General features: G+C 36.0%; 1 protein-coding gene and 1 pseudogene across 3 annotated transcripts; one reads left to right on the top strand and one right to left on the bottom strand.

Annotated features, from left to right (window-relative positions):
- Positions 1-22,910: 22,910 nt before the first annotated feature.
- On the top strand, positions 22,911-143,535 carry BRWD3 (bromodomain and WD repeat domain containing 3; the record flags this gene model as incomplete). 2 transcript variants are annotated; one of them, XM_082865335.1, is made up of 41 exons in its annotated part: positions 22,911-23,089; positions 23,217-23,275; positions 23,478-23,507; positions 23,909-23,968; positions 35,558-35,708; positions 37,073-37,171; positions 67,752-67,912; positions 69,407-69,628; positions 71,843-71,943; positions 72,446-72,516; positions 73,482-73,582; positions 75,839-75,879; positions 79,248-79,352; positions 80,385-80,538; positions 84,322-84,456; positions 85,490-85,618; positions 86,874-87,099; positions 89,133-89,300; positions 94,993-95,176; positions 98,588-98,681; positions 100,683-100,832; positions 103,535-103,611; positions 104,202-104,370; positions 105,239-105,352; positions 109,872-109,979; positions 112,603-112,727; positions 122,097-122,179; positions 123,273-123,384; positions 124,331-124,392; positions 124,496-124,651; positions 125,535-125,655; positions 126,667-126,792; positions 126,879-126,957; positions 131,780-131,836; positions 132,927-133,067; positions 133,945-134,019; positions 135,364-135,513; positions 136,819-136,982; positions 137,346-137,443; positions 137,988-138,146; positions 142,781-143,535. In XM_082865335.1, the coding sequence occupies exons 1-41, from the start codon at positions 23,059-23,061 to the stop codon at positions 143,533-143,535; spliced, it is 5,403 nt and encodes a 1,800-aa protein (XP_082721461.1). In that variant the 5' UTR covers positions 22,911-23,058. The 2 variants fall into 2 exon arrangements, with proteins under 2 accessions (XP_082721461.1, XP_082721462.1); XM_082865336.1 differs by lacking the exon at positions 100,683-100,832.
- LOC309978754 (protein lin-28 homolog A-like) lies at positions 92,188-92,788 on the bottom strand (annotated as a pseudogene). Its single transcript has one exon. The product of its transcript is annotated as a protein lin-28 homolog A-like (transcript).
- Positions 143,536-144,179: the final 644 nt, after the last annotated feature.

Genomic DNA, 144,179 nt, shown 5'->3' with positions numbered 1-144,179 from the left:
CGCCCTCCTGCGACCTACTTGCAGAGGCAGGGCCAAATCCAAATCTGAGCCCCTGGAGCTGTGAGAACAAAGAAGAGAAAGGGAAATCCCTCCCAGCAGCATCAGATGCAGTGGACTAAATCTCCACAATCAACTTGATATACCCTGCATCTGTGGAATACATGAATACACAACGAATCATCCCAAATTGAGGAGGTGGACTTTGAGAGCAAGATTTATGATTTTTTCCCCTTTTCCTCTTTTTGTGAGTGTGTATGTGTATGCTTCTGTGTGAGATTTTGTCTGTATAGCTTTGCTTTCACCATTTGTCCTAGGGTTCTATCTGTCCGTTTTTTGTTTTTGTTTTAAAAAAGAATTTTTTCTTAATAATAATTTTTTATTTTAATAACTTTATTTTATCTTATTTTATTTTATCTTCTTTCTTTCTTTCCTTCTTTCCTTCCTTCTTTCCTTCCTTCCTCCGTCCCTCCCTCTTTTCTTTCTTTCTTTCCTGCTTTCTTTCTTTCTACTTTTTCTCCCTTTTATTCTGAGCCATGTGGATGAAAGGCTCTTAGTGCTGCAGCCAGGAGTCAGTGCTGTGCCTCTGAGGTGGGAGAGCCAACTTCAGGACACTGGTCCACAAGAGAACTCCCAGCTCCACATAATATCAAATGGCAAAAATCTCCCAGAGATCTCCATCTCAACAAAAGCACCCAGCTTCACTCAATGAACAGCAAGCTACAGTGCTAGACACCCTATGCCAAACAACTAGCAAGATGGGAACACAAACCCACCCAATAGTAGAGAGGCTGCCTTAAATCATATTAAGTCCACAGACACCCCAAAACACACCACCAGATGTGGACCTGCCCACCAGAAAGACAAGATCCAGCCTCATCCACCAGAACACAGGCACTAGTCCCCTCCACCACACAACCCACCGAACCAAGTTTAGCCACTGGGGAGAGACACCAAAAATAATGGGAACTAAGAACCTGCAGCCTGCAAAATAGGAGACACAAACACAGTAAGATAAGCAAAATAAGAAGACAGAAATACACACAGCAGATGAAGGAGCAAGATAAAAACCCACCACACCTAACAAATGAAGAGGAAATAGGCAGTCTACCTGAAAAAGAATTCAGAACAATGATAGTAAAGATGATGGAAAATCTTGGAAATAGAATAGAGAAATGCAAGCAACATTTAACAAGGACCTAGAAGAACTGAAGATGAAACAAGCAACGATGAGCAACACAAGAAATGAAATTAAAAATACTCTAGATGGGATCAATAGCAGAATAACTGAGGCAGAAGAACGGATAAGTGACCTGGAAGATAAAAGAGTGGAAAAAAACTACTGCAGAGCAAAATAAAGAAAAAAGAATGTAAAGAACTGAGGGCAGTCTCAGAGACCTCTGGGACAACATTAAATGCACCAACACTCGAATTATAGGGGTTCCAGAAGAAGAAGAGAAAAAGAAAGGGACTGAGAAAATATTTGAAGAGATTATAGTTGAAAACTTCCCTAATATGGGAAAGGAAATAGTTAATCAAGACCAGGAAGCACAGGGAGTCCCATACAGGATAAATCCAAGGAGAAAAAGACAGATATTAATCGAACTGTCAAAAATTAAATACAAAGAAAACATATTAAAAGCAGCAAGGGAAAAACAACAAATAACACTCAAGGGAATCCCCATAAGGTTAACAGCTGATCTTTCAGGAGAAACTCTGCAAGCCAGAAGGGACTGGTAGGACATATTTAAAGTAATGAAGGAGGAAAACCTGCAACCAAGATTACTCTACCCAGCAAGGAACTCATTCAGATTTGATGGAGAAATAAAAACAGTTACAGACAAGCAAAAGCTGAGAGAGTCAGCACCACCAAACCAGCTTTACAACTGCTAAAGGAACTTCTCTAGGCAAGAAACACAAGAGAAGGAAAAGACCTACAATAACGACCCAAAACAATTAAGAAAATGGGAGTAAGAACATAGATATCGGTAATTACCTTAAATGTAAATGGACTAAATGCTGCCACCAAAAGACACAGATTGGCTGAATGGATACAAAAACAAGACCCATATATATGCTGTCTACAAGAGACCCACTTCAGACCAAGAGACACATACAGACTGAAAGTAACGGGATGGAAATAGATATTACATGCAAATGGAAATCAAAAGAAAGCTGGAGTAGCAATTCTCATATCAGACAAAATACACTTTAAAATAAAGTCTATTACAAGAGACAAAGAAGGACACTACATAGCGATAAAGAGATTGATCCAAGAAGAGGATATAACAATTGTAAATATTTGTGCACCCAACATAGGAGCCCCTCAATACATAAGGCAAATACTAACAGCCATAACAGGGGATATCGACAGTAACACATTCATAGTAGGGGACTTTAACACCCCACTTTCACCCATGGACAGATCATCCAAAATGAAACTAAATGAGGAAACACAAGCTTTGAATGATACATTAAACAAGATGGACTTAATTGATATTTATAGGACATTTCATCCAAAAAAAACAGAATACATATTCTTCTAAAGTGCTCATGGGACATTCTCCAAGATAGATCATACCTTGGGTCACAAATCAAGCCTTGGTAAATTTAAGAAAATGGAAATTGTATCAAGTATCTTTTCTGACCACAACGCTATGAGACTAGATATCAATTACAGGAAAATATCTGTAAAAAATACAAACACATGGAGGCTAAACAATACACTACTTAATAACGAAGTGATCACTGAAGAAATCAAAGAGGAAATCAAAAAATACCTAGAAACAAATGACAATGGAGACACAACGATCCAAAAGCTATGGAATGCAGCAAAAGCAGTTCTAAGAGGGAAGCTTATAGCAATAAAATCCTACGTTAAGAAACAGGAAACATTTCGAATAAACAACCTAACCTTGCACCTACATCAATTAGAGAAAGAAGAACAAAAAACTAAAGTTAGCAGAAGGAAAGAAATCATAAAAATCAGATCAGAAATAAATGAAAAAGAAATGAAGGAAACGATAGCAAAGATCAATAAAACTAAAAGCTGGTCCTTTCAGAAGATAAACAAAATTGATCAAACACTAGCTATACTCATCAAGAAAAAAAGGGAGAAGATTCAAATCAATAGAATTAGAAATGAAAAAGGAGAAGTAACAACTGACACTGCAGAAATACAAAAGATCATGAGGGATTACTACAAGCAACTCTAGGCCAAAAAAACGGACAACCTAGAAGAAATAGACAAACACTTCAAAATGCACAACCTGCCAAGACTGAATCAGAAAGAAATAGAAAATATGAACAGACAAATCACAAGCACTGAAATTGAAACTGTGATTAAAAATCTTCCAACAAACAAAAGCTCAGAACCAGATGGCTTCACAGGCGAATTCTATCAAACATTTAGAGAAGAACTAACACCTATCCTGCTCAAACTCTTCCAAAATATAGCAGAAGGAGGAACACTCCCAAGCTCATTCTACGAAGCCACCATCACCTTTATACCAAAACCAGAAAAGGATGTAGCAAAGAAAGAAAACTACAGGCCAGTATCACTGATGAACATAGATGCAAATTTCCTCAACAAACTACTAGCAAACAGAATCCAACAGCACATTGAAAGGATCATACACCATGATCAAGTGGGGTTTATTCCAGGAATGCAAGGTTTCTTTGATATATGCAAATCAATCAACGTGATACACCATATTAACAAATTGAAGGAGAAAAACCATATGATCAACTCAGTAGATGCAGAGAAAGCTTTTGACAAAATTCAACACCCATTTATGATAAAAACCCTGCAGAAAGTAGACATAGAGGGAACTTTCCTCAACAAAATAAAGGCCATATATGACAAACCCACAGCCAACATCGTCCTCAATGGTGAAAAACTGAAAGCATTTCCACTAAGATAAGGAACAAGACAAGATTGCCCACTCTCACCACTCTTATTCAACATAGTTTTGGAAGTTTTAGCCATAGCAATCAGGGAAGAGAAGGAAATAAAAGGATTCCAAATTGGAAAAGAAGAAGTAAAGGTGTCACTGTTTGCATATGACATGATACTATACATAGAGAATCCTAAAGATGCTACCAGAACACTACTAGAGCTAATCAATGAATTTGGTAAAGTAACAGGATACAAAATTAATGCACAGAAATCTATGGCATTCCTATACACTAATGATGAAAAATCTGAAAGTGAAATCAAGAAAACACCCCCACTTACCATTGCAAGAAAAACAATAAAATATCTAGGAATAAACCTACCTAAGGAGACAAAAGACCTGTATGCAGAAAATTATAAGACACTGATGAAAGAAATTAAAGATGATACAAATAGCTGGAGAGATATACCATGTTCTTGGATTGGAAGAGTCAACATTGTGAAAATGACTCTACTACCCAGAGCCATCTACAGATTCAATGCAATTCCTATCAAACTACCACTGGCATTTTTCACAGAACTAGAACAAAAAATGTCACAATTTGTATGGAAACACAAAAGACCTCGAATAGCCAAAGCAATCTTGAGAACAAAAATTGGAGCTGGAGGAATCAGGCTCCCTGACTTCAGACTATATTACAAAGCTACAGTAATGAAGACAGTATGGTACTGGCACAAAAACAGAAAGATAGATCAATGGAACAGGATAGAAAGCCCAGAGATAAACCTATGCACATATGGTCACCTTATCTTTGATAAAGGAGGCAGGAATGTACAGTGGAGAAAAGACAACCTCTTCAATAAGTGGTGCTAGGTAAACTGGACAGGTACATATAAAAGTATGAGATTAGATCACTCCTTAACACCATACACAAAAATAAGCTCAAAATGGATTAAAGCCCTAAATGTAAGGCCAGAAACTATGAAACCCATAGAGGAAAACATAGATAGAACACTCTATGGAATAAATCACAGCAAAATCCTTTTTGGCCCACGTCCTAGTGAAATGGAAATAAAAACTAAAATAAACAAATGGGACCTAGTGAAACTTCAAAGCTTTTGCCCAGCAAAGGAAACCATAAACAAGACCAAAAGACAACCCTCAGTATGGGAGAAGATATTTGCTAATGAAGCAACTGACAAAGGATTAACCTCCAAAATTTATAAGCAGCTTTTGAAGCTTAATAACCTAAAAGCAAACAACCCAATCCAAAAATGGGCAGAAGACCTAAATAGACATTTCTCCAAAGAAGATATACAGACTGCCAACAAACACATGAAAGAATGCTCAACATCATTAATCATTAGAGAAATGCAAATCAAAACTACAATGAGATATCATCTCACATCAGTCAGAATGGCCATCATCAAAAAATCTAGAAACAATAAATGCTGGAGAGGGTGTGGACAAAAGGGAACACTCTTGCACTGCTGGTGGGAATATAAGTTCATACAGCCACTATGGAGAACAGTATGGAGGTTCCTTAAAAAACTACAAATAGAACTACCATATGACCCAGCAATCCCACTACTGAGCATATACCCTGAGAAAACCATATTTCAATAAGAGTCATGTACTAAAATGTTCATTGCTGCTCTATTTACAATAGGCTGGAGATGGAAACAACCTAAGTGTCCATCATCGGATGAATGGATAAAGATGTGGCACATATGTACAATGGAATATTACTCAGCCATTAAAGAAATGAAATTGAGCTATTTGTAATGAGGTGGATGGACCTAGAGTCTGTCATACGGAGTGAAGTAAGTCAGAAAGAGAAAGACAAATACCATATGCTAACACATATATATGGAATTTAAGGAAAAAAATGTCATGAAGAAACTAGGGGTAAGACAGCAATAAATACATAGGCCTACTACAGAATGGACTTGTGGAAACGGCGAGGGGGAAGGGTAAGCTGTGACAAAGCGAGAGAGTGGCATGGTCATATACACACTACCATACGTAAAACTGATTGCTAGTGGGAAGAAGCCGCGTAGCACAGGGAGATCAGCTCCGTGGTTTTTTGGTTGTTTTTTTTTTGCGGTACACGGGCCTCTCACTGTTGTGGCCTCTCTCGTTGCGGAGCACAGGCTCCGGACGCGCAGGCTCAGCGGCCATGCCTCACGGGCCCAGCCGCTCCGCGGCATGTGGGATCTTCCCGGACCGGGGCACGAATTCGTGTCCCCTGCATGGGCAGGCGGACTCTCAACCACTGCGCCACCAGGGAAGCCCAGCTCCGTGGTTTTTGACCACCTAGAGGGGTGGGATAGGGAGTGTTGTAGGGAGGGAGACGCAAGAGGGAAGAGATATGGGAACATATGTATATGTATAATTCACTTTGTTATAAAGCAGAGACTAACACACAATTGTAAAGCAATTATACTCCAATAAAAACGTAAAAAAAAAGAATTATTAACTGTAACAGTGAATGAAAATAAGAGACTATTAGCTAGTAAGAAGTAAAACCTTAAAAGAATGTAAGAATAGCAGAAACAAGGAATAGCTACCACTCCTAGGGCCGTGATAGAGCACCCAAAGTAAATCATCCCCACCCCACCCCCTGCCCAGGGCTGAGATCCAGACCTTATTGGAGTGGGCACTACCATGACAGAGAAGTCACTGTGGTGTTATGATTGTAGAACTTGCTGGAAATTTGCCTTCCAACATTTACCAGAATCCACCCTCTGGAGTTCCTATGACTGCTGATCATGTGGAGGTATCAGCTAGAAAAATGCCCAAGGGGGAAGTGCTCAAGGGAAGCTATGGGAACTGAGCAATAGAGAAGCCATCTCTGCTGAAGGAGCTAAGTACTTGGGAGGCCACACATGCTACAGGAGCCAAACACTGGAGAAACTGCCCTTATGCTGCAGAAGCTGGGCACTGGCGAAGCCACATGCATTGGAGTTTGCAGGTGAAATCTCCAGTGAGGAAAACTGGAGAAGTTGATGTCCTCTTGTAAGAATGAGATTTTGTTAGGCTGACATAGAGGTTTCAGAAAAAAGTGGAATTTTCCTACAAGCATCAGTGTCTCCACAAAGCACCCTAGAAGAGAGAAAAGGAAAAATGCAGGAGAATTGAGAGCACTATTGAGTAGGGTAGGGATATGTTGGATGAGTATTTGTTATCTTAAAGGATGTAACAGAAATAAGAGACTTGCATCTTCACTGGATGGATATTGAAAACTGAAATGGCTAAATTAATGGAGTAGAAGTAAACATTATAGTCACAGGATTTTAGAGCTAGGAGGAATATGTTCATTATATAGTTTTTTTTAAAGTCTTAATAAGTTATATGATTTGCCTAAGTTCACACAGTTAATGATGGAGCCAGAATTAGAATAACGTTTTTCTGACACTCACTCCATTCATTATTTGTGCTGCATCATGCTGGAAAGAGCTATTTTCAGAAAAATAAAACTACTAGCAAATTCATAAGAATTTCAAAGGACAAAGTGTACTTTGATGTTGTTAGCTCAGGTAGAAAGCAAGTTTACTCAGAATAAGAAATTCACATCAGCTACTTTTGTAGGGAGTTTTTGTTTGTGATGCACTTTTAAGAAAGAGGTGATATTTGGGGACTAGGTAATTTGACTTCAGCTATACTATTTAAAAATGTGAAACAATAAACTGAATGAGCAATATGGACTTTAATGTATATAAAATTAATCACAGTGAATTTTCATTTTAATCCGAGAGCTGGGGGAATTAGGAATTATGGCTTATAATGCCTGATTAATCAGAATTCCCCAAAACTTAAGGTGAAATTTTGTCTTACATTAGTAAATAAGAATGCTGAAATCAACAATATTTCTCTGAAGACTAAAAATTCTGTAGTAGGCTCTTAGATTATCACTATGTTTTGTGGGATGCCATTCTACAGATTCATTGCATATACAGAGATTGAACTATATATGTCCTACCCCTCAGATATTCCCTAAAATGTAAAACAAAATTACTTCTTTAATTTTTAAGGGAGAAATCCTTAAATTGTGACTATTAACCTTTTTTTTTTTTTTTTTTTTTTTGCGGTATGTGGGCCTCTCACTGCCATGGCCTCTCCCGGAGCACAGGCTCCGGACGCGCAGGCTCAGCGGCCATGGCTCACGGGCCCAGCCGCTCCGCGGCATGTGGGATCTTCCCGGACTGGGGCACAAACCCGCGTCCCCTGCATTGGCAGGTGGACTTTCAACCACTGCGCCACCAGGGAAGCCCGACTACTAACTTTTTGAATGATGCTTTATAATTTGTCCCCAACTAAAGAAAAGAACTAGTCAAAATTCAAAAAATAAATCCTCTACAGTAAGTTCCCTACATATGAATGAGTTTCATTCCAACAGCGCATTTGTAAGTCCAATTTGTTCGTAAGTTCAACAAAGTTAGCCTAGGTATCTAACTAACACAATTGGCTATATAGTACTTATAGGTTTATAATACTTTTCACACAAATAATATATAAAAAATAAACACAAAATACAAAGAAAACATTTCTAATCTTACACTACAGTACCTTGAAAAGTACAGTAGTACAATACAACAGCTGGAATACAGGGGCTGGTATCAAGTGATTAAGCAAGAAGAGTTACTGACTGGAGGAGGGAGAGGAGGTGCGAGATGGAAGAGCAGAAGGATCATCAGCAATAGGAGACAGAGGGCAAGCTACAATTTCACTCACGCCTGAAGTTGATGGCACAGGTTCTGGTTCCTTGTTGGATTCAATTCCATCTACCCTCTTGAAAAAATGATCCAGTGATGTCTGGGTAGTAGCTCTTTCCTGGGCTTGAAATAAAGATACAGTACTACTGTACTCTATGCAGTAATGTATAGTAAAGTATACAAAAGCACAACCACTTGTAGAGGATGCACACACGTGACAATGTACGCCAGACACATGAACTAACTTACATGATTGGACATGCTAACGCACATTTGTATCTTTGAAAGTTTGCAACTTGAAGTTTCATATGCAGGGGACTTACTGTAGTTTAAGAGGAATGGATTAAAAAAAAAAGAGGAATAGAGACCATGGGCATTTGGATCACTTCTCCATGTCACTTACTTGTGCCTCCAAAGCCCGCTTCAGCCCAATCCTGTATATACCACTTCCACTTGATAATGGTGTATTGCTGTGCATGCCCAACTTTATGGCTTGGTGTGTCAGACAACACTCAGTTCATGATTGAAAGCTTAGGGCACATGGTAACTTGGTGGCCCACGGTGAAGCATTTAGTCTCTGTTAAGGCCCAGTAGCAGGCCAAAAACTCTCAAAAGGAAAGTAGCTATCTACAGATGATGGCAGGATCTTGTTCCAAAATCCTAAAGGTTTGTATTATAATTCACCCAGACAGGCCTCCCAAAGACTTTAAAGAGTATCCCTACCTGCTTTAAGCACCATTGAATATGCAGAATCATATGGTCCAAATGGCAGAGCAGTTTGCACAGCAGCCAGGACCTGTTGCAGAGACTTCTCTTGTTCTGGGCCCCACGAAAAGGTAACAGCTTCTTGGGTCACTCGGTAGATAGGCCAGAGAAATACACCCAAATAGGAATATGTTATCTCTATAATACAAAGAAGCCCACTAGGTGTTGTGACTCTTTCTTGGTTGTAGGAGGGACCAGATGCAACAACTTATCCTTCATCTTAGAAAGGAATTCTCAACATGCCCCACATCACAAGACCCCTAGAAATTTCACTGAGGTAGAAGTCACCTGAATTGTAATCAGATTTATTGTCCATTCTCTGATATGCAACTCTCTTACCAACAAGCCAGAGTAGTTGCTACCTCTTGCTTGCTAGGTCCAATCAACATAATGTCATCAGTGTAATGGAATAGTGTAATATCTTGTGGAAGGGAAAGTTGATCAAGGTCACTGAGAACTAAATTATGACACATGGCTAGAGAGTCCATATACCTCTGAGGTAAGACAGTGAAAGTGTATTGTTGGCCTTCTCAGATGAAAGCAAAATGCTTCTGGTGGATTTTTATGTACAAGGATATAGAAAAAGGCATTTGATAGATCAATAGCTTCGTATCAGGTACCAGGGGATATTTTAATTTGCTCAAGCAATGAAACTATGTTTGGCATAGCAGCTACAATTGGAGTCACCACCTGATTAAGTTTATCATAATCCATTGTCATTCTCCAAAATCCATCTGTCTTCTGCACAAGCCAAATAGGAGAGTTGAACAGGGATGGGGTGGAATTACCACCGCTATGTCTTTCAATTCCTTGATGGTGGCACAAATCTCTGCAATCCTTCCAGGAATGTGGTATTGCTTTAGATATACTGCTTTTCTAGGTAGAAGCAGTTTTAAGGGCTTCCATGTGGTCTTTCACATCATAATAACCCTCACTCCACAGATTAGATAACCAAAGTGGGGATTCTACCACTTGCTAAGTATGTCTATTCCAATTATACATTCTGGAACTGGGGAAATAACCACAAGATGTGTTTGGGGACCCATTGTGAGATAGATCTGAGCTAAAACTCTGTTGATCACCTGACCTCCATAAGTTCCTGATCTGACTAGAGGGCCACAGTGACATTTTGGTTCTCCTGGAATCAATGTCAGTTCGGAGCCAGAATCCAGTAGTCCCCAAAAGGTCTGATTATTTCCTTTTCCCCAGTATACAGTTACTTTGGTAAAAGGCCATAGGTCCTTTTGGGTAAAGCTGAGAGAAAGATTAACAGTATAATTTTCAGGAGTGTACCAGGTCCTTCCTTGAAAGAAGGTGCCCTCCCCTTTATTCAAGGGTTTCTGGATCTGTAAACTCTCTCATCTGGGAATTCAGTGATTGTGACTCTCTGTTTCTATGACTTAGCTTCGACTTTGGTTTACTTGACTAAGAACTTTTCTGCTCATATAGATCACCTAAGGTTTTAGTAGGCTTCCTATCTCTTACACTTCTAAGAACACTATGATCAATTAACCAATGCTCTAGGTCTGGTCAAGTCATACTTTTGTAATTGCAGCTTTAACTTTGCTGTCCATTACAACAATCATGCCCACATTGACTTTAATGGTTGAGTGCAACCAATTGGCCTCTGTCACCTGGGGATCCAATTATTCCCACTGCACTTAGGTTTCCCAATTCAGTAACTGTAGTTCCCACTGTGAGGTCTGGCTTATAAAGAAGAGCGATCACAGAGCTCCTCAAGGATGCTGTGGCTCTCCTCACAAATATATGCCTCCCAGCATTGGTGAAATGTATGTCTTTTGGACCCTCCCAATTTGGGTGGGTTGGTCTTAAGTGCCAAATCCACTCCACCATTCCAGTCTCCCTAAGCCCTAAGCCTTTGTAGCCCCTCCTCTGTTAAACCAAGGCATTTCCAGCATTTTTAATTCACTCATGCTCGTTACATTTTAGCCCTACCAAAAAACAAAACAGAGTCTTTTCTAACTCCCCTGGCTGCAACATTAAACCCATAATTTCTGTTTAATGAGCCCATATCAATAAATTTGACCTGATTCATTATGTTCCTTCCACCATTAACCACACCCTTCATATCCATTCCCACACATGTTCCCAGGACTTCTGTTTGTATAAATTAGAAAACTCAAGTAGCTCTTTTGGAATACATACCTCCTCATGGGTCACACATTATACCTCATCTTTAGGAGCCTGCAGGGACTTGAGTCTAGTTATAGGTCTAGAAGCAGAGTGGTGGTGGTGGTGGGCCCTGAGGAGAATCACCATTGTCTTACATGGCAACTGCCTTAGGGAGGTCTTTAGAGTTTCCTTGGGTAATGCATGGTTAATCCACTTAGGTGGAGGAAGAAAGCCTGATACTGTTATTGGTGGAAAAGCTGATACCAATCAAGGTAGAGATGCCCCGGGCACCTCGCTGCTTCTGCTGGAGGTGAAAGGCTGCTTCTGATGGGGGTTGGGAGGCCAATTCTTCTGGGATCGAGGAAGACACTTTCCATTGGTGGTGGGGAGCTCTCTTCAACTGGTAAATAAGATTAATCAGAATTTAGGGGCCCAATCTCCTCAGCCTCATCAGGATCTTCCCACAATTTATGGGATCTCATTCTTTCTCAATCCATGTCCTCACTTTAACAGTAGACACCCTGTAAGTCTGGGAGTTCAACTTGCATTGTAACTCAACCAGTCACAGGATGAGGTTCTACATTTGAATTTTAGCAATTTCATCTCTGCAGCTACAAGCGATAAGTTCTCCTTCATGACACACATAGAAGTTCTTAGGTCATTTTTGTGCCTCTTGAATTTGTGAATTTGAATCCCTGATTTCCTTTTCTTTCACCATTAGTGACATTAGGAGTAATCAACCAACATCATTATACTTACTAGTTTTTCAAAAATAGTGGAAATTATCATATACAGAGTTACCTAGCTCCTTGCTCATTAGTATCTTTGAATCTAATCGGATTAGGGAGTAAATTCCCTGAACCACTTTAGAAAACACACCCATAAAATTCTGTTCCTCTAGGAATTGGCTCACATGATTATGAAGTCTTGAGAAGTCCCAGTTGTCTCCAGCTTGGAGACAGTGATGTAATTCACTCTAAGTCTGAAGCCCTGAGAATAAGGGGAGCCAATGGTGCCAATCCTAGTTAGAGGGCAGGAGAAGATGAGATGAGATGAGATGTCCCATCTCAAAGAGAGAAATGGGAAAAAAAGGGGCAATTTTCTCCTTCCCCTGACTTTTATTCTTTTAAAGTCCTGAATGGATTGGATGATGCCTACCCACATTGGGAAGGGCAATCTACTTTACAGAGTCCACCAATTCGAATGTTAATCTCATCCAGAAACACCTTCAAAGACACACCCAGTAGTGTTTAATATGGACACCCATGACTAGTCAAGTTGACACATTAAATTAACTATGGCAATATTCATAGGAGATATTGTCTATAGTTTTCTTGTGATGTGTTTGTTTGCTTTTGACAGGGTAATACTTCATAGAATGATTTACAAAGTATTATTTTCTCTTCTATATTTTGGAGGAATTTGTGAAGAATTGCCATTAATTTTTTAAATGTTTGCTAGAATTCAGGAGTAAAGTTGACTGAGTCTGGGCTTTATTTGTTGGAAGTTGGAAGTTGATTACTTGTTGTTTCTGTGAGCTTGGCAATAATGTCTCATCTTTCATTCTTGATTTTAGTAATATGAGCCTATTTTGGTCATTTTTTCCTTGGTTAGCCTATCTAGTTTTCTCAGTTTTGTTGGTTTTTCACATTAACAACTTTTGCTTTCATTGATTTTTCTCTACCATTTTTCCATTCTCTATTTCATTAATTTTTTCTTTAATTTTCATTATTTTCTTCTGTGCAGTTTGCATTTCATTTGCTTTTCTTTTTCCAGTGTATTGATATTATGGTGGAAGTTTAGCTTATTGACGTTGGATCCTTCTTCTTTTGTAATATAAGCATTTACAACTTTAAATTTCCCTCTAAGCACTGCTTTAGCTGATTTCATAAGTTTTTGCTTCATTGCATTAATCTAAAATAATTTTTAATGCAATTGAAGAAGCCACAGGACTATGGCTATGCACTTACTCTGGTGAAACTGCCACTGGGACACATTCTAAATGTTTTTATAATGCTTTCCAAGCTTATGTTAAATAGTTTTGGACAGTCTCAGTGATAAGTGATACATTATCTTTTGAGTGTGAAACCACATTTGGAGATATTTCAAAAGTAATTCAGAACTAAGTCTAGTGAACAATGCGGGGGGTAACACTATTTTTGTTTGAAAATTATTTCATATAGAGTACACTGTGAAACAGAGTAATATAATTCTAAAGTCAATCAGTGGTTTAAGGTATATTTCTGTACTTCACAGATACCCTTAGAGGTCTACAAAATGAATTTGAATGAAAAGTTTTAAGAAATTCTATACAAATATTACTACTGAAGTCAATGAAAAGAATCAATACTTTCTCTTCTTGTTCATCTAGTTAGCAATCATTTACTGAGACTATAACCACATGCAAGAAAATCTGAAGGTTCTACTGAAGGTTTTGCTGTTTTTGAAGTCGTACTATAAACATCTTATTTTATCATTAGGTACTGATTTCCTCAAAGATTAATTTCCTTAAAAGATCAGAATATCAGGCATTTCATGTATATACCTCTTGAAACATGGACCAGGACTGTCCTTAAAATTTGATTCATAATAAAAGAGAAATGTAGCTCATATTCCAATTTCTTTTTAAAAGAAATCCAATTTATTTAAATGTAACAATCATCAGATAAATACTCCTTTGGACAAATAAAATTTCAATGCTTTCATCAAAAATGTGAATAAATAAATTTAAAATTTCCTTTTGGGTTTCTTTTTTGTTAATTTAGGAGTATGCTGTTTAATTTCCACATATTTGTAACTTTTCCAATTTTCTTTGTTATTGACTTCTAATTTCATTCTATTTGGTCAGAGAACACAATTTGTATTACAGATCTTCCTTGACTTATGGTGGAGTTATGTCCTGATAAACCCATCATAAGTTGAAAATACTGTAAGTCAAAAATGCATTTAATATATCTAACATACTGAACATCATAGCTTAACCTAGCCTCCCTTAAACATGCTCAGAACACTTGCCTACTCTTGGACAAAATTATTTAACATGAAGCCTATTTTATAATAAAGTGTTGAGTATCTCATGTAATTTCTTGAATACTGTACTGGAGGTGAACAACAGAATGGTTGTGTGGGTACAGAACCATATGATGTTTACCCTTGTGATTGCATTGCTGACTGGGAGCTGTGGCTGATTGGGAGATGCAGCTCACTGCTGTTGCCCAGCATCACAAGACAGTATTATATTATATATATTCCTAGCTCAGGAAAAGATAAAAATTCAGAATTCAAAGTATGGTTTCTACTGAATGCATATTGCTTTTGCACCATCAGAAATTTGAAAAATCATAAGTAGTGCCATCTAAGTTGAGGACTGCCTGCATTTCTATCTTTTAAAAATTATTAAGGTCAGTCTTATGGCCTAGAATACATCTCTTCCTGATATATTGAAACTTCTATCATTAGAAAATGTTCCTCTTTATCTCTAGTAACATTTTTTGTTTTTAATTTTATTTCTTCTGATATTAGTATACCACTCCAGCTTTCTTGTGGTTGCTGTTTGCATGATATATATATTTTCATCCATTTCATTTTAATCTATTAGTATCTTTGAATTAAAGTGTTTCACCTATAGACTACATACAGTTGGATAATTTTTTTAACATCTTTATTGTAGTATAATTGCTTTACAGTGGTGTGTTAGTTTCTGCTTTATAACAAACTGAATCAGTTATACATATACATATATCCCCATATCTCCTCCCTCTTGTGTCTCCCTCCCACCCTCCCTATCCCACCCCTCTAGGTGGACACAAAGCACTGAGCTGATCTCCCTTTGCTATGCAGCTGCTTCCCAGTAGCTATCTATTTTATTTTATTATTTTTAAAATTTTATTTATTAATTATTTTTGCTTTGTTGCTGCACGCGGTCTTTCTCTAGTTGCAGCGAGTAGGGGCTACTCTTCACTGCAGTGCTTGGGCTTCTCATTGTGGTGGCTTCTCTTGTTGAGGAGCATGGGCTCTAGGCACGTGGGCTTCAGTAGTTGTGGCTTGCGGGCTCTAGAGCACAGGCTCAGTAGTTGTGGCATTCGGGCTTAGTTGCTCTGCGGCATGTGGGATCTTCCCAGATGAGGGCTCGATCCAGTGTCCCCTGCATTGGCAGGTGGATTCTTAACCACTGCACCACAAGGGAAGTCCCTAGCTATCTATCTTACATATGGTAGTGTATATATGTCCATGCCACTCTCTCACTTCATCCCAGATTACCTTTCCTCCTCCCCATGTCCTCAAGTCCATTCTCTACGTCTGCGTCTTTATTCCTGTCCTGCCGCTAAGTTCTTCAGAACCATTTTTTTTAGATTCATATATATGTGTTAGCATATGGTATTTGTTTTTCTCTTTCCAACTTACTTCACTCTGTATGTCAGTCTCTAGGATAATGTTTTTAATCCAGTATGACAAAGTGCCTCTTTATTGGATTTTTTTAACACCTTTATTGGAGTATAATTGCTTTACAATGTTGTGTTAGTTTCTGCTTTATAACAAAGTGAATCAGTTATACATATACATATGTTCCCATATCTCTTCCCTCTTGCATCTCCCTCCCTCCCACCCTCCGTATCCCACCCCTCTAGGTGGTCACAAAGCACCGAGCTGATCTCCCTGTGCTATGTGGCTGCTTCCCACTAGCTATCTATTTTACGTCTGGTAGTGTATAATCCATTCATATTTAATGGCATTATTGATATATTTGGATTTATGTATCATTTTACTTTTTCCCAACTTTATTGAGATATAATTGACATATAACATTGGGTAACTTTAAGATGTACAAGGTGATGATTTGATATAAATTGTGAAATGATTATCATATAAGGTTAGTTAACACATCCTTCACTATTTTTGTTGTTGTTATGATAAGAACATTTCAGATTGACTCTGTTAGCAACTTTCAAGTATACAAAACAGTATTGTTAACTATAATCACCATGTTGTACATTAATGTTGAGAGTTTAGCTAAACTACTCCACAACATTGCTTCCTTGGTATCCATTTTGCATGACCAAGTGGCCTGAAGGACCCTTGAATTGACACTAGCTCCTCCTGGGAACACCTGACTTAGAAACAACCTGCAGAGTCACAAGCAAATATAAGTTCCTGATACGACTGTCCCAAAGGCCCTTGTGATAAACAGTCCCCACCATCTTCCAGAGCCTTCCCCTCGTGCACCCCTTAGATAAAACCCTTGCAAAACTTACCAAACACCTGCTCTTTTTGGTTTGAATTGATCAATCTGGCTTTAGTCTGGGAATGCCAAAGTGCTCCACCCTCAGACTCTGTTAAAGGCATGGATCTTATGTCCTGCTGCTCTCTCTCAGACTGCACTCTGCTTTGACCTCCCACATTGCCCCTTGAGGCATGCTGTGTACCTCTTCTAGGACCTGGAGTAATAAACTTCACTATTTTTGTTTTTATTTATTTACTTACTTATTTTTGGCCAAGCCTAATGGCTTGCGGGGATCTTAGTTCCTGACTTGGGATCGAACCCGTGCCCCCTGCAGTGGAAGGGTGCAGTCTTAACAACTCTACTGCCAGAGAACTTCCAAAAACTTCTCTGTTTTAATTCCTTTCGGTCTTTTGTTGAACTGAGGCTCACCATCCGACATCCTGGGGCTCTACTTAAAAGTAAATTAACACAAAAATTAGATTCCCAGAACTTCTTTATCTTATAACTAAAAGTTTGTACCATTTGACCAATATCTCCTTATTTCCCCTGCTCCTGGCAAACACCATTCCACTCTATGTTTTTATGTTTGGCTTTTTTAGATTCACATATAAATGAGATCATACAGTATTTGTCTTTCTCTGCCTGACTTCTTTCACTTAGCCAAATGCCCTCAAGTTTCATCCATGTTGTTGCAAATGGCAGGATTTATTTTCTTATGGATGAATAATGTTATATTGCATATATATATATACCAGATTTTCTTCATTCCTGTTTTTTTTTTTTGTTGTTGTTGTTTGTTTGTTTTTAGTTCCCTGACCAGGGATCAAACCTGGGCCACCTGCAGTGGAAGCACAGAGTCCTAACCACTGGACCACCAGAGAATTCCCTATCCATTCATCTGTTGATTGCCACTTAGGATGTTTCCATGTCTTGGCTATTGAGGATAATGCTACGAACATGAGAGTGCAGGTATTTGTACAAGACAGTGATTTCATTTCCTTCAGATATATACCTAGAAGTGGGATTGCTGTATCATATGGTAGTTTTAGTTTTAATTTTTTGAGGAAACATACTGTTTTCAATGCTGACTGCACTGATTTACTTTCCCACCAACAGTCGTATCATTTTACTTTTTGTTCCTTTTTGTTCCTCTATTCCTTCTTTACTGCTTTCTTTTCCATTAAAGTGAATATTTTCTGATGCTGCATTTAAATTTCTTTAATAACATTTTCACTATATTTCTGGGAGTTATTTCCATTGTGTTTGTTCTGGAGCTTACTATGTACATCATAACTCATCAGAATCATCTTAAAATTAATACTAACTTAATTCTGCTTAGATATAGAAATGTTACTTCTATATGACTCTACTCCATTTTCCCCCATTTTGTGGTGTTAAACATATTACATTTATAAATTTTCAATCCAAACAATATATTGTTATAATCATTACTTTATATAATTTAATATATTTTAAAGAAGCTAAGAGAAGAAAGAAGAGCTAGTATATATTTATAGCTTTTGTTATATTAGCCTGATTATTTGTCATTTCTTGCACTCTGCATTTATTCCTACAGATTTGACGTACCACATGGTATCATGTTCTTAACCCAATACAGCTTTCTTCTCACTCACCTTCTTTTTGCTGTTATTGGCAAATATATTACATTTCTATATGTGATATGCCAAACTAGATTATCTACACATTATTTTATTTTATATAATTAAAAAATAATTTAAGAATGTAGGAGAAATATGTATTTTTACTGTCTTTTATAATTATATAGTAATCTTTACAATTGAACTTTGTTTTCCATGTGGATTTGAATAATTTGAGTTTTTGTCTGGATTCAGTTGCTTTCAGCCTGAATAACTTCCCTTTACAGTTCTTGTAATAAGGGTCTGCTAGCAACAAATTCTCACACTTTTTTTTTTTTTTTTTTTTTTTGCGGTATGCGGGCCTCTCACTGTTGTGGCCTCTCCCGTTGCGGAGCACAGACGCGCAGGCTCAGCGTTCATGACTCACGGGCCTAGCCGCTCCACGGCATGTGGGATCTTCCTGGACTGGGACATGAACCCGTGTCCCCTGCATTGGCAGGCGGACTCTCAACCACTGTGCCACCAGGGAAGCCTGTAATGTTGTTATTGATATAGTTGGATTTATGTCCACCATTTTAATTTTTGTTCTATATATCTCATGTCTTTTTGTCCTATTCTTCCTTTTTTACCCTTTCTTTTGAGTTAAGTAAATATTCCTTAGTGGAACTTTAACATTTTTTTGTTTCATTTTTTTAACTTTTTAAATTACTTTTTCACTCTTTTTAAAGTTATTTTCTTAGTGGCTCATCTAGGGTTGATTGTATACCTCTTAACAGAATGTAGTTTGCTTTTATACTAAATCAGTTCTTTTGAGATATACAGATGTTACTCCTATATAGTTCTATTCCCTCTTCCTTCTTTTTTCTCCTATTTTTGTTATGCATATCACACCTATACAATGTATTAAAATATGTTAACATATTATAATGTATGTGATATGTTTTTAATTCAAGAATACATTATTTTAATAATTACATTATATAATTTTGTTATTTTAAGAAACTGAGACAGGAAAAGAGAGCAACTATTTATTTACAGAGTTTGGTATATTAATCTTTTTTTTAAAACTGTTTTTTTGGCTTTTGGCCACTCTGAGTGGCTTGCAGGATCTTAGTTCCCTTGTGGGACTGAACCCGGGCCTATGGCAGTGAAAGCATGGAGTCCTAGCCAGGGAAGTCCCTTAATCTTCTTATTTACTACTTCTGTCCCCCCATCTCAGAATTTCCTATTTTCTTTCTTTTCTGGCCATCCTGGGGAGAACTGTTAAATTTTCAACTTTGATCTTCCCTTAAAATGTGATTTTTAAAGAGTCAGAATGAAATAAATGATTTAGTGGGTTTAGTTATATATCTTCCAAAAGATATGTCCATGCCTTAACCCCTAGTACCTGTACCTGTGAACATGATCTTATTTGAAAATAGAGTCATTGTAGATGTAACTAAGTTAAGGTTCTCAAGACGAGATCATTCTGGATTTGGGATGGGGCCAAAATCCAATGACTGTTGTCCTTGTAAGAAAAAGGAGAGGGAGATTTAACACAGGGACACACACGGAAGAAGGCCATGTTAAGCTGGAGGTAGAGATTTGAGTTAGGCTACCATAATTTCCAGGAATGCCAGGAGCCATCAAAAGTTGGGAGAAGAGTTCTCCACCAGAGATTTTGAAGGAATTCTGGCCTGGCGACAGTTTGATTTCAGACTTCTGGCCTCCAGAACTGTGACAAAAAAATTTCCCTTATTTTAAGCCACCCAGTTTGTGGTAATTTGTTATGGCAGTCCTAGGAAACTAATGCCTATCAGGTAAACATTCCTGATTTTTTCTATGTAAATCAATATTTGCTTTAGCTTATAAAAATTTCCTTCCCCTCCCAATTAAGCCTTTGGCCACAGGGTTAAGACTGGTGATTTTAATTGCAACAAAATAATTCAAAGCATTCGGCTTATCCTAAAGAACAAATGAACACTTTTATGTTAACACACACATTTTAATAACTTTCCTTTTATCAACCTAGTCCTTATAGTAAAGAAAACAGTAGGGAATTTGTGCCACTTTATTGATTTGTTGCTCATCATCTCCAAACTCTCCATTATTGACTGCTCTATGAAAATGGATCTGGGCTATCTAAATATTTTTCCTTTGGTCAGCAAGAACTGAAGCTTTGTCAGTAGAGCAAACTGGAAATACAGTATAAGAAGAAAAGGTTTTGTGTCTCGCTTCTGGAGTGCTTATGGAGTAGGATGCTCCTGCAGCTTGTGCAGCTTTCTCTAGTGCCTAGCTCCTGTGGTGCATGCTTTTGGTAGCACCCAGCAGCCTCCCCTGGCACCTTGCCTCTAGTGGTTTTGTAGTAACGTGCCTCTGGTGAGACATTTCCCTGTGAACATTATTTCCCAGGTACCCTAGAGGGTTGATTCCAGAAGGTAGGCTTCTAGAAAGTTCCAGAAGTTGGAGTTTCAGCAAGGTACCACAGCATCTTTCCTGCCATTGAATGAGCCTTGGTTGGCTGTGTCCTCTCCAACAAGGTCTGGATCTTAGCCCTGGGTGGGCAATAGGGATTGAGAGTACTCTCAGCTCTAGGGTTAGTGGCTATTACTATCTGCTATTATATTATATACTATGTCTTCTATTCCTATATTCTTTAGAGTTCTCTTTACACCTTACTAGGTAATTCTTCATTACTCCAATCTCCTGTTATTGTTAATAATTCTGTACCTTAAACTTTCTCTATTCAAATTACTGTGTGCCTTTTCTCTCCTGATTGCACCCGACTGAAATTGAAGCGATCACTGAAATAACAATGCCCTATACAGTTTGAAATATGACACAAACATATTCACATGACTTTTACAGCAATTACTGTGAAGTGGGCATGGCAAGTACTATTACATTTTATAGATGAGGAATAAGGTTCACAGAATTTCACTGAGTTGTCCAAAGTCATATAGACATTTTTATAACTTGTAAAATGTGGATAACAATAGAAACTACCTCCTAGGGTCATTATAAAGATTAAATGAGGTAAAATATGTAAAGTGCTTAGTACATTGTAATAGCTTAATGGTAACTGTTGTATATATTATACTTGATCTGTAAAATATATTTAGTCTGGTGTTTTGCTAAGCTACTTGCAATGAGTTATCTAGGGCTTATAGGTCTTTTCAATATCTAATATTTTTCAGTTAATGGCATTTGTCTTATCAAGTACTACAGCATAATGACCAAAGATAGACCTATTATATCACATTTTGTGTGGTTCTTTCTTTCTGAGGGGAAAATAATGACCAGAGTGAGAACTAACCAACCTAGGCTAAGTTTATGCCAGCATAATGCAATTCTAGGCACACTGTGGTCAATGGCTGAACTCTGAGTGAGGAAATCAAATTCCTAAGAATCCAGCCCTAACCTTAAAAGGTGAACCTTCAAATCTGAATATTTCAATGTAAACAGTACATGCAGTTTAAACAGCATTTCTGGTTTCATCAGGTTCAGCTTCTATTAATTACTTTTTGGTCAGGGCTTGAGGTGAGAATATATTACGTGAGGGAAAGTAGGGAAGTAGACTGTTCACTATATGTGTGTCAATTACTACTCTACAAATCCTTTGATCACTTAAGATTTCAGTAACCAACTACTGAAAGTCGGTACTGTACTAAGAGTCAGGGGTTATATATTAAATAACGAAAGTTGCCCCAAACCTGTAGAAAACTACCTTGCATACAGATATGCAATAATACATAAAAATCCATGGTTAACATAAAATATTTTGACAGTATTTGAAGACACAATTGAAAATTATCCTATAGGAATGGGACAGATATGGCATGTGTTACACATTCAGAAGGGGAAAAAATAAAATGCTTCATGTCTGACAGCAAATTCTTCCTGAAAATTTATCAGAATCAGGGGACGTTTAGAGAGCTGCTCTTTCTCTATGACAATATGAGCCCTGCCCTCCGGACTGCTAAGTTAACAGCATTTTCATCTGGTACAAAAATCATTTTAAAGAGAAACAAGTGACAACGAAGTAGGGACTCCTTTTCTTTCTCAGTCACGAGATCCTTTAGCGGCTAGCCTCCTTTCGGTGGAAGAGAGACAAAAAAATCAAAGCCTCCTCGGTGCCGGGAGGGAATCGAAGAAAGCAGCTGAATCAAGTCGGCTCCTCACATGTTCCTCACGACCACGCCAGAGGGAAAGGTCCTCAATAGGAAAGGGCCCGACTGCCCTCACAGGAAGGGTAACCACTCTGGAACTCGCTGAAGGGAACGTCACCACTGAGTTCTACGGTAGCTGCCAGAGAGTCTGCCATCAGTTAGCACCTCCCCTTCCTTCCGGGAGCGGTAGCTAGGTAACTGTCGGCTGTATCGGAGAGCTGAGGACTGGAGGATGCGTTAGTGCCTCTGGCGGTGAACAACGAGCGCTGCAGGTCCCTCTCACAGTTTTTACCCTCCCCTCTCCCCACCCCCTTTGCCCCCGCCCACCCCTCCGCCACTTCGGCTCCTCCCTCCTCTTCTCTCTCTCCCTCTCCTTCCTCCTCCGCCTCCTCAGCTCTTGGGCTAGAATATCTATGGGTCGAAACGTGATGCGATGAATCCGAGAGAGACCGAAACTGGGACGAGGAGTGCGGCGGAAGCGGCGGGACTCCTGGGCATGGGGGCTTCACCACAATAGAGGCAGCATCCCCACCCGCCCCCGCCAGCCCCTCTGGAGCAAATCCCCCAAACCCCCTCGGGAAAAGGATGGCGGCGGCACCTACCCAGATCGAAGCCGGTGGGTAGCTGTGTCCTGGAGCTAAGAGGATGGGAGCTTAGCGCGACGGCTGTCAGTTTCTTTTGAAAAAGCTTCTGTTTTTTCTTCTTTGCCTCCCTCTCAACCTCTTTCCCCCCCTCTTCCTCAGAGCTGTATTACCTGATCGCTAGATTCTTGCAGTCCGGACCCTGCAACAAATCCGCTCAGGTGAGAAGGGGAAGGAGATCTGGGAGTCTTGGGGAATGGTCCCAGTGGGGAAACCGAGGCAGCTGGGTGTGCGGTTCCGCTGTGGGTGAGGAAAAGGCCGGCCTTGAGTAGCGCTGCCGTCAGCGGCTGGGTTCAGTTTGGGGAGGGAGGAATTGGTTGGTGGCCCGAGCTGCCCTCATATCCGTGTTTCCCTTTTGCTCAGGTGCTAGTGCAGGAGCTCGAGGAGCATCAGGTACGCAGCCCCTTCGGGAAGAGGTGGGGACGGTTGGGGTGAGACTGGAGGAAGGGCAAGTAAGGGGCGGAGGGCTAGGACCGGGAGGAAGGCTTGGAACTGGGCACTCATAGCTGTTGTCACAGTGGTGAACCGGCTTCTTCCCTCAAAAGGGGCGGATATCGCTGGGGTCTTAACTCGCCCCCTCTTTATGCCTGTGGGAGGTGTTTTTTCAGGATTTCCTCCTCCTCGGCCTCCTTTCCCCCACACTCGTCTAGCTCTGAGACAACAGCTATCAGGCCAACAGCAATAAAGACGCCAAAGGGTCGAGGACCCGGACCCAAACTGGGTCGGGTTGATGCGGAGCAGAGGCTTGGCCTTTATCGTTGCCCCCTCCCCCCTTTCTTTTCGCCGGCCCCCAGCTTATTCCGCGCCGCTTAGACTGGGAGGGGAGAGAGCACCGAAGAAGCTTCGAGGATCTGGTGAGTAAAGTTTTCATTTCAACTTAACCCAACTCTTTCTCCACTCCCTCCCCACCTTGTTCCCCCAACCCGCCCCCGACCCTTCAACCTACGCGGCTCTGGAGCTCAGTGCTGAGCCGAAGAACTGTCCCTTCCCCCCTCCCGGCGAGTCGGAGAAAGGGTACCTTGCCCTCCCCTTGGCCTCGTTTGTTTCCACCCGAAAACTTTGAAGAATGTGAACTGGTTATCAGAGATGCCGTACTGTAGATTATGAATATGTTACAAACATCGGGAAAGGCCCATTGTAGGGGTAAAAGGGAGAGAAACCAGGGGGTTATCTTGGGGCACGTACCAAGGACTGACGCTGGCCAATGACAGCGTTGGTAACAGCCTGGAGTTCCGGATTAGTGGAAGAAAACTGCTTTCTGGTTGGTCCTGGCTTGAAATACGGGAACTGAGGCCAGGCTGTTTTTTTTTTTTTTTTTTTTTGGTCTGGGGGCGGCGGGCCGCACGGCAGAGGGGGTTCAGGAGGGGAGTTGACGGACCAGGGACTAGGGAAAAACGACACAATTAAAAATAATAGCATCAAGCTAATTTCAAAATTTGTCGGGGGTTAGATAATCGACTACGGAATAAAAGCATAATCGTTGTATATCTCAGATTGTAGAAAATAGCTCATCAAATCATTATTAAATCGCATTTATGCAGTTAACAATTTCACTAAATAAGAACTGTGGATTATGAGCTTTTTGAGAATTGACGAAACACGATTTTGGATTTACAAGGAAACAACAATGGTCATATTTTAAAATAGAATATACTTTAGTAAAGGACCAAAAGCATTGGATTGACTGTTGTTTGTTCAGCAAATATAATTCATAGTGTAAATGCACCTACTGTTCGGCACTGACACACACAAAAAGGTGATCCTTTTTATTTTTGGGAGGATGTTCCCTTGTGTTAGCCACTGGCACAGTCAATTGGAAGGAAATGAAAGGAGAAAGGGGTGATGTTACTAAAATCTAAGTTCAGCTATCTTTCCTTCCAGTAAGATCCAAACAGAGGAAAATTAGACAAAGTTAAAGAAAGTTGGAGGGGTATGGTAGACTCTAAATATAAATAGAATGATTTAAAATTTGCTTTCAACAGGACAATATTTAAATTACTTTGGTGTTCATTTGATAAATTTCTTTGTATTAAATTACAAGAATGAGGCCATGCTAATTATCACCAAATCTACTGACTAATTTTTTTTAGTTTTGCAAAGCACAGAAAATGATATAATAATTGTGATAAGGATAAACTCCACCATCTGTAATATTAATGGTAAAAAATTCTCCGATGGATAAAAAATATTTTTGAAAAACTGCATGTATTACCAATTTAATTTGTAGTCAGACTTTTTGTTGGACTGAAGTTCTTTCAAAAAAAGGGCAAAAACAACAGTGCTTACCAATATGTTTTAATACTTTATGACTTATGTGGTTTTGTATACTGAGGTGTATTGACAATATTTTTGTTTATTTGTTTCTAAGTAGACCATTTTAAGCAAGTAACATTTTTTAAAAGGAAAAAGCTTTTTAAAAATTAACTTGACAGTTCCAAAAAGTAAATGAGCACCAAAATGATTAAAAATAGTCTCCTAACCACACACACACACACACACACACACACACACACACACACACAGAAAAACAAAAAAAACAAAGTCCAGTTTACTAGATTTCCTTTCCTTATATTGTAAAGGCATATTTTCATGTAATTGTAATCAATGTCCACTTTATGCTTTATATTTTCTTATGTAACACTTTTACGTATACTTATCTATATTTGAGTAGTCATTGTTATTTTAATGGCAAGGAAAGATTCGGTTGTTTTTAAGTTGCTGTGATTAGAACTCAATTGCCAGTTGAACATTTGGGTTACTTTCAGTTTTTCACTAATATCTGCATAGTTAAGTAGTCTTTCTGCTTTTTTCCTTTTTTTTTCTTTTCTTTTCTTTTTCAGTTGTTTTTCTGGGCTATATTTCTGAAGTGGAGTTATCAGGTCAAGGGACTCATCCATTTTATAGCTTTTGTTATATATTATAAAATTGCTCTCCAGAAGATTGTCCTAATTTATAATGTAACCATCTAGATACTTAGAATGAATTTTTAAAATATTTAAAAATCTTTTGGTGGTTTTAATAGGTGAAAATAGTCCTCAATTGACTTAATTGGTTCTTTTCCCCATTATTAGTGAGGCTTAAACTTTAACAAATTATTTTTTAATTGTCATTAATCCATTTGTATATCCCTACATATACTTGATTTTCACCTTTATCTTTTTAATTTATTGTTTTTATAATTACTTATACATTTTTAATTTTTATATACACAGAATTTCTTCTATTGTTTGACTGTTATCTATGGTTTAGTGTTACCTTTTTTGTTTTTAATTTACTTTTTGTATTGTACACATAGGTTTTTATTTTTCCACACCAGGGTCCAATTTTTGTAGGGATATTACATTTTGATAATATGGTCTTATTTTTAGTCATATGTCCGTTCTCTACCTATAGATTTCTTTGTAAGGGAAGATGAGGCAGGGCTGAGAATTGAACAGAAGGAAAATAAGTGGCTGAGAACTGAGTGTGCAGTGTTTGATTGCTAGATTCATCAGTCGTACTGTTGATAAAAATTATTTCAAATCTGGCTTGAGATTTTGAGTGGCTTCATTGTAGGAGAGATGTAGGTTCATTTTGTTTTGTTTTGTTGTGTTGGCCACACCAAGGGACATACAGGGTCTTAGTTCCCCACCAGGGATTGAACCTGTGCCCCTGCAGTGGAAGCACAGAGTCCTAACCACTGGACCACCAGGGAAGTCCCGGGGTAGTATTTTTTAAAGTGCTGTTAGAACAATGGATTTATACAGTGTGATCTTTGATTTAGCTACATGTTTTGGATTTAAATTTGGGGCAAAGTATTAATTAGTATAATTTTATAGCAGCACTTCAAACTGAAGATGTACTGGGATATAAAAAGGAAAGAAGACAAATGCATAATGAAGAGGTGAAGGACTATAAACAAGGATATCAAAATACTGAATTGAAGTTGCATAGTCATGTATACTACATACTTGAAACAAAAATCCTGCCTTTCTGTCCATATGTATATTTTCATTTGAATTGTCTATACTGCTTAACTTGATTTATCCAGAAGAATATTAAGATAATAAGTTAGATTTCTTCAACACTTCATTACTACTGTTACTATTGCATAGCCTAGGAATCCCTATTTTTTCTTTCTTAAATCTGATTTAGTGTTTTACTTATAATTTGGAACACATGGGAAGGTGCTTTTTTGTTAAAGCTGCTTGCAGTCAAGTATTGACATGTCAAGATCTGAAATGCCTTTAAAAAATGAGTCTGAACATGAAATGTTTGTCAGTTTATGTTGAACTGTAACGTTTTTGATTATGACATTCAAAAAAATTCTAAATTAATTTTCAGAATTTTGTAATGATACAGGGAGAGAATTGAAGTCAGGGTGATTGTTTTTGAAGTTTGATCTGAGTATTTTTCTTTATTTCTGCTTGACTGTTATTTACAGCATAATAGAATTAGATTTGCTTCTTACATCTTAAGGTAGATAATATAAATAAATACAGATGTCCTTTCATTTGTGGTGACCCTGTTGAATTGTTGACTATTTTATTGCTTCCTCCTTGGAGCTTTATTGGGGATGACAAACAGAGCAGTGAGGGGCGTGTGTGTGTGTGTGTGTGTGTGTAAACAAATGAACAGTTTTTGTAAATATACAAATTTTATATATTGGAATGGTGAGTTGGAAACATTTTTTAAAGGCATGCTTTAAGATTTTTGAATCACTGTATGGGTACTCCTATCATAAGACTGAACCAAAGACATAATTATCTTTAGGTGTGGTATATATTTTTACATTTATTCAGCATTTTTCATCTGTAGAATTGAAAGTACCAATTAGTGCTTACATTTGGAGTGACATAGATTTTATTACCTTCATTTTATATTCAAAAGACTTGAAGTAGTTTTCTGCTATTTAAAAAACTTATCAAGATCGTATGTTCACTGCTGTCTTTAGAAATAGTACATCTATGGTGATATATGTCATTATAAGAATTTACATCTGCATTTAACATATTTGAGTTTAAAAATGTTTTCACATTATCTCATTTGATCCTCACCAACTGCTTTAAAACACTGTATTTGAATTCCAGACATACCTGCATTTTTTTCTTACCTTACCCAGCTCTTGTTCTCTAGTTACTAGTAATAGCTTAAATTGTCTATTAGAACTGTAGAATGATTTTGAGTGCTGGTAGCATGGTATTGCATCTCTAAGTGTGGAAGCAATTTAAGCATGTGTGATTTATTAACTGTTATGTGGACACACAGCCATAGTTAGGAGGAACGGAATGCATCATGGGAAACCAAAAAGCATGTGCTGCTTGACTCCCGTGTGGATATAATGCTAACTGATAGGTATTATGGCAGGCAGCAGTCAATGTCTGTAAACTGGTATTCCTCACTACTGATTGGCTTGAGCCACATGTACGCTCTTGCTTTCTATAACATGTTTGTTTTACCTATTCATCTGGATTGATCACTGGCTTTTTTTTTCCACACTTGGGCTCTAGAAACATACTTTCAATGATTAAAATCCTTTTGGAGATATAGCATCAGTCCTAGGAAAACTGGTATCTCAGTACAAATAAGATGGTATTAAGGAAACGAAGAGAGCTGCTGTTAAAGAGTAAGAATTTGGATTGGGTGAATGTTTCTTATAAAATTTTGTCCAGAAAGCACCTTTATGACATTTGAATATTAGTTTAGTTTGTGTGTTTCTGTTGAAGTTCTACTGATGTTGGTTATTGACTGATTAATAATTTTTTTATAGGGAGCAAAATAGTAATTTAAAGTCAACATAGTGTTTGTGTCATATTTTAGAGATGCCTTTGTTTGACATTTCTCAAATAGGATTTTGTGGGTAGTAGAAAAGGCCATAGGATTTAGTCCAGGAGATAGTCATTACTCGTTGAACTACCCTGGGCAAGTTACTTAACCTCTCAGAGATTCAGTTTCCTCATTTATAAAATAAAAACCCCTACCTGTTTTGCAAGGTTGTTGTGTGGACCAAATGAGTTAAATATGAAAGAATGCAAATGAGTGCAAATGAGTTGGTTACTACATTTTAAATATAGGACAGAGAGTTTGAATGGTTAGCATTAAAATCTGAAGAACTATGACCCCAGAATTTATGTTTTCTTGGGTAATTGGCTAATTATCACCACCCAATTTTCCTAATATTTTTTATAAGGTAAGGGACATATAAAATAGTACCATTAAAGCATTTAAGGCTTCCCTGGTGGCACAGTGGTTGAGAGTCCGCCTGCCGATGCAGGGGATCCAGGTTCGTGCCCCGGTCCAGGAAGATCCCACATGCCGCGGAGCAGCTAGGCCCATGAGCCATGGCCGCTGAGCCTGCATGTCTGGAGCCTGTGCTCCGCAGCGGGAGAGGCCACAACAGTGAGAGGCCCGCGTACCACAAAAAAAAAAAAAAAAAAAGAAAGAAAGAAAAGAAAAGCACTTAAAAAATGTCAGAATTGAGCCCAAAATGAGTGTCTTTGAAGTGCATCTGTGTTAAGCAAGGAATGATCGCTAGGTGAAAAGATATTTAGTGTTATTTGCATTTTTATGTATTACAGAAAAGTAATTCAATATGATACTGGTATAGTATTAACTCATTTTTAAGAAGTGGGAGGTATGTTTTTCCCATGTCTTGTTGCAGGGATCCTCAACCCTTCTGACTGATCTCTTCTTATCCTAATCTTATTTTCTATACATTATTGACAATTTATTTCTTGTATTTTAAATTACCTTGTTGAAGATGTTTTCTTATGCCTTTTAGTATCTACCATGGTGCTTTATAATTAGCTGGTTCTTAGTTATTACTTGTTCAATTTTCTTAACTTTTTTAGAAGTGTTTTCTTTTTTTCTTTTTTTTATAAGTCATGGATGTTTGTAGCTTTTTAAAATTAATTAATTAATTAATTTTTTGGCTGTGTTGGGTCTTTGTTTCTGTGCGAGGGCTTTCTATAGTTGCGGCAAGCGGGGGCCACTCTTCATCGCCGTACGCGGGTCTCTTACTATCGTGGCCTCTCTTGTTGCGGAGCCCACGCTCCAGACGTGCAGGCTCAGTAGTTGTGGCTCCTGGGCCTACTTGCCCCGCGGCATGTGGGATCTTCCCAGACCAGGTCTGGAACCCGTGTCCCCTGCATTGGCAGGCAGATTCTCAACCACTGTGCTACCAGGGAAGCCCTTAGAAGTGTTTTCATGATATATATTTTTTAGGCTTACTAATCTACTAGCTAGTATGGAGTTCTTTTTATTGGGCCTTTCTCTACTGAGAAACTTCTAGACTGTGGGTGGGTCCCTTGTTCTTGTCTTGATATCATCTGACCTCAGGGTTATAGTACTTTTAGTGCTTTCTTGAGGCAGTATTAACCAGAGAATACTTGAGCCCTAGGTGGATTGCTCTGCCTGTCTCATTCCTGAGGAAATCTTAAAACTAATACAAATAAAAATAAATGCTATGAACAATGATTAATTTTTTCAAAAGAAAATGATAGGAAGTCTTAACACTTTGTGGCCCACCCTGTTAACCAGTGGTATTACTACAATGGAAAGGCCTGTTTTCTTTCCTTTGCTTCCCAGTTTTTCATTTCTCCTCCTTCAAATTCAGCAAACATTAAAACTCAAATTTTAAATTATAAAGATAATATTGGATTATTGCAGGCATTTATATTTTACTGAACAGTATCAAGCAGAAAATAAACTATTAGATTTTTATGTTTTCTTTCATCTTTTTTGTACAAGTATGGGCATTTTTTTCTTTCAAAATCAGATACTCTGGATAGAGTTTTTTATTTTTATTTTTTTTAACTTAATGTTGTGTAGGAGCATCTTAAACATTGAGGAGATATATGTACTAGTCACTGTGCAAAGTGTGTTTACTGGATGGGGGTTCCTTTCTCTTTGCCTGGAATGCCTTCCCTTCCTTTTGTCTGCCTTGTTAACTTTCACTTAGAATTCAGGTGTGAAATTGGACAAGAACCCCTACCCCCAGGCTAAATTAGGTACTGTACTTTGCTTCATTAGCTCTCTGTACTAAACCTCTGGGCGCTTGTAGATTTGATTTGTTTCTAGCTACTAGTTTGTTTCCCCCACTGGGATTATGGATTTTTTTAGGGCAGCAGTTTAATCTTTCCATTATATCCCTATACTTCAAATGTCTGAATGAATGAATGCATGAGTGAATGATTTTGTTTTTGTTTTACAAATAATATGAGGTGGTTATCATTACTCCCTGTTTTGCAGTTGAGGAAGCTCAGGCTCAGAGAGACTGAATAACTTTGCAGGTCATATAAGTAGGATCCTGGGGATGCTGGAAAAATTCAAATCTAAGTCTTTTCTACAGTATCATACTGCCAGAAGGAGTAACAGCTAGTAAATTTTAGAGCCTGAGTAATCCAGGCTCTTAGACTTCAAAGTACTGTGCTTATCTCTACTATACTTATATTGATATATTTAAAGCCTTGCTGTATTTTTCAAAATCTGTTTTGTTTCCTGTCCCTAAATATCAAAAAGTCATGTGACTAACTTTATGGATGTTCATTTTCTATCCCCCCCAAAAAAACCCATTTCAAATCTCAGAGAAAATGTTGCATTTTACTTCTTCAGCATATGGTCTCAGTTTCATTCTTCATTTTACCTGTGTAGTGATTTTAGTTATAAAACAAAACACACAATTCTATTTTCTTTGTTTTTTAGTTACTTGTCTGATCTTATTATTTCGAAAAGCCAAAGTAAGAATGCTATCATGGCTATCTGAAAATAGTATTTCAAATGTAGCTCTTGGTGCAGGTCTGGCCCCCTGAGATTAGGTACCTTTTGTATGTTATTCAGTGCCCAGCTGGATTCCTTCTGGTCTTCTCAGTTGTCATAATGATTCTCAAGTGTGGTGATTTCAGTTGTTAGATTTGCTCTTTAGGTCAGCCAGTGTTCCTATCAAGAAGGTTTATAATCTAGGCTTCATTTAATTTCTTTCAGTTTATCAAATTTATAGTTTTAATTTTTTCCAGTCTTTGTGTTACTTTCATGATTTTTCAGCTGCCTTAATGGGACAGTAATAGAAATAACAGTGGGCACAGAGACCCAGATTCTGGTCCATTCATTGTGACCATTGAACTTCACTCCTCTGGATCTGTTTTTCCTACTGTAAGATGTGGAATTAAGTTGATTGTATATAAGGATCCTTCCAGTTCAAAGGTTCTATAATTTAACTCCTTGGAGCTATTTTACAGAATAATACAAAAGTTTGTATTATGCTCTTGAACTTTGTTTTTAGAGAGTGCCTTTCTTCTTCAGATCTCAAAGTGCTTGTTGTGTTACTTCTTGGCCATTATATTCCAGAAAGAAATTTGGCTAAATAACTGCAATTAGAATATTTTGAGTTTTAATCAAAAAGAGTGGCTTTTAATAAGCCACAAATTTCATAGAATATTTTAATACATATCTTCAATATTACATTTTATGATATATTACATTATATTCACATGTAATTCTAATACAGAATTTTTTTAAAACTTAGAAATGTAATTACTGAGGGTGGATAAGAGTTCTTATGCCTAAAAAGATCACCTTTAAGAAATTCCAGCTTTGGGGACTTTCCCTGGTGGTCCAGTGGCTAAGACTCTGCACTCCCAATGCAAGGGGCCCGGTTTGATCCCCAGTCAGGGAAGTAGATCCCACATGCCCCAACTAAGAGTTCGAATGCCACAACTAAAGATCCCATATGCCACAACTAAGACCAGGCACAGCCAAATAAATAAATAAATAAATACCTATTTTTAAAAACAATTTTAAAAAAAGGAATTCCAGCTTTAGGCAAAGCAAATGGATTGAAGTAAATGTTTAATACCACTTATAAGTCCTGAAGTTTGATTTAGAAGAAACTATCATTGCAAGAACTGTGCTGATATAGTCTGGAAGCCTGTAAATATTGTTTAAAGGAAAAGAGCACGTTCAAACTCAAAAGTATTGTTATTGCCATTGTGTTGATAGAATCTCTGTTTCTCTTGTGCTGTTTTACAATCAAATTTTTATTGATTTTAGAGGAATGGATTTTTGAATGGGACTGCCTAGAAATTGAGCAATTTTCTGTTGCATAGGGTGAAAAGCAAACTTGTAAACTTTAATAGTTTATAATACAAATTTTCAAGGGGGAGAATGTGAGAGTAGATGAGCCTTGTTTTAGTTGCTTAATTAATGATTCTATGTTTTTAAATGATTACTGAGGAATAGATAAAACATTTATATAACTAGCTGAAAATGAAGCATCATTGTTTTTATAAAATGAAGTAGCCAGGAGGCCTAAGGTTTCAGTTTAAGGTATAATTCTGACAGGTTTCTTTAAGAGGGTAATACTAAAAATTCATATCAGAGAACTCCCGTTTTCTGGATTATATGTTACTGTATATATATTGCAAGTTGGTGGGTAGATTTGTGTAACAAGTGAATAACTCTTGAGATGGTAATGAAATGAGGAAAAGAAAATTGATAAAAAAGAAAATGCCACTAAAGACAACAACTACCATTGTGTGTAAAGCCTTATAACATTTACTTGGTGAAAAGGTAATGACTGATATCAGAAGCCCAGTTTATACAAGACAGTGTTGCGGGAAAAAAGGCATAAAATATTATAGATGTTAATATGCAGTATGTTAAGGCTTTTTTCTTTGAGATATATGTTTTTAGGAGTACTAACTATATTTGCACGTAGGCCTATTTAGGAATGCCCTATTGTGGAGAGAATGAATTACAAACTAGGATTTTAGGACATCAGTGTCTCTAAGTAACAAAAAAAAAAGTTTTTAGATTGAATCATCACGTACTTTGACTTTAATATTACCTGTATATTTTAGTTCTATGTAGTTACTTGCTTGGAAAACAAAACTAGACGTGTGAAATAACTGAAAGAATTTGCTTGATCCTTTGTCCCAATCCAGAAGCTAAACCTTGTAGATGCAAATAATCAGGTTAAGTTGCCATTCTTCTTCTTCTTTTTTTTATCTTAGTTCCCTGACCAGAGGTCGAACCCGTGCCCCCTGCAGTGGAAGCATGGAGTCTTAATCACTGTGCCAGGGAAGTCCCATAAGTTGCCATTCTTCCTGACCATCATGACAGTTGCCAGGCCCCAGTGATTTTGGTAGATTAAAATTTGTTTCTTCAGGGACTTACAAAAGATAATTGGCAGGAAATAATTTTAAAAAATCACAATAGAATCATTTATTCCCAGATTCCTAAATACATGTTGGATTGTAGTTCTTTGACCTGTGTTTCCTAAGAAAACAAAAAAGGCACCCTGATAGGAGAAAGATTTTTCCTCTGTGAGTTCATATGATATTACTTATAGGTAGACTTTGGTTTTTATTCATTCATTGATTCAGTGAACCAGTATTTATCAAGAACACACATAATCTCTTCTGGTGATCATTAGGGATGATTTACAAAATTATTCCTTTGAGTTATATTGTTTTTGACTTGGAAGTATTATATTGATATGTGTCCTATGTGATGGTAGGTATATATATGTATATATATATATATATTTATCTCTGTAGCACTTATAAAAATTGGCATTGTAACTGTAAGTAGATTTTAGGGCCTTTTGTCAAGATGAGAATGTAGATGTTCTTTTTATCTAAGGATTTTTAATGTTCTAGTTTACTCTTTACTGTTTTAATAATTAGGTATTTATGAAACACATCAGTAACTTTAACATTAGCTTAGATAAAAAATGAAAACCAGTTTTGTTGTTTTATTGTCTCATTCCTATCTACATTAGTTAATCATCTTCAGAAATTTACTTGTGTTTTAAAGATGAGTTAATGTTAAAATAAATAAATAAAGCACTTGGAGGAAAAAAATGAGTTAATGTTGCAATGAATTTTGAGTACATAGCTTGTTTAGAACATGGTATTTAAAATAATCATTAATTTGATACTCTTTTGAAAACCAATTAACTTTTTTAGGAGAAAGAGTTCTGCTTTAATTAAGCAAATGTGTCCTGTTAATCCTAAAGGGACTTAAGTGAGAGTTTGGTGCAAGTATTACCTTTTGTTTGCATTCTTATCATTTATATAGAATCTAGGTTCTCTGATTCTTGATCACTGCTGATCAAGTACTAGTAGAGTTTACCCATCATCTTTGTACTTTGATTTTTAGGCATGATCCTTTTTGCTGTTTTGTAATGCTTATTGCATTAGATTAACAGCTAAGCAAATGATTTAATCAAGGCACGAAAAAGTAAGTTAAACTGCCATGTCATTTATGTGTTATCACTTGTTTAAATGATGCTTAATTTTTGTAGCTGTTTCTTAAATTTGGTTGAAGTATTAAATATTTAAAATGTTATTTTCCTTGTGTGTTTTAAAATTGTACTTTTTTCCATGATGGAACAGTTTGGTAATGGACTAGATTAATGTTTTTAAACCAAATTTGTTTTCCTGTATTTTACTTATGCTTTTTAGGTGGCAGCCAATGCACACATTCCTCCAGACTACCTCCTTAAAATTTGTGAGCGGATTGGTCCCTTACTAGATAAGGAGATCCCTCAGAGTGTTCCTGGGGTACAGACATTACTAGGTGTTGGTCGGCAGTCTCTGTTACGGGATGCCAAAGGTAAGATTTTTACAGTTTTTAGAGGAAGGAGTCGAGAGTAGTGTGTTTTTATGTTAATTAAATGTTCCCATGCTTTTCTAAATACTAATTTTCTTTTAGTTTTTCTTATCTTGCCAATCTTGTTTTTATTTTCCTAGTGTACAAGTAAATTTTTAGAGGCCTAAATGGAGCCCTTTTCAGTAAAACAGTGAATACTATAGAGGTAAAGACTATAAAATCTCTTTGTAATCCTGTGGAATAGAAATCTCAAAAGATCGCTGCTCTGATTAGTACAGTATAAATACATAAAATATTCTTTCATTACATTTTGATGTTCTTAATCTTTGAGTCTTGATATCATCCTAATCACATTGGGTATTTCATAACAGGTAAATGAAAATTATGATATATAACTATGTTTATAATTAAAAATATTAAAAAAAAATCAATCCATCAGTGTTCAGTAACAGTTTCTCTACTCCACTATTTTTCAGTCTTTTACAGATTTCTCCCAAAGTTTTACACGGAACCCCCATATGTAAATTATATAGATAGAATTTTCTGAATGTAAAAATGAGAAATTAGGCATTTAGGATGCCTTAGTGAATTAAATACTTCAGATCTAGCAACCAATTTATTTCTATGTTTTGTTTATTTAGCATAATGTTTTAAAAATCCTAATTTACAAATATAAATAGTTACATAAATGATGTCAGTTTTTAAATATCTTAATTTAAGGAAATTCTTTAATTCAGTTAATTTGAAACCTTTCAAGAGAGTAGTAGAATATTTTTGTTTCAAAGTTGAATTATTAGGAATATTTTGTATTTGCTTGAATTTTTTGACATAAACATTAAAGATAAAAAACACAACTATTTTTACTCAATTATCATCTGATATGCAGTGTTACCTGTTATGGCACAGCTGGCAGGCGCTCCATAACATTAGCATACACGAAGTATAAATGTTTCTGAATTTTACCTGGCATACTTGTGCTGTATTCATTTCCTTGCTTATACAGTTTTATATGAGCAGATGTGTATAAGCCTAAAGATCATGTAAACTTAAAACCTTATTAATATAAACTTAAAACCTTATTAATCCATGACATATTTACATAAGATTCAAATATATGTATAATAAAAGCTTTGGTTCTATATCAGCATGGAAATAAAATATCCTGATGATAATATTAAGGCATTGGTGTTCACCTATCATAATATAGATTATAACACTTTTAAACATACGCATGTTATTTCTTATTGTGGTTTTAATAGTTAAAAATGTATTTCAATAAATAAAATTGAAAACAGATATTTGCCTCTAGGGTACAGTTAAAAAAAACTGTTCTATGCCTTGACTAACTTTTGAATCTTTCTGTATAGACTGTAAGAGTACGCTATGGAATGGCTCTGCTTTTGCAGCTCTACATAGAGGCAGACCTCCAGAACTACCTGTAAATTATGTGAAACCTCCAAATGTGGGTGAGTAATGTCCATGTGAGTTATAAACATATTCTTAATTTGTTCCTTCCTGAACTCATTATACAGCCAAAAATACGTACCAGAATTAAATCTGAAGTATAAACAAACTGCTTACATTCTTGAAGAGTTTCATGGTTGGTCCAGATTTTTTAAAGCTTTTTTTTTGTTTTTTTGCGGTACGGGGGCCTCTCACTGTTGTGGCCTCTTCCGTTGCAGAGCCTGTGCTCCGGACGCACAGGCTCAGCGGCCATGGCTCATGGGCCCAGCAGCTCCACGGCATGTGGGATCCTCCCGGACTGGGGCACGAACCCGTGTCCCCTGCATCGGCAGGCGGACTCTCAACCACTGTGCCACCAGGGAAGCCCTAAAGCATTTTTATGTAAAGCAAATATAATCATGGTTTTGTAAAAGGTAACCTTTTTTTAAAATTCATTTTCTTTCTTTCTCTTCCCCTGGCCTCTCCTCCTCCCCTTCCCCTCCTCCCCCTCCCCCTCCCTTCCTCCTCCGCTCCTCCTCCTCTCCCTTCCCCTTCCCCTCCCTCTCCTCCACTCTTCTCCTCTCCTGTCTTCCCTCCCTTTCTTTTTTTTCCTTCCTTCCTTCCTTCCTTTCTTTCTTTCTATTTTTCTCTCTTTCTTCCTTCCTTCCTTTCTTCCTTTCTTTATTCCTTTCTTCCTTTCTCTCCTTCTCTCCTTCTCTCTCTCTTTCTCTCCTTCTCTCTTTCTCTCTCTTTCTTTCTTTCTCCCTTTCTCCCTTTCTCTCTTTCTCTTTCCTTCCTTCCTTCCTTCCTTCCTTTCTTTCTTTCTTTCTTTCTTTCTTTCTTTCTTTCTTTCTTTCTTTCTTTCTTTCTTTCTTTCCTCTTAGCAGAAGCATTTCCTTTTTTATATATTTCAGGTGTTTTTTACCATATGGATGTCTATTTACATATATCTGTGCTGAGCTCAAAGATTTTACAGGAACTATGTAAAGATAGATTTCAGAAGGAAGCAAAAGTACATTCTGCTTATAGCTGCTTGCCAAACTTATAATGATGTAATAAATTTTATGTCTTTATTAAAAGGAAAAAATCACCCTTCCCACTTGTAGTTTACTGAAATTCACATGTCCCATTCATATTATTCCTGGGTCATCTCTGGCCAGACCATTATGAAGAAATAATAGTAGTGGTTCCTGAGATCTAGCTAACAAATCCATTTATACTAAAGTTAATTCTTGCAAAGAATGTACAGAACCAAGCAGCAAGATGAGTAACTGCCACTCTTTTCCTATTTTCTCACTCTTCTGAAAAATTACATTATTTTATATAGTGCCTAGTGCCCAGAGAATATGCTTTAAATTCAAATTGAAAAATAAGATTACTTTTTTTAAGGAATACTATTTTATGTAATTAGCTTATAGAACTTATTTACCCAAAGAGGTTAAATAAATTTAGACTAGAAATAATTTTTAAAAATATTTAGATGAAGTCATTGATAAAGATTCATAAGTGTTATTAAGATAAATTGGATTCTTTGATATATATTGCTAACACTACTCTTCCATAGCCTGGATATTACTGGAAAAAGTAGACTACTGGGTTGGGTCTAGTTGGACATGGTGTTTTTAACTTTTTTATTTTTTTTTCATTTTCAGGGGCAGTTTGTTTATCATCCAGAATTTTCTGGTGTTCACTTTTCCCTTAAGCTTTATTCATAATTAATTTATTGAATTGAATTGAGATAGCTTTTATTTTTCATGCATTTATTTATGTTCAAAAGGTATAATAGTCTTAGTCGTACTATCAACATTGTTTATATGCTTTATACTTCCTTCAGTGGTCACATGTGAAGCACTGAAGAGCAACCTGTAGAGTATTAGGTTTTCAATATTTCTTTATTCTTTCTTTCCTTCTCTTTCTCTTTTTTTCTTTCTTTCTTTTTTTCTTTTTTGCGGTACGCAGGCCTCTCACTGTTGTGGCCTCTCCCGTTGTGGAGCATAGGCTCCGGACGTGCAGGCTCAGCAGCCATGGCTAACAGGCCTAGCTGCTCTGTGGCATGTGGGATCTTCCTGGACCGGGGCACGAACCCGTGTCCCCTGCATCGGCAGGCGGACTCTCAATCACTGCGCCACCAGGGAAGCCCTCTTTCTCTTTTTTAAAAATATTTATTTATTTGGCTGCGCCCGGTCTTAGTTGTGGCACATGAGATCTTCATTGCCGCTTGTGGGATCTTTAGTTGTGGCATGTGGGATCTAGTTCCCTGACTAGGGATCGAACCCAGGCCCCCTGCATTGGGAGCATGGAGTCTTGACCACTGGACCACCAGGGAAGTCCCTCTTTCCTTCTCTTTTAAAAAATTCTTTCTACTGTGCATATACATTCAAACTTCTGTTGGTTTTGTACAGTAAATGCTTTACATTCTGACAATCATTTTGTTATTCATAATGGTAATTGCTTAGGAATTTTAGTGTCCCTGTCACTGATGCTTTCACATTCTTAAATCTGCCATGTTATTTGGGGATGAGCTATTGAAATAGAGATAACTCAATCATGATGTATTTTCATGTAGTATATACTAGTCAAGATACTTAAGTTCAACATATTTAAAATTCAGAACCTGATAAAAACTCAGAGGAGTTGACTACGAAAGTAAACAAGATAAGTAGAAAATCTTTTAAAATTTGTTATTTGAGACAGTTTTCTCCTTGTGGGGTACAGCTTTCCATAGCTACTTTAAAATCAGTTTTATAGTTTCCCTGTATAAATAAAACTTAATCATGAAGGTAAGTCTTGAAGGTTTTATCACAGAATCTTAGCACTAGAAAGAACTTTTGGCAAAACTATTTCTTGATAAAAGGGTTCCTTGGTCAATTAAATGTGGGAAACACTGAGTTTAAAAAAATACAGAAAGAAATGAATGCACGTAGGACTGCTCAGATCCTTTCATATGCTGAAATGCATTGTGAATCATCTTAAGGGGAGCATTATCTAAGTAATTTGGCAGTGGAAATCCTTTTCCCAGAACACCTGTAACATTCTGAAAGTTTCCTGGGAGCAGATTTAGGAAACTGGGTTGCAAACCCCCGTTTAGAGCAGAAAAATCCAAAGCCCAGAGAAGTATGTGACTGGCATACGTTACACTGCTTGCCTTCCAGTCTATTTCTAAACCATTTAATGGGGAATTCCCTGGCGGTCCAGTGGTTAGGAGTCCACATTCTCACTGCCGAGAGCCCAGGTTCAGTCCCTGGTTGGGGAACTAAAATCCCACAAGCTGTGTGGGGCGGCCAAAGGAAAAAAAAAAAACATTTCATGGTCAGATGTTACCAATACTTCCTTTTATAACAGATCTACACTTAGAACTCAAAAGATAAAGGATTAGCCACATCATTTTTTATTTTTTAAGTCATATATTATGGTGTATGTATGATTTACATAAAAAGGTTCTCCCCCCATTTCTTTTGGCCACGCCGCATGACTTGTGGGATCTTAGTTCCCCCAACAGGGATCGAACCTGTCCTGGCAATGAAAGCCCTGAGTCGTAACCACTGGACCGCCAGGAAATTCCCAAGTTCTGCCTTTTTAAGTGTGCAGTTCAATGAGTTTTGACAAATGAATACATTTGTATAACCACCACCAACACAATAAAATATGGAACATTTTTATCACCCCTTAAATTTCTTTCATGCCTCATTGCAGTCAATGCCCTATTCCTCAATCCCTGGAAACCACTAATCTATCACTGTACTTTTGCCTTATTTAGAATGTCATCTAAATGAAATTATATAGTATGTAGCCTTTTGTGTCTGTTTGATTTCACTTAGACCTAATTCTTTTTTGATTCATGCATATCATTTCACCAAGTTGTATTCTGTTGTATAGGTACACTGGATTCTGTATGTTCATTCATCTATTGATGGACATTTGGGTTGTTTCAGAGTTTGGCTATTATAAATAAAGGCCTATAAATATTCTTGTACAGGTTGTTGCATGAACATCTGTTTTCCTTTCTCTGGGTAAATAGCTAGGTAGTGGATTGTTGGATCATATGGTAAGTGCAGGTTTAACTTTAAGACACTATCAAATTATATCAAAAGTAGCTATCCCATTTTGTATTCCTACTAGCAATGTATAATTTTAGAATTAGTGTCTCAATTTCTATAAAAAGAAGCAACTGAGATTTTGTTTGGGATTACATTGAATCTGTGGATCAATTTGGGGAAAATTAATATCTTAACATTGAGCCTTTCATTCCAGGAACATAGTATAATTCTCCATTTATTTAGGTCTTTTTACATTTCTTACAGCAATGTTTTGTGAGATATTTCCCTAAGGGTTTCTGATGCTATTTTAAATTATATATTTTAAAATTGCAGTTTCCAGTTGTTGTTAGTAAACACAGTTGTTGTTTTTTTTTTGTATATTGCTAATCCAAAATTCACTAACTAGATCTAATAGCCTTTTTTTCTTTTTTGAGATTCTTTGGGATTCTCTACATGGATGATCATGTTGTCCACAAATAAAGACAGGTTCACTTTATCCTTTGTAATCTTTTATGCCTTATAGTGTTTTGTTTTTTGTTTTTTTTGCCTTGAACTGCTTGTACCTCAAGTACAATGGTGAATTGAAGTGGTAAGACTGGATGTTCTTGCCTTATTCCTGATCTTAGAGGGAAAGCAGGCAATCTTTCACCATTAAGTATGATTGTAGATGCTCTTTATCAGGTTGAGGATGTTCCCTTCTATTTCTACTTCCTTTTTTTAAAAAAAACTTATTTTATTTTTGGTTGCGTCGGGTCTTATTTGTGGCACACGGGATCTTTCATTGCATTGCATGGGCTCTCTCTAGTTGTGGTGCGTGGGCGCACGGGCTCCAAAGCATGTGGGCTCTGTAATTGTGGTGCGTGGGCTCAGTAGTTGCGGCACATGGGCTTAGTTGCCCTGCAGCATGTGGGATCTTAGTTCCCCGACCAGGGATCGAACCTGCATCCCCTGCATTGGAAGGTGGATTCTTAACCACTGGACCACCAGGGAAGTCCCTATTCCTACTTTCTGTAGAATTTTTATCGTAAAGAGATATGTCCCACGTTTAAAATTTTATTCAGTATAGTTGGAATTGTACCAGTTATTTCTTGGCACTCACTTTAACTGGTATTTTATATAGTATAGTGCTACCCAATAGAACTTTCAGTGATAATGGAAATGTTCTATCCTGTGATACCCAAAACAGTAGCCACTAGTCACATGTGGCTATTGTATCTGAGGTCTAAGTTTTTAATTTTATGGAACTTTAAGTAATTTGACATTCAGTAACCGCATATAGCCAATGGACAGTGCAGATCTAGACCAGTGTGGGAATCCGTAAGCAGCCCTCTGGATAGGTGCATAATTTGGTAATAATATATTGCCTAATGATTCACTTTATATACTTAACCTGGAATATTTCCAATTTTTGTACTTAGAAACTGCCTTTAGCATTTCCTATTATGATTTTAGTAACTCACTTTAAAGATCATATTGTGCCACTTCTTTCCAATTAAAGTTTTACAATTGTCTTTGGCCAAAACCAATAAAATTCTGACCTTCTGTACTCTCTACTATATTGGATTATTTATTCAAATGTTCCCATCTTTTGTGCAGTTAATCAGCAATGTTATTTAGTAATTTAATGAAGTGGAGGAGAGGGAGCATGGGAATGGAACTTGGGAGTTAATTCCCAGATTACATTCTCCAGATTAACAGCTGTAATACTTTAAATATATGTGTACTTAAATTTACCAGGAAAAATAAATAAATAAATTTACCAGGAATGAATTTCCAAATTCCTATAGGGCAAGACCAACAATGCCTATATTTACATTATTACAGGTCTAAGCTCCAGTCATGCCACCTCATTAGCTGTATGCTTGACTAATCAAGTTGGTTTTGCATTGTGTCAAATTAAATCAGAGGAAAAAAATTGAACTAAATTCAAAACAGTACTTTTCATATTAAGTCCCTGTCTTATTCTTTTTTTAACTTTTTAAAATTGAAGTATAGTTAATTTTCAATGTTGTGTTAGTTTCAGGTGTACAGCACAGTGATTCAGTAACATATATGTATATCTATCAATTCTTTTTCAGATTCTTTTCCATTATAGTTTATTACAAGATACTGAATATAGTTCCCTGTGCTATACAGTAGGTCTTTGTTGTTTTTCTGTTTTATAAATAGTAGTGTGTATGTGTTAATCCCAAACTCCTGATTTTTCTTCCCTCCCCCACCACCATTCCCTTTGGTAACCATAAGTTTTCTATGCCTGTGAGTCTTTTTCTTTCAAAACAGTATTAATACCTAATGCCACTGAAAGAAATCCTGGGGCATATGTAATTAATATTTGTAGTATTGTTTGAGATCTTGCACTATAATCACTATGTATTGTTATTTCTTCATCCCTTTAAAAATTAGTAGTTGTTTTGGAAACTTTGTAGTGGTCATATTAAAACTTGAAAATATAATTTCATACAAGTACAGCTCTGCTTTGAGAGTTTGTCAGTACAGAAATAATTTTGAAAATCTGTTTCATGTCTGTTTGAAATGAATATTTGGAAGAACTAGTATTATAGTTATTACCCATCATGGTAAGAGTTTCAGAAATTGTCCTAATTATCACATTCTAAACAATTTTCATAAAATTATCCATAGAAATGGCAGCAAGATGCCTTGTTCATTTTAGTTTGAGACTTAACATTATACCCAAGGAACAAATGTACATGCTTGTATTTCTAAACTGAGTCAAGGGCATGATGCTGTAAGACTCTAAACCTTTTTTTACCTCTTTTATCTTTAGTACAATTGACATATAGCAATGTCCTGTAATTTATGTAGTAGGCCTGTAATTTACAACTTATACAACTCAGGAGGCTTGTATTAACTCTGTAGCCAAATTCATATTTATCTGTTGCCATAAGCTTCCATTTAACATTGATTGGCTCTTGACTTATTGGCCATTGTATGGTTATATGTCAACTTAAAGCCAGAATTCACTTGGAGGTGGGAAATCTACCTCTTGTTAATATGTAAATGTAAATTGAAAGAAAGTACTCTAAGGTAAACTTTATTTGGTTGAGGTTGGCTGGGTTTCTGCCAGGAATATTTGTCATTCTCCCTCTGATTTTATGTAGTTCTCGTCTCTTGCCCGTGCATCACACTTTGGCCAAGCCTTGCTTTTTGTTGCCTGCTTCCCTCCACTTCACCTTCCTCCTTTTTGTACTTGATAATTATGCATGAAGCAAGTTGCTTCTAAAGTTATTACTTTCTTGTATCTGGAGAGGAGCAAGGGATTCTTGTCACACCTGCAAGTAATTAGAACTGGAATATAAACTCAGAGTCTTTTGTAAGTGCTACATTGTGAGTGCTCACTAAATATTAAATGAATGGAAGTGCTATGATTGCTGCCACATGGAAACGGAAGCATCCCTTTTAAAGGCATTTTTATGGTTTTATATAGCTTATATGAGTTTTTAGCCCCTTGTATCCATTTCTGGAATCAATATTATATTAATATTAGGATAATAATTTTAGTTCCTTTATTTGAAAGAAAGTAGATTTTGTTGTGTCTTAGTATGATCATGTAAAATATAATGAAAAAATAATTTCTGTTTAATCCTATTAAGAACACTTTTTTCCTTTCCCCATTATTCTTTGTCATTTCTTTAGCTTTTTCTTTCAACATACACCAGAGTATTCTAAAAGGATCTTTTAGTATTTGTTCTATACATTTTACCCAGTACCTTATAGAAATAGAACTTTATAGTTCACAAAGGGAAGCTGTAAAACAGTTTAGATTTGTTTATTTGGAGGAAAAGGCAGTCTAAAATTAAAATGTCTGTATGATAACCAAATCAAATTAAATGGTTTAGAAGAAGATAGTAAAATAAAGATTTAGGATATTTATTCCCAAATTATATTAAGTGAACTTTGCAGAAAGCCTGAATGGAATTAGAAATATTGTTTCTTTGCCATATCTTATATGATATTATCCTAGCAATAAGACATTCAATGACCATGAATACCAATAGCCTGTAGGACTTACTAGGTTTACTTAAATTGTACTGTGGATGGGTGTTAAGGGGTGGGAATGGCATCAGCCTTAAAGACTGTGAAGCTGTTACTCTGTGTGGTTAAGGTTTCAGAGATATAATTTGATTCATAGTAGCATCAAATCCATGAAAGAAATAATTCTGTTGTGCTTCTACTACAGTTTTCAGGTTTTATTAAAATTCATTTTTGCCCTTTTTTCTGGCTTCTTTTAAGACTTTATATTAATTTGTTGTTAGAGCTATTTTGGGAAATCCCAAACCAAGTTTCACACAGAAAACACTAGTCATTTTAAATCTGGAATTAACACTGAATTTCATGAGTCAATTTCCAATATTCTTGGCAGAGTATTTTCTTGGTCTGTTATTGTCCTCTCTACCTATAGGAGTTGATTGATATGTTCAACTGCATTTTAACCAATCATAAGGTCGTATATATGCTATTATTTTATTTTTTAATAAAAGTTAAAAAATAAAACTACAAATGTTAATCAATTGACTTTTTTGTAAAAGAGAAAAGACTAATCCAAGAATATTTTAGCCCTCTTTAAATACAGCTTGTTTCCTGAAAAACTGTTTTTGAAGATGATGTTGATAGTGATGGGTGTGGTGTAAGAAGTCTGATCTGTGAACAATAATCCTTTCTGCCTTGTGTGTATAAAGCCTTAAGTCTTTTATTTGGTTAGCAATTATCGGTTGAGCCTGGTACTGTTTTGATTGTCTTAAGCTTTTGCTGAAAGCACCCCTCTCCCTCCTTCATCCTCTACCTTACCCCCACATTCTTGAGGTTTGTCTTTGAGGTAGGTATATAACTACTATTTCTTAGAAGGTCACAACTTTGCTTTATTGTTATGAAGTTGTTTTAGTGGATTTTAAAACATTTCTTGATGCTATAGGCATCATATTAGAACATGCTTTTGGTAATAATGTCCTTTGTCCTTCATTCCTCTCATAGGGCTGGCCTAGCAAAGGGGTTGAGATTATTCTTTAAAATAGCTAGACCTGCTATTTCCAAAGCATTACTGGTAAAGAGGCACCTTTAAACTCTCTGGGTTGTTTATGGCTTCTATGGAAGTTAGCTTGACCTATTTTTTAAACAATTAATTCAGTTTATCTTTCAATGCCAGTTGCAGAAGAATTGGAAATATTCTACTTTTTATATAATCTGTATTAAAGTTTAAAAATTAGGAAATTACACAAGGATTTCATGAACACTTTGTATAGCATGTTATTAGATTGTAGGTGACAGATAAAATTGCTCAAGAGTTATGTGACTCATTTGTGTTAAAAATCGAATAATATCACCCATTTGCACACATCTGGTTTTTATCTGGAGCTTGATGCCAAGTTGATGATATACTCTTTTTTTTTTTTAAATATGGAACGCTTCACGAATTTGTGTGTCATCCTTGTGCAGGGGCCATGCTAATCTTCTCTGTATCCTTCCAATTTTAGTATATGTGCTGCTGAAGCAAGCACGATGATATACTCTTTTTCCCAGCAGATATGGTAGTTTCCTGGCTTTGGCAGGCAAAGATATGGTAGATGTCATTATCTCTTAGCATCATTGATCAGATATTTCCTGTGATATAAGCCGTAGAATTCAGTGAGTTATTCATCCTTATCGGCAGTGAAATTTTCTTGTGGTTAGTGATTTTCTGGTTTAGGTTCAAGTGTTTTTAATTAATTAATTAATTTATTTTTGGCTGTGTTGGCTGTTCATTGCCGAGCACGGGCTTTCTCTAGTTGTGGCAAGCAGGGGCTACTCTTTGTTGTGGTACACGGGCTTCTCATTTCAGTGGCTTCTCTTGTAGTGGAGCACGGGGTCTAGGCACGTGGGCTTCAGTAGTTGTGGTTCACGGGCTTAGTTGCTCCAGAGCATGTGGGATTTTCCTGGACCAGGGCTCAAACCCGTGTCCCCTGCATTGGCAGGCTGACTCTTAACCACTGCACCACCAGGGAAGTCCAGTTCAAGTGTGTTTTGTTTTTGTTTTTGTTTGTTTTGTAGCGAGGAGGGCTTTTATCAGTACTAAACTGCTGAATGTGTAGGGTAATTCAAAATAACTTACCTTGTGCAAGTCTCATCAAACAAAGACCACCAGGAACAAGCCTGTAGTTTGAAAAAATCAAATTTATTTACTCTTAGTGAGGGAGTGTACTGCTGAGGCACCGTGGAAGGCCTCTGGGCAAGAGGGAGGAGGGAAGTGTCTTTAGTAAATTTTGGCTTACCACCGAAGAATTTTGAGGAGTGTCTGAAGGAAGCCAGGATTAGTTCTGGATTGGTGGCTGATTCTGAGGTAAATTGAGAGAAGTGGGTATTAACTACGGGTTGGGTGTGGTCATGAAGCTGGGCGGTTTAGGACTTGGGTATCTCGCTCCAGTAATAAATGAAAATACCAAAGTGAGGATGGGGGCATCATTGGTAAGAAAGCTGTAATCACCCAAAGAAGGAGTCGCTATGATATTTTACAATTGCTGCATGACCTTGGGAAAAACAGTGTTTCCTGTTAACTTTTCAGCTGGCTTTATCTGTGTCTGTCCTCCCAGCCTGATTAATTGCAGGGCTGCTTTTTTCTTTTTCAGTCCTAACTGACATTTACTCTTTCAGTCCCAGATAGGTTTTGATTCTTTCAACATGTGTTCTTATAAATCTTTTAAAAACACATGGTCAAGCTACAACAATTTGTTATTGTCTTTAAGGGCTTTTCTGGATATTCTTAGTCTGTTGAATTGAAAATCTTTTGTTTTGGTCTACAGACATTTTCTAACACCAGTTCAAAATTCCATGCCAGTGTACAATAATTTTAAAACAAACAGATTTTTCTCCACTGTAAATAATGAGTGGAGTAGAAGAGTGGTCTAACAACTCTGATGTGGCCATCTCAAACCAACACTTCGGTTCTTGGTGAACTTTCCAGTAAAACCCAATTTAGTAGATACCAGAGTCCCTGCCGATTTTGTTCACTGTCTTTTGCAGGTAGAGGGAAGATTGAGGAATATAATGTAGAATTTTTGATGTTATAGTTATTTCCTATTTCAGGCTCATTATATATTTTCTACAATGTCATTAAATAGGCAGCACTTAAAAGTAAGAAGACTGTTGAACTAGAATCAAGAGACCTGGATTGAACCAAGGGTCTGCTATGTATTGATGTTAGGCAAGACAGTTTCTTTGGGCTTTAATTTCCTCATTTACAAATTGAAGAAAATGCTTGCCTTCAGATCTCACAGGATTACTGTGAACTCAAATGAGATGTCTTTGGAATTACTTTATAAACTTTAAAATGTTATGCAAATGTAACTTGTAATTATGATATTGGATCACGCTGATAATAATGTTGATAGTGATAATAATGACTCATAGGTTAAACATCTGGTATTTGAGTTATCATCACAAAAAGATTATCTAGCTCACATGCAACTGTAGTGGGGTGCTTTTTTAGTATCTAAACTTAGGTTTCAGGACCTGTTCTTTGTCTCCAAATCCAGTGCCCTTTCCACAAAAGTCTCAGCAAAGTAAGTAATATATATTTCCTAGTTGCCATAATAGAACCCCTTGTAAGAGCCTAGAGTTTGTGGTGGGAGATGAAACTGGAAAGGGAGGTTGGGGCCCAATTATTCGGAACTGTTCGTGCCAGGAGTCAGCAAAATTTTTGGATAAAGGGCCAGATAGTCAATTTTTTTTTGGCCTTCTGGATCATTTGGTCTCTGTTGCAATTACTCAACTCTGTGGTAGTGTAAAAACAGCTCTAGATAATATGTAAATGAATGAGCATGGTTGTTTTCTAATAAAATTGTATTTGTAAAAATAGGTGGTAAGCTGAATTTGGCCTATGGACCCAAGTTTGCCAACCTCTGTTCTACACTAATGAATTTAGATTTTATACTACAGGTACTGAAGAACCATTGGGTACTTTTGAATGGGAAAAGTATATGATTGGATTTTTATTTTGAAAAGACAGCTCAGGTGGCAGAATATAGGATAAATTGGAGAGGAGAGAGAATGGAGGAGGCAGGCAGGGAAATCAGAGGGAAGGCTCTTACTGTAGGTATAGACAGGAGATGATGAGTGTGGGGGTAGTAGCAACAGAAATGGACATAACTGGATTGATTCAAGCAAAATTTTGGAGGTGAGATGAATAATACAGTTTGGTTGGATGTGGGGTATAAAAGAGGAAGAGTAAAACTATTAGTAACAAAATTGAGGAGAGGGAGAATATAGAAAACTTATGATGGAAGGATAATGAATGTGATCTGGGAACTCTCCATCTGTGGTACATCTAGGTAGAGGGGAAGGATGTCCATTAGGTAGTTGAAAATGTGGTCCAGGAGCTCAGGTGAAAGATGTAAGTTAGAGATAAAGATTTGGCAGTAATTAGTATATGGGTAGGTAAGATTGCAGGGACAGCATGAAAACAGAGAAGAAATCCCAGGATAGAATTTGAGTGAACTGTTAGCATTTCATCAAGGGTGAGTCAGGGTAGAAAAACAATATAAGAAACTAAGAAGGCAAGGTTTAGAGAGGCAGTAATGATATCTTGAAATGAGAATCAGAAATGATATCTTGTAAGTCATAAGAAGAAAATTGCAGATTTGATCAATATTCCCTATCAAACTTACTATGGAATTTATATTCTCAATGGTTTTGGAAGGTTGAATACTAGAAATAATTTTTATTCAATTCAGCAAATACTTGAACAGCAAATATATGCAAAACCTTTTCTAATGTTCAGGGCAGTCCTTGCTGTCAAGAATTTTACTCTTTGGGGAGGTTTAGACAGATGCTGGACTATGATTATAGTACAAGGCATTGTCTCAGTCCTTTTGGACTGATATAACAAAATAGTATAGACGAGGTGGCTTATGAACAAGATTTATTTCTCACTGTTCTGGAGTTTGAGAAGTCGAAGATTAGGTACCAGCAGATTTGGTGTCAGGTTAGATTTGGCTTTCTGGTTCATAGATACCTCACATGGAGGAAGGGGCAAGGGAACTTTCTCAGGCCTCTTATATAAGGTCACTAATTTACTTCCCCAAAGGTACCACATCCTAATACCATCACATTGGATATTAGGTTTTCAATATATGAATTTGGGGGAGGAAGCACAAATGTTCTGTCTAAAGCAGACATAGACTAAGTGATTTAAGGGAAATACAGTAATGGGCATTAAGGAAGGAAGGAGAGGTGAAACTGATTAAGAGAAACACGGAAAGATTTTAAGGAATAAGTGACCTTTGAGATGAACTTTGAAGGATTAATTATAACTTGAAGGGTGGAACATTACAGATGAGAGGATATCTGCATAGGACAGAAAAGAAGGCTTCTATGATTTTAAGTGGAAAATTTATGCCCTGGAGGAGTATGAATTATGGTTGGATATTTTGGGAAAGGTGGGACCAGATTAATTAAGCAAATACTTGAGGGTCTTTTGCTTCCAAGGTACTAGAAGTACATTAATCAGTACATGATTAATCTATCATGTACTGACTGAATTAGGTCAGTACATGATACATTAATCTCTATCCTTAAAGTGCTTGTAATCTTAGATCAGAGATATGCACAGATAACTAATACAAGGACCACGATAAGAAGTGAAACAGGAGGGTTTAGTTTTGGCTGAAGTGATTGAGAAAGATTTCATGAAAAAGAATGGTTTTAGGCTATGCCTCCAAGGATAAGAAGGATATTGACAAGATGAAATGGCAGAGGTTAGGCATAAGGCTAAAGGAATAGCATAAGCAAAGGTGCTGGGTTGGTAAACTGGGAGAAGTTTAGGTTTGAAGTTTAGGTGGGAGTTCATTATTTTTTATCAATGGATGTCTAGTTGCTCCAGCACCATTCGTTTAAAATGATATCCTTCCTCCATTGAATTTGATTTGTACTTTTTTCAAACATCAGTTACTATTTGGGTGGATCTGCTTGGTCCTCTATTCTGTTCTATTGATATATGTGTTTATCTCTTTACCAGGACCGCATTGTTTTGATTATTGTAGTTACATAGTAAGGCTTAACGTTGGAAAGAGTAGTCCCTCTCACTTTATTATTTGTCGAGATTGTTTTCAACATTCTAGGGCCAGTGCCATTCCATATAAATTTTAGGACAGGGTTATTAATGTCTGTAAAAGCCTTTTGAAAGGAATTGCATTAAGCCTATAAATCAATTTGGGAGAATTGACGTGTTTACTATGTCGAGACTTCAATCCATGGACATGGTATGTCTCTATTTATTGAGGTCTCCTTTGATTTCTTTCATCAGCATTTTAGAATTACAGCATACAGATATTGTACATGTTTTGTTAAGTATATATCCAAGTATTTAATTTTTGGAGTGATTGTAAATGTGTGTGGTTTTTTTACACTTTATTTTTTATCGAGGTATAGTCGATTTACAATATTATGTAAGTTTCAGGTGTAGAACATAGTGATTCACAACGTTTAAAGATTATGCTCCATCTGTGGTTATTATAAAATAGAGGCTATATTCCCTGTGCTGCACAATATATATATATATATATATATATATATATATATATATATATATATATATTTTTTTTTTTTTTTTTTTTTTTTTTTTGCTGTACGCGGGCCTCTCACTGTTATGGCCTCTCCTGTTGCGGAGCACAGGCTCTGGACGCGCAGGCTCAGCAGCCATGGCTCACGGGCCCAGCCGCTCCACGTCATGTGGGATCTTACCGGACCGGGGCACGAACCCGTGTCCCCTGCATCGGCAGGCAGACTCTCAACCACTGCGCCACCAGGGAAACCCTGCACAGTATATTCTTGTAGCTTATTTATTTTATACCAAGTAGTTTGTACCTCTTAACCCCCTATCCCTATTGATGATATTGTGTTTTTAATTTTGGTTTCTGCATATTCAGTATTAGTGTATAGAAATGCATTTGATTTATGTGTGTTGATCTTATTTCCTGTGACCTTGCTCAGCCCACCTATTATTTCTAGGAGTTTTCAATCTCTTTTAAAACATATTCTATCTTGCTTTTTTATACTATAGTTTTGGGATTATATGATTTGGCACATGTAATTATGATATGGGTTGGTTTGGGCTAGAAGGTTTGGGACACAGTTTACCTATTGGTGCAAATGATAATTTTTAAAATTTTTTCTCTCATTTTCAGAAAAACTGTTATACAATATTGGTTAAGAGATCAGCCTCTGAAGTCATATTGCCTAGATTTGAATCCTGGCTCTGTCACTTACTAGCTTGGGATCTTGGAGAAATTATTTAACCCCTTTATGCCTCAGTTTCCATGTCTTTAAAAAGGGGATGTTAATAGTACTCACTTTGTAGGGTTAACTAAGTTAAACATATAAAGTGCTTAGCGTAGTGCCTGGCACATAAAAAGTATTAAATAAATATTAAGTTTTATTATATAACAAGGGATTTTTTTAGTCTACTCTGGTTGGCAATGTATGGATAATATAATATTTTTGTATGTATTTTATTATTTTCTTTAGCATAGAGATTACTATCATTAGAGTAACCGACCTAATACCAAATGTTTCCCTCTTCCCTCCACCCTACCCATTTTGGAATGTGAGAACATTGAAATTCTAGAGAGGAAAGGAAAGGGAAGAAGAATAGGAACTAAGCTTCACAGAAAGTAAACCTTACTGTGCTAGATGTTCTACAAAATTCATGTCACTTAGGTGGTATTATGCCTGTTTTATAGATTTCATAGATAAGGAAGAAGCTAGGCCTCTTGTTCTTTTCTCAATACTATGTTGTCTTTTTACTCCATTATTCTGCCAAAATAGGGGGAATTGGTAGAACCCACTCTGCCAACACCTGTTGAGCTACTTGCCTGGCTCTTTGATTTTCCCACAGGATTACTATTGTATATATCCTTTGCCCTGCTCTCCTTGTCTGTCAAACACATGTCCTCATTTATATTGAATAGTGACTTGGTACCCAGAAAAACAAGGGGTGAGTTCACTGCTTTGACCCATCAGTATCCTTTATTTGGTGGGGGGTAAACATTGCTGATATGTTTAAACATAAAGCACTAACTGACAGGTAGCTGTGGTATAAGAAAAAAGAACATTGGACATAAGTTCAAGCACCCTCCTTCTCTGTTAATTATCACCTGTTATGACTTTGGAAAATTTGCTTCACCAACCTGGATCATAGTTTATTTATATGTAAAATGAGTTATTAGAGTAAAAATTAATCTTTAAAGTCCCTTCAAGCTCTAGCACAATTCTATAACATACACTAGTTCAAAGAGAGAAAGGTAAATCATGGTTGTGTGTAGATTACTTTCTAGGGCCTCAGAAATGCTGATTAGCCTCTCAGAATCTTCACTAGTGTTGGCTTGCATTTTTCCTTTCTATTTATTTATTTTTGACAAAAACATATTGTATACATTTAAGTTGTACAACTTGGTGTTTTGATATATGTCTACCATGTGAAATGATTACCACAATAAAAAATAAACCTGTTAGTTACCTATCATGTTACCATTTTTGTGTGTGTTATGAGAACACTTAAGATTTACTTTCTTACCAAATTTCAAGTATACAGTAGATTATTATTGACTGTAGTCACTAAGCTGTATATTAGATCTCCAGAATTTTTTTATCTTAAAACCGAATGTTTGTACTCCTTAAACAGTATCTCCTCCTCTGTCTCCCCCCTGCCTCTGGCAACTACCATTCTACTTATTGTTACTATGAATTCAACTTTTTAAAAAAGATTCTACATATGAGTGAAATCATGTAATATTTGTCCTTCTCCGTCTGGTTTATTTCACTTAGCATAATGTCCACCAGGTTCATCCATGTTGTCATAGACAGCAGGTTTGCATTTTCTGATTGCCAAAGGCAGCTGTTTTTCCTGTCTCCTCCATTTCCTGTGTCTAGAATTAAAGAGCACAAAGCTCAGTTACGTTTTAAATGTAAATCTCAATGAAAAATTTCGTAAGACAGAAAATGATTACAAATATTAAATTTCTAATTGTACCTGTGGGCAAATGTCTCTTCCTGTGGTTGAATCAAATGCTTATTTGAGCCTATGCTTTTTACAAAAATGGGCATTTTTAATGCACATTTTTAAATTGAAATATATTTGTTACACATATAACATTGTGTAAATTTAAGGGTGTACAACATGTTGGTACATTTACATATTTTAGTATGATTGCCATTGTAATGATAGTTAGCACCTCTATCACGTCACATAATCATCATTTCATTTTAATGATTGGAATAATTAAGTTCTAATGTCAGCAAGTTTGATAATTATACAACAGTATTGTTGTCTATATTCACTATACTGTGCATTAGATCCAAAGGACTTATTTACTGTTTACTAAGTTTGTACCCTCAACCATCTGTCCTATTCCCCTACTCCCCAGCCCCTGATAACCACCATCTTACTGTCTTTATATAGTACTTGTCTTTCTCTGTCTGACTTATCGCACTTAACATAAAGTCTTCAAGATCCATACATGTCAGAAATGGCAAGATGCCCTTCTTTATCATGGCTGAATAATATTCCATTGTATACCACAACTGCTTTATCCATTCGTCTGTTATGGGTACGTAGGTTGTTTCCATCTCATGGCTATTGTGAATAATACCAGAATAAAAGTGAGAGTGAATCTCTTCAATATTTTGTTTTCATTTCCTCTGGGAATATAGTGAAAAGTGGAATTGCTGGGTAATATGGTAGTTTTTTTTTTCTTTTTTTTTTTGGCTGTGCCGTGTAGCATGTGGGATCTTAGTTCCCCAACCAGGGATTGAACCCATGACCCCTGCAGTGGAAGTGTGGCATCCTAACCACTGGACTGCCAGGGAATTCCCTGGTAGTTCTATTTTTAATTTATTGAGGAACCTCCGTATTGTTTTCCATAGGGGCTGAACCAACTTACATTCCCACCAACAGTTCCCTTTTCTCCTCATCCTTGCCAGTGTGTGTTATCTCTTGTCTTCTTGATGATAGCCATTCTAAAAGATGTGAGGTGATATCTCGTTGTGGCTTTGCTTTGCATTTCCCTGACAATTAGTGATGTTGAGTATCTTTTCATTTATCTGGTGGGCATTTGGATGTCTTCTTTGGAGAAATGTCTGTTTAGTTCCTCTGCCCACTTTTTAATCAGATTTTTTGTTATTGAGTTTTATGAGTTCTTTATATATGTTGGATATTAACCCCTTATCAGATACATGGTTTGCAAAAATTTTCTCACATTCTGTAGGTTGTCTTTTCATCATTTTAATTCTTTTGCTGAGCAGGAGCTTTTAAGTTTGATGTCCCACTTGTTGATTTTTGCTTTTGTTGTTTATGTTTCTGGTGTCATATGTGAATAATCATTGCCATGACCAGTGTCAAGGAGCTTCTTCCCTACATTTTCTTTTAGAAGTTTTATGGTATCAGATCTCTGGTACATTTTGAGTTAATTTTTGTGAGTGGTGTAAGACAAGGGTCCAATTTCATTTTTTTGCCTGTGTTTATCTAGTTTTCTCAGCACCATTTGTTGAAGAGACTATCCTTTTCCCATTGAGTGTTCTTGGTTCCCTTGACTCTGTTTTTGAATATTAGTTGACCATACATGTAAGGTTATTTCTGGACTCTCAATATGTTCCATTGGTCTGTGGGTCTGTGTTTATACCAATACCATACTGCTTTAATTACTATAGCTTTGTAGTATAGTTTGAAATCAGAAAGTGTGGTGTATCTGGCTTTGTTCTTTCTCAGGATTGCTTTGGCTATTCTGGGTTTTTTTTGTGCTTCCATACAAATTTTAGGATTGCTTTTTCTATTTCTTTGAATTATGCCATTGGAATTGTTTTTTCTGAATTTTGAATTTTATTTTGAATTATGCCATTGGAATTTTCATAGGGATTGTGTTGAATCTACAGATAGATATGGGTGGCATGGACATTTTAACAATCTTTGCATCCATGAACATGGGATTTCTTTCCATTTGTTTATATCTTCAATTTCTTTCAACAAAGTCTTGTAGTTATTTATTTATTTATTTTTGTACAAATCTTTTACTTCCTTGGTTAAATTTACTCCTAGGTATTTTATTGTTTTTGATGCTATTGTGAATGGATAGTTTTGTTTTCAGATGTTTTATTATTAGTGTATAGAAATGCAACTCATATCTTTATGTTGATTTTATATCCTGCAACTTTACTCAATGTGTTGATTCCTTATAACATATTTTACTTGAGTCTTTGGGATTTTCTCTATATAAAATCATATCATCTGCTAATAACAACAATTATACTTCTTCCTTCTCGATTTGGATGTCTTGTAGTTTTTTGTCTTACCTAATTGCTCTATCTAGGACTTTTAGTACTAAACTGAATGAGAGTGGTGAGAGTGGGCATCCTTGTCTTGTTCCTGGTCTTAGAGGAAAAGCTTTCAATTTTTCACCATTGAATATAATGTTAGCTATGGGTTTGTTGCATATGGCCTTTATTATGTTGGTATGCTCTTTCTGTACCCAATATGTTGAAAGTTTTTATCATGAAAGGATGTTGTATTTTGTCAAATGTTTTTTCTTCATCTATTGAAATGATTATGTGATTTCTATGCTTCATTCTTTTAATGTTATATATTATATTTATTGATTTGCGTATGTTGAACCATCCTTGCATCCTAGGGATAAATTCCACTTAGTCACTTTCTTTTTTTAATTAATTTGTTTTATTTTTGGCTGTGTTGGGTCTTTGTTGCTGCATGTGGGCTTTCCTTTCTTTAGTTGTGGGGAGCGGGGGCTGCTCTTTGTTGCCGTGCATGGGCTTCTCATTGCGGTGGCTTCTCTTGTTTTGGAGCACAGACCCTAGGCACTCAGGCTTCAGTAGTTGCGGCATGCAGGCTCAGTAGCTGTGGCTTGCAGGCTCTAGAGTGTAGGCTCAGTAGTTGCGGCGCACAGGCTTAGCTGCTCCGCAGCATGTGGGATCTTCCCGGACCAGGGCTCAAACCCGTGTCCCCTTTCTTGGCAGGTGGATTCTTAGCCACTGCGCCACCAGGGAAGCCCTGGTCATTTTCTATGATTCTTTGAGTGTGTTCTTGAATTCCGCTTGCTAATATTTTGTTGAGAATTTTTTACATCTATGTTCATCAGGGATATTGATCTGTAGTTTTCTTTTCCTGTAGTGCTCTTATCTGCCTTTGGTATCAGAGTAATCCTGGCCTCATAGAATGAGTTTGGAAGTGTTCCCTCCTCTATAGTTTGAAAGAATTTGTTAAGGACTGGCATTAATTCTTGAAATTTTTGGTGGAATTTCCCTGTGAAACCACCTGTCCTGGGGTTTTCTGTGTTGGGAGGTGTTTGATTACTGATTTAGTCTCTTTACTTGTTATTGATCTGTTCAGATTTTCTATTTATTCCCGCATCAGTGTTCGTAGTTTATGTGTTTCTGGGAATTTATCCATTTCTTCTAGGTTATCTATTTGTTGGCATATAATAGTTCATAGGAGTTTCCTATGAACCTATGTATTTCTGCAGTATCAGTTATAATGTCTCTCATTTCTAATATTATTTTCTTCACTTGTTTTTTCTTAGCCTAGCTAAAGTTGTCAGTTTTGTTTATCTTTTTGAAGAACCAGCTCCTAGTTTTGTTGAACCTTTCTATTGTTTTTCTGGTCTCTATTTCATTTATTTTCACTATGATCTCTATTATTTCCTTCCTTCTGCTAACTTGGGGCTTACTTTGTTCTTCTCTCTAGTTTCTTGAAGTGATGTTGTTTATTTCCAGTCTTTCTAATACATGAATTTATCACTATAAACTTTCCTTAGAACTGCTTTTGCAGCATCTCGTAGGATTTGATATGTTGTGTTTCCATTTTCATTTGTTTACAGATAGTTTTTTTGTGTCCTTTTTGATTTTATCTTTTACCATTGGCTGTTCAGAAGCGTGTTGGTTAGTTTCCACATATTTGTAGACTTTCCAGGTTTCCTCTTGTTGTTGATTTGTAGTTTCATACAATTATGGTCAGAAAAGATAGTCGGAATGATTTCAGTCTTAAATTTGCTAAGACTTGTTTTGTGTCCTATCATATGATCTATTTAGGAAAATGTTTCATGTTCACTTGAGAAGAACGTTTCTTCTGCTGCTATTGGATGGAATGTTCTATATATCTGTTAAGTCTATTTGATCTAAAGTATGTTCAATTCCAACCTTTCCTTATTGATTTTCTGTCTGGGTGATCTATCCATTGCTGACAGGGGGCTATTAAAGTCCTCTAGTATTGTTGTTTTGTTGTCTGTTTCTCCCTTCAGACCTGTTAGTATTTGCTTAATATATTTAGGTGCTCCTATGTTGGCTGCACATTTATTTACAATTGTTATACCTTCTTGATGTAATGACTCCTTTTATCATTATATAATGACAGTCTTTGTCTTTGTTATCATTTTTGGCTTGAAGGTCTTACTTTGCCTGATAAATATGTCTATCCCCACTTTCTTTTGGTTTCCACTTGCCAGTAGCATCTTCTTCCATCCCTTTAATTTGAGCCTATATGTCTTTAGAGCTGAACCAAGTTTCCTGTAAATGGCATGTAGCTGGGTCTTGTTTTTTTACCCATCCAACCACTCTATGCCATTTGATTGGTGAATTCAACCATTTACATTTAGAGTGATTATTGATATGTAAGGCCTTACAACTGCCATTTTATTGTTTGCCTTGTGGTTGTTTTATGTCTCCATTGTTTCTTTTTCCCATTGTTTCTGCCTGCCTTGTAAATTGTTGGTTTTCCATGGTGGAATGCTCTGTCTCTCCTATTTTTAGTTTCATGAATCTATTCCAGATTTTTGCTTTGTGGTTACCATGAGGTTTACATAAAACATCTTATAGATAAAAAAAAAAACAGTCCATTTTATGCTGATAGCAACTTATCTTCATTCACCTTTAAAGATTTCCACCCCTTTTCTCCTCCACTTTTCTTTCTTTCTTTTTCTTTTTTTTTTTTTTTTTTTGGTCGTGCCATGCAGCATGTGGAATCTTAGTTCCCCAACCAGAGATTGAACCCATGGCCCCTCCAATGGAAGCACAGAGTCTTAACCACTGGACCACCAGGGAAGTCCTTCTCCTCCACTTTTCTATTTTCAATTTCACTATTTGCCTCTTTTTATGCTGTGAATTCATTATCAAATTATAGTGGTTATAGTTATTTTTAATAGTCTTTCCCTTTAACCTGTATCTAAAGTTAAGTGATTAACATACCATTCTAATATGGAATTACAGTTTTCTAATTCTGTCCATTTTTCTCCTTTACCAGAGTATTTCATATGTCATCATCTCGCTTTTTGGTTCTTTCATTTCAGTTGGAGAACTCCTTTTAGTGTTTCTTTACAAAGCAAGTCTAGTGGCGCTGAACTCCCGCAGCTTTCGTTTGGCTGAGAAAACCTTTATTTCTCCTTCACTTTTGAAGGATAACTTTGCCGGATAAAGTATTCTTGGCTGGCAACTTTTATCTTTCAATAATTGGAATATGTCAGTCCACACTCTCCTGGCCTGTAGAATTTCTGCTAAGAAATCTGCTGATAGGCTAATGGGGTTTCCTTTGTAGGTTACTTTCTCTTTTCCTGTTGCTGGCTTTAATATTCTTTATCATTGATTTCTGAAATTTTCATTATAATGTGTCTTACAGAACATCTTTTTGCATTGTGGTAATAAGGTTTTCTATTAGCTTCATGTACTTGTATGTCCAAGTCCTTTCCCATCATTCGGATGTTCTCAGCTATTATTGTCCAATTAGTTGTTCATCAGAGGGGAGAGAAGAAAAGAAAAACTCAACTATTATGATGCTGACATCATTCCCCTAATGCACTTTAAATTTGGATTCTGCTACTGATAGCTGTGTCTTAGCAAGAAATCATGTGGAGTATGAAATTCTATAATACTCATTTTAATTCAACATTTTCTTTATTAAGTATATAAAATATAAAACCTTAGATTTAGTATAAAATAACAAATATTTTATACTTTATTACAACTTTCCCCAATTTTAAACTTATTTACTACTTTACAGTTTTTGTCCTCTGCCTGTTATATAATTGTTTCAGTATGTTTTAGCTTAGGCTTTCTAATCATTTTTTGGTCTAATAATGTTCTATCTTTCATGTATGAAGATAATAGAAGGAAATGTGCTTTGAGGTATTTTTTCACAGAATTTATGCACTTACAATGATGCTTCTATTTATTTTTGCTTACTAACCTAGGTGTGTTGATGTGATTGACTGAATTTAGGAGAACAAACTGTGTGGTCTTGAACTATTGTAGGAATAAGCTGATGTACTAATACAGTTTTTTTGGTACAACAACCCTGTAATAAGTCCTCAGTTTGGATTTACTGTTGTTAAGTGTCCTTGTTATTCTTCTATTTTTTTTAAGTTTTTTATATCACCATTTAATATTTGAGGGTCTAGTACTAACCTTTGAAGTCAAGAGAATAAATAGTATATCTTGTGCCACACTCAACAAATGTTCTAAAATAGACATACTTTTTTCTAACACTAGAATTTTATAGGTTATTGGTAGATTTTACTTTTTTCCTATAAAATGGTGGGATGGATAACTAATGGAGAGGACAGTGAAAAAACGAGTAACGTAAGAAAAGAAGCACATCCTTATAATTCAGGATGCCAAAAAGTGAGGAAGGCAAAGCTATTATTGAAGACTAGATGAAAAAGTCAGTCTGGTTCTAACCTTATTAATTTGGGACACAGTGTTCCATATTGTAATTTTGAAACAAATAGAATTTGATTACATAAAATGGTGCATTAATATCCAACATACACTAGAATATTATACACTTCAAATTATGCTATTTTTCTGTTCCTTTTTTCAAAGACCATTCAGTATTATTAATTTCTAAAGGTAATTAAATAGCATTTAAAATATTAATAGAAAAAATAGATTTCAGGAGAATATGTGCATTTTATTCAGTTTTAATTAATCCTTTAATATGTTCTTCATAAAATTTGAGTCTTCTTGTGGGATAACTGTGACCTTGTATTCTCTCCCTTTTACTGTTCATTACCACTTCTAATTTATGTGGAGAAAGCACAGGAAATTAAGCCAAAATAAGTTAATTTTACTGTTTGTTACTCGCACTAGTAAAATTACCCATAAGAAAAAAAAATATGATGAAGTATAGCAGGTATAACATAGGGAAAAGATCCATAAAGGAGGAAGTGACCAGTAATTCATGATAGAAAACATACAGGTTAGGCAGAATATTTACAAATATTAGATATAATGCAACAAAGTGAACTAGAAAATTTAACATAAAGACATTCAAAACTTGTAATGGTATTAGTACTTAAAGTGTGATGAGTGGTGGTATTTGGTTCTAAACAAACATATCTAATAGGAAGGTAAGGAGTAGCAGTGCATGTTAAATGTATTTACAAATCCATAGGCCAAAATGTGACTGTGCTATGAAAAACAGTGTGTAGAGATTGAGTGAGAAATTTATATTGGATTATATTACAGACTGGACAGTATGGATGATGCTTTCCTAATGGAGAGGTAAAACAGGATATCTATATCAAACTAATAATGAATGTCCTTTTATTCCTCCCCACTCCAATTTAGTTATTATGTTGAGCCATTTAAAATTACTACTTCTATTTGTAGAAAATGGTTGAATATCAACAATTTCATATGGTTCAATCCATATAAGAATACCCCCAAAACACCTTTAATGTTCCAATTAGCATATGGGGAAGGAACCTATAGATTTATTAAAAAGGAATAGATGGAATAAATTTATAACTAAAATGTAAGTGCTGGGGATAATTATATTTTGCTTTAGTCTTCTCTATCAAAGAGGAAGATCTCTAAACTGTATAAAGGATAGAGCTAGCATGGTTAAAAGAAAAGAAAACCCAAGATGCATGAGTGCCTAGCTGCTTTAAGAGTCCCAAATGAATTAAGTCACAGTATACTAAACCAGTTTTCACTGGCAGGTATTCTTTGTGAAATCAGAGGAGACAAGAGAAATGGAAATGACCAATGGACAAGTGTACAATAAGGGAACAAAGAACAGATCTTTAAATTATTGATTGGTGAACTTAGCTTTAACCCCAGGAAAATTTTAGACAGGCTTATTTAATAAGTGGTTTGTGTACTTTTAGAAAAGAAGGAGGTGATCACTAGAACCTTAAATACATTTACTAGAAAAGAATGTTAAACTAACTTTAATCAGACTATTAGATAGCATAAGGCAGCTGTTTTAGAAAACTAATGTAGTCTTTGCAATCTTAAATTGCATTTATAGAGGCATAGCTGGAAATAATCCCCTGTACTCTGTGCTGATCAGACCACTGGGGATATTTTGCTCAGTTGTTTTTTTTTTTTTTGGCCGTACCACGCGGCATGTGGGATCTTAGTTCCCTGACCAGGGATTGAACCCGCACCCCCTGCATTGTATGTGTGGAATCTTAACCACTGGACCATCAGGGAAGTCCTTGTATTGTTTTAAGAGGCTCAGACATTGATGAACTAGAGACTTACCTTACCAGAAAAAAGCAACCACAGTAGTGTTTATGGTGAAAGAATGCTTTTTTCTATAGGGAATGATAGGAAAGAAAGGTGTTTGTAAATTATGGCTGTGAGTAATATAGAGGAGACCTCACATGTTGAGAGAAGACTTAAGGCTCAAATGATAGCTATCTTTAAATATTTCATGGGTTACCATATAACAAAGGGATTTGACTTTTTTTTAAGTGTAGCTCTCAAGGGCTAAACCTGTGATTCTCTGGAACTTGGAGGGAAAGAAATTGAGCTCAGTGAAAGGTAGAGTCTCTGCAAAATTAGAGCAGCTCAACATATAAATCATTCATTTTTGAGAAATAATCTTCTCTTTACTAGAAGTGTATAGGCAGAGGCTGAATGGCTATCTACCAGATACATTATAGAAAGGATAATTTTGTGGGGAGGGAAGTTGGACTAGAATTGGTAGTTCCCAAATTTGGCACAGCATCAGCATCACTTGCAGAACTTATTAGAAAAACACATTTTGAGAGATATATATTTCTGCAGATCACTTCATTAAAGTATCTTATTCATTCCTGCAATTGAGTAAATGATGAAAGCTTTTGCCCAGTGGAATAATGTAAATTCCACAAGGATGGGAATCTTATTTGACTCGTTTATAAGTTGTATTCTAGTATCTGTCACAGTGCTTTAGCTCATAGTAGGTTGTCAACAAATACCTTTTAAAGAGAGAAAGCAATTATTCCATTTGTAGCTGTTTATTAATCTCTGTGACTTAAAAAGTTTATAAAATACACTGAATAAGTCTTATCTTGTTATTACTTGAATCTTTAAGCATTTTGGTTTCTTGTTGGGTTAGTTCATATATCATGTTTTAGAGAACAGTTTGGAAACTTATCCTACAAAGATTTAAAGAGAAACACTTAGGAGACATAGTGGATTCTGAATGTAATATTTCGTATTTAAATACATTTTATATGTATGTATATTTGACTAGTTTATCTACTAATTGAATTTGTCAGCATTGCTAAATACAAAGAAATTATTGTGACATCAAAGATGTTTTTCTCAAAAGTTCTTAATGTATTTCAAGACAAGGTTGGCATGTTCACATCAGTACTCAAGAGAAAATGCTCTGTAGCTGATTGTTCGAAACTGACTATTACCGTATCAGCTCCCCAGATAGAAAGGTGTCATAATTAAGGTGTACTATTTTTCAAGGTTGCCAGGTCCTTAACAACAGTGGATGGAGAAGCAGGCATTTTGTTCTGACTAAAATTATGTTGATTGATTGCCCCGTTCTAACCAGTGTTTTGAGGGTTGTATTGTCATTTCACTTTTGTAACTTTGAGAGCTACATTCCTTAGTAAATTGAAGCTGAGATAACGTTTACTCTTTATAGTGTTTTTGAAATACTTAAATAAGTAATCAAGGTAATTAATTATATATACTAAAACTTATTACATACCTTTGAAATACAGTAGATTTTAGAAAGCTTAATATTGAGATTGCAATAATGAATAGTGGATATATTGGCATAGGATTGTGGGATTTTTTTAAAAATTTATTTGTAGTTGTTTCTCATTAATACTTCTTTCTACTTTGTTAGGGTGAAAGTTTAAATTGCTCATCTCTAATCTTGCATTCTGCTTATAATAGAAGAAGAAACAATGCATTCAAATAGTACATTTGATAGATATTTTTATTTTTTTTAAAAAAGGGTATATATTTTATTTTATTTATTTATTTATTTGCTGTGTTGGGTCTTTGTTGCTGCATGCAGGCTTTCTCTAGTTGTGGCGAGCAGGGGCTACTCTTCGTTGTGGGGAACGGGCTCAGTAGTTGTGGCTCGCAGGCTCTAGAGCACAGGCTCAGTAGTTGTGGTGCATAGGCTTAGTTGCTCCGTGGCATGTGGGATCTTCCCCGACCAGGGATCAAACCCATGTTCCCTGCATTGGCAGGTGGATTCTTAACCACTGCACCACCAGGGAAGTCCCTTATTTTATTTTTGACTGTTTTATTTTTATTTATTTATTTTTTAATTGACGTATAGTTGATTTACAATATTAGTTTCAGGTGTATAACTGATTCAAAAATTTTTTATAGATTATACTCCATTTATAGTTATTATAAAATATTGGCTATGTTTCCCTTTGCTGTACAATATATCCTCATAGCTTATTTATTTTATACATTTTAGTTTGTACCTCTTAATCCCCTATCCCTAACTTGCCCCTTCCCCCTTTCCTTTCCCCATTGGTAACCACTAGATTGGTTACCAATGGTCTATTCATATTTTCTATTTCTTCCTGGTTTAGTTTGAGGAGATTGTACATTTCTAGGAATTTGTCAATTTCTTCTACATTGTCCACTTTATTGGCATATAGCTTTTCATAGTAATCTTGATAGAGACATTTAAATACAACACAGTCATAATTGTGTGTGTGTGTCCCTTTATTTTATTACTACTTTTGAGGAAAGGAATAAGGACTCTAAGCATCCCTCTCCCCCGAAGGAGCTATATAATATTTATTCTAGAAGAATGAGATCTACTTTCTAGTAAAATACTCAAGGATTGGTCAAAAGTGAACTCTTTTTAATTGTATTTTTAAAGTCAGTTATCAGCCATTACAAATTTCAGAAAATGTTCTTGATAAAGGATTCTTTAGAGATGTAAGAAAAGCAAAAAGCATCAGTACTGAAAAAGAGTGGCTAAATGGAGAATACATGCAAAAGAGTGTTGACAGAACTCCTTATTGTATATAGAGCCTAAGACCTGTTGACATTACCAAATGACTGAGAAAAATGTATAAATATTATCATCTCAGGTGCTATATGAATAAACAAAAATCGCTGAGATAGGAAAGAAGGAATATTTGATGATCCTGCTGTCGAATATGCGATATACCATATATAGGAAGTTTTTGAATAGCTGTTAGTGGACTAGAGAACCTAATAGAAAACTTGTGTTTAAGATAAAAATGTATTATTAGAAGAGTGTTAAGTGAAACTTAAAAAAATCTATACTTTTATCACAAAGCAGTTGGTTTCATTTTTCTTTCTAGTCTTTATACATATATGTATGTGTTTTTTGTATAATTTAAATCATAATCTACTTATAAGTTCATATTTTATATTTTTTGCTTTGTAGCTCCTAAATTGTCCCACATTGATGGAGTTTTCATATTTTAATTATTAATTTTTACAGAATAGTCCATCATATATTCTATAATTCTGATTCTTTCTCTATCTCTGCTTTTCTGATATTTTTCTTCATATTGATGGTGTTTTTTGTTTTTAAACTTCAAACTGGTTTTCAACCAGGGGCAGTTTTTCCCCAGGAGATGTTTGGCAATGTCTGGGGATATTTTTGCTTGTCACAAGTTGTTGTTGGTGGGGTGTTAATAGCATCTGGTGGGTAGAGGCCAGGTATGCTGCTAAACATTCTACAATAGACAGACAGACCCCCACAACAAAGAATCCTCAGTCCCAAATTTCCAAAGGCCAATAGTTCCAAGGTTGAGAAATCCTTCCTTAAAAGTAACACACCTTTTCCTCTATATATTTACAGAATATGAATGTAAAAAAAGCAAAGCAGAAGTAATGGTTGATTGTTTCAAGGAACTCAGAGCAGTAAGAAATGTTTGACTGGAGAGGGAAGATTGCTAAAGTCCAAAAGTTACGGTGCCTGCTCTTCCCATCTTAGAGTTGTGGCCATTTCTAGAGGTTGACATGGGAAGCAACTGCCAAAAAGGAAACCTCTTACCTAGTACTGATACTTATGGATTTTCCACCATTATTTATTCAGCATCTCGACATAAATATTAAGATTTCTAATGTGTTCTTATGATTTGCATTCAAAGTTGGATTTTTCTATTCATCATTCAATTTTTGTCATTTTATCAGTTTGAGATGGCCAGTGGATTGACCGTTGCCTGAAAAAGACTTCATTGCTCTTAAGATTGAGATGTTGAAAGGTTTCTTATTTTTGATTGTGGCATGCTTCTAATCGTACTAATCTAGCTACAACTCAATTCTTGCCTTAATTTTGCCTTGTTTCAACATAAAGCTATTATTATTTATACTATATTATTATGAAGTATGGTAAAATTTTGCCTTGCCTCAAGGTCACTCTAACTTTTAAGGCTTCTATGTTTTGATTAAAATATAATATGTTGGATGCTGAATACTTTCAGTGTATAAGGGAAGACTGGTGGAATGTCACAGAGCAAGTAGGTGCTTGTATATCCTTATAGGGAACAAGATCTTCGTTTTAGGGAAATGAGTAGAATCCAGGTGGTATTTGGAGGAGAATTTTGCAGATTTATGCTTTATTCTGGCTGCTTTTTAAGAAAATTAGAACACAAAACAAACAAAAAAGGAGACAGGATCTAAGATGACCTTATAAGAGATGAATTCTCAAAAGTTCATTGATTAGAGGGAGAGTCTATAGTTTCTGAAACCAAAAAGGGGGAGAACCTATAGACAAGTCTAGAAAGGATTGTTTGTTACTGAAAATCTATGTGGTGTTATAGTTTCCTTCCTCTTTTTACTGTATAAATCTCTTGTATTACTCTTGAATTTTTAGGCGCAGCTGTTTACAGGGTGGATGGGTGTGAGAAGGTAGGACAGGAGTTCATAAAATTTCCTATATACATTTTAAGATGTATTATACTTAACCAAATACCGTTTTTATTCTAAAATTCTTTCATGTTATGGTAAGATTTACCTATATATATTTAAAGTTACAGTGTCTTTGACTGAAGTATACCAAGAAAGGCAAAATGGGATTGTACTTGGGAAACCATAGTAAGGTAAACAGAAAATCAGACTTCTGGGATTTGAAAGAAGAGTACTCTTAGTGCTTTGTGGTAGTGAACTTGAGTTCATAAAATCATGAAATGTGTGATGGAATTTAGACTTCTCACAGCGTAGAATTGCCATGGTGTGTGTACCCTGTTTTGTTTCATCATAATACTGATGATTTAACTTCATGTTAAATGTAGTTTTCACTTTTAGGTTTTAAGAAGTGAATCCCCTATTTTCTGTTTTTCAGTGAATATCACCTCTGCCAGGCAATTAACCGGATGTAGTCGCTTCAGCCATATTTTCCCTTCATCTGCTTACCAGCACATTAAGATGCATAAGAGAATTCTGGGGCACTTGTCATCTGTCTACTGTGTAGCATTTGACCGAAGTGGGAGAAGAATTTTTACAGTGAGTTTAAAATTAATGATACTATAGCATATTAGAGATTTACAACAATGGAAGCTAGGCTTCATGGCATTGAATTATGCTTTGTAAGCAGTTCTTCCTTTTTAGACACATGCATGCAAGAAAAGATGAGTGGAAATTGAAAATCTTTTCTCTTTCTATATAAGTAAATGGATGAACTATAATGACCTATATTTGGGAAATCTAATTTTTAAAAAATAAATCTTCAGGAGGCCTTATATTCTAGAGGTGGTTAATTTATGTGAAACAAGTTTATCTACTCAATTGGTTTCATTCCCTTTTAGCAAACATTTATTAAAATGCATTTTCTATTGGTGCCAGTTCTGCTTAATTAATGATTACATCATCCTTATAGTTGAATAGTTGAACTACATGTTTAGTAATGAAGATTACAGTTATTGTATATATCTCTCTTTGAATTCAATAGTAATTATTTTTAAAATTGGATTGTTAATAACCAGATCATATTGTGTGCTTTAGAGTACAAAATTGTAGCACACTAATATTTCCAAGTAAAGGCTTAGTCTCATTGTTTCAGTACTAAGTTAATGTAGAAGTGTAGGTACTGGCATAATTTTCTTTTTAAATTCCTAGGCTACAACAAAGGAAGTGGTTTGTATTTTGAGAAGTTCGACTTCTTGGAGTTCATTACAGACTCTTCCATTGATGTTTTCATGACTCCAAAATGCATCACCTAAGTATATGGGTGTTGATGATGATGATGATTTTCATCTTTTTATAAACAGATAATTATTAAATAGCTTATCTACCACAGTAGAATTGCTTTTTACTATTTAAAGCTCTTTTGAAATTCTCAGTAGGAAGTTCCACATAATATTCCCCAGAGATTATTAACAAAGTCTCATGTTTGCATGTAGATTTTAGGTTAAAGTTTTAAGTATTTATAGAGAAAAAAATATTCAAGCAATTAAGAAAAAAGGCTGTCAGGTGTAAGGAAAGAAATAATGACAGAGATAGTTAATGCCAAATCACTTAAAAGTAAAAAATGGGCTTCCCTGGTGGCGCAGTGGTTGAGAGTCCGCCTGCCAATGTGGGGGACACCGGTTCGTGCCCCGGTCCGGGAAGATCCCACATGCCGCAGAGCGGCTGGGCCGGTGGGCCATGGCCGCTGAGCCTGCGCATCCGGAGCCTGTGCTCCACAACGGGAGAGGCCACAACAGTGAGAGGCCCGCGTACCACAAAAAGTAAAAAATATTTTGAGTTGTCAGGATTGGTAGTAGTTTTGAGGAGTTATTCACATATGCGATTATCAGTTTGGACAGTGCTTTGTCAGTGCTGTCATTTGGACATATTTTATATTTTCTACTCGCTCCATGTTACATGAAGAAAAGAGACTAAAAAGTAAAGGCTTAGAAGTAACTTAATAAAATTCTCCTTTGTTTTTGCTTTTTCTGTGGGGGGAGGGGGCGAATTTCTGCTTTATTGTAAATCTTCTGTCCTTTTGTGTTGCTGTAGGGTTCAGATGACTGTTTGGTGAAAATTTGGGCAACAGATGATGGGCGCCTTCTTGCTACACTTCGAGGGCACTCTGCTGAAATTTCTGACATGGCTGTTAACTATGAAAACACTCTCATTGCCGCAGGCAGCTGTGATAAAGTTGTAAGAGTGTGGTGTCTTCGAACTTGTGCACCAGTTGCAGTCCTTCAGGGACATTCAGCTTCTATTACTTCCATACAGGTAAGAAAAATAAAAAGATACCTCTAGTAGATGTAATAAGAATGAGAATTCTCTTGTTTTTTGTTACATCGTGTGGATTATACAAAGAATGGCAACAGAAAAATATTGATTTCTTAAGGGCTTTGTCCTTACCTTGCAGGCAGATATTTTTTAAAGTTCCCTTTTCATATAAATCTGTTCCCTTTAGAAATAAGTAAAAAGGTCATTGAAAAGTTTTTTCAAATGTAGTGTAAGACATCTTCTTTATCTCATTTGTATTTGTGAAGAAGGGAAAAGACGGAATTGCCTTAAGGAACAACACCAGTACCTTTTAGGCAGGATATAAGTAGCTTCTAATTTGAATATTGGCATACTTTGTGTTAATATTTAATGCAAAATGTTTATCAGGTCAGATTTTGTGTGTGTGTGTGTGTGTGTGTGTGTGTGTGTGTGTGTATGCGTAGTTTAATATTAGGGAAATTTTTATTCTTAGTTTCAGTCATTTCTTATTTCAACTAGATGTTTGACATACAGTACATTGAGTTTTTAAATATTTGTCCATATAGTGTTTTTACCAGATGTTGGTAGTGAAAGTCCTGGATACTCCCCAAAGAACTTTGTTCTCTTCTTTGTGTTGACAGCAAAACAGAGGAATCCTTCTGACACTGTCTTTTATTTTGGTCAAGCAGGTTACTTTTGTGGATAATTACTCCCATTCACTTTTCTTTGTTCTTTAATCACTAATAAATATGCCAATCAGTTTTTTGTGTGTTATTTAAATAATATATAACCTGTTTATGAGGCCCTAGCAAGAATTAGATTCAACATATATTGGATTTGAACATTTTTATGTCAAATTTTTGATTAGTTGAAATTATTTTTTGGATTTTGTTTTGGAATATTACTAGTTACTTGTGTTCCCACCATCCTATCTGACAGACTGTTTCTGGAATTTGGAGATAGTCTCATACAACATAAAAAATATGAATATTTGTTTATACTGGAAATGTTTATGGAACTGTTTGGCTCCTTCATAGTTTCATTTGCTAGTTTCTGTCTCATTTGATTTATGTGTGTAAGTGCCCTAGACATCCATGGACCTCTTTGTTGTTGTTTTTTTGTTCTACAAATGAATTTTTTTTTTTTTTGCGGTACGTGGGCCTCTCACTGTTGTGGCCTCTCCCATTGCAGAGCACAGGCTCTGGACACACAGGCTCAGCGGCCATGGCTCACGGGCCCAGCCGCTCCGTGACATGTGGGATCTTCCTGGACCGGGGCACGAACACGTGTCCCCTGCATCAGCAGGCGGACTCTCAACCACTGTGCCACCAGGGAAACCCTATTTTTAAAATTTTTAATTTAATTTTTATTTATTTATTTGGCCATGCTGAGCGGCTTGCAGGATCTTAGTTCCTCGACCAAGAATTGAACCTGGGCCATGGCAGTGAAAGCTCCGATTCCTAACCATTGGACTGCCAGGGAATTCCCTATTTGGGATTTTTAAAGCTCATGAGCATGCTAGAGACCCTGGTTTGATTTTCAACCTTTTCCTGTGTCCCAGGTATCAGGAGCCTAGTGGCTTTTCCCTTCTCTGATTCTCTTCTGAGGACCTGTAAAATACTGAGAGTTAGAGCCTGAGAATCCTACATAATAAAGATCATCAGATAGTAGTCATACTTTAAATTGGCAACTCAAGTATATTTTTTAATCTCTTTTTTCCACAATGATACATACAGACATTTGACCTATTTTATGTTATCCATTAAAACACATGAAGATGATTTAAATTTAAGAATGGCGAAATTTCTATCATACTTCATTGAAATTAAAGTTAAATGTTAAAACCCAATACTTAGACATTAACTTCCTTATCACTGTTTTAGACTTACTTCTGATGCGTGCCTTTTTCATGTGAACTATAAAAAATTTATATGGTTGCTATATAAGCGTGTATTCAGCAGATTTGTAATGGTTTAACTAGTAATGACTTTGTTTTTCTCCATTAAAAGTAGTAAAATAATAATATTAAAGTGTGATGTTGAATAATTTTAAAACAATTATCTTTAGGGCTAAAATATTTTATCCTAAATTCAATGAATGACTTTTCTAGTTTTTTGATATTTTCAAATTTTATAAGGTATTCATTAATCTAGGAAATTTAAATAACTAATTTCTTGAAACTGAAATTAAGCTTGAACATGAAAGGTTTCTATTTTAATTAATTTTTTTTTCCAGTTTTGTCCATCAACTAAAGGCACAACCAGATACCTCACTTCTACTGGTGCTGATGGAACTATCTGTTTCTGGCAATGGCATGTAAAAACAATGAAGTTTAAGTAAGTTTAAAATTGGGTTAGAAATTTTTCTTTATCACTTTGAGAGATTCTTGATAGTCCATGTATGTAAGTATATAAATTTATATATGTATGAGTGTGTATGTACATATCCATACCTACTTCAATTAGATGTTAGAGATTTTAGAATAAATTTTTTATGAAACCAATGTTGAAGAGACTATTTAATTTATACACAAAATTTTGATAAGGAGTATTTGTTTCATTTCTTACTCTGGTAAGAACACTTTGAACCTTTCTTCATGATGGTAGTAAGTAACATGGTAATTTCTTTGTAAAGCTAACATAATTATACTGATAGCATAAAGTATATTTGTAAGTTTAAATGTATTTTTAACTTCAATAATGGGAATAGTACTTACTACTTCAGTTTTGTGGTTTCTATAATATTGATGATAAATCTGTCAATATCTAGCAGTGTGCTAAAATTCTTGCACATTAAATGAACATGATGAAAAATAAAAGCATTCTACTTTTCTCTTAGAGATCGCCCAGTGAAATTTACTGAGAGATCTAGACCTGGAGTTCAGATATCTTGTTCATCTTTCAGCTCTGGTATGTGTAAAAATTGAATGTTTTGAGTATCTAAAATATTGAATAATCCAGTTATAAAAGATTTTTCAACTGTAAAATATTTTTTAATTTTGTGGAGAAAAAATGCATATGTTTGAGAATTAATGGAAACATGCTAAAAATGCGAACCATATGTTATAATAGACAGACCTTTGTAGACTCTAATTAACATGTAATAGATTTTGAGTTGTTTTCTTATTTACAATTAATATGTTTTTATATAATACAGAATTTAGTTGGTAAAAAGTACAGCCTTCCCCCAATACTCATACACAATTCAACACTAAAATCCTGCCCTGACTTTTCAGAAAACATGTACAGTGGCTCCATGTAGAAGACATGTTCACAGTATGTAAACAGTGCTTTTCTACTGCTAAGGATTATGTGCTGGTTAACCTTTTCTTTTTTGTTGTGGTAAAATATAACACGAAATTTACCATTTTAAGAACTTTTTTTAAGTGTACAGTTCTGTGGCATTAAGTATATTCACATTGTTCTACATACATTACCACCATCCATCTCTAGAATTTTTTTCATCATCCCAAAAGCTGCTGAGTTTTCACACTCAACTACTGTAGCCACTATACAGAGAATTGTAGATATAGGTTATTTTATAAATAATTTTGGAACATTATGTTTTTACATAAAATATGAAGAAACGCATTCCTCAACGCTTTTAATGTTTATGATCCAAAGGCCTGTATTTAGTGTATAGTTGGTGGATTTTTGTTGGGTGAATGGTATAGTTGTTCTTTAAATATTCCTCTTGTTTTTCTTGAATTTTACTTATTTTTCCTCAGAGATGTTAATATGTCTTTAATGGTTAGAAAATAACCTTATGTTTCTTGAAGGCTTTTTAATTAGCAAGGTAATGTATAACTAAGGAAGCCATCAGAGGGTTTTTAAAATTCTTTGGTACAATGTTTATTTGTTTTTTAATCCTCTAGGTGGTATGTTCATTACAACAGGTAGCACCGACCATGTGATTAGAATATATTATTTGGGTTCTGAGATCCCTGAGAAAATTGCTGAATTAGAGTCACATACGGTAAGAACAAAATGAGAAACTTAAATATGTTGCTTTCTTTTTAAACACCCCTGGAAAATTGGTTTTATTTCTTTTTTTCCGATCTCTACCCTAATTTAATATAGATTGGTACTGAAACCTATATGGTAAGATGTCTCTTTAGTAATGAAGATCAGTGTGAAATTCTGGATTTAGTATGGTTGTAGTATTTAAGACAATTTCTATCTGACTGTATGGGAAGGGAAAAATATATATTACAGTAATAATTTACAAAAATCCTCTTCTAGCTTGCTTTATTTTATTAATTATATAAGTGTTACTTCGAAGCCTATACACTTATTAAAAGACACATTACAGTATGTCTTAGGAAAAAATTCTTTTTACTGAATTTAGCTCATTGATCTTAGTTTGATTATTTTGAGAATGCCATCAGACTCCTGAAATCTAATCCCATTTAGTTATCAAAAACATCCTTCCATACAGGGGACAATTTTATGCTGGGGTGACAGCCATTGGTGCCTGGCATTTTTCCTCCCAAGCTCTTTCCACTCTCCTGTGACATTTTCAGGAATCTTGGAGCCACTACTGTTTATTCATATCCCTGTGTACCTTTCACTTCTTCCTTCTGTTTATTTCCTTACCTTCTCCAGGTAATTATTTACTGTTGAATATGGGAGTATTTCTGTTTCAGCTCACTGTATATCTCATGTTCCTCATTGTCAAAGCTGCATAGTCAGCATTTGAAAGTACTCAGCTTTACAAGTCTTACTGTTACTGTTCCTACTACTATTGACCCTTTATTTGGAATAGTATTAGTACATATCAATAAAACATACATAATTTCCCTGAAAGATGACTTTTAAAAAAAGATATTTTGTGAGTTCCAGAATCAATCATGTTCCTGAAATTTGTAGTAAAAGAGACCCCTGTTAGAAACCTTTTCCTTGAGCTTTTGGAAACAGCCTCCTGCTTTTGTTTTACCATATAAACATAATTGGATATTCTCCTTATGAAAAGTTACTGAACCTAGCTGAGCTCTCACCTTGCTGTTACTTATTCCTAGATACTAAAATCCTGGAATATTATGTAAATTGTGAAAGAGAAAAACTTAGGAAATATATAAAGATCTCAATCTGAGACTATCCAGTGGGAAAAATCCACTTGTGCTAGAGCACACAAAGGAGGCATCTTTACAGTTACCACCCAAGCAAGGTGTGTATACAGTGCAGTCAAATTTATTGAGAGCTGAGAGAGGAGGAGGTAATAAATGAATGGGAAATAATTGAGGGGGGGAAAGATGAAGAAAAACTGATTGGTAGGGTTTTTTTGGCAAGGGCCCAGCTAAGAAAAAATCAGAAAACTTAAACATTCCCTGTTGAAATCAGTGGCGGCTGTTAGTCATTGAAAGTAAGATGTCCTTCCAGAACATCTAAAATCAGTTATTGCAACTGGCAGTGAGAATCCCGAATCTGTCAGATAAATACTCAGTGAAATCATGGAACAGTGTGAATCACAGATACGTCTGAACGTATGAAGACGGTTTAATACGTTTTTAAAATGAAAAAATAAATACGAAGACATTTAATATCTGAGCTTTTTATTAAAAATTAAGTTCAAATAAAAAAAATTAAAAAATTAAGTTCAAATGTAGTTCAATATTTGTGGTTTGTCAAAATGTTTGCAACATTTGAAGGTATATTACTATAATATAATCACTACAATGCACATCATATTTGTAAAAGTATAGTTTAGTCATTGTAAAGGAAGGTTCAAACAACAGTATCTAAATTATAGAACCTAAAGACGGTCAAATGAATTCATTGTAAAATAATTAAATAAACCATGTAAGAAACAGGACATTATTGATTTGTTTTCTAAAATTAAAAAAAAACGTTAAGTGAGGAATTTAATTCAACTACTATTAAATGAATTTTTTTTAAGTTGGCGTTTTAGATTAGTGTGCTGTCTTATTATGGGGAATATAATAAACTATCATCTATTCAGAACTATCTGTCTCTTGAGATTATGGTTTAGAAACAGGTTTGCTTATGTCTGGTTTGTCTCAAATTACTGCTGATAAGTATTCCTCCTTAGTTAATGTATTGTTTCAGCCTTCATTAATTTTTTAAAGAAAATTAGAGGGTTTTTTTAAAGAAAATTATAGCATTAAAAAATCTACTCCATGATACATTCATATGTGAATATGACGGGAAGAGTACTTTATTCATTTTAAAAATAAATTAATTCTAACCAAAAATCTGTTGTTTTATGTTTTAGGACAAGGTTGTTGCTGTTCAGTTCTGTAACAATGGAGACAGGTAACTATGTAGTACATATCTATATAAACAGATGTTTCACATATTTTACCTGTATTTCTTCAGAAAACACTACTTCTACTACATTTTTTTTTTCTGTCCAGTCACTTAGGCTGAAAGCCCTTGTCTGTCTTTGATGACATGCTTACCCCAGCTCTTCTAAGCTCCCATCTAAGTAGTAGCCATAGTCTATCAGTTCTTCCTTTATTAGTGATTTTCCTTTTTCCATTTCTGTTATCACCCATCTTAGTCAAGAATTCCATTATTTGACCCATTACCTTCAGTTTTCTTTTCCCTTCTAAATGTATCTTGTCTATCTCTGTCAGATGAACATTGCCCTGTTCAGAAATCTTTAGTGTTTTCTCTTTGTTTATAGAACTCAAATGTTTTAGCCTGGCATTCAGAATTCTCTTCAACTTGACTTAGACCTACATTCTTTTCTTATCTACTATTACCCATTTAAATACTTAGATCCAGCCCAATTGATTTAGTCATCATTATTATTACATCCCATATACATTCTGTTATCCATTCTTTCACTTATACTTTACCTCACACCAGAAATAATCATACCCTACTTCCTTTCACTCCTTTTCTATCCCACCTATGTCCTCCCTCTCCCTTCTGCTCTCCTTCCTTTTTATTTTCCTTCTCCCTCCTGTCTCTTTTTCTTCTCTAAGTTCTATCTTCCTTTTAAGGTTCATACCCTACCTGAAGCCTTTCCTGACTGCTTGAGATTTTAGCTGTCTTTTCTTCCTTTGAGCATCTGTATCGCTTACTGTCTTTACTACTCATATGATACACAATTTCCTATGTCTGTAAACTCAGAAATTATATACAGGTATTCATGTACCCTCTCAAATGTCTGGTCCCCAGAAGGTGATAATCTTCTGCCCTGGCCTAGAAATTGACCTAGAATAGATTTAAAAATTCAACCACTTAGCATAAATTTGTATCCTTATCTGTCTATAAAGACTTTATATGGGTGACCATGTTTTATTATTAAATATTTTTCAAACACTGGGTGATTACTATGATGAATGTGTTCATCTTTGTTAAATGCGAGAGTAAATAATGATGGTCCACAAAGAGTGATGTTTTTATTAGGAATGAAAAATCCTTAAAATAATTTTTAAGTTGGTTTATTGCACCCTACTGAGCTATACACTGGAAGGTTTGTACAGCTACTATTCTTTCATTCTAGGAGTATATGAATTTTTTAATTCTTTGCCTTTTTCCTTAAATGAGAAGCATTATTTTATCTTAATTAGTTATGTGGCCAGTAAATACATCAAAAGATGTCCAATTTTACTAATAATCAGAGAAATACAATTTAGAATAACAGTAACAATTTTTTTCTTTCAGAATGACAAGATATTGAAGAATGATAACACCCGATATTGACAAGGGTTTAGGGAAAATAGACACTCCCCCACAGCCTTGATGATACTGTAAATTGTTTTTAAAAAAACTTTTCAGGGAAATAATTTGGCAGTATGTCAAAAGCTTTCAAAATGTGCCTACCCTGAAGGGGGAATATAAGGGAGAAAAGATTCAGGAAGAGAGTATAAATTCTTCATGAAAGAGTCCTTTATACTGTTATACTAGGAAAATGTCATTGATTTGACAGCTCCCAGTGTGTGCCTCTGTGGCCAAACCTGAAGTTGAGACAGAATAAAGCTTTTCTTTCTTTAAAAAAAAAAATGTGCCTACCCTTTGACTCAGCAAAGATATATATATAAGGTTTTACAAAGATGTGTATAGAGATATTCATCACAACATTATTTATAATGGCAAAGACTGGAAACAGTAAAAATATTCATCATTAGGAGGTTGATTAAATAAATTTTGATACATCCGTATTGTTGAACATTTATTGAAAGTGATGGTAGTTTTTATATTTGTAAACATAGAAATATATCTACAAAATACAGTTGACCCTTGAAAAGCATAGGTTTGAACTGTGCAGGTCCACTTATGCAGATTGTTTTTCAATAAATACATTAGAGAAAGTTTTGGAGATTTGTGACAATTTGAAAAAACTCAGACAAACCATGTAGCCTAGAAATATCAAAAAAATTAAGAGAAAGGTATGTCATGATTGTATAAAATATATGTAGATACACATATAACACACAAAATAAGTGTTAGTCAAGTGTTTATGTTATTGGTAATTCTGGTCAACAGTAGGCTAATAATATTTAACTTTGGGGGAGTCAAAATATACACGCAAAGTTTTGATTGTGTGGCAGTGTGGGGGTCGGTGCCTCTAATCCCTACATTGTTCAGGGGTCAAACTGTACACTTAAAGAAAAACATTATAAAACATTATATGTAGTGTAATTCTATTTTCCATAGGGGGAATATCTAAGTATATATATATGTCTTTAATAAAGTCTGAAAGAATAGAAACTAAATTATGAACAGTGATAGATTTATAGGTTAATGAATGTATTTTTATAACAGTTTTATTGAGATATATTCCACATAAAATTCAATGTTTTTAGTATATTCACAGGGTTGTGCAACCTTCACTACGATCAATTTTATTTTATTATTTTTTAATTGAAGTATATTTAATTTATAATACTGTATTAGTTTCAGGTGTACAACATAGTGATTCAATATTTTTATAGATTATACTCCATTTAAGGTTATTACAAAATAATGGCTATATTTCTTCATGCTGTACACTATATCCTTGTTGCTTATCTGTTTTATACATAGTAGTTTGTATCTCTTAATCCATATCCCTAGAACATTGTCATCACCCTAAAAAGAATTCCCATATTATACCCTTTAGCTTTCAATCCCCAATCTTTTTATACCTCCACCCTCAGCTCTGAACAACCATTAATCCACTTTTTTGTTTTTATAGATTTGCCTATTCTGGATGTTTCATATTAATGGACTCATACAATATTTGGTCTTTTGTGACTTTTTCCACTTAGCATAATGTTTTCAAGATTCATCCATGTTGGAGCATGTATAAGAATTGGAGTCCTTTTTGTGGCTGTCCAGTATTCAATTGTATGGATATACGACAATTTGTTTATCCATTTATCAGTTGATCGACATTTGGGCTGTCACCACTTTTTGGCATATAATGAATAATGTCATGAATATTCGTGTACAAGTTTTTGTGTGGACTTATGTTTTCATTGCTCTTGTATATTTATGGGGGAGTAGAATTGCTGAGTCATATGGTACTGTTTATCATTTTGAGGAACTGCCAAACTGTTTTACAAAGTGTACCATTTTTATTCTCCGCAGAAGTATATGAGGATGAATGTATTACTTTTGTAATTAGAAAAATAGTGATTTCCATTTTAGAGGGAGGTAATAAGGATATTTTAACTGTTTCTTTGCAGTTTAAGATTTGTTAGTGGAAGTAGAGATGGAACGGCAAGAATTTGGCAATATCAGCAACAAGAGTGGAAGAGTATAGTGCTAGATATGGCTACTAAAATGACTGGGTAAGATTGGATGTTAGATATTTTAGTGGTTCTCATATGGTATAGTATGTTTTACATTATTGAATTCTATTTAATTATGAAAATAAATACCTTTTTAATTTGGAGTTAATTGGTAGATGTGAAGTTTGCATCTGTATATAGTCTCTAAGCACTATTGCCTTTTGCTGTTGGTGGACAGATTGGATGATAGGAACATAGCTGACTCATTGAAAATTCTGGTCTCTTGTGATCCAAAGGTCTCTGTGCTTTACTAATGCCCATATAATCATTCTCTGCCCTGATTTTGTATGAGTCATTTTTTATATCTATTTATACTATTTTCTACTTTGAGGATTGCCCCTATTAAATGTCATCGTATGTTTAGATATTTCTCTGACTTACTGAGGATACCTTTATGTTTCATATTGCTAACATTCCTACTTGACATTATAAATACAATTAATCAGAATTCTGTTTCATCATCTTCACTGTTCATTGGAAGATATATAATTCCTCTTTAGGATACTGCAATTCCTTTAGGGTATGACCGGGAAATTAATTATCTTCCCATTAATAACAATATAGAACCAACTTTGTGGTCATAGTCAGTTACTGATAATGTCATTCAATTAAAGCAAAAGTTACTGAATTTCTTACTGCTTTTTTATAAGACCTTTTAGTTTCAAAAATGAATATTTAAGAATAAAATGTCCATTATATGGTTTCTTCATATTTTCTGGTAGCCAATCTAACCTTGTACTTTATTTTTCAAGGTATCTGCAGATTCCTTTCTAATTTCACTTTTTTGTTCTCGTTCTCATGTAACTAACTACAAAATTTTTGTCATTTTGTGGGTTTTTTTCTCCCTAAAATAAGCTTATGGGTATTACCCTATGTGTTACTCTTATTATTTTATTTCATTAATAGTTAAAAGTATAGTTTAGGAGTTTTTAATTTAAAAAGTTGCATGCTCCTGGAGAGATTTTTGCCATAATTTGCTCTGTTAGATGCACCTTTGTTCAAAATTTATGAACCTGATATCATTTTGTTTAGGAATAATTTGCCATCTGGAGAAGACAAGGTCACTAAACTTAAGGTGACTATGGTGGCCTGGGATCGCTATGATACCACAGTTATTACTGCAGTGAACAATTTCCTTTTGAAAGTATGGAATTCTATCACAGGCCAACTTCTTCATACTTTATCCGTAAGTACTCTATTTTTGGAATAATTAAAATGGTCAAAAAGGGCATTATTCTAGAAGACAGGAAATTTAAGTGTTCTAGTTTACTTTCTATGGCTTACTGTCCTTTGGAGAATTAATTATTCAAGGTACCTCTGTTGACATATCAACAAAATAGGGATGGCACATGGTGTAGCTGCTAAAAGCAAGTATGAAAACTTCTTAAGATCCTTTCCAAGTCTGATATTTATTTACGCATTATGTTATCATATGTGGTCAAGGGTATGTAAGTTATTTTGTTTTTAGCGTGAGTTGGGATTTTTTGTTGTTAATGTTTTAAGGGTAGAGCTGACTTTATTTTAACAAGGGTAACCTGTATTCTACCTTTGGGGATTAGTTTATGCAAGAAGTAGAGGTAAGAGGAAGAAGTAGGAGAAAATGGTGTCTTTCCTTCTTTCTTTTAAAAAAAGGAATTTGTCATAGTTGAACTCTACTTAAAAGCCTATTTCCTATCTGCTTCAATTATCGATTCATAAGTACTTTCAGAAGGGCCAAGTGATTGCCATATGGTTTACACAGTAGTAAATGATAGGGACTAGATACCAATTCTCATGACTCATTTCTTTGTTGTATGCCATAGTATCATCCTTATTTGATGCCTATGTGAGATAATCTTTTCTAAGACCTCTGAGGTTTCTAAAGATTAGTTTAATTTTGGGAGGATTTGCAGTTGATCTTTCATATACCTCCCAAGTCCTCCTTCCTAAGTAAAACCCTAACACTGTGTTAGGGGAGTTTTAGATTCTTCCTTTTATCTGTTAAATCAATACTTATCTCATTCTGGCTCTCCCTGTTCCCTGATACAAGTTTCTATTAATATGTGTGGAAAAACCTATACTGTTTGCTTTATTACTTACTAGGAAATGTTTGTCTATGTCAGCACAGTCCAATAAAAATATAATATGAGCCATGTATATAATATTAATTTTCCTAGTAGCCACAATAAAAAAGTAAAATGTAACAGGTAAAATTAATTTTAATATATTTTATTTAACCTAGTATATCTAAAATAGTAACATTTGAACATGTAATTAATATGACATATTAATGAAATTGTTCACATTTTTTCATACTAAATCTTTGAAATCTAGTGTATATTTTACAATTATAGAACATCTCAATTTGCACTAGCCACATTTCAGATGCTTAGTAGCCACATGTGGCCAGTGGCTGCAGGTCTTTATCTCTAAAAATCACAGCTTCAAAGGCCATGATGTAGCCATTGGTTTTATAAAATTCTGTCTTAATAAATATCTTAATTTAGAGTTCTCTTTAGTGGTACACTTCCCATGGGCTGACTCATGGGTCATCTGTTTCCAGTGAATTTTAATGAAGAAATTTTAGAACAGACTATTTTTAGTCCTTGTAACAGTCAAATCTGCTTAGTTTTGGTATAGAATTTATGTTTTATGTGTTAACAATTTGTATGTCAGGGTCTTAACTAGGACGTAAAGTTCTTCCATTCAGCAAATACTTACTGAGTATCCACTGTGCCAACTGTTGAGTTAGGAGTAAATGTTAAATTAAAGGGTCCCCATCCTCCTGGAGTTTACAGCTTATAAATAAATTTTTAAAAAAGAAACAAGCATTTAATAAATAAATGCTAAGAAAGAAAAGTGCAAAGCAAGTTTCTAATAGGATGACCAAACCTGGTCTGGCAGGTTCAGAAAAAGCTTCCTGAGGAAGTGAAGTTTGGGTTAAGATTTGTAGCTCTCAACCTAGATGTCACCTCCTTGACAAGGCCTTCCCTGATCAAACAATCTAGAGTAGCCTCCCAGTCATTGTCTTGCTTTATTTTCATCATAGTGTTTATCACTACCTGATTATTGTGTTTATTTGTTTGTTTATTTTCTGTCTCAGTGTGGTCAATAAATATTTGGTAAATTACACATGTGAGAAGGTTGAAAGGTCCCTCTAAGAAGAGGAAAACGCATGTACAAAGGTCTTGAGGTAGAAAGGAGGAGAAAGAAAGCCAATTTTTGGCTACAGCACAGAGAGCAGAAAGAGTGTCACCCCATAGGACTGGAGAAATAGACAGGGGCCAGGCCATACAAGGTCTTGCAGGATCTATCCTGAGACCAACAGGACACCATGAAAAGGTTTAAAAGCAAAGGAATAGCATGCCTTTGCTATTGCTTTTGAAAAATACCCTGTAATTCTAGCAATAGAGTAGACAGAATAGATTGGAATGAGATAAGAATGACTCTGGGTACACTGTAGGATTCTGTGATAGGATGGGCCATGATGATAATTTGGATTGTGTGGTAGTGGTGGAAATAGAGGTGTGCTTGATAAATAAAAATAGGGCAGGTGATAAATCTTAAGACATTACTGAAGCTGACTAGGTTTTGTTTCCCATGACCCAGTGACTATGTCATTTTGGCCAAAAATGCAACCCCCTATTTAAAAGCCTCTCTTTCCTAATGTACACTAATGTAGTTGTATTACTATCATTTGAGTTTAACAGTGTAATTTTATTATTTACTGGTTAGGAAACTGAGAAAGTATTTACTATATCAAATTGGATATTCAGCAAGAGATTTTGTTATGATAAATAAATAAGATCTTTGGTAGTCATTGGGAAAAAGTTTTGTGATGATATTTATTGTAATGAATTTTACCTCCTCATCTTCCACTTTTCATTTTGAGCCATTCTGAAGTTACTTTTATATTTTTGTCCATAATGGTAATATGGTAGGATATTCTATTTTTGTATACAATGATTTGGGATAAAATGCACTTTTTAGGTTCACAATATATGATCATTTCTAGAAGCCCCTGATGTGTAATATGCTGACGTGTTCCTAAGTAAAATCCAATTTCAGGATGTCCTGCATGTTTTTCTAAGACTTTGAGCCTATTGTTAAAGATGTACTCTCCAGTCAGGAGTTTAGGAAAATCAGCAATGATCTAAATCAGGTTTTGGCAAACTTTTTCTTTTAGAGGCCATATAGTAAATATTTTAGGCTTTGCAGGCCACATATGGTCTCTGTTGCATATTCTTTCATTTTTTACAACCTGTTAAAAAATGTAAAAACCATTTTTAGCTCTCAGACTGTATGTCCAGAAACATCCCGGGGCTAGATTTGGCTTGAAGTTTATAGTTTGCAGACTCCTGTTCTTAGGTCTATAGAGATACTGATATTACTTGATTTATTGTCAGGGGAACATATGAGCATTGGTTTTCAAACTTATTTTTTTTTAGCAGCAAACCCATTTTTCAGATAGCATATTAGATGAAACCTTCAACTATAAAATAGATAAAGGTAAAAAGGACAAACTATAGCTTGTTTGAATATATCATGGGGCCTCCCACAATACAATATGAATACCAGTGATAGAGAGTGCTGGATGAAGAATGATGAAGGTTTGTCTGTTATCACTATGTTAGAATTGGGTGTTAATAAAAGATTCTGTTTGTCACATATTTTGTAACCTTTTAATAGCAGAGTCCTAGAAATAAGAATTCCACTTCAGGGACCTGGTTAATGAACTGTAACTGATTTTGACTGTCTTTATTTTAAACACCTTTTCAGGTCTTCTCTCTATTGAATATTTTATGAAATCAGCATTTAAATATATAAGGAACTCTAAACTGTTTCTTATAGAATGCATGTAGTAAATGCTGTTAAATTTGCATACATGAATTCATCTGAATCAGATTGATAGCATACTCCCGAGATCTTTTAACCAAATAAGCCAGATACTCAGTGTTGCTTTTCATTTTTAACATTGATTTTGTCACAGGGACATGATGATGAAGTATTTGTTTTGGAAGCACATCCATTTGATCAAAAGATCATACTTTCGGCAGGTCATGATGGGAACATTTTTATTTGGGACCTTGACCGGGGGACCAAAATTCGGAATTATTTTAACATGGTAAGGTAAATCTATGCTTAGTTGATATTAAAACAGACTTCTCTTATGTGACAACTTGGTAATTAAAGTATACTTAGTGCCAAGGAACCTCTTGTCATCTGTTTAAATCCATGTAATAACTTAGAGAATGACTCAAGACCCAAGAGTAAGGCCAGTTGAGAATTATGCCTTTCAGGGTGTCTCTGTTATTGTGGTGTTAGCACCTTCCAAATTCTTGTTCCAAGCTCTTAATTCTAGAAACTCAAATTTAATAAGCATTTGGAGCTAACACTAACCAAAATCACAAAAAATGTTAATGTTTAAACTATAATCCTAATTAATGAATCACAACAGTAACTGTATTGTATCTGTCTCTGGTAAGCCCCATATAGATTAGTTAGTAATCAGAAAGCTGTTTGGCACACATGGAATTGGAGATATGGATACTTCTAAGATATATTTCATACAAACTATGGAAAAATATGGTGAGCCATTCTCTTCTTCCAGTAGAACACCCTCCTGTGGTGATGGGAATACTCATATTCACCATATTTAGTGTTCCTTTCTGAAGAATAGTTCTGACTAAACGTTTCTAAATTGTTGGCCTTTGAGCTCCCTTTTATAGGCTTTATACAGATTCAGAGTGTTAATAATAACCCTCTGCCTTGTGTCAGTGAGATTGATTTGTGTACTTTAATTTTAGGATGGTTCTTTTAAAACTTGCATTATAATTTAAATATGAAGATAATATCTTGACTTTGCTGAGATAGTGCCTTTGTCAATTTGGTTGTGTTTAGGTCTTTTTTATTCTCCTCACTCATTCATGCAGTTCTTCTTCAGAAATGACATTGCTAGTAATGTTTGTTGCGAAATTCTCCCTAATTTCTTTTAGAGCTTTACTATTACAGTAGGGTTCTGGCTACAGAAGTCAGAGAGTACATTGGCATGTTGATGCATCACAGAATCCAAGATATTAGCAAGCAGAAGCTATTGACCACTTATTATTTTAAAATTACCTCTTAAGATGACTTAAAGTGACTTTTTTAAATTTCAGATTGAAGGTCAAGGCCATGGTGCAGTGTTTGACTGTAAATTTTCACCAGATGGAAACCATTTTGCCTGCACTGATTCTCATGGGCATTTGCTGCTTTTTGGATTTGGATGCAGTAAATACTATGAAAAGGTTAATATATTTAATTTTTGTTGTAGACTGCAATTTTTTATTGTATCATTCATAAATTTTATTTGAAGTATTCCAGTTAATAAGGTCACTCTGTGTCAATAGATATAAAATAACAAAGTCACCTTTTTTGGTAAAATTTTTCATCACTGACAGAACATAAAGCTTGGCAGTTCAAATTACTATTAAGATATAGGATGATGTAGATATAAAAATTCATTAGGAGGGACTTCCTTGGTGGTGCAGTGGTTAAGAATCCGCCTGCCAATGCAGGGGACATGGGTTCGAACCCTGGTCTGGGAAGATCCCACATGCCACGGAGCAACTATGCCCATGCGCCACAACTACTGAAGCCTGTGCTCTAGAGCCCATGAGCCACAACTACTGAGCCTGCGTGCCACAACTACTGAAGTCCGCGCACCTAGAGCCCATGCTCTGCAACGAGAGAAGCCACCGCAATGAGAAGCCCGCACACAGCAATGAAGACCCAACGCAGCCAAAAATAAATAAATAAAATTTAAAAATAAATTAAAAAAAATTCATTAGGAAATCCTTTTGCTTAGAACATATTCTCTGTACTGCCTTTTAGGTGTAATAAGAGAACAATTTTACCAGATTACATCCTCTACTTATCCTAAGTTGGGAATAAACAGCTGGTGACTGAATGCTTATTTTCTTGCTTGGCTAGTTTACCTATTATTGATCTTGTTAAAATACTTTGGAAGCTAACTTAATTGGTTTCTTATATTTTAGTAGCTGTGACTTTAGGATAGATTATAGAATCTTGGAGTTGGAAAAGAGCTTAGAATCTTTGAGTTCAGCTCAATACTTGTATCACCTTTGAGTGTCTTTCATGCAATTGATATTTACCTGCCTCACCATTTATATTATACTCCATCTATTCTTATTTGAATACAAATAAGCAAGAAAAATAGTTATAAAAGTTTGTATTTTTTTGCAACTTAAAAAGTAACTAACTTTATCTACTGTGTTATTGCTTTGCTTCTTCTTATCCTAATTGGAAAAATACAATATTGGAGGGCCAGAAAGTAATATAGATTGTAGAGTTTTGTGGAGAAAAGATAGGATTATGATCTAGGTGATTCACTTCTACTTAGAGGGAACATATGACTATAGAGGACTATAAAGATAATGCAGAAATTATCTGATTTGAAAAACACATGTGCTCTAGGAATGAAAATAAATGCTTATTTATAAATTTCCTGTGCATATTAAATACTAAAAATCTGTCATAAAGATTCCAGATCAGATGTTCTTCCATACGGATTATCGACCTCTTATCCGTGATGCCAACAACTATGTATTGGATGAACAAACCCAACAAGCTCCTCATCTCATGCCTCCCCCATTCTTGGTGGATGTTGATGGAAATCCTCATCCCACAAAATTCCAAAGGCTAGTACCAGGACGGGAAAATTGTAAAGATGAACAGCTTATACCACAGCTGGGATATGTGGCTAATGGTACGTTCTCTACAAAATTAAATTTAAAATATTTTGTAAAATGTTATACTTGCTCCTGTTCTCTCTATAATATATGCCCATGCTAAACTCTAATATATATAATATATCCCCATGTAGTAGGTTATACTATATTTTACCTAATACTTTATTAATTTTCAGTTGCATAGAACTTTTTATCTTACCAGAGTACTTTTGCACTGTTTATCTCACCTGGACACAGATAAATGGACTAGGACAAACAAGAGTACACTCAAACAGAGAATGTGTTGACCTGCTTTCTTAGAACCCTGAACATATGTATGATCCTGTTGTTTGTAGTATTGGCTTCTAGTGATGATTAAATGTACTAACTTTAATGTGTCAAGCTTTTATAATTGGTGAAATTCCACTGCTCATAATATTAGTATTCTAATTTGACAGTACATAGTTAATGGACTGAAGAAGAGGAAATTTCAAGAACTACAAACTGGGTAGTGGCTGTTTACCCATCCTCATGTTTGAAATGTAAAGAATTATTGAGTTTTGGGGTGGGGGATGCTGAGTGTTTAAATAACACTCAACCTTGGAGGATACTGAAGCAGTGATGAGTGTGATGCATGATGGCAACGTAGCAGAAAAAGACATTGAAATAAGATATTCTCTATTAAAGCAACTCTTCTGGTTGGCATATTTCCCTTAGGTATGCTGCCTCCACACCACCCCCCACCCCAGAATGCCTTCATACCTTAGTTTGTTACTTGTAGGTTTTCTTCCAAGTATGAGGTAATGAGTTATTTATTTGCAAATGGAATTTTTTTTCCTTTTTTTTTTTTTTTAATATATTTTGGCTGTGCCATGCGGCATGCGAGACGTTTCCCCGACCAGGAATTGAACCCAGGCCTCCACAGTGAAAACACTGAATCCTAACCACTAGGCCACCAGGGAACTCCTGCAAATGGAATTTTATATCCTTACTAGGGAATTAAGACTTGACCTTTCTAGAATGAAATGTAGCATATCCTTTTTTATTGTCTCTGTCATAAAGATTTGTAGAGCAATGAAATGGTGTTACACATGTGCCAATAGTTACTTCTTTGATGTCATATTTATTAAATAAGGGGGAAAAGCATGAATATTAATAGGAGGTAAAACTGAAAGCATTTGAATAAAAAAATCTGTAATTCATATTTTACTTCCAATAAGACCTGATCACTTGGCTACTCTACTAGATGCCATTTAATCTGACTAGAGGACAAGATGAAAAATAGGTCTAAGATGTATTTAAGAAGAAAAAGATCATAGAAGTAAATAAGTTTTTATTCAGATGTAATCATTGAATTTCATTATAAGAAATAATTTCTATACTCATCCATATACTGAGGTATTATCAAAAGAGACAATATTTGGGGCTTCCCTGGTGGCGCAGTGGTTGAGAGTCCGCCTGCCGGTTCAGGGGACACGGGTTCGTGCCCCGGTCCAGGAAGATCCCACATGCCGCGGAGTGGCTGGGCCCGTGAGCCATGGCCGCCGGGCCTGTTCATCCGGAGCCTGTGCTCCGCAACGGGAGAGGCCACAACAGTGAGAGGCCCGCGTACCACAAAAGAAAATTAAAAAAAAAATTTTTAAAAAAAGAGACAATATTTGGAAGACCATAATTGATTTCTCTCAGAAAGGAAATTCTCACGAAAGATGCAAAACATTTTTGGTATTTTCAGTTAAACTTATTAAAACCTTACTCAAATCTCTACTCCCAACTTTTAGCTTGGAATATTCTATAGAGAAAATTAATTTTTAAGTTAATAATTTAATAATTTTTCTTTAAGGTGAGAAGGCTCTCATAATAATGTCTAGTTTGGGGACATTGGTTAAGTTAAACACACAAGCTGACATATTTAAAAGTTCTTTAAAAAATACTTTGCTATACATTTTATTTTCATTTTAATCCCTTTAAAAATATTTGTCTAGAAACTTATAGATCAAGCTTGATTTTACTATATTTATGGTACACTGAAATGTAAATAATTTTGTGGCTTTATATCTTTGGTCCAATTAAGGTGATGGTGAAGTAGTAGAACAGGTAATTGGGCAACAAACCAATGACCAAGATGAGAGCATTCTTGATGGAATAATCAGGGAGTTACAAAGAGAACAAGATCTGAGGCTAATTAATGAAGGAGATGTTCCACATTTTCCACTTAATAGATCATATTCTTCTAATGGTGGTAAGTATGTGTATATTTGTAAAAGGTATGATGAATGTACTTTAATTATTTTACTTGTACCAAGTAATTACATGTGAGGAACATTTTAGGTTTTTAAATAAAAGCAACATTTTTGTTAATTTACAGTTGTGATATGATACACTAAAGTGCCATACTCTATCATTTGGGGCTAAAGTGATTTAGCATCTCCTAAGGAATACAGATGGTGTATTTTATTTTATTTTGTTTTTTTGTTTTTTTTTTCGGTACCAATAAGTCTTTATTCATTGTATTTTCCCAAGGAAAAGAAGGGGAAGGGGAAAGGGTCAGCATGTGTGTTACAAAATGATAGCAAATGGGAAAGGAAGTACCTGGCACAGCAAAATCAACCAACAAATAAACACTGCCCAGATGGGGTCGCCAAAGCCCAAGGGGGCTCAGTCTCCTGCAGTTCAGTAATGAGGGGAAGGGATGAAGAACAGGTACATGCTTTTCTACCCTCACTCCCTCCCCATAAATTCAAGATTTCACACAAAGTTTTGGTTTCTAGCAGTAAACATGGAGTTACATTCGTCCGTTTCCTATTAAACAATTTTGTGGCCACTTTGACATAAGTTTCTTGCACCTGCATAAAAGTTCCTGAGTGACTTGGCTATACATTCATCTTTCCTTTTGTGGTCTCCCAACACCACTTTCTACATGGAAGGCCCCCTCGTTGCTCCTCTCTACCCCAGGATTAGAGATTAAAGTAGGTTTTAATCCATCCAAGGACAGCAGTCTGTTTGGCATGAATCAAATCAAGGAATGGTCATGACTCAGGAGATTGAGAACAAGGGATGGATGGTGAGTTCTTAGCTTCTTCAGGATTTTTGCAGAAATCATTTAATCACAGACACCCCACAAATTAAACGTATAGGTGTATGGACTATTTTTGGGGAGGGCACGAAGGGGGAAAGAAGAGGGGGTAGGAATACAGTTTTTAGGACAGAAGATCTTGTTCAAAATAGGAAACAGGGAAGGGGAACACAAAAGAAAGTGTAGTTCAAGATCTCCCACTTCAAGAAGAGGGGCCTCCAAGTTTATGTTTCAGATCTTTTTGGCTGGTGCAGACCTTTTGTCAAAGATGCTTTGGCTATTTTTCTCAATATAAAAAGTTTGTAAACAATAAAACCCCAAAAGAACATGGAGAAGACCAACACATTATATTTACACAAACTAGGCCACCTAGCAATCACCAAATCAGCTACTTGTGAAGTCCTACAAAGTCCAGACAAATACAATAACTAGAGGGGGTCAGACACACATCACCCAATGCATTCTATTGCATTTGCCCCGTTACAACACAGTGAGGTAGGTTTGCAGTGATCTCACAGCATGTAAACGAAACCTCCTTTTCTCCTTTAGCTACCATGACACTAATTACTGCTGCAGCAGGGCAGGACACTGGCTCTGGGAACCACAAAGAAGCCATCACTGATGGTCTCTCTGGAAACCAAGGAGGAAAAGTCCAGAATTGTTAAAGATTAAGGATCTTGTCCTTGCTTCATATATCCATCCCTGGGCAGCTCAAGATGGGTACAGAGGCATCATTCTTAAAACCTGTCCTTACCAACTCACAGTTTTCACAAAAACACATACAATATACCCTGTTGTGTATGTTAGGCCTAGCCCAATCCACTGAAGGATGGACCTGGTATGTAAAACGAGTCCTATGCCCTGGGATTAGAGGTCTGGAACAGGAATCCTTTATCACACATACAGATGACCTCTGCCTAATCTTGGCTTCCTCTCTCTGCACCTTTTACCTGGACCAGCCTCTCCTAACCTCTCTGTACCACCTTTTTTCTGTTCAGACCAATTTCTAATCTTTCAGTAGAAGGAGACCAAGCCATGGGGCAACCCAGTTAAAACCTAGTCTCCCATGAAACATTGAAGATGGAGGGGTTTCAAGAGGACACTGTGGCAGAAAAGCCAGCTTTAATTGGCAAAAATGAGGTAGTTCAATAGGCTATACGCTCCAAATAGTTGTTCTCTCTGGTGATAGAGCAACAAAAAGTATTCCTGCTGTGCAGACCCGGAGCTGCTGCCGACTTATCTCTGAGATTGCTCACGTACCTGAGAACACAGTGCAGGAATGAGGGCCTTAGATTAAAATACACAAAAATACAAAACCAGAATATTTATATTATGAAAAAAAAGTTAAAATGCACAAGATACGTCATTCGCACACAGCTAGTGCAGTTGGCATCCTGAAGAAAGTGGGACCCAAGGTACAGTAATCCAAGGGAGCAAATAAATAAAATTGTATTGGCCCAGAATGGGGTGGGAGTGAGCTTAGAAGCAGCAGGTCTGCAGCTGTTCCCTCAACTCCCCTTTTGCCCATCATCACAACCCACTGCTTGGGACAGTTCTCTCAGCACTCTCTCCCAGGAGGAGGTTGTGAGCAGACAAGATGTGGAAAACCCTGCCTTACCCCTGAGATATTTCCTCCCACAGAATGTAGTGGCTTGTGGGTTGGGTCCATCAATCTGGTCTCATGCTTAATCTTTTCACTCTGGCACGGGAAATATTATTCCATATCCTTCTTGAAGAGTAAAACAACTTCCCTATCCAGGCCACTTTCAAAAGCTGGAGATTCTGGGGGTGGAGACTCAGATAAAGCATGCAGGAAGGGTTACCCCCCAAAGCCCTCACGTGCATTTGGATAGACCATGATTGGAGTTTCTTTGCCTCACCCCTTCCCCCCACCAAGAGGGAAAAGGGGGTGACACTTTGGCCCCTGGCCTGAGATATATGGCAGTGCCAGCTGCCCCCTACCCACCCTGTCCCCACTTTCTCCACTCTGCCGATTGATGCCTGTTCCTCAAAACTTTCTGATTACAAACGGATAGCCCCCACCCACTGTGGCTCAATTCTGGGCCTCTGGGAGCATGGCAGGGCTATGGATCTCTTCTTCCTCCTCCCGAAAGTAGGCTGGCTTTCCCTGGGAGCTTGCTGGGCCTTCAGTGGACACAAGGGTACCATATGGTTGATGATCTGGCAGAAGTGCCACTTCTTGGGCTGGGGTGGCAGTTTGCATTCCTTGGCATGATGGTCTAGACCTCCACAGTTGTAGCACCTGTCTCCCTTTGATCTGCGTTTCTGCATGTTCTTCCCTTTGGGCCGCCTCTCACTCCCAATACAGAACACCCCACTAGGGCCGGTGACTCGGATAGATTCCAGGCCCTTGGCAGACTTCTTAAAGGTGAACTCTACGGCCTCACCCTCCTTCAGGCTCCGGAAGCCCTCCATGTGCAGCTTACTCTGGTGCACAAAGACATCCACTGGGGGGTCGAGTGCGACCCCGGCGCGGGCAGTCATAGACAGGAAGCCAAATCCCATGCGCACATTGAACCACTTACAGATGCCGACTCCGTGCAGCAGCTGCGGCTCCTCGGCCGCCCAGGCCGCGTCCTCCTGCGCCTCCTCCGGCCGCCACCTGCAAACTGCTGGTTTGACACAGAGCCCATGGTAGTCGGCTGAGCCCGCGGCCCCGGGCCCCAGGTCGGCCGGCTGCTGGCCCCAGAGAAGTCCGGAGGCAAAGGGGTGGCTCGGAGAAGAGGCTGCTACATCTTCCCCAGCACAATAGCGGTGGGAGGGCCCCTATTTTGTTTTTATAAATTTATTTCATTTATTTATTTTTGGCTGTGCTGGGTCTTCATTGCCACGTGCAGGTTTTCTCTAGTTGCAGTGAGCTGGGGCTACTCTTCATTGCAGTGCGCGGGCTTCTCATTACGGTGGCTTCTTGTGTTCCGGAGCACGGGGCCTAGGCGTGCGGGCCTCAGTAGTTGTGGCATGTGGCCTCAGCAGCTGTGGTTCACAGGCTCTAGAGCGCAGGCTCAGCAGTTGTAGGCTTAGTTGCTCCGTGGCATGTGGGATCCTCCTGGACCAGGGCTCGAACACGCATCCCCTGCATTGGCAGGCGGATTCCTAACCACTGTGCCACTAGGGAAGCCCACAGATGGTGTATTTTAATATACTGTTTTCTGTTAACTCAGTTAAGTATTTGCAGTCTTTACTTTTGTTCTAATAAGCAAGGTGCTACAATAAGTCCAGCCCCTTCTAGGGGAACCAACCTAAAAGTTTTCAAAATTAAAGCCACTTTAAATTTAAAAATTAATACCAAAATAATTTGCCCTCCTTTGTTGAAAAGGAAGCAACATATCATCTGTCTCTCGAGTTTACAAAAATACACTGGAAGACAAGAAGCCCTCTTCTTAGGGAATACAGATACAACTTCTTCTTTTTTTTTTTTCTTTTTTGTGGTACGTGGGCCTCTCACTATTGTGGCCTCTCCCGTTGCGGAGCACAGGCTCCGGACATGCAGGCTCAGCGGCCATGGCTCACAGGCCCAGCCGCTCTGCGGCATGTGGGATCTTCCCGGACCGGGGCACGAACCCTCGTCCCCTGCATCGGCAGACGGACTCTCAACCACTGCACCACTAGGGAAGCCCCAGATACAACTTCTTAATTGACTTTGACAAGTTTGATTCTAATTACCAGTATTATTCCAATCTATTGTATGTCTTCCTTCACTTTACATGAAGTGTGTCTATGCATCTGAGTTTTATATAATCTTAGCCTATGTCAGTTTTACTTTTATCAAAAACTATTAGTTCTGTTTAAAATGCAGTCCTCATATGGGATTTTGGCAAATGTGTTTCTTTTTATATTTACATAAGTGAGGTCATTTATTTGGGTATTGTGACATTTTGGAGTCCACAGAAATGAATAAGGTGATTTAAATTTGAGGTGATTCACAGGATCTTTTACTCATTTCCTGATTTCTTTAGTATCCCATAAAATTAAAATAAAAACATTCTTTGTTCATGTCATTTGGAGCACCTAGCTCAGATAAGCTTTCCTTAACCTGGAACAAGATAAGAAGTGGGCTGATAATCTTATATATCCAGGCCTTTTGTTCCTAAGACATAAAAATTGCTTAGAACCCTGATTTAGAGGTCAGTAATTTCAATGATAGGTTTCTGTGGTTAGATTTGAAATGCTGTTAGTCAAAGGGACCCCAATGACTTCTCTTTGCAATGTTCATTTTTTTTTTTTCCTGGTGCTTATTTTAACAGTTCAATGTTTCAGTTTCCACTTTTGTTTTATTTGCAATTACAACAAAAATAAACAGGGACCTTACTGGAGGATTAAAAACAAAAGTAAAATTTCTATTGCTTATTTCCCCTTTCTTTCACTCCTTATCAATTTTGAAAATGAAATTTTGATAGTTTAAAATTTTTTTAATATTTTTTTCGTACTATTTTTGAAAGCTTTATTGGAGTTCTATTCAAAAACCTTTTAATGGGCTAAGTAAAGGTAGAATTTAGATTAAAAAGCTGCTTTCTGAACTAGTACTAATAACATTTATGAATCTACCAAATATGTTAAATACACCTTTTGTATTTACTGAGCATTTAGTAGATGACAGATGTGAAAGTCCTCTGGAAAAAATTAAAAGAGCTATAGAGACAGTAAACATTTATTGAGTGCCTGCTTTATCTATAAGACTGTAAAAACCATAAAGGGGGTACAGAAAATGTATAAAAAAGGGATAGCAATATTGTCCAGCAGTACTGTCTTTGAATCTCCTATTTTATTTAGAGCTCTAATCTGGAAAAGTTTGGTGCCTTTGCTGAGAGAGTGGTGCCTTCCTTTGTTTTTGTTTTAGCTCTGAGAAATCCAAATATGGACATATCTTCTTCCCCAAACATTGGACTCCGACGTAGTGGTCAAATTGAAGGTGTCCGACAAATGCATAACAATGCTCCTAGAAGCCAGATGGCCACTGAAAGAGATCTCATGGCATGGAGCAGAAGAGTGGTGGTCAATGAACTAAATAATGGAGTTAGTAGGTGAGTCAGTATGGTAACATTCTTTTTGAGTAAGTAAATTAAAATGTACTCTTTTTGACCCACCTCCTAGAGAAATGGAAATAAAAACAAAAATAAACAAATGGGACCTAATGAAACTTAAAAGCTTTTGCACAGCAAAGGAAACCATAAACAAGTTGAAAAGACAACCCTCAGAATGGGAGAAAATATTTGCAAATGATGGAACTGACAAAGGATTAATCTCCAAAATTTACAAGCAGCTCATGCAGCTAAATATCAAAAAAACAAACAACCCAATCCAAAAATGGTCAGAAGACCTAAATAGACATTTGCCCAAAGAAGATATACAGATTGCCAAGAAACACATGAAAGAATGCTCAACATCACTAATCATTAGAGAAATGCAAATCAAAACTTCAGTGAGGTAGAGAAATGCAAATCAAAACTTCAGTGAGGTATCATCTCCCACCAGTTAGAATGGCCATCATCAAAAAATCTACAAACAATAAATGCTGGAGAGAGTGTGGAGAAAAGGGAACCCTCTTGCACTGTTGGTGGGAATGTAAATTGATACAGCCACTATTGAGAACAGTATGGAGTTTCCTTAAAAAAACTAAAAATAAAGCTACCATACGACCCAGCAATCCCACTACTGGGCATATACCCTGAGAAAACCATAATTCAAAAAGAGTCATGTACCACAATGTTCATTGCAGCACTATTTACAGTAGCCAGGACATGGAAGCAACCTAAGTGTCCATCGACAGATGAATGGATGAAGAAGATGTGGCACATATATACAATGGAATATTACTCAGCCATAAAAAGAAACAAAATTGAGTTATTTGTAGTGAGGTGGATGGACCTAGAGTCTGTCATACAGAGTGAAGTAAGTCAGAAAGAGAAAAACAAATACCATATGTTAACACATATATATGGAATCTAAAAAAAAAACAAAAATGGTTCTGAAGAACCTAGGGCCAAGACAGGAGTAAAGACACAGATGTGGAGAATGGACTTGACATGGGGAGGGAGAAGGGTAAGCTGGGACGAAGTGAGAGAGTGGCATCAACTTATATACAGTACCAAATGTAAAATAGATAGCTAGTGGGAAGCAGCCGCATAGCACAGGGAGATCAGCTTGTGCTTTGTGACCACCTAGAGGGGTGGGATAGGGAGGGTGGGAGGGAGACACCAGAGGGAGGAGATATGGTGATATATGTATACATATAGCTGATTCACTTTGTTATAAAGCAGAAACCAACACACCGTTGTAAAGCAATTATACTCCAATAAAGATGTTAAAAAATAAAATGTACTAAAAAAATAAAATAAAATAAAATAAAATAAAATAAAATAAAATAAAATGTACTATGTTAGGCTAATAACTAAGGTGTTTTTCTTTAATTTAGCTGAGCCATGCATTAGTTTTTCCACATTATTTCATTAGTTCGTTCCATAACAACTATTTAAAGATTATCTTAAATTTGCTTAGCTTTGTGGTAAATGTTTTGGGGAATACTGAAAAATGAAAAAACATAATCTCTGTCTTCTTTGAATTTATAGTCTAGGTTAGAAGATATGAAAAAATACTATTAAGTAAGAACATGAGGCCATATGTGATTAAATATGTCAGTGATACATGGACCCAATATTCAACAGTTGTTCTGAGGAAACTCAGAATTGGAGCAGTTTGGGAGTGCAGTATAGGTATGTAGTAGACCCAGTGCTTAGCATATATTTAGAAATATCATTTAAGTAGACTTCTTTGGATGAAAGGATTTCATTAGGATGAATTTCAAACTTAGAATCCCTATCCTTATTTGTAAACCTTAACATTTACTGTAATATTGACTCCAGATAATGCACAGCAACTAGAAATAGATTTGGAAAACAGAAAGGACATTGACAGAGAACATAGAAAATCCATTCAAATCATGATATCTTCCTAGCAAAACCTTTTTACCAGCTGAGCCAACAAGTAGCAAAATTGATTTGGTTTCACCTTTTCTTTCTTTAGCAGTAATAAGAAAAGGGAGACATAGCTAATATATGAACTGAATGCTACCCCCTGGCAGTAGAACAATATGAAATAATTCTCTGTTCAAAACGTTAGAAGTAGAATTGAAAACAGGGACTCAGATACTTGTATGCCAATGTTTATTGTAGCATTATTTCATAATAGCTGAATTGTAGAAACAATCCAAGTGTCTGTCAACAGATGAATGGATAAGTAAAGTGTGATATATACATACACTGGAATATAATTCAGCCATAAAAACTTCTGATACTTGCTATAACATGGATAAACATGGAAAACATAATGCTTAGTGAAATCAGCCAGACACAAAAGGGCAAATAGTGTATAATTCCACTTACATGAAATATCTAGAGTAGGCAAATTCATAGAGACATAAAGTAGATTAGAGGTTAGCAGGGGCTGGTGAAAGGAGAAATAAAGAGTTATTGCTTAATGGTTACAAAGTTTATGTTTGGAGTGATGAAAAAGTTTTAGAAATAGTGATGATGGTTACACAACATTGTAAATGTTATTAATACCACTGAGTTACATACCTAAAATGGTTTAAATGTCCAATTTTATATTTAGAAGTGTTTTTGTTATCTATTTATTTTGAATTTTATTTTATTTTTTTTATACAGGAAGTTCTTATTAGTCATCAATTTTATACACATCACTGTATACATGTCAATCCCAATCTCCCAATTCATCACACCCCCACCCCCACCACCCCCGCCGCTTTCCCCCTTTGGTGTCCATACGTTTGTTCTCTACATCTGTGTCTCAATTTCTGCCCTGCAAACCAGTTCATCTGTACCATTTTTCTAGGTTCCACATATATGTGTTAATATACGATATTTGTTTTTCTCTTTCTGACTTATTTCACTCTGTATGACAGTCTCTAGATCTATCCATGTCTCAACAAATGACCCAATTTCATTCCTTTTTATAGCTGAATAATATTCCATTGTATATATGTACCACATCTTCTTTATCCATTTGTCTGTCGATGGGCATTTAGGTTGCTTCCATGACCTGGATATTGTAAATAGTGCTGCAATGAACATTGGAGTGCATGTGTCTTTTTGAATTATGGTTTTCTCTGGGTATATGCCCAGTAGTGGGATTGCTGGATCATATGGTAATTCTATTTTTATTTTATTAAGGAACCTCCATAGTGTTCTCCATAGTGACTGTATCAATTTACATTCCCACCAACAGTGCAAGAGGGTTCCCTTTTCTCCACACCCTCTCCAGCATTTGTTGTTTGTAGATTTTCTGACGATGCCCATTCTAACTGGTGTGAGGTGATACCTCATTGTAGTTTTGATTTGCATTTCTCTAATAATAAATAAACCATTGGTTTGCTCTTTGATGATTTTCTGTTACTTTGACCTTTGATATGTTATTAGGGTTCAGGAAGAATGTCGAACTGCTAAAGGTGACATAGAAATCAGTCTTTATACAGTCGAAAAGAAGAAAAAGCCATCTTATGCTACCCAAAGGGTAAGTTTAGCTTTACAGTACTTTGCAATACACTATTTGTAAATATTTGCAGGTACCAGGTTTTTGAAAGGTGGAAGTTATGTATTAAGGGATTATTTTGATAGGTGTCTGTATATAGGGAAACTATTTTTTTAAAACCCCAAATGGAGATATATGGTTATTATTAATAAGGATAAAATTACACAAAGTTAGAACTATCCCCCCAAATCTAGGATATGTGGTCATTGTAGGTGTAAGACATTTGTATTAAAATACCATTTTCATATGGTTAAAGTAGAACTTTAAAATTAATGCTGTATCACTAATCACAATGTAAAACAAATGTTCAGATACCCTAGGCCAGAGGTTGGCAAACTGCCCATGGACTAAATCTGGTCTACTGCCTTTTCCTATTAATAAAGTTTTATTGGAGCACAGCCATACCTATTCATTTATATATTGTCTAGGATTGCTTTCATGCTATATGGAGTTGAGTAGTTGCCACAGAGATCATATGACCTGCAAAGCCAAAATATTTGTACTCTGCCCCTTTACAGAAAAAGTTTGCTGACCCCTGCCCTAGGCTTACTCCTGGCCTACCTAATTAGACAGGAGCAAAATCTGTTCTATATACATTAGGAAGATTCATATTCCCAGTAGAAACTGCTAATCAGGAAATAAGATCCCTGTACTCCATTAGGTGCATGTTAAGCCCTTTACTAGTACTCTGAGGTTGAACAAACTAGTGACATAAGAATATAGTTTTGTTCTCGGAACTAACAACTATAACTCCTGAAGAGTATGGTAAATTGGAAAGTCTAGGTTGATTTTAATCTTATTAAGGAAATATAAGCAATGGGTACTGAATTTTAAGTGACTTTTCAGTATTGATAAATACAATTTCAGGTAATTATTATATGAATATCTCTAAATATTCTTACATCATTTTGATACCCACTTTCTTAATTTCTATTCAGATTTTATTAGCTTATATGATGTTCTCTGATAAGATTATTTTCTTAGAGATTTTGAATGACTCACATCCATGATTTATATTCTTTTTTCCTGCTAAGCTGATTTGTCAAACATCAGACTTGTCTGAGACTAATAAACAGGGTAGTTGGATCTGTAAACATTTTTATTTATATTGAAAATGAGAAACATTTACATGTAAGATAAGAAACTGGCCCTTGATACTGATTTAGAAGACCTTTAAGCTTGTTTACTCCTGATGACATATTAGGGTTATAGTTTTGACATATGGTATATCAGTAATAATATTTTATACTTGTAAAGGGTAGAATAAAACAGTTTTTACTTTACATTTTTGTTATTAAAAATTACATTTTTATTTTGACTCATTTACTAAATGTAGTTTTTTATAGAACTAAAGAAATACATGTTACATTAAGAATTATATATACACATACATATGATATAGATATCTTGCTTCATCCTGTAATAAATTGTAGATAATATGGTATATGTAAATTCTGAGTGGGCAGATTCTTGCAGCTTAGAATTTCAGCACTGTCTTTAATTTGATCACAAAGTTTTCAAAATACAGAAAGTAATCAGTATTAATGGAAGTGGGTTAAATATATAAAAATGAAGTATATTTTGGGGCTTCCCTGGTGGTGCAGTGGTTGAGAGTCCACCTGCCGATGCAGGGGACACAGGTTCGTGCCCCGGTCTGGGAAGACCCCACATGCCGCGGAGCGGCTGGGCCCGTGAGCCATGGCCACTGAGCCTGCACGTCCGGAGCCTGTGCTCCACAATGGGAGAGACCACACAGTGAGAGGCCCATGTACCACAAAAAAAAAAAAAAGAAGAAGTATATTTTTTTATGTAAAAACATAGTATAAAAATATATCTTGGGTTTTCTTTTAGGAAATTTATTCCTATCTCTTACCTCCACCCTCACTCCAAATCAAGCCCAATTGATTCTCTTTATATGTGTTCTTTTGTGTATATTCACTGAGGCTTTCATTTTTTAAAATTTATTTTCCTTCTGTTTTATAGAATGATTATCCGCCTAGCTGTGGGCGGTCTTTACGAAGGACACAACGCAAACGTCAGCATACTTACCAAACACGATCCAACATAGAGCATAATTCACAAGCATCATGTCAAAATTCAGGTGTACAGGAAGACTCAGATAGCTCCTCAGAGGTTAGATATCTGCTATTATTTACTCAATGTAATTTTTTGTTTCCCAGTTAGTGTCATCACTTTGGGTTTACTTTTTTTTAAAATTTTTCAACTAGGTTTAATAACATGAGACTATCAATGAGGTCAATATTCGAGACCTTGTAAAATCACAAAGAAGTTAAGGCATATCTGATACCTAGATTCCTTTTCAAAGTTCTTTTTTTCTATGAAAGGCTGAAAATCGACATATCACGAAAGAAGTAACAATTTGATAAACTTTGGGTTTACTTTTAAGGGTCAATTTAATAGAAAATTATTTTAATGATGATCTTATGAGTATTATTTATTAATAAGGCATTTAATAGGCAAATTCGAGCATTATATTGAACTCCTTTAGATATCTTCTCTTATTTGTACCCAAGATATTATCTTGGTTGAGGGTATCAAACATGCCAGGAAAAGTTTGGCTTTGGGACAGTAAGAAAAGAGAGTGAGAGCAAATCTGCCTAGAAATGGAAAGAAGTGGAATATTAACTGTGATAACTAGTTATACAGTTCCAGAACTTGTTGACTGTGTAATCATAATATACATGTTTTCTGTTATTGTTGACTTTACCAGTCATGGAGATTACTGAGTGATGATTTTTTTCAGACCTACCTTTTTCATGGTAATGAAATAAAAACTATAGCAGTTCTTTTCCTCATGTTCCTCTCTTCTCCAGTCCTTTCCTTTTGTTCTCTTAATAACTATAGTATTTAAGTGAATAATGAGGGTTTAATTATGCATTGATAATGTATGGTACCCTCATTCTTCTCCCACCATTCACAATTCTTTAACTCTTATCAATGATATCCCTCCTTCTCTCCCCCCACCCATGAAAATCTTGATCTGAAAAGAATGATCACGTATTCAAGACTATCATACAGAGTGCAGTAAGTCAGAAAGAGAAAAACAAATATTGTATATTAACACATATATGTGGAATCTGAAAAAATTGGTATAGACAGTCTTATTTACAAAGCAGAAATAGAGACAGACGTAGTGAACAAACGTATGGATAACAAGGGGGAAGGGGGGGTGGGATGAATTGGGAGATTGGGATTGACATATAAATACTATTGATATGTATGGAATAGATGGCTAATGAGGACCTACTGTATAGCATGGGGAACTCTACTCAGTGCTCTGTGGTGACCTGGATGGGAAGGAAATCCAGAGGAGAGGGGATGTGTGTGTGTGTATGGCTGGTTCACTTTGCTGTACAGTAGAGGCTAGCACAACATTGTAAAGCAACTATACTCCAATAAAATTTTTTTTAAAAAACTATTGCCTCTGAGCCATGGACTTAAAAGAATTAAAACAAAAATACATTGAATGTAGATGGATTATAGAGTCCTGTTGCATGAGTGTCACTAAGACAGATAGGCAAGGAGAAATTCAGGGCAACGTAGCAATTTAAGATGGTTAAGAAAATTAAAAATACATGAAAAAGAAGACGAGAGAAGAAAAACGAAGATTACTTGGTACAGATTTTGTTGTTCAAAGGATGTGGTACTTTGACAAGAGTACCAAGACCAAAAGTAGATTGGTGGCTGCCAGGGGCTTGAGGTAGTGGGGAGTGAGGGGTCCTTGCTAATGGGTTTAGGGATTCTTTTGGGGTGATGAAAGTGTTCTAATATTAGTGGTGATGGTTGAACAGCTCTGAATATACTAAAAACCATTGAACTGTATACTCTGAAGTGGTGAAGTTTATGGTATGTGAGTTCTATCTCAATAGGCTGTTATTAAAAAAGAAAAAGAAAAGAATTGTTATCTTTTTAATGTAATGATTGTGTTGTGGTTATGTTTTTAAAAAGAATCCTTATCTTAATAAATATTTATAGTGGAAATGCTTTTTTTTCACAATAATTCCTGAGGTATGAGGCAGTTGGTAAGGGTATATATACAAGATAGGCAGTGAGTTATTGTCTAAACTGGAGATTGTGTACACAAGGATGTTATCTATTTCCTCTACTTTGATACGTTTGAGATCTTACGTAATAAAAAGATGATTAACTTTTTTATGGAGAGTAATTATATTAACTTGGTAGAGGCATATAGGTATTTTTATCTTTTTTTGTGTAGGTATTTTTTAAAACAATGGCTTTCTATAAGGGAAAAGAATCTGAAAAAGAATATATATATTCATATAAATTCATATATATTTTTTCATGTATATATATACATATAAAACTGAATCAAGAGGGAGGGGTTATATGTATACATATAGTTGATTCACTTTGTTGTACAGCAGAAACTAACACAACATTGTAAAGCAACTGTACCCCAATGAAAAACAAACAAAAACCAAATCACTGTGCTGTATATATGAAACTAACACAGCATTGTAAATCAACTATACTTCAATTAAAAAAAGAAAACAGTGGTTTTAACAAAATTTAAGAGGGTTATATTTGCATTGCTTAAGGAGTCTATTGCGTCTTTGAAATAAGAAAAGGTGTGTCATATCAGTAAGATAGTAGATGCTAGAAATTTTTAAATACTTGGTAGGCTTAGTTATGAGTTACAAGTATATATAGAAAAATGATTACATACATTTTAACTAGAACTTTTCTTTGGAGGGGGGACTACAAAAAGTGTTATAAAACAGGTAATATATGCTAATTAATAATATGCTAGTTAATAATAACAATATATCTCAATTGCTGGCTCTTTGTTGCAGGAAGATGAAACAGTTGGCACAAGTGATGCTTCTATAGAGGATCCTGTTATTGAATGGCAAAGTGAAAGTTCCTCCAGGTAGTTTTAATGGTTTTGATTTGGTCAAAATCATTTGACAGTTTTAATGTGAAATTATGTTCTTGTAGGAATTTGGTAAAGCCAGAGTTAAAATAGTATTTTATAGTAGAAAGAGTACTGGGTTGGAAGCCCAGAGACCTGTTGTTTTATCCTAGCTCTACCAATATCTTTTTGCGCATGTCATCATGGACTTTAGTTCCCTAAAATAGTTCCATCTGTAAAATAAGATTCTTTGTAAATCCAAGATTCTACACCTTGGCAGGCTATGTGTATTTATTTCAGGTTTAAAACAACTATATTTAACCATTTCCAGGGATAAGGAACATCTTTATTTAAAGAAGCTTTTGTGATTTGGACAGGAATTTTGAATTTTAAATCCTGTTATGGGAAACTAAGCATTATACTTTATCCAAGAAGCATTTCACTAAAATCACTTAGGTAATGATCAAAATTCTATATTTGATATTTTTTTATCTTTGGTTAGAACAAAATCAAACCATGTCATTTATAATGCTGTTTGATTACAAAATGATCATCTTTCAATCATGAGGCAAAACTATTCCTTTTCTGAACTTATGTATTATTTACAGTGATTCATCAAGTGAATATTCTGATTGGACAGCAGATGCTGGAATAAATTTGCAACCTCCAAAAAGGCAAACGAGACAGGCAACACGGAAAATATGCAGCAGCTCTGAGGAGGAGAATTTGAAGTCACTTGAAGAACGGCAAAAGAAACCTAAACAGACTAGAAAGAAGGTTTGTAAGTTTACAGGTTGTTTTTCTTTTTTGGGGGAGGTTTTGGTTTTTTCCTTTGATACTTGAATATTTAACAGTAACACTTCACTTTTATCTAAAAATAATATTCCATCTGAGAAACTAAGTAAAATTGTATAAAAGATGTAAAGATATTTTGAAATTTTTCTGTTGTCAAAAGTAGAGGCTAGAATATTTTCATTATTATGTTAACATTAAATAAAACATTTTGACAGTTGTTTGTTAAAATGTAGTAGAGTTTTTAAATAAGCCACTGTAGTATAAAAGGATTATTCTTGTCATATCACCAGTCATAAATTTCTATATATTTTTGACTTGTAAAATGGAAGGATATGATAAATCATGTAGGGCTTCTTCTGTTTCTTTATGTTTTTATTTCATCCCAATGATGGGGTTTTATTTCCCACTCTAATTTCATTTGAATGATGTAAAAACCTAATCCACGGAGTTCCTTGAATATTAATTTAAAAATGGGTTCTGTATTCATTCTGTAACCTCTTGCTTTAGTAGACAGAATTATCTTCTTGATGGTCATCATTTAATTGGCAAAAAGTTATTGTGTTACTTGTATTTGAATTCCTTTGATATACTAGGGACATGAAGAGTAAAATTTGTGGGTTTTAGATAGTATATAGTGTCATATTATCTGTCAGCCAAAATTGAACATGTTACTCACTTGATTGTTTTATTGGTACAAAAGTTATGCATAATTAATTGGTAAAAGAAAATGTGTAAAGTTTGTATATTTTGTGTTTTATTATAACCTGATGTTTTTAACATTTTCTACCTGCTATTTTTTCTACAATTGTTCATATATTTACAGTTTATATGTTTGTGAACTATATTTTAGAAAGGAGGACTGGTTTCTATGGCAGGTGAGCCCAATGAAGAATGGTTTGCCCCTCAGTGGATCTTGGATACCATACCACGACGTTCCCCGTTTGTCCCACAGATGGGAGACGAGGTAATTGTTTTCTGTTAAATAACGTTTTTCTCTTGGAACCTCAAGAGTACTCACTTTAATATCAGTCTTAGGCCATTCATATTCTCAATTCTGTTATAGTTATATGTCCACCATCTTAACTGTGCTGCTCAATTATATATTTATTGTGGACAGTGACTGAATCTTACTAATTTTTGTGTCCTTTGTAGGGCTTGACACAGAGTCTTTAGTATAGTAGATGCTCAATGAACATTGAGATAAATTGATTGGCTTGTGAAGCCATGAAAATAATTGTCTTTATTTTTATCTTAATTGCCACATAGTAGAATTGAGTGGTATTTTGAATCCTAATCAAGTCCTAATACTGTTTTTTGTTTTTTTGTTTTTTTAAAAGAAGCCCATGCTCAACCTGATAGAAAATATTCTAGAGGATGATCACCCCTTTCAATGCTTACGGGAAAGTCATTTCACAAACAAGGCCTTCCTACTGAACCTATGATTGAATAACAGCCATATTTATGATTGGTCAGTCAAAAATTGATTTAAATTCTATACAGTGAAAAATTTTTATTTGATTTTCTTATGAAAATTATGGTAGCATTGTTATATTTTGAGCCCTAGTTGGCTTGTATAGTCTCTGACATGTTGACTAATCATTCATTTTTGAATGATTAAATGCTTACCCACAGTTTTCAACTTAAGACCCATAGTAGGAATGTAATATTATCATCATAATAAAGAAGGAGCAGAACCTTGGAAATGGTTCTAAAAGTCTTGGAATCAATAAAAATTTTACCAAACTTTTCTATAATTGTCTTCTATAGATATTTTGTACCAGAGATAGCTACCAAGTAGCCTTACAATTAAGCTATTACTTATTATTATAATGTCTTTTGATATTATTAAAATGTTTCCTTTCCTAAGTGTGTCTTCTTGTAAGTGTCGGACTTTTGAGCAATGCTCGTTTGTTTGGTTATTTTAGTAAAACGTGCTCTGGATGAATGCTGTATGAAAAAACTTAGAAGAGCTTTCTTAGGGGTATATCCAAAAATCACTATTTCTTGTATTTATTGCCTTTTTTTATGGAGGCTTAAGAGAAATAATTTTGAATTAATCTTAGAACAGGGGGACTTCCTGGTGGTCCAGTGGTTAAGAATCCGCCTTCCAGTGCAGGGAGCGCAGGTTCAATCCTGGTCAGGGAACTAAGATCCTGCATGCTAAGGGGCAACTAAGCCTGCTTGCCACAACTACGGATCCTGCATGCCAAAACTAGAGAGCCCGTGTGCCGCAACTACAGAGCTCATGTGCTCTGGAGCCTGTGCACCACAACTAGAGAGCCCATGCGCTGCAACTAGAGAGAAGCCCACATGCCACAGCAAAAGATCCCATGTGCTGCAACTAAGACCCAATGCAGCCAAAAATAAATAAATAAATAAGCAAATAAATATTAAAAAAAAATCTTAGAACAGAATAAGGATCTGTATACTCTATGATCTGAGACTCCTCTCTATTTTATAGGACCATATTTACCTTTCCCTTTATTTTGTTAAACTTAGTGCATGATTATATGCTTCAAGACTAATGTGTATTAGGTAATGACAGTTGTTCAGGTAATGGAAAAGGTGTATAAGTGAATCAGACAGTGAAATACGTGAATTAAAGAATGTTGTTAAAGAACCCATAAAGGCAGAAACATACTTTTATATAATCAATCTGTTAATGACAGCATTACTTTTTACTTTTAAGTGTTAAGGCTTCATTATTTTGCCTGGAATACCCCTACCCACAGGTCATTGCCTCGCAAAATGCTCATTTTTCAAGGTTTAACTTAAATGCCAACTTCTTTTGCATGTTATCCCTACTTACCATTTGCTTGCCACTCCTTCTTCATATGCTTTCCCATCTAAATTATTTCTCTCTTATGATACATTCTACATTCTGCCTTGTATCATACTCATACATCTACATGTCTGTCCATATCCTTGAGGGAAAGGATTTTATTTTGATGTCTTACCATAGAACCCAGTGCCTTGTACATATATATTTGATCAATATTTGTTGAGTACAGGAATAAATATATAATAAAGGATATCTGAATAACATGCTTATCATGTTATTGGTAAGCATGGTAATGACATTTTTTTACCACTACAGTTGTGTTTATATACTAATATTTAAACGTTTAAAAATTTTTACTTGTATTTTTAACTATTAGAAATTCTGACTTAGTGTTGATTGGTAGAATATGTCAGTGTATTTTTAAAATCTCCATAGTATGGTATTTTTTACATTACTTTCTTCTATTTATCTCTACCACCCCTTTAAAAATATTATAGGAAACATAAGTTTTTTTTTCTTTTTTTAAAAATTTTTATTAGAGTATAGTTGATTTACAATGTTGTGTTAGTTTCAGGTGTACAGCAAAGTGAGTCAGTTATACATATACATATATCCACTCTTTTTTTTTCTTTTTTTTTGTGGTACGCGGGCCTCTCACTGCTGTGGCCTCTCCCGTCGCGGAGCACAGGCTCTGGACGCGCAGGCCCAGTGGCCATGGCTCACGGGCCCAGCCGCTCCGCGGCATGTGGGATCCTCCCGGACCGGGGCACGAACCCGTGTCCCCTGCATCAGCAGGCGGACTCTCAACCACTGCGCCACCAGGGAAGCCCTTTTTTTCTTTTTTGATTCTTTTCCCATATTCGCCATTACAGAGTACTGAGTAGAGTTACCTGTGCTATACAGAAGGTTCTTATTAGTTATCTATTTTATGTATAGTAGTGGGTATATGTCAATCCCAATCTCCTAATTTATTCCTTTCCCCCTTATTCCCTGATAACCATAAGTTTGTTTTCTACATCCGTGACTCTACTTCTATTTTGTAAATAAGTTCATTTGTACCCTTTTTTATTCGATTCCACATATAAGTGGTATCATAATGATATTTGTTTTTCCCTTTCTGACTTCATTCAGTATGACAAATCTAGGTCCATCCATGTTGCTGCAAATGGCATTACTTTGTTCTTTTTTATTGACTCTAGGTCCATCCACTTCACTACAAATAACTCAATTTCATTTTTTTTATGGCTGAGTAATATTCCATTATATATATGTACCACACCTTCTTCATCCATTCCTCTGTTGAACATTTAGGTTGCTTCAGTGTTGCTTCTGGCTATTGTAAATAGTGCTGCAATGGACATTGGAGTGCATGAAACCTAATAAGATTTTGACAAATTACTTCTCTGTGCCCTAGTTTCATCAACTGTACAGTGGGGATAAATGTATCTACCTTATAGGGCTCTGGGAAGGATTAAATTAAAGGATATTTGTAGGGCACTTAGGATAGTACCTGAGGCATGCTAGTCTGTCTGTCTTTTGTTATTGTTATTAATCTTTCAAACACCTCTGCCAGCAGAGTGTCCTCTTCATTTGACAGGTGAGCATGTCGAAGGCCAGAGTCACATGGCCTGTAAGGGTAGCACCAACAGCAGTCAGGTCTCCTGACTTCTTCCCTGTCCCTATGATTGCCTTTGTGTAATGATTGTGGGGTGTTTGGATTAATAATAAATAAAGGAAGCAGAGTGGGAAAAACACCTACAAAGTAGGCCTGCTGTTTGGAAGAAGCTACGTGTACAAGAAGGGTGGCATTACTTACATATTCTACTTGCAACCTGATCTTAAGCTTCTCAGGTACAGAGTGCACCCAGGGATATTTAGGGAACATTACTGCAAGGCCATTTGCACTGGCATTGTTCTACCCTGGTGGGCACAGACTTGGGACAATAAGCTGTATCCAGGGTTGGCATTCACTTTGGAAATGTTTGCTGATTGTTTAATCAGATTCAGTATTCTGAGCCTTAAAGGAGGCTAAGATTTTTGTGGTTGCGAGGTGATTTGAACCTGTCAGTATGGTATGAGGACAAAAAAAAAATTATTGTGGGAAAGAAACTTTTTTTAATGAATCAGAATATGGTAGTGAGTGCTGTCTTAAAGAGGTGAACAGTTTTATCAAGCACTTGGATTCATTTTCCTTCCATACCATGCTAGTTCTGATATTATTTCTTACAAAAGAAAAATTTTAATCTGTCTAGAAATTACTGTATTTAGTAGCCTGTGGTTAGAAATATATATATATATATATATATATATATATATATATATATATATATATATAAAATGTGTAGGCTATTAAAATGTTGATGCTTTAGAATGTCAATTACAGATTGAAATATATTACTTCAAAATGTGACCACTTTTGTGTACATTTGTCATTAGTCTGTTTCTTCAGAAATTTATGAAGGTGCTAGGGAGAAGAAGGACTGTGTGTGTTTTTATTTTGCAATATTTAGCACAGGGCTACATAGGCATGAGTACTGAATGAATATTATTTGATTATAAGTACCTTTACTGTATAAATTTTTTCAAAATTATGATTATTTATATTCTTTGTAAACAGAAGAGGACATTTGTAGGAATATATTGGGAAGTATAGTGGTGTTAAATGGGATGCTGCTGTTTAATACCTCATGTTTTTTTTTAGCTTATATATTTTAGGCAAGGACATGAAGCTTATATACGGGCTGTAAGAAAATCAAAAATATACAGCGTTAACCTACAAAAACAGCCATGGAATAAAATGGATCTCAGGGTAAGTTCACCAAATTAATAATCTATGCAATTGAAGTATCTTGGGAATTAAGTTATTAGCCTGTAGGCTTATTCTCAGTTTCTGGATATTTCACTGTTGATTGTGCATCCAGGATAAAGTGATGTACCATACTCTTGTACAGCTGAGTGTTATGGGTCACATTTTATGGTTCCCGAAATTTGTATGCCACCTGTTGTCTTGATTATTTGACCTAATTTCCTTCAAGCTTCAGGTCCTGTAGTGTATACCATTCTATTGATATAATTGGAGCAAAGCAGTAGTTCCATGGTGTGGATATTTTCCTCAGCATCTTTGAACGTTCTAGAAGCTCTATAAACTGTGACTGCATGTGTGGACCACAAACACCCTTGAGATTCTGGCAAATTTAGGATATAGTAAATATCATAAATCCTAAGAAACTCATGACTTTGTGGTGCTTTATTTATTATTTCTTTTGATATAGTACCTATGTAGCTACATGTCACTGAATAAAACAGATATGTTTATTTTTTAGAGAAGGATTTTCTCACTGTAAATACATATTCATTCATTCATTCATACTTATATAAATACAGACAAAGAAACACAGAGATACATACACCATCATTTCTACTTAGGTTTACATTTGTTTTTGTCATTTTGTTTTTTCGACTCTGAGAGCAAGAGAGTAAAGGGCAATTTTACGATAGTTTTCCAGGTAAATGAAGAGTTGTTGTGTAATGATGCTTAAAAGGAAGGATGCAAGAGAGAATGTATATATTTATTTAAATAAAGAATTGAAACATAAAAATTGTATTAAGGTTGTAAGGTGCTAAAATTTCTTATCAAGTGAGCTTTACATAATCATCTCCTGGGAAACAGGAATGCTACCATCTGTTCTGAATCAGGTGAAAATTGAGGTTTTTGTTCTTGTTTTTTTTTTTTAGGATCAAAGGAATAAATAAACCATATGATTTCCTACTTTAAATTCTAACCCTGTGGTTATAGGAAATTTTAGGAGGCAGCATATATGTGGTATAAGAGCCTAGGCTTTGGAATAAGACCTGAATTTCAATCCCAGCTCTGCTATATACTAGTGTATAACTTGAAACAAGTCACTGTACCCATGAGGCTCAGTTTTGTCATCTGTTAAGTGTGACTAATAACAATGTATAAGGATGGTATTATAAAATAATATTGTAGGCACTCATAAATGTAAGTCCTTTTCCCAAACATATACATAACATGTCCACCTGCCTACTTACAAACTGTATTTCTGCTAGAGGAGTGATTATTTTCTTTTTTTAAATCGAAATATCACTTTTATTGACAAGATAGGGCCACAATGGGCAGCTCCACAGAACACAAATAAGACAGTCTCAAGACAAGGGTGTAAAATTGCAGCAGACAGGTTAATACTCTTTACCCTCATCCTCTCCCTCAGCACTATCCGCTCCAGCCTCCTCATACTCCTTCTCAAGGGCAGCCGTGTCCTCACAGGCCTCAGAAAACTCTCTTTCCTCCATGCCCTCACCCACGTACCAGTGAACAAAGGCACTCTTGACATACATCAGGTCAAACTTGTGGTCCAGGTGAGCCTTCTTGCCATAGTCGACAGAGAGACGTTCCATCAGCAGGGAGGTGAACCCAGAACCAGTTCCCCAACAAAGCTGTGGAAAACCAGGAAGCCCTGAAGGCCTGTGCACTGGTCAGCCAGTTTCCGAATTTGGTCCAAGACAAGGTCAATGATCTCCTTGCCAATGGTGTAATGACCATGGAAATAGTTATTGGCAGCATCTTCCTTGCCTGTGACGATCTTCTCAGGGTGGAAGAGCTGGTGGTAGGTGCCAGTGTGAACTTCATCAGTGATTGTGGGTTCCAGGTCTACAAACGCTGTCCTGGGCACATGCTTGCCAGCACCTGTCTCACTGAAGAAGGTGTTGAAGGAGTCATCTCCTCCCCCAATGGGCTTGTCACTTGGCATCTGGTCATCAGACTGGATGCCATGTTCCAGGCAGTAGAGCTCCCAGCAGAAATTGCTGATCTGGACACCAGCCTGGCCAACATGGATGGAGATGCACTCACGCATGACTGAGACTTGTAGGGTTCTGTGGGGTTGGAGGAGGCGAGAAGACGGCCACAAAGATCTCCCACTGACAGACTATCAAGGAGTTCAGGAGAGAAGTAGTGACAAGAGGAGTGATTCTTAACCAGCAGAGCAATTCTTAACTCCCCAGAGAAAAACCTGGGGAGTTTTTTCAAAATATATATGACTGAGCTCTACCCCAGACATAGTGAACTCAATTCCATAGTAGTAGGGTTTAGGAACATGAATTTTAAAAATGTTCCCAAGGGGATTCTGCTGTTTATCATTGGTTTATAGCCCTGCACTAAACTACAAATTGCTATTAAGGGGTCAAGAGCCATGTCTTCTTACCTTTAACACTTAGTGGAGTGCCTAGTATCTGGTGGGTATTAGGATAATTTTTATTTTTTTTATTTTTAAAGTTTTATTGGAGTATAGTTGATTTACAAAGTTGTTTCAGATAATTTTTAAATTGTTCAAATAATAATGAAATAATATGCAAATGTTAGGCAATTATTTATATTGAAAGTAATAATTTATTGTTATTCTCATGAATAGGAACAAGAATTTGTTAAGATTGTAGGAATCAAATATGAGGTTGGACCACCTACACTGTGCTGCTTGAAGCTTGCATTTCTGGACCCCATTTCAGGCAAAATGACTGGAGAATCTTTTTCCATTAAGTGAGTATCTATCTTGGATCATGTGTGTGTGTGTGTGTGTGTGTGTGTGTGTATTTTAATCCCTATGATGTATTCTGCAGAGTACAAGTCTTAATGGGAAAGAAAACATGACAGCACTACAGGCTTTAGAGTTTAAGGACCAAGGTTTAATGTTTTTTAATAATATATGTTGCATGTTTTATTAAAAGTATACACAAAAATGATCAATATTAAAGATTTTCATATTCAGAAATATGAAACCATATTTAACAAATCATTAAGTATCTAAATGCAGACTTAGTTATAAAACCATAACTAGTAAAATATTAGTATTTAAACAATATTAGAATCTTAACTATATAAAATAAAACCCATATTAATACTTTGAAAGGATTACTTACTATTGAACAATAGATATTGCAGAAGAGACTTTTCTGACATAGCTTTCTAATGGTTCTTTTTTTTTTAACTTCTTTATTGGGGTATAATTGCTTTACAATGGTGTGTTAGTTTCTGCTTTATAACAAAGTGAATCACTTATACATATACATATGTTCCCATATGTCTTCCCTCTTGCGTCTCCCTCCCTCCCACCCTCCCTATCCCACCCCTCCAGGCTGTCACAAAGCACCGAGCCAATATCCCTGTGCCATGCGGCTGCTTCCCACTAGCTATCTACCTTACTACGTTTGTTAGTGTGTATATGTCCATGACTCTCTGTCGCCCTGTCACAGCTCACCCTTCCCCCTCCCCATAACCTCAAGTCCATTCTCTAGTAGGTCTGTGTCTTAATTCCTGCCTTACCCCTAGGTTCTTCATGACATTTTTTTTCTTAAATTCCATATATATGTGTTAGCATACGGTATTTGTCTCTCTCTTTCTGACTTACTTCACTCTGTATGACAGACTCTAGGTCCATCCACCTCACTACAAATAGCTCAATTTCGTTTCCTTTTATTGCTGAGTAATATTCCATTGTATATATGTGCCACATCTTCTTTATTCATTCATCCGATGATGGGCACTTAGGTTGTTTCCATCTCTGGGCTATTGTAAATAGAGCTGCAATGAACATTTTGGTACATGACTCTTTTTGAATTTTGGTTTTCTCAGGGTATATGCCCAGTAGTGGGATTACTGGGTCATATGGTAGTTCTATTTGTAGATTTTTAAGGAACCTCCATACTGTTCTCCATAGTGGCTGCACCAATTCACATTCCCACCAGCAGTGCAAGAGTGTTCCCTTTTCTCCACACCCTCTCCAGCATTTATTGTTTCTAGATTTTTTGATGATGGCCATTCTGACTGGTGTGAGATGATATCTCATTGTAGTTTTGATTTGCATTTCTCTAATGATTAATGATGTTGAGCATTCTTTCATGTGTTTGTTGGCAGTCTGTATATCTTCTTTGGCGAAATGTCTATTTAGGTCTTCTGCCCATTTTTGGATTGGGTTGTTTGTTTTTTTGTTATTGAGCTGCATGAGCTGCTTGTAAATTTTGGAGATTAATCCTTTGTCGGTTGCTTCATTTGCAAATATTTTCTCCCATTCTGAGGGTTGTCTTTTGGTCTTGTTTATGGTTTCCTTTGCTGTGCAAAAGCTTTGAAGTTTCATTAGGTCCCATTTGTTTATTTTTGTTTTTATTTCCATTACTCTAGGAGGTGGGTCAGAAAGGATCTTGCTGTGATTGATGTCATAGAGTGTTCTGCCTATGTTTTCCTCTAAGAGTTTGATAGTTTCTGGCCTTACATTTAAGTCTTTAATCCATTTTGAGCTTATTTTTGTGTATGGTGTTAGGGAGTGATCTAATCTCATAATTTTACATGTATCTGTCCATTTTTCCCAGCACCACTTATTGAAGAGGCTGTCCTTTCTCCACTGTACATTCCTGCCACCTTTATCAAAGATAAGGTGTCCATATGTGCATGGGTTTATCTCTGGGCTTTCTATCCTGTTCCATTGATCTATCTTTCTGTTTTTGTGCCAGTACCAAGGTTTAATATTTAATTCTTGCTTCGTATAATTCTTGCTTTGTTTCTCCACTTAATAGCCCTCTCTCTCTCTCTCTCTCTCTCTCTCTCTCTCTCTCTCTCTCTCTCTTCCTCTCTCTCTGTCTCTCTCTCTCTGTCTCTCTCTCTCTCTCTCTCTATATATATATATATATATATATTTCAACTGAAAAATGTACAGTGTTAGAGTTGTGGGTTTCAGTTTTATTTGGGGACTCACTGAGGACTATAGTCTAGGAGACAGCCTCTAAGATAGGTCTGACAAACTGCTCTCAAGAGTTAGGAGGGAATGAGCCAGCGTATATATGATTTTTGGGGGGCTGGGAAATACCTGTTGTCAAGCATACATCCTGCTAGTTATTGCTAGTCACAAGGATCCGATATCTCAGTTAATGGTTTTAGTGCTTTTCTATATATGGGAAGATGCAAGAATCTGGGGTCACTGAAGTTCTTCATTACATATGCATCTTAACTATCTAGGGGCCCATATATCCAAAACACAGAATGTTTCATCTTGAATTCCTTTCAGGGTGTGCTGTAGGTCAGCAACTACAGTGGCTAATGACTTGATCCTTCTAGAACTGGAATCACAGGCAACATATTTCTGTTTACAGTAACCCCCGTTGGTCATAAATTCATCTAAGGTTTGGGAAGAATGTCATGACCCATTTGTCCCATGGCATTATGAAGGCTTATTCTTAGGTCAAGCAAGGACTTTGTTGGTAGGCCACTCAATGTGCTATTTCTGGATTAGGCTCAGCATCATTTGTTTTACTAGACTCTTATAATCCAGGAAATATCCTCCCTTGTTGCTTCTTCCCATATCTAGAGTTGCGCTATTACAATTAATTTATATGGAACTATGTATGTTATCAATTGCCTCAAGACATTGAAGCATCATTAGTTTTGTTGAAGACCTGGTTACATAACTGGGTAATGTAAGAAACAACAATCTTATAAAATAGACAGGATAAAAATAATATAGCTAGTGATATAGGGCTTCCCTGATGGCACAGTGGTTAAGAATCCACCTGCCAATGCAGGGGACATGGGTTCCAGCCCTGGCCCAGGAAGATCCCACATGCCGTGGAGCAACTAAGCCCGTGCGCCACAACTACTGACCCTGCACTGTAGAGCCCATGAGCCACAACTACTGAACCTGCATGCCACAACTACTGAAGCCCACGGGCCTAGAGCCTGTGCTCCCCAACAAGAAAGGCCACAACAATGAGAAACCCGCACACCACATTGAGGAGTAGCCCCTGCTCACCGCAACTAGAGAAAGCCCACACGCAGCAACAAAGACCCAAGGCAGCCAAAAATAAATACATAATAAATAAATAAATAAATAAATAAATAAATAATATAGTTAGTGATATAAATAATGTCATAAGGGAAAGTTGAGGAAGATGGCGGAAGAGTAAGATGCGGAGATCACCTTGCTCCACACAGGTACATCAGAAATACATCTACACGTGGAACTGCTCCTATAGAACACCCACTGAACGATGGCATAAGACTTCAGACCTCCCAAAAGGCAAGAAACTCCCCACGTACATGGGTAGGGCAAAAGAAAAAAGAATAAACAGAGACAAAAGAATACGGACAGGACCTGCACCAGTGGGAGGGAGCTGTGAAGGAGGAAAGGTTTCCACACACTAGGAAGCCCCCTCGTGGGCGGAGACTGCAGGTGGCAGAGGGGGGGAGCTTTGGAGCCGCAGAGGAGAGTGCAGCCACAGGGGTGCGGAGGGCAAAGCGGAGAGATTCCCGCACAGAGGATTGGTGCCGACCAGCACTCACCAGCCCAAGAGGCTTGTCTGCTCACCCGCCGGGGTGGGCAGGGCTGGGAGCTGAGGCTCGGGCTTCGGTGGGAGCACAGGGAGAGGACTGGGGTTGGCGGCGTGTACACAGCCTGAAGGGATTAGTGCACCACAGGTAGCCGGGAGGGGGTCCGGCAAAATGTCTGGACCTGCCGAAGAGGCAAGAGACTTTTTCCTCCCTCTTTGTTTCTTGGTGCACGAGGAGAGGGGATTAAGAGTGCTGCTTAAGGGAGTTCCAGAGATGGGCGCAAGCTGCGGCTGTCAGTGCGGACCCCAGAGACGGGCATGAGACGCTAAGGCTGCTGCTGCCGCCACCAAGAAACCTGTGTGCAAGCACAGGTCACTATCCACACCTCCCCTCACAGGAGGATGTGCAGCCCGCTACTGCCAGGGTCCCGTGATCCAGGGACAACTTCCCTGGGAGAACACAGGGCGCACCTCAGGATGCTGCAACGTCATGCCACCCTCTCCTTCTGCAGGTTTGCCCCACATCCATACCCCTCCCTCCCCCCGGCCTGAGTGAGCCAGAGCCCCCGAATCAGCTGCTCCTTTAACCCCGTCCTGTCTGAGCGAAGAACAGACGCCCTCAGGCGACCGACATGCAGAGGCAAGTCCACATCCAAAGCTGAACCCCAGGAGCTGTGCGAACAAAGAAGAGAAAGGGAAATCCCTCCCAGCAGCCTCAGGAACAGTGGATTAAATCTCCACAATCAACTTGATGTACCCTGCATCTGTGGAATACCTGAATAGACAACGAGTCATCCCAAATTAAGGAGGTGGACTCTGGGAGCAAGATATATAATTTTTCCCCCTTTTCCTCTTTTTGTGAGTGTGTATGTGTATGCTTCTCTGTGATACTTTGTCTGTATAGCTTTGCTTTCACCATTTGCCCTAGGGTTCTGTCCATCCGTTTTTCTGTTTTTTTTTTTTACTTAAAAATTTTTTTTCTTAATAATTTTTATTTTAATAACTTTTAAAATTTTTATCTTACTTTATTTTATTTTATTTTATCCTCTTTCTATTTTTTATCCCTTTTATTCTGAGCCATGTGGATGAAGGCTCTTAGTGCTCCAGCCAGGATTCAGTGCTGTGCCTCTGAGGTAGGAGAGCCAACTTCAGAACACTGGTCCACAAGAGACCTCTCAACTCCATGTAACATCAAATGGCGAAAATTTCCCAGAGATCTAAATCTCAACACCAAGACCCAGCTTCACTCAACGACCAGCGAGCTACAGTCTGGACACCCTATGCCAAACAACTAGCAAGACAGGAACACAACCCCACCCATTAGCAGAGGGGCTGCCTAAAATCATAATAAGGCCACAGACACCCCAAAACACACCACCGGACGTGGACCAGCCCACCAGAAAGACTAGATACAGCCACATCCATGAGAGCATAGGCACTAGTCCCCTCCACTAGGAAGCCTACACAACCCACTGAACCAAACTTAGCCACTGGGGACAGACACCAAAAACAACGGGAACTACGAACCTACAGCCTGCAAAAAGGAGACCCCAAACACAGTAAGATAAGCAAAATGAGAAGACAGAAAAACACAGCAGATGAAGGAGCAAGGTAAAAAAAACCCAGACCTAACAAATGAAGAGGAAATAGGCAGTCTACCTGAAAAAGAATTCAGAATAATGATAGTAAAGATATCCAAAATCTTGGAACTAGAATAGAGAAAATGCAAGAAACATTTAACAAGGACCTAGAAGAACTAAAGATGAAACAAGCAATGATGAACAACAAAATAAATGAAATTAAAAATACTCTAGAAGGAATCAATAGCAGAATAACTGAGACAGAAGAACGGATAAGTGACCTGGAAGACAAAATAGTGGAAATAACTACTGCAGAGCAGAATAAAGAAAAAAACAATGAAAAGAACTGAGGACAGTTTCAGAGAGCTGTGGGACAACATTAAATGCACCAATATTCGAATTATAGGGGTCCCAGAAGAAGAAAAGAAAACGAAAGAGACTGAGAAAATATTTGAAGAGATTACAGTTGAAAACTTCCCTAATATGGGAAAGGAAATAGTCAATCAAGTCCAAGAAGCACAGAGAGTCCCATATAGGATAAATCCAAGGAGAAACATGCCAAGACACATATTAATCAAAGTATCAAAAATTAAATACAAAGAAAACATATTAAAAGCAGCAAAGGAAAAACAACAAATAACACACAAGGGAATCCCCATAAGGATAACAGCTGATCTTTCAGCAGAAACTCTGCAAGCCAGAAGGGAGTGGCAGGACATAGAATTAACAATGAAAAAGGAGAAGTAACAATTGACACTGCACAAATACAAAGGATCATGTGAGATTACTACAAACAACTCTATGCCAATATAATGGACAACCTGGAAGAAACGGACAAATTCTTAGAAATGCACAACCTGCCAAGACGGAACCAGGAAGAAATAGAAAATATGAACAGACCAATCACAAGCACTAAAATTGAAACTGTGATTAAAAATCTTCCAACAAACCCAAGCCCAGGACCAGATGGCTTCACAGGCAAATTCTATCAAACATTTAGAGAAGAGCTAACACCTATCCTTCTCAAACTCTTCCAAAATATAGCAGAGGGAGGAACACTCCCAAACTCATTCTATGAGGCCACCATCACCCTGATACCAAAACCACACAAAGATGTCACAAAGAAAGAAAAGAACAGGCCAATATCACTGTTGAACATAGATGCAAAAATCCTCAACAAAATACTAGCAAACAGAATTCAACAGCACATTACAAGGATCATACACCATGATCAAGTCGGATTTATTCCAGGAGTGCAAGAATTCTCAATATACACAAATCAATCAATGTGATACACCATATTAACAAATTGAAGGAGAAAATCCATATGATTTTCTCAATAGATGCAGAGAAAGCTTTCGACAAAATTCACCACCAAATTTATGAAAAAAACCCTGGAGAAAGTAGGCATAGAGGAAACTTTCCTCACCATAATGAAGGCCATATATGAAAAACCCACAGCCAACATCGTCCACAATGGTAAAAAACTGAAACCTTTTCCACTAAGATCAGGAACAAGACAAGGTTGCCCACTCTCACCACTATTATTCAACATAGTTTTGGAAGTTTTAGCCACAGCAATCAGAGAAGAAAAAGAAATAAAATAATCCAAATTGGAAAAGAAGAAGTAAAGCTGTCACTGTTTGCAGATGACATAATACCCTACATAGAGAATCCTAAACAGGCTACCGGAAAACTACTAGAACTAATCAATGAATTTGGTAAAGTAGCAGTATACAAAATTAATGCACAGAAATCTCTGGCATTCCTATACCCTAATGATGAAAAATATGAAAATGAAATTAAGAAAACACTCCCATTTACCATAGCAACAAAAAGAATAAAATATCTAGGAATACACCTACCTAAGGAGAGCCCTGTATGTAGAAAATTATAAGACACTGATGAAAGAAATGAAAGATGATACAAATAGATGGAGAGATATACCATGTTCTTTAATTGGAAAAGTCAACATTGTGAAAATGACTCTACTACCCAAAGCAATCTACGGATTCAATGCAATCCCTCTTAAAGTACCACTGGCATTTTTCACAGAACTAGAACAAAAAGTTTCACAATTTGTATGGAAGCACAAACGACCCCGAATAGCTAAAGCAATCTTGAGAACGAAAAATGGAGCTGGAGGAATCAGGCTACCTGACTTCAGACTATACTTCAAAGCTACTGTAATCAAGACCGTATGGTACTGGCACAAAAACAGAAATATAGATCAATGGAACAGGATAGAAAGCCCAGAGATAAACCCATGCACATATGGTCACCTTATCTTTGATAAAGGAGGCAAAATATACTAGTGGAGAAAAGACAGCCTCTTCAATAAGTGATACTGAGAAAACTGTACAGTTACATGTAAAAGTATGAAAGTAGAACACTCCCTAACACCATACACAAAAATAAACTCAAAATGGATTAAAGACTCAAATGTAAGGCCAGACACTCTCTAACTCTTAGAGGAAAACATAAGCAGAACACTCTATGACATAACTCACAGCAAGATCCTTTTTGACCCACCTCCTAGAGAAATGGAAATAAAAACAAAAGTAAACAAATGGGACCTAATGAAACTTCAAAGCTTTTACACAGCAAAGGAAACCATAAATAAGACCAAAAGACAACCCCAGAATGGGAGAAAATATTTGCAGATGATGCAACTGACAAAGGATTAATCTTCAAGATTTATAAGCAGCTCATGCAGCTCAATAACAGAAAAACAATGCAATCCAAAAATGGGCAGAAAGCTTCAACAGACATTTCTCCACAGAAGATATACAGATTGCCGACAAACCCATGAAAGAATGCTCAACATCATTAATCATTAGGGAAATACAAAACTACAATGAGATATCATCTCTCACCAGTCAGAATGGCCATCATCAAAAAATCTAGAAACAATAAATGCTGGAGAGGGTGTGGAGAAAAGGAACACGCTTGCACTGTGGTGAGAATGTAAATTGATACAGACACTATGGATAACAGTATGGAGGTTCCTTAAAATACTAAAAATTGCACTACCATATGACCCCGTAATCCCACTACTGGGCATATACCCTGAGAAAACCATAATTCAAAAAGAGTCATGTACCAAAATGTTCATTGTGCCTCTATTTACAATAGCCAGGACATGGAAGCAACCTAAGTGTCCATCATTGGATGAATGGATAAAGAAGATGTGGCACATATATGCAATGGAATATTACTCAGCCATAAACATTAACGAAATTGAGTTATTCGTAGTGAGGTGGATGGACCTAGAGTCTGTCATACAGAGTGAAGTAAGTCAGAAAGAGAAAAACAAATACCATATGCTAACACATATATATGGAATCTAAGAAAAAAAAGAAAAAAAAAGATCATGAAGAACCTAGGGGTAAGCCGGGAATAAAGACACAGACCTACTAGAGAATGGACTTGAGGATATGCGGACGGGGAAGGGTAAGCTGAGATTGAGTGAGAGAGTGGCATGGACATATATACACTACCAAACGTAAAATAGATTGCTATTCGGAAGCAGCTGCATAGCACAGGGAGATCAGCTTTGTGGTTTGTGACCACCTAGAGGGGTGGCATAGGGAGGGTGAGAGTTAGGGAGACGCAAGAGGGAAGAGATATGGGAACATATGTGTATGTATAACTGATTTACTTTGTTATAAAGCAGAAACTAACATACCATTGTAAAGCAATTTTACTCCAATAATGATGTTAAAAAAAGGAGAATAAAAACAAGTGAAATAAACCCCAATAAACATACACTGTAATAAAGAAAATAAATTACTTTATGCAAATATTAAAAAAATAATGTCATAAGTAAATATTTAAGCCAAACAGATCAAACAGATGGGGTTTAATTTAAGTAAATGCATTCACAGGGACGTTGAGTTTTGCAACATTTTGCTCAATACTTCCACATTAAGCATATATTCCTGGATGTTTAGAAAGTAACATATACTGTTATATCTGTATACTGAATCATATGTACTTTACTTTCTCCTCAGGTATCATGACATGCCAGATGTCATTGACTTCCTTGTGCTACATCAGTTTTATAATGAAGCCAAAGAAAGGAACTGGCAGATTGGTAAGTATAGAATTCTCACTGAATAATTATTGTTTGAAGTAGAGTAAGTAACTTTTAAACCAATTTAACAGAAAGAAATTAGTAGACTGAAAAAGCTGTTAGCCAAATTAGAAAAATTAAATTTTTCTTTTCAGTTAACGTTTCGGTGATTTTATGAACATTGTAAGTGGCATAAAACCTTTTCTGTGAATACCTACTCTATTAGGATACAAATCTGTATTAAAAAGAAAATCTTGAAATGTCAATGGCCATGAAATGGAGTACTTAACACTTGGGCTCTTAAAAGACCTTTACTGATTGTGGGTTTCTCTCTCCTTTCTCTCTCTCTCTCTCTTTCTCTCTGCCCCCCCCACCCCCTCTTCCTCTCCCTCTTCCTCCTCTTCTACCTCTTTCCATCTACCCCTCTGCCCTCCTCCTCTCTCCGTCTCCCCCTCTCCCTTTTTCTCCCTTTCTCTCTTTCCCCTTCTTATTCTCTCCCCCTCTATTCCTCCCCCGTCACTAGCTGTTTAATCTTGGGCAAGATTTTAACCTCTGTTTGCCTCAATTCCATTATCTGTAAAATGGGAATCACATCAGAACATACCTATAAGGTCGATATGAATAAAATGGTACCTGACACAGAGCAACCACTATGTTATTATCTGCTATTAGTACTTTTAAATTCTCCTTTCTTATGTAGGAGAAACATTTTTGTCCACATGGTTGGTTTTGTATTCCTTAGCCATTTAAAGGTACAAAACTAGTATGAAGAGATTTTTAAAAACAAAATGGTGAAACAAAAAATAGAAGAAACAACTGTAGTATCATATGTGCAATACAAAAAGCAGTATGTCTAATGAGCCCAAGTAATTGATAAAAGTTAAATTATATGCGGTAATATGTGATTTATTTCAGAATAATTATTAGCATTTGGAAATCAAAATCCTTGAAGAGGGTAAAATGTAAAATTCACATATATGGAAAACTCAGATTGAAACTTCTAATAATGCTGGATACAATGCTGCTTCTGTATTCAACAAAAACTAGCAATTTAGAGTGGGAACAGAGTGATTATTCTCAAGAGCACTCTTAAGAATTTCTAAAAACATTGTAGGTGATAGATTCCGCAGTATAATAGATGACGCCTGGTGGTTTGGGACCGTGGAGAGTCAGCAGCCTTTTCAACCAGAGTATCCTGATAGTTCTTTCCAGTGTTACAGTGTTCAGTAAGTATATTTATGGTCGTTTACACCTGATATAATACTGTAGTACTATATGGACTTTCTATAAACCCTACCTTACCTAGTCTTATAAGACTTGTACCTGTAAGGAAGTAATCATAGTACCTTTAAGGAAGAAATTTGTTGATAAACCTTTTGGTCCAATATGCATGCTAACACAAAGCAGGAACTGAAGACTTATTTCTGCCTCCCTTATTCCTGTATTTTCTCGTAAGTATTTCTATTTTAGACAAGAATTACAATTATTATTTCATGAAGAGTACTGAAATTAATTCAGTGTTTAAATTAATTGTTACACCTGGAATATAATACTGAATATTTACATAGTCTTTTATTTAATGGTATGAATTCTAGACAGGAGTGACTGCATTATGTTTGGATGTACTGTTTGTCTACAATTTACTTTTGCTGTTCATGAAATACCAGAGTTGTAAGATTCCTAATAAATAAAGCTTTCTTCTCAAGAATGATAGAACAAATGTTTATTCTGTGAAGATTGACTTTTAGTCTCCATATTGTAGATCAAAAGGGAATAATAAACTTTTGGAGAAGCTATAATACTCAACCTGTTAGAATAAATTAGGTTATCTCATAGAAAGAAGTGATCTATTAAATCGACTTTTTTAACCTGAAAGGAATTTTCCAAAGAGATCTTTTTATTCTGTACCCTGGCTTAACATTGAATGTATGCTTGGTTGGAATTAAAAAAAAAAGCCCAGCAGAACTAAGAGTAAGCTTACAACTCTCTTTCATATTGATGGGCTATGTTTTCTCTATTAGAGGCTTATTATTATCTTTGTGTAAGCAAAGTTGTACTTCAAGGAAACTGTATTGTCCCTTTACAAATTTCACCCCCAAGAAGTAATGCAAATTATGCTAGTATATAAAATGTCATCTGAATTTGATTTGTATCTTGTTATTTTTTTAATAGCTGGGACAATAACGAGAGAGAAAAGATGAGTCCCTGGGATATGGAGCCAATTCCAGAAGGAAGTAAATATGCTTTTAAAAAATGAATTATAATTTTTCTAAAAGAAAAATGGCAATAGCATGATTCTAGAAACTAATTATTTCTGATTTTTCACTTTATGCATAGCTGCCTTTCCAGATGAAGTTGGTGCTGGTGTTCCTGTGTCCCAGGAGGAATTGACTGCTTTGCTATACAAACCTCAGGAAGGAGAGTGGGGGGCTCATTCCAGAGATGAGGAATGTGAACGAGTTATTCAGGGCATCAACCACCTTCTTTCCCTGGGTATGGTGAATGTGAAAGAATGTTAGGAAGATGAGAAGGAAAACCAGCAGAATTATAAGTTCTGTAAAAGGAAATGCATTTTCTCACTGTATACTTTTTTTTTTTTTTTTTTTGCGGTATGCGGGCCTCTCACTGTTGTGGCCTCTCCCGTTGCGGAGCACAGGCTCCGGACGCGCAGGCTCAGCAGCCATGGCTCACGGGCCCAGCCGCTCCGCGGCATGTGGGATCCTCCCGGACCGGGGCACGAACCCGTGTCCCCTGCATCGGCAGGCGGACTCTCAACCACTGCGCCACCAGGGAAGCCCTCTCACTGTATACTTTTAACCCAAGAGGCATGGTGATTCTAATTTTAATAATAACATTTTTATTTGCTTGGCCAAAGTAATGACTGGCAAACTTTTTCAGTTCTTGGGCTATAATAGTGAAGGCAGCCATATAGGTGTCTTTTACTTTCTTGAGTCATTTTGGCTCTCTAGCTATTCCCTGAGCCTAACTTTGGATCAATATTTTGGTAAAGACAGTGGGTGCAATAATATATTTTACTCCATGACTATTTATATTTTCTGAAGTATATCACGAGACATTTGACATTTATCCAGAAAAGACATAAATTTGAAGCTAAACACAGTTCTCCTTTAATTTTGTCTTGTTTTTACCGATTTGAACCAGTGTATCATGCATTATTGATTCGTAGATAGAATGTCCAAATAAAAAGAATAACATTATAATAGTATTGGTCTAGTTTTTGCATAATTGAATCATCAGCATTTTAGAAATGTAGTATTATATCACCCACCCTTCTTGTTTATATGTGTTTTTGTTTGTTAACATGAAATGTTAGTGTTCTTTATAATTGTCTTTTTTTATTTTGTAAATGTTGTAGATTTTGCCAGCCCTTTTGCTGTTCCAGTGGATCTCAGTGCCTATCCCTTGTATTGTACTGTAGTTGCTTATCCAACTGACCTCAACACCATCAGGCGGAGACTTGAAAATCGCTTTTACAGGTCTGTTTAATATTTATCATTTCCTAAAAGCTTGTATAGTTTTATATCTTTTGCTTTCCTTTTTGCATAATGATACACTGAGATCTTTGTTTTCATAGTGTAAAATAACCGTTCAGAAGACCCACTCCAAAATTTCTCCTGAAAATTTGGAACACTGATTTCCCTTTATTCAGTAGATTTTCACTCTTCCAGGCTAAGAAGGGGTATGGACAGCGAGGAAATTATGACTAGCAGAAGTCACATATGAAACAAAAACTACAGTTAATTTTAACTTATTAAAAGCAGATTAAGTAGTTTGTGGATTCATCTTGATTATGGTGCTCCAGGGACTTGGAGCATGTTTTAAATCCCCTGTTGGGGAATTAGGCAGCAGTTAATTAGATTTAATTACCAGTCCCAAAATGTGTATAGAAAAAGCCAAGTTATTTTTTCCTTGGTTTTGGTTGGGAGTGGGGTGATTATGGGAAGGCAGTGGAGGGCAGCTTTTGGTACCTCTCTCACCCTAGAGTCTACTGTGTCCTAACCACAATTATTCCATGAAATGGTTATAAATATAACCAGTTGGGTGTATTTTATATCTTTACCTATAATTTCATTCAATAATATATATCATAAAAGCAATGAGGTAAAAATCTGTCCTTTTTGTTTTTTGCTTTTCTCTGAAAACGAAACATTCTTCTGTTGATTTATCAAAGCAGTATTTGTTTGTTTTTGTTACTTTGACCTTGGTCAAATCGCTATTTACCCACAATGTCGTGGGTCAGTTCTTTTCCAAGTTTTCATATCCAAGTTTATAGTCCAGTGGTTCTGAACTCTTGCCTGTGCTTCAAATACTCTAACTATATACCTTTATTAGTGCACATTAGTCACACACATATATTGAGTCACATACATATATCTGAACACCTTTGACATATCATGATTAAATGCCTAGTTGTTCTATGTTGTCTAATCCTAGAATAGACTTTAAATGTATCAACCAAGAGTAACAGGGTATTTTTTCTTTCATAGGAGAATATCAGCATTAATGTGGGAAGTACGCTACATTGAGCATAATGCTAGGACTTTCAATGAGCCAGACAGTCCTATAGTTAAAGCAGCCAAAATTGTAACTGATGTCTTACTTCGCTTTATTGGGTAAGAAGAAGTTTTATCTCCCATAGAGGCTGACTTCTGACTTCTAAAATTTATTGAAATGTATTTTAACTTATCTGTCTTATCAGGGATCAGAGCTGTACTGATATACTGGATACTTATAATAAAATTAAAGCAGAAGAACTAAACAGTACTGATGCAGAGGAGGTAAGAATCACAGCATGATTAGTAGGCATAAATTCCTTTTCTGTCATTTAAAGTACAATAAGTATTATATGTAAGTGTTAAAACTAACTATAGGGGCTTCCCTGGTGGCGCAGTGGTTGAGAGTCCGCCTGCCGATGCAGGGGACACGGGTTTGTGCCCCGGTCTGGGAGGATCCCACATGCCGCGGAGCGGCTGGGCCCATGAGCCATGGCCGCTGAGCCTGCGTGTCTGGAGCCTGTGCTCTGCAATGGGAGAGGCCACAACAGTGAGAGGCCCATGTACAGAAAAAAAAAAAAAAAAAAAAACTAACTATAAGCAGTGAAGCTGATTTCTGAAAGCTGGCTGAACACCTGCATCTTTTTGTATTAAACTCTTTAACCTATATGTAGATAATATATACCAAAAATGTAGTGTGCTACAGCCAGAGAGAGGTGGTCAGTCATCCTTTTTGACACAGTGGGTTTCTGTGATGAGAAATCAATACTTTATTTTCCAGCCCTTGAAAACAGGACAAAGCACTAATCAGTGTTTTAAAAGAATGGTTAGTTGATGGTAGTTTCAGTAGGGATTAATTTTCTACACAGTATATATAAAATTTTAAAGTATTTTATAATTTTAAACTTGAAAGTCTACATTTTTAGTACTTTAGTACTTTCATGGAATTGCTATTTGATTTCCTTTACGAAAATTTGCAAACATAAACCAGTTTTTCTTAATGAAATGGAATTAGTATTGTCAGTAGACCCTCACATATCTTATTTCCCCACCCAGTCATATCCCTAATTTACATTAAGCTATTTGTGACTAGAGGCTATGATAGAAGCAAAAACCAAGATAAAAGGCTTAAACAGTAATGAAAAGTGATAATTCAAAAATATTTAATGGAAAACAATTCATCCCAGGGATGAGTGACTCAGATATGCTGGATTTTATTGCAGTGGCTATTATTGTACAGAGGTATTTTACATGTTTATATTTTCTGTACTGTTAATTCCCAGAATGGTAAATCTCCAGTGTTTTTATTTTTTTTATTTATTTTTTCCCCCGTGTTTTTAAATTTTACAAAAATGTATTTGACTATAAAATGTTGTAAGTATTATTGAAGTTAAATGTTATTTACATATTAAGGAAAACTCAGATATGCCAATTAGATATTATCCTCCTGAAACTAATGAAAAATTTATCATTCTTATTCCTAATATTTTCTCTGACCTTTCATATAAATGCATTTTGATTCAGAATTTGATGTAGCAAGAATACCTCCTCAAAGTAGCATTACTTGGATTAGAATAGGAAATTAAAGTAAAATGTAATTCAGCAACCTTACTTTTCCTTTCTTCCTCCCTCCCTCCCTCCCTCTCTCCCTTCCTCCCTCCCTCCCTCCTTCCCTTCCTTCCTTTCTTTCAACATTTAGGTTCTACTCTTTAAGTAAATTGCAGTTGTACAATACAGTGTTATCAATTATAGTCACCATGGTTTACATTAGATCCTTATATCCTCAGACCTTATTCATCTTCTAGCTGGAAGTTTGTATCCTTTTACCACCCTCTCCATATTCCCCCCCACCATCTGGTCCACCACCCAACCGCTTTTCTGTACTCTGTTTCTATGAGTTTGACTTTCCCTTTTTTTAAAGATTCTACATATGAGTGATACCATGCAGTATTTGTCTTTCTTTGTCTGACTTATTTCACTTAGCATAATGCCCTCAAGGTCCATCTGCATTGTCACAAATGGCAGAATTACCTTCTTTCTTAAGGCTGAATAATATTCCATTGTGTATATATATATATACCATATCTTCTCTGTCCATTCATCTGTTGACAGACAGATTGTTTCCATATCTTAGCTATTGTGAATAATACTGCAATGAACATGGGAGTACAACTTTATATCTTTGATATCTTGTTTTTATTTCCTTTAGATATATACCCATAAGTGACATTGCTGGATCATATGGTAGTTCTGTTTTTAATTTTTTGAGGAACCTCCATACTGTTTTCCATAGTGGCTGTACCGATTTACATTACTACCAACAGTGCACAAGGACTCTCTTTTCTCCACATCCTCGCCAGCACTTGTTATTTCTTTGTCTATTTGATAATAACCATTCTAACAGGTGTGAGGTGATATTTCACTGTGGTTTTCCTTTGCTTTTCCCTGATGATTAGTGATGTTGAGTGCCTTTTCATGTACCTGTTTGTCGTTTGGATGTCTCCTTTGAAAAATGTCTATTCAGTTTCTCTGCCCATTTTTTAACTGGATTATTTGTTCTTTTGCTATCAAGTTGTTTATATCTTTTGGATATTAACCCCTATCAAATATATGATTTGCAAATATTTTCTCCCATTTGGTATATTGCCTTTCATTTTGTTGATGGTTTTCTTTACTGTGCAGAAGCTTTCTAGTCTGATGTAGTTCCACTTGTTTATTTTTGCTTTTGTTGCCTTTTATTACCTTTGCATTTTGTCACATCCAAAAACATCATTGTCAAGACCAATGTCAAGCAGCTTACACCCCTGTGTTTTCTCTTAGGAGTTGTTTTTTTTTTGTTTTTTTTTGCGGTACGCGGGCTTCTCACTGTTGCGGCCTCTCCTGTTGTGGAGCACAGGCTCCAGACGCACAGGCTCAGCGGCCATGGCTCACGGGCCCAGCCACTCCGCGGCATGTGAGATCTTCCTGGACCAGGACACGAACTCGTGTCCCCTGCCTCGGCAGGCGGACTCTCAACCACTGCACCACCAGGGAAGCCCTCTCTTAGGAGCTTTATGGTTTCATGTCTTACATCCAAGTCCTTAATCCATTTTGAGTTGTGTTTAATGTATGGTGTAAGATAGGTGTCCAGTTCCATTCTTTTGCAGGTGGATATCCACTTTTCCCAGCACAATTTATTGAAGAAACTATCCTTTCCCTATTTTATATTCTTGGCTCCTCTGTTGTAAATTAATTGACCAATATGCATGGGTTTATTTCTGTGCTCTATTCTGTTCCATTGATCTGTGTGTTTTATGTCAATACCATACTCTTGTGATTACTATATCTTTGTAATATAGTTTGGTATCAGGAGGTGTGATGCCTCCAGCTCTGTTCTTCTTTCTCAAGATTGCTATTAGAATTCTTTTATATGGTTCCATATGAATTTTAAGATTATTTTCTATTTCTGCAAAAAATGCTGTTGGAAATTGTGTTGAATCTGTATATTGCTTTGAGTAGTACAGACATTTTAACGATATTAATTTTTCCAGTCCATGAGCATGGAAAAAAATTTCCATTTATTTGTGTATTCTTCTGTTTCATCAATGTATTATAGTTTTCAGTGTCCAGATCTTTCAACTCCTTGGTTAAATTTATTCCTAGGTATTTTATTCTTTTTGATGCAATTATAAATGGCATTATTTTCTTAATTTCTCTTTCTGATAGCCCATTATTAGTGTATAGAAACACAACTTATTTTTGTATATTGATTTTGTATCCTTTACTGAATTTGTTGATTAGTTCTAGCAGTTTTTTGGTGGAGTATTTAGAGTTTTCTATATGTAATATTATGTCATCTGCTAACAGAGACAGTATTACTTCTTCCTTTTTAATTTGGATGTCTTTTGTTTTTCTTGACTAATTGTTCTAGCTAGGGCTTCCAATACTATGTTAAATAAAATAAAAGAGTGGACATCCTTGTCTCGTTCCTGATCTTAGAGGAAAAGCTTTTGGGTTTTTTTCCATTGACCATGAAGTTAGCTGTGAGTTTGTCATATATGGCCTTTATTATGTTGAAATAAAATCTATACCTATTTTGTTATATCTTTTGGATATTAACCCCCCAGGGAGTTTTTATCATGGATGGATGTTGCTCACCTCAGAATGGCACTCTGGGTTAGAATAGAAAATTAAAGTAAAATGTAATTCAGCAATTTTAGAAAGGGAAACCAATGGCTCATGAGCTACTTTGCTTTCTTTTTTTAAAAAAAATTTATTGGGGTATAGTTGATTTGCAATGTTGTGTTAGTTTCAGGTGTACAGCAAAGTGAATCTGTTATACATATACCTATATCCACTCTTTTTTAGATTATTTTCCCATATAGGCCATTACAGAGTACTGAGTACAGTTCCCTGTGCTAGGCAGTAGGTCCTTATTAGTTATCTATTTTATATATAGTAGTGTGTATATGTCAATCCCAATCTTCCAATTTATCCCTCCCCCACCCTTACCCGCCTGGTAACCATAAGTTTATTTTCTACATCTGTAACTCTATTCCTATTTTGTAGATAAGTTCACTTGTAGCCATTTTCTAGATTCTCTGAGGCATTACCAGTGTGCTTCACCATCACCAAGTTAATAGTGGTGTGTGGGCCTTGCCTCTTTGTATTAAAAAACTAACCCTCAGAGGGATACTTAACTGAATCTTATGTTTTAATACACATTCATATTTTCCCTATAGAAAAGAGATATATTTCTTGAAGTAGCAAAAGATTAATCATGAGTAATTCCTGATTATAGTATATTAAATTATCATGTCATATAAAATAAGTTTCTTTAAAAAATACTAACATTTAGGTACAACTTTAGATACCAATCATTGTACTCTCCCCCTCATTTCCTATTCTGATTTAAAGAGAAACCTCATTTACTCTTCTTTTCCCAGTATATTTTCCAACTTGTATATAGCATGTAGGTGAAGTTTGGAGTGAGTCTCCCTCTCACCTTTGTTCTGTTGCCTGCTCCAATGAGGGAGTTAATTGTGATTATATTTGCCATTTCTTTGTAAATTTGTAAAAGACTGAATATAACTTAATATCTTCTCCCACTCTTCCTTTTTAATTTTAGGATACAGAAATGGTTGATTTAGATTCAGATGGTCCTGGTACTTCATCTGGAAGAAGGGTAAGTGGATAAATGAACTGCTGATAAGAAAAAAATTCAGGCTTCCTGTGTCAGGGATCCCTAAGACCAACTCCGCATATTTGGAGAGTTGCTAGAAAGACTTATGGAACTCAGTATATATACTTGTTAACTCATCGCTAAGGTTTATGACAGTGACACAGTAAGGATACACAGCTGGATCACAAGGAAAAAGATACAGGCAGAGTCTGGAGGAATCCATGTGCAGGTTTCTTTATGTTCTCTCTCTCCTCTGAAGGGCCACACAGAGTACATTCTTTTCCCACAGTGAAAATGTAGCAACATGTGTGTGATTAGAGACTGATCTCCCAAAGAATTTATTGGGAGTTTGTTATGTAGACCCCATCTAGCTAGCACATGCCAAGATTCCAGACTCACAGAAAGCAGGAAAGCATAGGAAATGTACAGGAAAGTGAATGTTCAGCACAAGTGACATTCTTTGTACAAACAGTGTGGGCACAGTAAACCACCTTTATTATTTAGAAAAGAGTTCAAGTACCAGGTTCCTAGATGCCAGTCAAGGGCCAACCTTATAAGCAAGCCCTGCTAAAGATAGCCTCAGGTCTGTTATGTTAACTCTGTTCTGCACACTTCTCCTCTATGATAATTAAACAAACATTTGTTGTATATAAGGAAAATGTTCCCTTTCAAATACTGAAACAGATTGTATAAAAAAGGCATCAAATAGTAAAGGCAAGAATATATTATGACCACAAAGGATTTACTTAAGAATATATATATTGTTCAATTGTTATTTTGAGAAAATTACAGTGCCATTGTCAAATATTCTTAACTAGCAGCAAAGACTAAGGTATTAAAATTATTGACCTTGTAGATTTTCTTAAAATGAGAATTCAGAATGCTAGAATTATTGCTGTTTCTAAGAATATAATATCCAGTTTTTACTTGTTTATATTTTTGCCAGGGAGAATGATGTTTAATCTAAACTAAGAAATTTTTAAATAGCAGCTGCTCTATCTTAAATAGATATATATTAACAGAGGAAGACAGGAAAAAATCAATGAAGACTTAAGGAAAGAGCTTTTAGATATAATTCTTTTAAAATCTACAGGTCAAATGCCGAGGCAGAAGACTGTCTTTAAAGTGTAATCCTGATGCTTGGAGAAAACAATGCACAGAACTGTTGGGCCTCATTTATGAACGTGAAGACTCAGAGCCATTTCGACAGCCATCTGATCCTCTTTCCTACCCAGTAAGTATAGTTATTTAACTAATTACCAATATGTAATTTCCCATAAATGTCCATGCTAAGTTCTAGTTAAGAGCCCTTTCCCCCCTTTCTTCCTTCCTTCCTTCTTCCTTCTTTGTTTGTGTATCTTTGAATTGTGAAAGTGTGTAGTGTGATTAGTCATGACTTTTTAAAATGCCTGACATGTACTTTGTAAATTACACAGTTGTAAACCAAATTTTAATCTAAACATCTTTGCATTTCCTTGCTGCTTTTATTTTGCCTATTTGTTTAATGCATTTTATTAACTTCTAATAAACTTCTACACACTGGAGACCCTTGATAACATATGTCAGCCCTATTTAATTTACAATAAATAAGTTATTAAATATGATCACTTAGAGTAATCAATATACCATATTACTTTTCATCAAAGATAAAAGCATGAGAACTTAAATTACAGGATACCTTTTCTAGGAGTATATCTATTTACATGTTGAACAACCTTTTAGTATAGATAGCAAATCTGTTTTAGCTTTTTCAGAAAAAAGGTACAGCAATATTTCAGAAATACATCAAACTATCCTCTGAAATTAGTAAACATCAATATTCTCTGCATAAACAGGTTTCAGTTGGGAAAAAATATTATTCCAATAAGGAACAAAATTACATTCAACAAAACGATTTGTTTTTGTAGGGGGTTTAGGTAGAATAAATTAGTTTTGTATTTTTCATGGTAGAGGAGAATGGTGAATGTAGAATTCCTTCATCTTAAATTATAGTTAGTAAAAACATAATTCCTATTTATGGATCTTTGAGCTTTAAATCATAATTGCATTGCAAGTCTTGATATTTTGTTATGGTGGTCTGGAAATACAATATATCTTCTTTACCCTAATAGGGCCATCAAGAGCAAGAGGGCGAATCCTCTGAGTCAGTTATTCCAGAACGACAACAAGATCCATCTCTTTGTGAGGTAGGCCTAGTAGTCTCTTAAAAGGCATATATGTTCTAGTTGTTTGTGTGTTGTTTTACTTTTTTAAATCCCCATACTGTAAACAAACCTTTTATAATTTATAAAGCTATTTTTCAACTTTGCTTACTATCTTTTTACCTTTGTTTGAGATTTTGGTTGTTTATTTTTTGTCTTTTAAACAACACATGCTCTGGAGAGTTCTTTGTAGCATCTGGGTAGATGTTTGTTTCTATAGTTCTAAAGCTACTGTAGCAGAGTAGAAAACATCAATTACACAACATAATTGTGTCTGTAACTGCAGCTGATTGTTCCCAGTGGGACTTTATTCAGCAGGCTGACTGGGTCTTTTGAGTTTTGGTCACTGTATTGCATGAAGTTCCAATATTTTTTCTCTATGAAAATCTTTGTTTCATAAGCCATATTATGTTGGAATACACTTTGGTTTTTATGATTTAAGCAAAAAAATTTAAGAAGATACATTAAGATCAACTGTGATTTCTCATACTTTGAAAAATACTTTCTCTTTTTATAATACCTTTCTTCTGCCCCTTCATCTGGCCCTTTGGCTTCTCTTTTGAGAGAAATGTTGTGCTTTTATTTCTTAATGATTCTAAGTAGGATGAAGGATCTAATATTGACTATGGTTTTCACTCCAGAACATGTTTATTATTGGTGGTTGTGGTATACATAAGTATAAATTTCAGATGTAATTCCATATGATAACCCTAGGAATATCTTAACTAGACTTGAAAGATTTAGATTAAAATAGAAAGAATCTTCTCCTACCCCTAACTAATAAAGATCAAACTAATCATGAATCTGAGACTGAAGACTTTAGATGAAGCACAAGTGTCACATTTATTTAAAAACAAAAAGATAGGAGAAAGGCACAAACATGGCCAATTTGATTTTGACCTTCAACTAATGACAGTTTAGGTAGAATGCCCTCATGCCAACTCCCTGGCACATTGCTCAATGAAAGTAGAAGATGGGATTATTCACACAGAATTAAATAGTTCCATGTCACAAATTAGCTACCTATTTCCAAGATATTCCCATCTATGTAGAGATGAAGCCAGTGGCTGTGGATTTTCTGTTCTGTCCCTTGAGAGAGTCATATGGTTTTCTATTGAAGGGTGAGGGCTAAGACCCTCCCACAGACCCCTGCTGTTTCCCTGAGCCACCAAAAGACCTCTATTAAATGGATGGTTTGGGACTACAAAGAGGTAACTGGCAGATTGAAGAGCAGTGTGTTTGTTTCATGATGATGCAAATCTCAGTCCCATTGTATTATGTAGTGTTGTTACTCAGCCTGTGTGTTTAATAACACATTCTTCTTTGTAGGATTGTCATGTTATAGACACTCCTATGGACTTCAGCACTGTGAAAGAAACTTTGGAAGCAGGAAACTATGGTAGTCCTCTGGAATTTTATAAGGATGTTCGCCAAATATTCAGCAACTCCAAAGCTTATACCTCTAATAAAAAGTCAAGGGTATGAAAAAAACAATATTAGGTGGATTAATTACCTAAGTGTTTAGTTATATATATCAGGCAATTTTCTTTCACCAGTTTTAAAATTGCTAAACAAGTATGTACTACCATTCTGACACAGTTTCTAAAGTTTGATTCTCAGTACTTTCTCTGAAACAGTTTATTAAGCATGCATTAAAGATACATTTAGCATAGTCATTCTGAAATTAAGCCCTACTTCCTTTCTCCTACCTGCCTCTTCTTTACTCTTAAGTAATACCTGTATTTGCCAGAGAGAAGTCAAGGAAAGGAGTGGTAGAAATTTGAGTACTCTTTAATATGTCCAATAAATAATTTGATAAATAAAAGTGGTTGACAGGATTAATTTATATGAAATATTTAGATTAGCTCTGAATATTTATGTTCCCTTTATTATAACAAATTAGTGAACTATATTGGGAAATTATAACTGTTTATTCATACTCACATTTAATACTTTCTCTGTGTTTTGTCAGCACTTAAACATCTTGAGAACAAAAAAGTAATAATTTTTGTGTTTTCTAATCACTAGTAACTGATTAACTTTTAAATCAATTGCGCAGTAGGTATATACATGCTCACTTCCACTTCATATGAAATGAATTTTCACTGATTTCTGTACACATAATTTTTCACACTTGATTTATTTTCTACATTTACATGTGTACTGATAAATGTTTGTATAATCTTTAAACAGTAGGTTTTATATTTTGAAGCCTTTTTAAAAATATATATTATGAACATTTTTCCATCTTATTATTACTCTTTGAAAACAGAAGAGTAGGTGGTTTTGTGTTGTTTAACCAGCGTCCTGGTGCTAGAGATTTAGGTTGTTTTTAGTTTTTCACTTTAAATGGATAATGCTGTGGCTAACATCTTTAACATCCTTGAACGTAATTATTTTGTGTGTGTAATTCTCTGATATTTCCTTAGGATAAATTCCTAAAGATGAAATTATTAGCCAAAGGATGTATATATTTTAAGGTTTTTGGCAAATATTGCAGATTGTCCTTAGAATGTTGTTCAGGTTAAAATACCCACTGGCAATGTATAAGAATGTTTTTTCCTCCCCTTTCCAACATTGTATATTATCTTTTAAAAATCTTTATTAATTTGTAGGTAAAAATGGTATTTTGTTTTAGTTCTTCAGGAAGAATTTTTCAAGTGTAAGAAGCACATATATTATGTCTGAAAGGATGATGTTGATATTGTTCAGGCATGTTTATAACCTGTTATTTTTATATAATTAAAGTAGTTGGTAAAACAAGACTAATTTCTACCTTTTCAGATCTATAGCATGACATTGCGATTATCTGCCTTATTTGAAAGTCATATTAAAAATATCATCTCTGAATATAAGTCAGCAATCCAGAGTCAAAAGAGGAGAAGGCCACGGTACAGAAAACGTCTAAGAAGCAGCAGCAGTTCATTATCTAGTAGCAGAGCTCCTAGGTATATTACATTGACATAACAGTTTAGTTTTCAAAGCATCTTGTATGTATTACCTCACTTCTTAAAGTTTATTGACTACTTTGAGGGAATCCAAGAGATTTTTTTGTTGTTGTTAGAACTCTTATGCCTGTGTAAAGGTGGAGCTGGTAACCCAAAGCTTTTTTAAATGGATTTTACTATACCAAAACCTTTTTTTTTTAATTTTAATGATTGAAATTTAACTTTGTCCTATTACCAATTTGAATTGTTTCACTTAAATTATATTGCATTTCTTCTTTGCTTAGCTTAAGCATTTTGTATCATACTATCATAATATATTGCTAATAGAAAAATTTGTTCATTATTATATATTTTTACTTATAGTCCAAAAGGGAAACAGAAACAAATGAAGTTACAGCCTAAAAATGACCAGAATACCTCAGTGTCTTATGCCAGGACTAGCTCTCCTTTCTCATCTCCTGGTAAATATGTCTTTTGTTTTTGGTGTTCTGTATTTTAGTTTAACTAAAGAATATAGAAGAGGCAGCATGGTTTATAATGCAAGGAGCAGTGGATTTGGATGTATCAATAGAAAAATTGCATTTTATCCCCAGTTCTCTGTGGCCCTGGGTAAGACATTAGGTCATAGGACTTAGTTTCTTCATTTTTAAAGTAAGGGTGTTAAGACTAGATGAATTTTAAAGTCACTTAGTTTTAAAATTATGTGACTTTATGATTTTTAACATCTGTAATATCTCATACCACTCATCTATAATATACTTGCCAACCTAAGAGTTGAAGATTCATAATGTGGGGAGGTGGTTTTCTTGGACAAGTTTTTCTGACAAACTGCTTGAAAGCTTAATGATGTAATAAAACATTTGTTCTCAAAATATTCATATTTTCTTTAAACAATTTGTAATTTTGATGTTAGAGTGAAATAACTGAGATATAGTTTTAAAAACAGCCTGTTAAATTTTTCTGAAAACATAATTATGTTAACATTACAATCTTTTTAAATGTAAGTTTCAGATGCTGCTGAAGGGCTGTCACTGTATTTACTTGATGATGAACTGGATGGGCCATTTTCTTCATCGAGCTTCAGTGGATATAGCCGAAGTGGAAATAGCCATGACCCAGGGAAAGCCAAATCATTTCGAAATAAAGTTTTGCCGATTAAACAAGGTAAGAAATAAATATGGACAGGGCATTTATTCTTTGTTCCTTTATGATGGCAGACAAATCATTTAAAAGCTGATATATTTAGGTAGTAAAAATTAGCATGTTCTTATAGTTAATGAGGATTTCAATATTGTCAGACTTGAGTCAGATAGGATTTCATATGCAGATTTCCAAACATATCTTAGTCTTTTAAAATAAAATTTAAAATGAGTAGGGAGAAAAAACTAAATGAAGAGATCTTTCCCCAAGCACGTAAAACTAGACTGTTTGACACATTTAGGGCTTTTCATATTATTAAACCATATTAATAAGAGAGGAAAAAAATCCAAAAATCACCTTTAAATAGGCCTCATATTTTTGGGGGCTACCCCAATTTTACAAAAGGGTTTGTGTTGAAAAGTGAGCCTTCTTTCAGTCAACATCCACTTCTAAAACCTTCCTTTGGTTTCCCAGTTATGTTACTCAGATATTCTCTTCCTTCAGGGGCCTGCTGTCTCAATAATTCAGGGGTTTTCAGACTGTTCTACCTATTTCTGAGTAATCCAAAGAGGTACTTCAAAAATACTCAGAAGAGCTTTCTCCTTTCAACCAGAGCAACTCTGTTTTTTATTTCATGTGATGAGCTTTCATATAACTTTTATTTGAAGAAAAATTTTCACTGCTTAAAAAGAAATCCCTGACCTAATAATTCATTATCAGGTACATCCATTTTGGACTATGTCTGAGGGCATCAGTTATAAATACTGGAAGGTTATTGTTGTTATGCAGACTTTCTTCTTATACTTAGTCCTATGTTATGGACCCTGAGCATGTTCACAGAAAGTTCTAATATGTTCATCTATTTAAAGTTTGTGAAGAATGATTAATATGCTTTTATAAATATCTTTATTGGAATATATATTTCTATTTTATATAAATTTTTAATGAAAGATTAAGTAGCTTATCCATTGTTATTGAAGTATCAAATAACTTAAAAATAGATGTTCTAAAGATATATTTTATATCAGTTATGTGAGAAATATTGAAACTTCAGATTACTTTAAAATAATTAGTGCCTTTATTTTTCCAATTTATATCTTTACCCTCTCCTCTGATCCTGCTGCACATTGCATACTCATGGCACTTCTCTTTTTGCCCTTTCCTTCACTGTCAAGCTTTTAGAAAGAATAGCTTATACTTCCTACCTCTATTTTCTTTCCATCTAAACATTCCTTTATGCTTTGTAGTCTGGCCTCTGCCCATACCACTCTCCAAAAGCTTTTCTCCCCCGAATCACCAGTAATCTTCAGTGACCAACCAGTCCTTTTCTTAGTCCCCATCTCCTTGATCTCTCTGTATCATTGCATGCTATTGACTACCCCCTCTAGGAACTCCACTGCCTGGCTTCTATACTCTACTGATCCTATATCTCTGTTTCTCCTATATTTCTATATTTTGTCTTTTCTTTGGCCTTTCATGCCTCCTATTTGCAGTTTCTCACTTTTTTTGTCCTCTACAAATAAAGGAATTTAATAACTACATCTATCATCTTTATGCTGATGACTCCAAATTCATATATCTAGCCCTAATATCTCTTTATTCTACCAGTCTCATTTCCAGTACTTCTTAAAAAAATTTCCCTTGAGTGCTTATCATCCATTTTTATGTTTCAAGCTTGCTTCTTTTTTTTGCACTCACTATTTTCGTTAATGGCACCATCATCTTCTGAGTCATCCAACTTAAAATCTTACAGTGTTCTTTGACTCACCTTTTATCCCTCATAAGTGTCAGTTGCTAAGTTTTGTGAATTCTACAACTTTTAGTATCACTCAAATCTCTTGCTACAGTTTGTATTGCTATCCCCATAGTCTCTAGCCTAGTATAGTAGTCAACATGGGCTGTCACAGCAAGACACCACAGATTGGCTTAAACAACAGATATTCATTTTTAGCAGCTATATTGAGATACCATTTGACATATAAAAATTGTATATATTTAAAGCGTACAATTTGATATTTTGATATACATACACACCATGAAATGGTCACGACAATCAAACTAATTAACATATCCATCACCTCTACATAGTTACCGAGTGTGTTGAGAAGATTTAAGGTCTATCCTCATAGCAAATTTCAGGTATACAATACAGTATTGTTAACTGTAGTCACCATGCTGTACATTTGATATCCAGAATAACTGAATCTTTGTACCCTTTAACCAACACCTCCCCATTTTTCTTCCCTCCATCCCCTGGCAACCTCCATCCTACTTTCTCCCTCTATGAGTATGACTGTTTTAGATTATAGATATAAGTGATATCATGCAATATTTCTCTTTCTGTATCTTGCATATTTTGCTTAGCATAATGTCCTCCAGCTCCATGCATGTTGTCGTAAATGGCAATATTTCCTTCTTTTATCCATTCATCTGTGGAAAGACATACAGGTTGTTTCCATGTCTTGACTGTTGTGAATAATGCTACACTGAACATGGGAATACAGATATCTCTTCAAGATGCTGATTTCAATTTCTTTGGGTATATATCCAGAAGTGGGTTTGCTGGATCAAATGGTAGTTCTATTTTTAGTTTTTTTTAGGGAACCTCCGTACTGATTTCCATAATGGCTGTACTAATTTACTTTTTCGCCAACAGTGTACAAGGGTTCCCTTTTCTCCACATCCTCGCCAACACTAGTTATCTTTTATCATTTTGATATTAGCAACCCTAACAGGTGTGAGGTGATATCTGATTGTGTTTTTGATTTACATTCCCTGATGGTTAGAGATGTTGAGCACCTTTTCATATACCTACAACAGTCATTTATTTTCTCACAGTTCTGGAGGCTCAAAATCCAAGATCAAGGTGCCAGCAGGGTTGGTGTCTGGTAAGGGCTTTCTTCCTGGCTTGCTCATGGCTACCTTCTCCCTGTGTCCTCGTGTGAGTTTTTTCTTTGCATACACAGACAGGGAGAACAAGTGAGCACTGGTGTGTCTTTCTCTTATAAGGACATAGGCGAGTCCTGGTGCATTAGGGCCCACCTACCCTTATGATTTCATTTAATTTTAATTACTTCCTTAAAGGCTCTACATACAGTCATATTGGGGGTTAGGGCTTCAGCATATGTATTTGGCGGAGTGGAGTGGGCACACAAAATTCAGTCCATAACACCTAGACTATTAGACTAATCTTGTAATTGTGGTTACCATACAACCCTACTCTTTGCTCTCTCCAATTTTTCCAGTCCACTCTCCTGTTTTCCTCCTACCTCGCTTATCTTTGCCAATTGTTCTTTATCTTTAAATGTTGGAATATACCAAGTCTCAGTCCTCAGCCACCTTCTCTCTCTTTACTTGCTCTCTCAGTGAGCTTTCTTATTTCTCTTTACACTAAATGTTATCTCTTTACTGAAAATTTCCAAAATTATATCTCCAACTCTATCCAAGTCTCCCCTGAGTTCTGGACTGGTATATCCACTTGCTTTTTTTCTTTTTCAAATGTCTTGACTTGGATTTCTAGTAGTATTTCTATCTGGAATCTTGATTTTTTCTTTCCACCAGATTGCCCAAACCTATTCTCCTTCATTGTTCTCTAACCTAGCAATATATCTCTACCATTCACCAAGTTACTCAGGCATAAAACCTAGGAGTTGATCTTCATTTTGTGCTTAACACTTGACATCCAATCCATCAGCAATTTCTGTCAGTTTGAACTATGAAGCTTGGTTCTGGTAGCTCCCCCAGAAGGAAATATTCTAAATCTAATCACTTATCATCACCTCTATTGATACATCTCTCATCATCTCTTACCTAGACCATTGCAATGTACTCCCAACTGATCTCTGTTTTCAGTCTTGCCCTCCTATATTCCATTCTCTATACAGCAACCATAGCACTCTTAAAAATGTAAATCAGATCCTGTCATTCTCTAGCTTTAAAACTCTCCACTGGCAGTCATCTCCTACTACTTCTTATTTTTCTCTTCTACTCTAATTATATGGGGTTCTTGTTTCCTTCAGTGGAATGTTCTTTCCCCAGATCTCACTTCATTCAGTTCTTTTCTCAAATACTGCCTCAGCAGAAAAGTCTTCCCTATTTAATATACCCCCCATACATATATTCACACTCTTTTTTTTTACCCACTTTTCTTTTTCTTTATAACCCATATTAGTACTTGAAGTTATATTATCTATTTGTTTACTTCATTGTCTATCAGGGTTTCCACACTAAAATATAAATTCAAAGATCAAGGACTTTGTCTCATCATTGCCATATTCCAAAGTCCATACAATGCCTGGCAGATAGTAGGTAATCAATAATATTTGTTGAATGAATGAATAAAATTATTCTGATACATGTTCCCAGATTATTCCTTCTAGAGTTCAAGCCCTTAAAATTTCTACCTAGCTATCTCACCACCCATCATCCCTCTACACTCCCCCCATCCCCTGCAAAAAGCAATCAGATAAAAATTAAAACCTTAGTATCTTTCATTTCAAACAGGTTTAAATTCATACTCCAGCACTCTCCATGATTTTACCCCATCTATCTTTGGGCACCAAATGTATTTTGATAGACTTTTAATTTTACTTTTGAACCTAAATAACCATCTTATCAATGTCAAAGCTTAACTTTAAAAATTATTCATCTTGATTTAGATCACTCCCTTGATGGACCCCTTACAAATGGTGATGGCAGAGAGCCCCGGGCAGGAATCAAGAGAAAACTACTTAGTGCATCAGAAGAAGATGAGAGCGTGGGAAGAGAAGAGAAAGAGAAAAAAGAAACAAATGAGAAATCACATTTATCTTCCTCAGAGAGTGGAGAGTTAGGATCCAGTTTAAGTTCTGAAAGTACCTGTGGTTCTGATTCTGACTCTGAATCAACTTCCAGAACAGATCAAGATTACGTAGATGGAGACCATGACTATAGCAAATTCATACAAACTAGGCCTAAAAGAAAACTCAGAAAGCAATATGCCAATGGAAAAAGAAACTGGAAGACGAGAGGCACGGGAGGAAGAGGCAGATGGGGCAGATGGGGTAGATGGAGTAGAGGAGGCAGAGGAAGAGGAGGCAGGGGACGAGGCAGTCGAGGAAGAGGTGGAGGTGGCACGAGAGGGAGAGGGAGAGGGAGAGGAGGAAGAGGTGCCTCTAGAGGAGCCACCAGAGCCAAACGTGCACGTATTGCAGATGATGAATTTGATACTATGTTTTCAGGACGTTTCAGTAGACTGCCTCGAATTAAAACAAGAAACCAAGGCAGGAGGACTGTTTTATATAATGATGATTCTGATAATGACAATTTTGTGTCCACTGAAGATCCTCTAAATCTTGGTACATCCAGATCAGGCAGAGTCCGTAAAATGACAGAAAAAGCCAGGGTTAGCCATCTCATGGGATGGAATTATTAACAGTTAATAAATTTAGAATAATTTTAAAAATTTAATGGCCTTCTACTGCAGGGAATTTACCAGGAAATCTACAAAGCAAGTTGTGTGGGGACTTCTGCTTCCTTTCACATTGGTGCTTTTCCATTATGCCAGTATACATTTGTTTCAAGACTTTTGATCTCCACACTTCATTTGTTCAAACAAGCCTTACTCATTAGGCCTTAAATTAAAAAAAAATCTACACACACACACACACACACACACACACACACCACAGACACACTACAGATTTACTACATGAAGGGAGCATTCAGCTTCTTAAGAGTAGCATGACATTTTTATCTCAATGGAATATCCCTCTTTTGCTTTTGTATCACAGAAGTATAGCACCTTCTTACAGAGTTTTATATAGTTTGTTTTTGCCATTTTGATTCCTGTACCAGTAATAATAACTTTTGCACAATACACCAATCCTAAAGGCAGCTATTAAATGTTTACAGTTTCTATATTGTAAGAACGATCTGGATTATTTTACTCTTCCCAGGCCAAACTTTCATGAATTGTACTGAACTGAAGTATATATTTATACTACAGTTTTTTTGGGGGGTGGGGGATTCTTAATATGCTTTTCATTGATTTGCTTAATTCATGTTAAAGGTGAGAAA

The sequence above is a fragment of the Leucopleurus acutus genome (assembly GCF_964270905.1).
Source record: "Leucopleurus acutus genome assembly, chromosome: X".
In the NCBI taxonomy this organism is placed as follows: Eukaryota; Metazoa; Chordata; class Mammalia; order Artiodactyla; family Delphinidae; genus Leucopleurus; species Leucopleurus acutus.
This window is presented reverse-complemented; position numbering and strand designations above follow the sequence as displayed.